Source organism: Oryctolagus cuniculus, chromosome 4 (assembly GCF_964237555.1).
Source record: "Oryctolagus cuniculus chromosome 4, mOryCun1.1, whole genome shotgun sequence".
In the NCBI taxonomy this organism is placed as follows: Eukaryota; Metazoa; Chordata; class Mammalia; order Lagomorpha; family Leporidae; genus Oryctolagus; species Oryctolagus cuniculus.
Window position 1 is genome coordinate 76,973,285 of NC_091435.1, and position 128,526 is coordinate 77,101,810.

A 128,526-nucleotide genomic window follows, 5' to 3' on the forward strand; every position below is an offset into this window, starting at 1 on the left:
ATTGTTAAATCAACAACAGGAGTCACTGTGCACTTACTCCCCATGTAGGCTCTCCGTCCTTAATGTGTTGTACTATGTGAAATAACGGTATAACTAGTACTCAAACAGTACTTTACACTTTGTGTTTCTGTGTGGGTGCAAACTGTTGAAATCTTTACTTAGTATATACTAAGTTGATCTTCTGTATATAAAGATAATTGAAAATGAATCTTGAGTTGAAGGGGATGGGAGAGGGAGTGGGAGATGAGAGGGTTGAGGGTGGGAGGGAGGTTATGGTGGGGAAAAGCCACTGTAATCCAAAAGCTGTACTTTGGAAATTTATATTTATTAAATAAAAGTTTAAAAAAGAATGAATTATGGTCCGAGTACTTGGGTTTCTGCCCCCCATAGGGGAGACCTGGACGGAGTGGTAATTAAAGCAAGCTCTACATGAAAGAGATTGGTTCAATTCATGTGATATAATTTTTAAAAGGGAAAGTCAAGGAACTGAGTACTGATTTCTCCCAAGAAATAGAAGTGGACATATAAGGGGTATGCAGTTGTGTTGAAAGTGGATTCATGGGATTCCCATGTCAGAAGAGAAGGCTCAACTTCCGTTTTCCTGTCAGGAGAATATGGAGGCTGTTATCCACAGGGGCCTTTCCTGGGGGTGAGAGAATAATCTGGTAGTCAGATTCCAAAGAAGAGCTTAGTATCAAAGAGGTATACATGTTCATTTCTCTATTTAGAGCATCCCACGTCTTGGATAGTGGCTCTCAAAGCAAGAATCATGGTCCAGCTGCAATGCATCATTTTGGAAACTGGTTAGGGGTGCAGATCCCAAGGCATTCCACCAGATCTGCTGAGTCCGAAACCCTGGGCTTGGGCTCAGCAAGCTGTGTTTTAGCAACTCCAGCTGATTCTGAGGCCAGAAGTTGATGAGTTTAAGGGGTGAAAGTGAATGCCGGGCCTATCTATGGTCACCTGCTGGAGCCGAAAAGGAACGCCAGGTGTTGGTGATCTCCAGACGCTTGCTGGCCTGACTGAAGAGCCCCTGACCAAGGAGCCCTGGCGCTCATGTTATCAGTCGTGTGAGACTTAAGCTCCGCCCCGTCCCCTCCAGAGCTTTCGCTCTGCAGGCTTACATAGCCACCTTTGATGCCCTCCGCCTCTCTACAGCCGTTACACAACTCTGACCTGCCCCCTCAGCAAATTAGCCTGAGGTTTCTTTTTTTTAAACCGATGAGTGTTTCCTTGTCAGGCAAAGAAGCCAACCCCAAACTCTCCTTTCTGCTATGATGTTAAAGCGCTGGTCCTCTCTGTTTTATAGTTTGACAGCAGGAAGTCAGCCGGTGACTTCCTGTCGGGTGTCGAGTCAGTGAGTTTCCGCTTTCATGCCTTGGGTAGCAGAACTGGAAGCCCTCTATTCTAATCCTTGTACCAGTGCAAACTGCTGGAAGGCCTTGGTAAGCGACCTCATGTTTCTCAGAGTTGGATTACTCATTTTAAAAAGCAAAACGGTAATTATCTCTACACACACTATGGACATAATGGCTGTGAAGCTCCTTAGACAAATGCAACGTGGACGCACATGTGAGCGTTGCTATCATTTTGTGAGCCTTTCCCAACACTGTGCCCCATCCCCTCAATACTCTCGCCTTGTTGTCAGAGCACCCACCAGGGAAACAAACGCGGCAGCCTGGGCACGGTCCAGGCTTCTCTGGCACCCTCACCAGCACAGCAGCCATCAATATTATGGAATTACTTTGTGCTAACGGAATAGCATAAAATACTCCAGCCTGAGGCATGATGGATTAAAACATTAGATGGTCACAGGGGTACAAAGACTTTTCATCAGAACTTGGAAACGACTTTGAAAATGGTGTGATTTCATGACCAAAATGCTCTAATCCTTGGAATGAGCAATTGGCTCAGAGAAAATCTTCTAAGTTTCCCCAAACGACGAATCCCATGACAGCCTTCGGCATGCAAAGCCCCTCATTACCTGTGGCCACCAGAGAGGGCTCAGCTGATGGCAGCGTCTAGTGGTCCTAGGAGACAGACTGCTGCTTCAGGTAAGTAGGCTGTGATGTATGCCCAATGACTTCCTGAGGGCCAAATTAGTCTCTGCAGTATGTGAAGAATTTCTGAAAAAATAAAAATTAAATATTTTCTTGTATAATAATATCCTGACTCAAGACCATTATTACTGTAAAGTGTCTGACCTAGGAATGACCTTGACACTCTTCCAGGGCCTGAAGGAATCAAAGGATTTTTCTTAGCGCGCTGACATTGAAAAAGAAAACAGACTCTTGGCTTACTTTTAAAGAGGCAAGCAGAGAACAAGTTTATGGAGGAGGGAAGGTAAGTTAACGTTAACATAGCATTTCCTGTGTGCCAAGGACTGAGCTCAACGTTCCACATACTAACCTCATCCTCAGAATAACTCGCAAAAATTCTATGAGGTTGACAGTATTCCCCTCATTTTAACCGACGAGGGCTCTGTGGCTCAGAGCAGTTAAGTGATTTCCACAAGGTTACACAGCACACAGTTCATGGCAGAATTGGGAAGCAACACAGTTGGTGCGCTTATTTCTACACAAGTACAGCAGAGTGTCAGACTGGGTGCCTTCCCTACCCCCTCCAGGTCCCGTCCCAACCCCCGCCACCCCCACTCCCTTCTTCCTATGGTCCAAATTGCTTTCCGGTTTCCAGCTGGGTTGTAGGACTCCCGGAAGAGGACGAGAAGGAGAGGCGAGAGAGAGACTTGAGAGTTCATGTGCCTCCCAAGCTCTCCTGCTCCTGTCTGCTTTTCTGTCTGCTCCACGCAGGCTGCTTCTGAGGGCCCCACTTCCTGCCCCCCAGCTTCCGTGTGCCGCACAGTAACAGTTCGTCTGAGCTTGGCCAGCTCCGGAGACAGCAAGGCTAGGAGAGGCCTGACTGCCTGCCCGAGCTGTCATTTTGTCTGTTGAACAGCGGACACGTCTCGTTTATCCTCCCCCGTGTTCTGGCGGAGTAGCTCCCAGTCCGTGTTTAGAGAGCGTCTCTACTTCCGGCTCCGGCTCACTAGGAAAATCAGACGGGTTTTTATGGGCAAAAGCACCTCGCTGGGTCATAGTGGTCTCTGAAAGATGATATTCAGGGTTCAGTGAGAAATACTTGCAGAATCTGAACTCTGTGTGAAGCTCTATACCTTTACATCCGTGATTTTCTATTTAAGGGTGCATTAAGGCCGGCGCCGCGGCTCACTAGGCTAATCCTCCGCCTTGCGGCACCCACACACCGGGTTCTAGTCCCGGTCGGGGCGCCCGATTCTGTCCTGGTTGCCCCTCTTCCAGGCCAGCTCTCTGCTGTGGCCAGGGAGTGCAGTGGAGGATGGCCCAAGTGCTTGGGCCCTGCACCCCATGGGAGACCAGGATAAGTACCTGGCTCCTGCCATCGGATCAGCGCGGTGCGCCCGCCGCGGCGGCCATTGGAGGGTGAACCAGCGGCAAAGGAAGACCTTTCTCTCTGTCTCTCTCTCACTGTCCACTCTGCCTGTCAAAAAGAAAAAAAAAAGGTGCATTAGAAACTGGGTATGTATCCAGAAAAAAAATACTAAATGTGGAATTATTTTTTTTTAAAAAAAAGCACTAATGACTGACTTTTATGAAGACGTAAGACAGCAGTGAACCATTTCATGAATGTATATGGAAACTGGTCTGTTTAGCAGTCCCAGCTAACTCCTGTTTTCTGAGTGAATTCATTATCCCTGAGTTCAGAAGAATGAAGAAAAAACAGAAACAGAATATTAAACAGGACAGATATAGTGAATATTTTTACACATGTTAATTCTATTGGCACAAATAAGAGCTTTGGTGATAAGCAAATGTAATAGTCCTAACATTTTCAAAGGCATCACTCTTAAAAGTCTAATGTCTTGCATGGATGGGCAATAATTTTTTAAAAATTGCTTTCATCATGTTGTATTTAAATGACGAGGCATTTTGGAATCATCATCTTTCTGAAAGCTGTTATTTTATTACTAGATAATTATAGTATGTAACATAATAAAGGAAGACAGAAACAGATGATATTTTAAATGTCTTTATCATTATGGGATGTTCCTTTTTTAATTTCTAGCAATCCTTCTTACGTCAGTGTCTACTTTGATTAATAGAGCAACACTGGATTTATTTTGATTAGGGTTTGTATGGAAAATCAACCTCTTAGTTTCCACCTCTCTCTAATGTGTGCCTAGTAAATTACCTAGAGTAGGATATTGCTTTTTTTTAAATTCAGTTTGACATGCTTTGTCTTTTAATTGGATGATATTCAACGACAGTTTAAGTCTAATATCTTGTTATTTGTCCTGATGTACTTTGTTCGTTTCTTATTTCTTGCTTCCTTTTGGATGATGAAAATATTGTTATTCCATATCCTGCTTTCATTCCATATCCCACTTTTATTTTTATTACAGTCACACGAACTTCTTGTAGTGGTTATCCTGGTGATGACAACATGCCTCCTTACAGTATTGCAGTCTGCTTTTTTTTTTTTTTTAAGGTTTATTTATTTATTTGAAAGACAGTTAAAGAGAAGCAGAGGCAGAGAGAGAGAGGTCTTCCATCTGCTGGTTCACTCCCCAGATGGTTGCAATGGCTGGAGCTGTGCCCATCTGAAGCCAGGAGCCAGGAGCTTCCTCCGGGTCTCCCATGAGGGTGCAGGGGCCCAAGGTTTTGGGCCATCTTCCACTGCTATCCTAGGCCATAGCAGAGAGCTGGATTGGAAGTGGAGCAGCCGGATCTCGAACCAGCGCCCATATGGGATGCCGGCGCTCCAGGCCAGGGCATTAACCCAATGTGCTACAGTGCCGGCCCCATGTTTCACTTTTTAAAAAACTGTTAAACTGGGACCAGCGCTGTGGTGCAATGGATTAAGCCACTGTCTGCAACTCTGGCATCCTGCACTGGTTCGAGTTGGCTGTTTCACTTTCCATGTTAGCTTCCTGGTAATATGCTTGGGAATACAGTGGAAGTTGGCCAAAGTACTTGAGCCCCTGCTACCTAAGTGGGAGACCCAGATGGAGTTTCAAGCTCCTGGTTTCAGCCAGCCACACCCCAGCCTATTGTGGCCATTTGATAATGAACCAGTGGATGGAAGAATATCTCTCTCTCTCTGTAACTCTGCCTTTCAAATAAAATAAATATTAAAAAAAACTCAGCAAAAAACAGAATTAAGAGATGTTTATTTAAAAAAAAAAAAACCTGCCAGATTGATTTTCACAGTGACCACCCATTTTGCATCCCTGCTTATAATATGTGAGGATTCTAGTTGCTCCACTTTAGCCAAGATTTAGTTTTGTCAGTCTTTTTAATTTCAGCTACTCTGGTCAACAAGTTGTAGTAATTTGCAGTTACCAAATGTCTAACGATTTAGGGCTTCTTTTTATGTGCTTGTAGGCTGTCAATTTATCATCTTTGATAAAACGCCCACACAAATCTTCCTTCTAATTTGTCCTTGTCGAGTCTTGTGAATTCTTTGTATTATATATTTGAATACAAGTCCTTTGTCAGATTTTATATGTGTTTTGTCTTGCAAATGTTTTCTCTGAATCTGTGGTTTCTTTGCCTTTCCATTTTCTTCATCTTATCTTTTGATATTAATTGGATATACTAGATTCAGTGAGTTTAAAATATTGAACCAATATTGCATTACTAAAACTGTTTTGATTGTGCTGTGTTATTCTTTTTATATATTACTGGATTCAGTTTGCTAACATGTCATTAGGATTTTTGTGTTTCTGTTTATGAGGTTAACTGGTCTCAGGTTTTCTTAGCTAAATCTATCAGTCTGGTTTTGGTATCAAGAAAATGCTGGCTGCATAAAGTAAATTGGAAAGCATTCCATCTTCTTATGTTTTCTGGAAGAAATTGTATAGAAATGGTGTTATTTCTTTTTTCAACATTTGGCAAATTCAGCAGTAAAACCATCTGGGCTTGGAGTCTTCCTTTTTGGAAGATTATAAACTATAAAGTTAATCTCTTTACTAGTACTATCTATGAAGGTTATCTAGATCATTTTTGGTGATTTTCATAGTTTGTGAATTTTCATAAACTATTAAGTTGTTTAGTTTTGTGTGTAGAGTTGTTTGTGGTACACCTGCATTAGTTTTTTCACGTCTGCAAGGTCTGTAGTCATATCTCCTATTTCGTTTTGTTCTGATGCTGGTTGTGTGTGTGTGTGTGCGCGCGCAAGTGTGCACGTGTGCATATGTCTGGCTAAAGATTTATCAGTTTCATTGAGCTTCTGGTTTCACTGATATGTTTTTCTGTTTTTCAAAACATTGTTTTCATCGGGGGGGGAGGGGGTGTCCTCTACCTGCTGATTTACTCCCCAAACACTCATAGCAGCCAGGAGTAGGGCAGGCTAAAGTCAGGAGCCAGAGACTCTATGCAGGTCTCTCACGTAGGGGCCAGGGGCCAAGCACTTGGGCCATGGAGCACTGCCCCCCAGGAAGCAGGAGCAGGAAACTGGGTCAGAAATAGTGTCCAGGACTCAGCCTGGCGCTCTGAGGTGGCATGTGCGCTTTCCGAGCGGCAGAGCATTCACTGCGCCACGTGAGCTACCCCAATGTGTTTTTCTGCTTGTGCTCTGTTTTCAATTTTGTTGATTTGTCCTCCTTTGTGCTAGTTTTGGGTTTACTTCAGTTGCACTTTTTTAGTTTCTCAAGGTGGGAACTTCAGATGATTGATCTGAGAACTTGCTTCCTAGCTGATGTGAGCACTTAATGCTGTAAATCTCCAGGACATGGCCTCATTGCATCCACACACTTCTGGTATGCAGTGTTTTCATTGTTCAGTTATAGATATTTTTTCATTTTTTGTCTTCAACCATCAAATATATCTTATAGAACTCATGAAAACAATAGTCTACTCAATTTACTTATATATTTGCCATTTTTTGTTGCTCTCTTTTCACTCCTGATGTCCCAGAATCATTCTCCTTCTGTCTAAATGACTTCCTTTAACAACTATTTTTGAGCAGGTTTGCTGGCCCTTTTGAACATGACTTTATTTTACCTTTCTTCCTGAAGAATGTTTTCATTGAGCATAGAACTGTGGTTTAACAAATGTTTCTCTTTCCTGCACTTCAAAAATGTTGCTGTCTGTGTCCTGTCTTTCATAGTCCCTGATGAGAATTCCATATTCACTTGAATTATTGCTTGCCTATAAATAATGTGTCATTTTCCTCTGGTCACCTTCAATTGCTTCTCTTTGTCACTGGTTTATAAGCTTGCTTATAATATGTCTGAGTTTGCTGAGTTCCTTGAGTTTGTATATTTATGTCTTCTGCCAAGTTAGGGAAATTTTTAGCCCTTTTTCTTCAAACATGCTTTCTGTGCCAGGCTTTATCTCCTACTTGTGGAACTCTGGTGACATCAATGCTAGACCTCTCTGTACCAGCCTAAGGGTCCCTGAAGCTCAATTCATTTTTTAAAGCCTTTCTTTTCTCTGTTCTTCACTGTGGGTGAATTCTATCGATCTGTCTTCAGGTTCATTTCCACTCCTCTGTCATCTCTGTTCTACTGTGAGTCTATTCAGTACATTCTTACCTAGATTTTTGCTTTTGGGTATCTTAGTTCTAACATTTCCATTCATTTCTTCTTCTTGTCTGCAATTTCTTTGCCAGACTTTCTGGCTTTTTATATTTCAAGAGGGCTTGTGATTTCCGATTTCAGAGTGTGTTCAGGGCTTCTCAAATCTGGCTTCAGTGGGTACCACTCAGTGGCTAGCCTGGCACCTTAGCAGTGGTCTACCCTGTAGTTCAGTTCTCACAGTTGATGGTTTGCTGGTTAGGGTCAGATCCATGTATATGCCACTTGGAAATGAACCCGGGAGCAACTTTTCCCCTAACCACACCCCTTGGATGTGAGACCCTCAAAACTTCCTGAAAAATGTGCATATCTTTTAATTGCATTTTTCTATTAAATTTTTGAAGTCCTAGTGTCAAGTTCCTCACTATTCTGGTTACCTGGAGCCCCCTTTTAGACTCTCCAACAAGAAGGTTGGGGTCATGTTTATTCACTCTGTGGCACACACACCTCTTGTAAGGGTCAAGTGGCAGGGGTCAGAGAGAGGGGAAAAAAGCACTGGGCGTTCATCCCACATCCTGGAGCTGCACTGATTTGAGGGGTAGGTTTCCCTCTCTCCCTCAGGCCCTGGTGTCACCACAGTTGCTGATCCTGCTGTGTCACCATGGGATGTCCTAGGGGATAGTGTGGGAGAATGGAGAAAGCAAGGCATTTCTCTGCCTTTCTCTCTGGGCATTGGGAGACCCATCCCTGCTCCTGGAACCAAAACTAGAGGTCAGCTCTGGGGCTCACTGTATCTGAGTGAAGCCCACCTTCAGGGTGGGATTGCTCAGAGTTCAGCCTGGGTTTCCTGAAGGAAAAAAATGGCCAGCTCATCACCAGTCTTACCCTACTTCAGTTGCAGGTCTTCTTCCCTAGACTGCGGCCACTGTTTACTTTTCATAGTCCACATGGAGCATGTTTCATGCATTTTCCCAGAAGTGGAAACTTCCACCTTGTTTGAGCCTCAGAGTTCCTGTTGAATTTTTAAGGCAGGGAGGTGAATCCTCACTTGTAGAGCTGATTCCGCCAACCCTTTGATCTTGCAGGGCACTATGGGCCGTCTTTTAACTTTGAATCAATCTTAAGTCCCACCTTTCTATCCCTGCCTCCCAGGGTGATGCATGGGCTGATGATCGCCCCTCCTCTCCCGTTCCCTGCAGGAGTTACTATTACTGTGTCTTTTCTCCTGAGACTCTTGCTGCCCTCGGCTCACTCTCTCAGGAATTGTCTTCACTCCCGAGTTCTCTGAAAAGATGGGTTGCAAGGTAGTTTCTTACCCCTTCTTACAGATGTGTCTGTCTATACATCTTCTCTCCTGTTTTTTTTTTTTTTCTTCCCTGCTTTACCAAACTGAGATAAGAGCCAGGAAGAGGGTCCTGGCTGTAAAGGCTGGTACAGTGCAACAAGGGAGTCTGAGACCGTCTCAGCCCTATAGCTGATATCAGTTCATGGAAGCAACACTGGGGAAACCGCTGCCTACCATGAACTTGGAGATCTGGGACAGAAAGTCACCATGGGAGCTGAACTAGTGAAATGCATGCACCATGGCTGTGATTAGCCAGCTCTGAAATGGTGGGCCTTACAAAACCGCAATCAAGGCAGGTGATTTGGATTTTAATCAGAGGAAGGCAGGTCCAGAATGTGATTGTCATTTACTGGAAGACATTTAATCAGTTGCATTGTGTATGGCCTGGAGGAAGGCTGTGAAGGGAGGTGGGGTGGGGAAGGTGGACAGAGGGGAGGTGGTCAGCTTGAACTACAGTAAATAAAAACCCAAGAAGCCATCACTTGGCAGTGCCCACCCAAGCACTGTGCAAAAGGGAGACCCTGCCCTTTGTGCCCTGTGGTTGCTTGGTTGCTGGGAAGCAGGCTTTGCTGTGGGATGGGGGGAGGAGGGGCCTGTGATCTCCCCTCAGCATCCCGGGTGCCCATTCATCTTCACATGCTGTTGCCCCCCCAACCCCCCACCCCCCGATATTCTGATCCTAAAGTGGGCTGCCCTGGACAGTCAATGCAGGCTCCTCAGTCCCGGGAAGACATGTTCCCCACTGAGAATTGCATACTTGGCCAGGAGGCTGGGCTCATGGATTTGATTGATCTGAGTGACCTAGGATCCTGAAAACTTCTGAGAGCCTAGTGAGAGTTAAATGTAGAATTTGGAAAGTGATTACTTGCTCAAAAGGATACTACCCATGGGACCTCTTGGTAGGCAGCATGGCTGTTTCCCAGGGATACGACCTAATTATCAGTCCCTTTCTGCTCTCAATAGACAGTACCAAAAGATCCACTTAGGCCAGTGACTCTCAACCCTATCAGACTCAACAGTCTATTTTTTTTTCTAAGATTTATTTATTTATTTGAAAAAGTTATGGAAAAAGAAGGAGACATAGACAGATCTTCCATTCACTGGTTCACTCCCAAGATGGTTGCAATGGCCTGGGCTGGGTCAGGCCAAAATCAGGAGCCAGGAGCCATGTGGGCTATCTTATGCTGCTTTTCCCAGGCCATGAACAAGGAGCTGGATCAGAGGTGGAGCAGCTAGAATTTGAACCAGTTCCCATATGGGATGCCAGAGTTGTAGGCAACAGCTTTACCCACTATACCACAATGCCAGCCACCAGTCTACTTTTTAAAAAAGAGTTATTTATTTGAAAGGGAGAGCAACAGAGAGAGGGAGAGAGGCAGGAAGAGAGATCTTCCATCTTCTGGTTTACTCCCCCAATAGCCATAACAGCCAGGGCTAGGCCATGCTGAAGCCAAGAGGCAGGAACTCCATCCAGATCTCCCACATGTGTGACAGGGCCCCAAGCACTTGGGCCATCTTCCTGCTGCCTTCCCAAGTATATTAGCAGGAAGCTGGATCAGAAGCAGAGCCACTGGGACTGGGACCAGTGCTCTCATACAGAATACTGGTATCACAAGCTATGGCTTAGGCTGCTGTGCCACAAGGCCAGCCCCAATGGCCTACTTTCAATGAATGCTTTGTTATGTCCTTTTATTTTTCTGAAGAGAAATTAAGAAGTAATATAGCCTCCTAGTCACATGTCTAGAAAACTCAGTAACATTTCCTAATTATAAAAATAAAGAAAAAACATTGGTAAGGAAGAAAATAATGTGTATCGGAATATGTTAACTCTTGGGGATGATGAGTTAGAAAACACAAGAAAGTAGTTGCTTTGAAATCAGAGTGAATGTGACAAACAAGATTAAATGGAGACAGGAGTGTTGGTTGCACAAGTACCACGTTACTGTCAGTGAAGGACTTCTCTGAAATTGACCACTGTTGCTGAAATGTACAGTATACGGTTGTTTAAAAAATGCCTAGAAGGCGTTTATGGAAAATCAGTGTCTATTAAAATGTAACTTATCTTTCCAAGTAAAACAAGATTGAGTTCCACACCCAAATATCTATAAATAATTTTTTCATTCAAACACTCAGTGTGACTTTAGAAGGTTACACAGGACACATGGCGTTCTTAGTTGTGTTGCCTGTGCCTTGCATGATTGGATAATTTGAATCCCTCTCAATAAATGTTGCCAGTGTCACTCCCAATAATTGTGACAACAAACAGTACCCCTTCAGATGTGCAACACATCCCTAAGGAGTAGTACCATTGGTTGAGAGACATTGAACTAAGTGAACAGGAATCAATGTGAGGTTCTAATAAGGCAAATGTGCCTTCTGCTGTGGCACAGCCATTGTCTGGCCTGGCATTACTGAAAACCCTGGCTGACAGGTAGATGGGACATGGCTGGAGGAGAGTTGGATGGAATTTGTAGTTCTAGAAGGAGAGGCAGAGTTCCTGGCAGGACAGTAAGTCAAACCTAGCAAGGGGACCCACACACTAGGAGGGCTGCCATAGAGAGAACCTGGGCCACATGAAAACCCAGGTTTGTTCTTTTTTTAAATTAAAGATTTATTCATTTATTTGAAAGAGTTACACAGAGAGAAGGAGAGGCAGAGAGAGAGGGAGGTCTTTCATCTGCTGTTCACTCCCCAGTTAGCTGCAATGGCCGGTACTGTGCCGATCTGAAGCCAGGAGCTTCTTCCGGGTCTCCCACACGGGTGCAGGGACCCAAGCACTTGGGCCATCTTCTACTGCTTTCCCAGGCCATAGCAGAGAGCTGGATCAGAAGTGGAGCCGCCGAGTCTTGAACCGGCGCCCATATGGGATGCCGACACTGCGGGCGGTGGCTTTACCTGCTACGCCACAGCACCAGCTCCCCCAGGTTTGTTCTTGTTGCATGAGATTGCAGATCTGGATGTCAAGGGGTCAACACAGGAACCTAGAAGCATCTGTTTTGTTCTTAGAACTTGAAACTGCGACTGCAACTTATTTCCCAACTCTTAGGCACAGCCCCAGGTGGAAGTGCCTTGCTGTCAGGTATGGGCTTAAGTCTCCCCAAGTAGCAGCAGCTGGGAAGAGAGGCAGGCTCCCCCATCAGCCTCAGTTTATCAGTGCCAAGCATGTGATTGAAGAGAGGCTGTCTATATAGCAACATGTGGTTTTTCTTTAGAACATAGTTTTGCCCTCATTTTAATACAAATAAGTCAATTCATTATCCAAGCAAAAACACACGTTCAAGAGAATGGTGTTTGAATGGCGTTAGCAACTCCTTCTCACCCCACCCCTTCATCAGTGAGCTGTCGCTTTCCCCTGGGCGGACACAAAACAGCTGCTGGGAACTCAGACTTGGAGTCCGTTTCTAACAGTGCAGTCATGAAGGTGTGGCCGTAAGTTGGGGCGATGCCTGTATTGAACGCCACAATTTACAAGAATCAGTACATAGTTTCACTGGGAGCTCGGGCTGAGATCAGCCACACAATCCATGCTTTGTGACTCAGGGGCCGAACAGTATTCACACAAACCCGATAGTCCCTGCAGACCATCTGGACAGGATGATGCCACATCTCCTGTGACTGTTCCCAAAACCTCATCCAAGACAGCCATCTACTCTCTGCTCAGGATTCATCAAATTACTTAATGTTTTCACTCCATTGGGTTGAGCAGGCTCCTTTGTGCTTACAGCTCCTGGGGGAAAACGCTCTTGTTTCAATTATGGCTCCTTCAGAGCCCCCTTCCTTGTTTCTTCCCACATTCATTATACTGCATGGCCACGTATCGTGGATGACCATGAGAAGAACAAGTTCAGCTCCATGGTCCTGGATGGAATACATTAGTGCAATTGAGTCTTAAAGGAAAAGAAAAGCATTGTGTACCTGAAAAGGACTTTCCATCTTGGCATGTAGAAAGAGGGAAGGAGCTCATGAAGACGTTATCTGCAGTTGAAGACAGACCGAGGAACCAGCTGGCTTGTCTTTCCTTCCAGATTTTAATTTCATGATGCTTAAGGTATCGCTGACTTGCACACCTGAGGTCCTGAATGCTTTTACTGGCCTCTCCCATGCTCCCAGCTATCTTCTGCCCCTCCACTCCTTCCTGCTCTCTGCCGAGGCCTCCTCCCTCCATGTATACAGCAGGCTTCAAGCTTGCCTCTGCCTCTGCCTTTGGAGCCCGTGCCTAGAGAGACTTGAGGGCCACTTCTCTTCCTGTTATTTCCTTGATGCCACAAACCGTATTTGATCTTCTGGTAGTGTAAGACCCAAGAGGCCACCAGAAGCAGCGCCTCTAGGAAAAGCAAGGGGATCTACAAATGTGTGCTAACATAGTCTCTGTGTTTTATTTTTTCCCGCTGTGTGAATGTGTCATTTGGATTTACTTCCTGTATGTATCTCAGTTTAATCCAGGCTTGCTTGCTTGCTTGCTTTTTTAAAGACTTATTTATTTGGCCGGCGCCGCGGCTCACTAGGCTAATCCTCCGCCTAGCGGCGCCGGCACACCGGGTTCTAGTCCCGGTTGGGGCGCCGGATTCTGTCCCGGTTGCCCCTCTTCCAGGCCAGCTCTCTGCTGTGGCCAGGGAGTGCAGTGGAGGATGGCCCAGGTGCTTGGGCCCTGCACCCCATGGGAGACCAGGAAAAGCACCTGGCTCCTGGCTCCTGCCATCGGATCAGCGCGGTGCGCCCGCCGTGGCGGCCATTGGAGGGTGAACCAATGGCAAAGGAAGACCTTTCTCTCTGTCTCTCTCTCTCACTGTCCACTCTGCCTGTCAAAAAAAAAAAAAATAAATAAATAAATAAAAAAGACTTATTTATTTATTTGAAAGGCAGAGTTACAGAGGTAGAGGCAGTGAGAGAGAGAGAGAGGTCTTCCACCTGCTGGTTCACTCCCCAAATGGCTGCAATGGCTGGAGCTGGGCCGATCTGAAGCCAGGAGCTTCCTCCAGGTCTAACCATGTGGCAGACCCTCTTTCTTGCCTCGAAATTCTTAGTGGTTCCCTCCTACCCAAAAAATCAAGAGCCAGTTTTGTAAGGTGGTGTGTGCAAGATCCCATATGATTCACCTCAATAAGTGTTTTCAACAAATCAACTTCTCTAGCCAAAATGAGAGAAGCTGTACAAAGCAGTGGCTGAGTGTATAGTCTGTGGCCTCAAATTCCCACTCAGTTGCTTGCGAGCTGTTCTTCAGCTAAATCTCTTAAACCTCTCTTTGCCTCAGTTTCTTCAGCTGTAAAAACAGGATTATAACAGTAATGATTTGAGTTGGAATCAAGAGAATTAATAAATGTTGTGTGCTGATACATGACATGTGCTATCTACCTTCCTGATGATTATTACTCAACGAACTTCTCAGTTTTTATGTCTTTTTTCACAGTTACCAATTTCTGAAAGACTCTTCCCTTCTTTCCACCTCTATAATTCTTCCCATTCTTTAAAATCCTGATCCAGTTCTTCCTCTTCTACCAACTTCCCTGGACTGCTCAGTGCGCAGTCTTCTGTTGACCAGTGGCCCTCATGATTTATTCCAGTAACTTTTCTTTTTCATTTATTTGACAGGTAGCGTTTACAGACAGTGAGAGGGAGAGACAGAGAGAAAGGTCCTCCCTCCATTGGTTCACTCTCCAAATGGCCGCAACGGCTGGAGCAGTGCCTATCCGAAGCCAGGAGCCAGGAGTTTCTTCTTGGCCTCCCATGCGGGTGCAGGGGCCCAAGGACCCAGGCCATCCTCCACTGCTATCCCAGGCCACAGCAGAGAGCTGAACTGGAAAAGGAGCAGCCTGGACTAGAACCAGTGCCCATATGGGATGCTGGCGCCACAGGTGGAGGATTAACCTAGTGTGCCACGGTGCCAGCCCCTATTCCAATAACTTTTAAGAAGATTTATTTATTTATTTGAAAGGTAGAGTTATAGAGAGTCAGAGGAGAGAGACAGAGAGAGAGAAAGAGAGAGAGAGAAATATTCCTCCTGCTGGTTCACTCCCCAAATGGCTGCAATGTCCAGAGCTGAGCCAATCTGAAGCCAGGAGCCAGGAGCTTCTTCTGGGTCTCCCACATGGGAGTCTCCCACAGGAGTCTCCCCAGGAGCTTCTTCTGGGTCTCCCACAGTTGGGCATCTTCCACTGCTTTCCCAGGAGTTGGGTCAAAAGTGGAGCATCCAGGACTTGAACTGGTGCCCATATGGGATGCCAGCACTGCAGGCAGAGCTTTACCCACTACGCCACAACGCTGATCCCTAGTCCAGTAATTTTGCACATATCATTTGTGTCATGGAATTGTGATAGTGATTTTGAATGCCATTTCGCTTGATCTTCAGTTAGCCTCGTGAGTTCTTTGAAGCCAGTGACTCAGGCTTGTCTTTGTATAGAGCTCAGCACCTGGTACCTCACTTTTCCAAAATCAACTCAATAAACATCTGTTCATTTGACTTTATTTGATAGGTTGAGTGCAAGTTTGCTGGATGCTTCTGGAAGTGGTGAGTTAAGGAGGCTGGTAGAAGAGGTGAGACTTTTACTACTTGCTCATGGACCATTTATGCAATATTTGTGCAAGGTGCTCCACTTGAACCTTACTTAGCATAACTCCCTCTTCCAAGAGGAAACACGAGAAACAGCAATCCACTAGGATGGGCTCAGGCACTGGTTTTGGTGGGAGAGGGCAGACTTGGTAGGGAGAAGCCTTTCAGAATAGTTGGGGCAGATGCGGAGAGGCAGGGGCAGAGTCCACAGGGCTGGCTGCAACACAGAGGTCTCCTAGAGTACAGTTGGTTCCAGAAAGGAGTGGTGCAAATTCAGGCCTTTCGTCCTGGCTGCTCGGATTCCCCTGGAGGTAAGATAGGAGAAGAACTAGTGTGGTATTCAGTCAAAACTTTCCAGTTTCTAGTCCAGACCCTTTCACTAACTTCCTGGGACGGAGGGGCTTTGGACACTTGACACGGTCATAATCTTCAGTTCCCTTTTCTCTCCATGAAGGTGTTGGATCAATACAGAATCTCGGGGCTCCCTGAGAGTTTGGTGTTCTATCATCCTAGGACTCTTCTCATAGAGGAATCATTGCTATCCACAAGGGGGCAGAGAGAGCCCTCTATTGGCTGGAATTCAGATTCTTCCAACAGGCGGGATTCAATGAGATTCTGGCCAGTGGAGCTCAACTGAGTTAGTCTCTAGGGTGTGGGTGATCTCATTTTATTGGGAGTGGCCCTGCTTCCAACTTCTGAACTCTTTTTCCCTCTTCACCATATCTGGGAAAGTGAGGTCTTGGGATACAGGATAATGGAGAGAGGACAGGGCCATATGGGACCTAGATATCACCCAGCATTCCCTCCTATAGTTCCTGATGTGAGGATGGAGGTCATAGTTGTTGATGAGGGTAGAGGTCCAGGGAGACGCAGCAAGAGGCTTGGTGCCAAGTGTGTGCATGTGATCTGAGCACCCATCTGGGCCCTGGGCTTGGTCTTGTTGATGCATTCCCAGGCCCATCTCCTTCCCACCACCAGACGGTAGTGTAAGACCAAGCTCTGTGACTCTGTAACTCTCTGTAACTCTCCTTCTTATCTCCCAGATGTCATTGACAGCCTCTGCAGATGCTTCTGGATGCTCTGCACTCCAGCACCACTGTTCTTTTTCAACTTAAACCCAAAGCAGCCCCTCTCACTAATTCCCTCTACACCCTAGCCAAAGCAGCAGGTCTGCCTTCTCCTTAAATCAAGCTGCCTTGGGCAGGGCTCCACAAGGCCATGGCCTCCTGTCTCTGTCTATGAGCTCCTGTTGTGCCTGGAAAACCAGCTGAGGAGGCGGTTGCTGTTGCTGCTACTCCGCTGCCACCAGACACTGCACGGTGCTCGGGGGTGGGGAAGAGTGTGGAAGCAGAACATGGACAAGGAGTCCAGGCGTGGGCCAGGGGTCAGGCATGGAAACAGACTTCTGTCTCACTTCCTTGTTTCCTGCTCTGACTTTGCGTTCCCTCTTCCTGGCACTGAATCCCACTGCTATGTGCTTGACTCTGTGATACCTGCTGGAGGGGTTGGAGGGAAGAGAAGCAGTTGGCTGAACCTCCAAGGAGCCTGCAAGTTGGTCAGAGCAGTGGGGCACATGCACTTGAGGGGTTCATAAGAGTAGCTGAGGTCACAGGGTTATACCATTGGCTCCATGTTGAACTTTAGGCATCTAAAAACCTCAAGTTCATTTTTTTGGAGATGGCATCCATAATTGTCTGATGTCAAAGGCACATTTGACCACCCCAACCTTCCTCCAGGCAGGTGAAGAACTAGGCTCAAGTAGGAAGATCTGGGCTGGCACCCAGCTTTCCACTTGTAATCTGTGGGACAATATATTGCATGACTTCCCTACTGTGCAGTTTCTTAATCTCCAAAATGGGGCGAATAATTTGGGCTTGGCTCATCTCTTAGGGTGGTTGTGGGTATTGAATGAGATAAGTAAGTGAAAGCATTTATAAGACATAAACTGTCATACTGGTGAAAGGTATCATTAATATTTAAAACTCAAACACAAGACCATACAGGAAGATAAAATATAGGACTTATAAGGTTTGTGGAAAATGCAATGAAAGGGGCCAGCACTGTGGCATAGCCGGTAAAGCTGCCGCCTGCAGTGCCTGCATCCCATATGGGTGCCAGTTCGAGTCCTGGCTGTTCTACTTCCAATCCAACTCTCTGTTGTGGTCTGGGAAAGCAGTAGAAGATGGCCCAAGTCCTTGGGCCCCTGCATCTGCATGGGAGACCAGGAAGAAGCTCCTGGTTCCTGGATTTGGATCAGCCCAGCTCCAGCCGTTGGGGCCGTCTGGGGAGTGAACCAGTGGATGGAAGACCTCTCTCTCTCTCTCTCTCTCTCTCTCTCTGTCTCTGCTTCTCTGTAACTCTGCCTTTCAAATAAATAAATAAATATTAAAAAAATGCAATGAAAAGATGTTTATTTTGGTGCTAAAACATTTTGAAATCCATGGACAGATTTTTTCATGATATCCACTTTCCATGAGCTTTTTGAAGCCCTCTCATAGGACACTTAGAGGTGACTACTCCAATATTTTCCTCTTGTAGACAATGAAATTAAGATCCAGAGTGGTCCAGGGCCAAACAGCTCATCTGGGCAGAGCCAGACAACACCCTCCTCAGGGTCACGCCCTGGGGCTGCGGGGCCCAGAGCAGGACAGCTCATCCAGCTCAGCCCTCCTCTCCTCTCTCTTGGTCCTGGGGCCCTTTGTGCTGCAGGCAGGGCCCCTCGTTCCCTTAGCCTCAGGGGAGAGGTTATTGGGCTACACCTGGATTTCTCCACCTCCTCATCCTACTCTGTTCCAGCTCCCGTTTCTGTTCCTTCCCACCAGCCGGGCTGTGAAAATGGCTGCCAAAGAGGCTGTGTTTCAAGTGACATCACCACCAAATAATTAAAGACTTCTAGAAGAGACCCAGAGATAAGCTGGGGACAGCTCGTGTGGAAACATGAGAGTCCTAGTGGTCACGCCAAGTGCTGCAGACAGATTTCTTAGGAACGAGGGCTTTACAGAGGCTCGTGTGCCAAGACGACTCCCCTCTTGGCAAGGCGAACATCGAGGCATGACCTCAGGAAACAAACGATACACGCACGGCTTGATGGGAGTCCCTGCCATGTTGCTGGGAGATGGGCAGTGGAGGGCCACGGGCCCCTCATCTGGCCGTTCCTCCCCAGCTGCTGCTAGGGGCTGTGATGCTGGATAAATTCTTACCCGTTTCAGTCTAGAGGGGCACCTGGGAAACCAGCTCATCCAGGTCACGCCTCTCTCTACCGCAGCCTTTCAGAAAGTGAAGATTCTGTTCGCTCAGGAAGCGCCTCCAGAAGAAAGAGCACAGCCATGCTTTGCGACACATTCTAACATTCACCCAAGGTCAAATCCTGAAAATTGGACCTCACATTGACCTTAAGACACACTGTCGGCATGCATGCTTATTTCTCTGGCTCTTGCTAATTACAGGTGGAGTGCAGCCAGTCACCAAGGCTTCCACTTGGAAGTATACTTTAAATACTTACCATAATGGGCCCCCTGAACCTACACTTATCCAGACCTAATCATTTGAGAGCCATTTTATACGCTCCGTTACTGGCTTGCAACCCGCTCCGCCAGCACTCCCCTCTCCCTTCTAAGCACCTAGCTCCTTCCCTACCTAACAAAGAAACTTTTCCATCTTCCATTCACTAGCATGTGAGCAGCTGTACAAGCATAAAATGTCTAATTTGGGAGCTGTGTCTGTGGGAAGGAATGCTTTGTTACTTTCCAAAGTAATGCAGAGCTTAATTTGGAAGTAATAGAACCTTCTTTCTTTCTTTTTTCTTTTCTTTTTTTTTTTCTTTCTGGTTCTGGAACTCACAGAGCTTACAGACTGCACTGCAGAGGGAGCTGCCTGATGAGGTTAGCGCTTTGCAACACTGGGGTTTTCTGCAGCAGCCTCATTTTTGTGCCTCTTCCAGTACACAATAGGTCAGCCCAATAGAACCACTGACTCCCTGAGCACAGAGCCTGGGACTTGTTCAGCCCGTGTTCGGCCAGGGCCTGGCAAGGGCAAGCACATGGTAAGTGCTTTTAAATGCTGAATTGCAGTACGTTACCTGTCTGCCTGCTATTCACCACCTTAGTCCCCAGCTTGGGCCGGTCAGGTTTGGAGCTGGGAAATACAACAGCTACCAAGTTTTTTTTTTCTTTCTTTCTTTTAATATTTGACAGGTAGAGTTACAGACAGTGAGAGAGAAAGACAGAGAGAAAGGTCTTCCTTCCGATGGTTCACTTCCCAAATGGCCCATACGGCTGGCGCTGCGCCGATCCAAAGCCAGGAGCCAGGTGCTTCTTTCTGGTCTCCCATGAGGGTACAGGGGCCCAAGCACTTGAGCCATCCTCCACTGCACTCCTGGGCCACAGCAGAGAGCTGAACAGGAAGAGGAGCAACCGGGACAGAATCCGGCACCCATATGGGATGCCGGCGCCACGGTGCCGGCCCCAGCTACCAAGTTTTGAGCCACATGCGGTCACAACACACTGCTGTCTTTCTTTCACTTGGCTCCAGGAGGAAGCTGAAGCGTCGACATGTAAGACTATCATGTGCTACGGTATCTACTGTTAGTCTCTTCCTCACAGGGACGTACAGGACTAGGATCTGAGAAATAATGGGAACACCAACAGGACAGGATAGATTCCAAGGCAGGAGCCATGAATTGCAGACGTCAGGGGGTTACAGCACCGTCACTACAGAGCAGCAATATTTGGGCCTAGACCTGAGACAGATTCCGGTTAAGCAGTATGGCCCATGAGCCCCCTGTGGGTTCCAGGCAAAGCATGTCATTTGCTGGGGGAGCCGCTTGACCCCTATGGAATGTTCTGGCAACTTAAACACACAGTTGGCCGCACTGCTGGACTCCTCAGGAACCAAAAGCCCAAAAAAGGAATTTAAAGTCTATCTTTCCCAAGGGCTGGGTTAGAGACAGAGGGGACCAGACCAAGCCAGGGCGTCTGGCTCTTGAAGAACAGGAGGTTTCAGGCTGAGTGACAGGCTGGGTCTCCTTCTCTCACCTGGAGTCCCTCAACCCTCCCCCAACATCCTAAGTGCCCCGCTATGTTCTGGAATAAGAATTCTCTCTCAGACGACGGAAACAAGACACTGGGTCAGGCTGACGCCTGTTCTGGTGTAGACAGGTTTCCTGAAAGACCTGGGAGACCTTGTCTGGATGGTCAGGAAGGAAGTAGCCATTGGAGGTCAGTGGTTTGGGGAAGGTGGGCGGCCACAGTAACCAGTGGACGGGAGAAGGGCCGTAGGGTGGCTCCGGCAGCCCACCTGAGGACGGGGACCAGGAGAATGTGCGTGAAGCATGGAGGTGGTAGAAGTAGCCACCTTTGGCGTACATATTTAGAATTTTATTCAAAATGTTAGCTTTTGCCAGATGTTAAAACCTCGCAGAGCTCAGCCTGCACCTGGGTCCATCTCCATAGAATTTTCATTAAAATGTACTGGAGGGCGGGACTAGGATTGTATAGAGATACGGCAAGCAAGAAGCAGGCAGAAGCCCAGATGCCGAGAAAACCAGGAGGACAAGGGTCACACACACGGAGCCACCGGCCGAGTCCGCGCAAAGAAAGGCTTCACCCGAAGAGGACTCAAGGCGTCTGGTAGAGAGACAGAGACGCAGGAAAGCTAAGACGGTATCCGGCCAGGTGCCGGCCACTAGAGCAGGCCGTTCGGCTTCCCGGATTCAGAACCCAAGAGAAACTACAAAGTTTCATTGTTTTGTTTGTCCCTCGATTTGGCCCCGGGCAACCAGCGCGCAGGGGTTCTCACACTGCCTGAGCGCCCCCTGCTGGCCGCGGATCAAAATCTCAGGAGCTGCGTCCCAAGTGGAATCGGATTACGTCACTCTGCTCCAGTTTGGCCCGCTCACCAGCCCCCTACCCCCCACCCCTGCCCCCGTATTTTCCATCTGGCTGGCTGTCTAGCGCCGGGCCCTGACCGCCCTGACTGACCGCCAGGGTCCTGAGGCCCCCTGAGGGCAATCGTGAGAGACCCATCCTGAGGACAGTGCAGGCAGGCGGCAGGCTGAACAAGCAGGGGCTGCCGAAAGGCCTGCCGGAATCACACTGGGTCAGAAGTGACGCCGGAATTCAGGGGACCCGCTGGGGTCGGGGAGGCCTCGCCTCGTCCATTTCTGACCACCGTGGGCATCTCCCGCCTGCTTTCCCACCTCTCTGCCCCTTGGTCTCGGCGTCCGCTCTCCGCGAGCAGGCAGGATTGCCATGCGCAAAGCCCCGGGCTGGAGGCAAACAAACGCGAGGGTCCCTCACGCCGAGGCTAGGGGAAGCCCTTACCACTGGGAGAAAGGGCGAGAAGCGGGCACGGGCCCGCGCACGGGCCTCGGGGTGAGGCCACCGATTCCCTGTCCCCGCCTGGTGCGCAGGTTTGCCGTTCACTGCGCCGCAGACGGCGGGCGGGAATGGCGCTCAGGGAATCGGAGCCCCTTGGGGTGTTGCTGCCTCGAGCCCCGCTCCGTTCCTTCGCGGAGCCGCCTTTCCTCTCTCGGCCTCCCTCTGCGGGCCTCCGGCTGTCCCGCTGCTGGGCGCGGCCGCCTGCGCTCCCCAAATGCCCACTGCCGCGCCGGGATCGCCCCCAGCTAACAGAGGCGCCGCGGGGCGGGGGTGGGGGGTGGGTGCAGGGGTTGAGGGTCTGTCTTTCCTCTACATTCAGACTGCAGATCGCCTCTAACAATTATTAGCGGACAGCGCGTAAGTTGTTCTCCCTTCTCCCAAATGGCCTTTGTCTGTCTCCAACATAGACAAATGTTTCAGCGACTCCCGAGTGGGCAGGAGCAGAAGGGCCTTGGCAGACACTCTATCAATACAAATAATGCTTAGATATCACCGGGGAGAGCGGCTTAGAGGTAAATGAAACTGGGCCAGTTTTGTTGAAGAGAAGGGAAAAACAAACACCAAATAAATAAATAAATAAAAGAGGAACGCTCTGCGGAAGGTGTCAGGTCTCGGTGTTGTTATAGCTGGATCCATTGCAGCAATTTCTACACTTGCTCTTAGCCAAGAGGCCAAGAAGTGATTCTAGCAATTTCTAACAGGCTCCTGGAAAACGCAGGATTTTAGAAGCAGACTATTCAGCTGCGAGTGTTGCAGGCCTAGGCTGCCGGTGACCAGCAGAGGGCAGCCTTCAGTTAGAGATGCGCGGCTGCGGGGGAGGGAGTGCGGGGGGGGGGGTGACAACTGAGGATCCAACGCTATATGTTGTTCATTCCATGCCCTAAATACCCCCCTTGGCCCTATGCATGCCCTCCAGAGGTCCTAGTTAAAGATTTTTTAAAAATATATTTAAAGAAATTTTATTTGAGAGGCAGACACATACTACACATTATCTCCCATCTGCTGATTCACTCCCCCAAATGCCTGGGAGCTTCAATCCAGATCTCCTATGTGGGTGGCAGGAGCCCAACTGCTTGAGCCATCACTACTGCGTCCACAGCCTGCACCAGCAGGAAGCTGGAACCAGGAGCCGGAGCTGGGCATTGAACCCACCCAAGCACTGCCGGCATCTTAACCACAAGGCTAACTGCCTACCTCCGAGATTCTTGATAGATTTTGAGAGGATAGATTTTAAGGGACCAGCTCTTTGAAATAAAAATTTGTTTACAAAATTCAAACCAGTGCCCCTCCCCCTCCCCAAAAGGGGCTATTTCTGCTTACTTTCCCCGAGGTGCACATAGCTGCTTTTAATGTGCAGTTACCGCAGCGTCCGGTCCCTGGGTCAGGTCTGTCGCAGTCACTCAAAGCTGCAGATTTGTTTGGGGGCAGGGGCGGTGTTTGGGCTTGTATCTGACTTGGTGAAGCAGGTACTAGGTCATCAACTTGGTGCAAAAGTCCAGTCCCAACTATTGGTCACTCTCTTTTGTTTGATGATTTCAGAGAAACCCGTTCCCTGGGGAACAGAGCAGTGGCAATGAAGACTGCTGGGAATGTTTCCTTAACTTGTGGGCCAGCCTGGTGACCCAGTCCTAGGTACGTGTTGGAGAGAATTGGAAACACGACCACCCCAGTCCCTGTGCGCGAATGTTCACTGCAGCACCGTTCACCACAACCCGAAAGTAGAAGCAGCGCAAGTGCGCAGTGACAAGATTGATGCTTAAACAGCCTGCAGTAAATCCATATAATGGGCTGTCACATAGTCACAACGATGAATCAAATAGTGACAAGTGATTGCAAGGGGGAAGCTTCAAAGCTTCATGCTAATTGACAGCTAACCAGCCACAAAAATTCCATTCATATGAAATATCCAGAATGACTGAGTCCACAGAAACAAAATAGACTGGGGCTGGGGAGTGACTCATAATGAGAATGGGATTTCTTTTAGGGGTGGTGAAAACATTCTGAAATTAGAGAGTGGTCATGGTTGCACAACTGCATGTTGCTAAAATCCACTGATCAGGATGCTTCAAAAGGGTGAATTTCAAGTCTTTAAGTTACATCTCAGTAAAACTATTACTGAAAAGTCTAGGGGCTGGCGCCGTGGGTCACTTGGTTAATCCTCCGCCTGCAGTGCCTGCACCCTGGGTTCTAGTCCCAGTAGGGCGCCAGTTCTGTCCAGGTTGTTCCTCTTCCAGTCCAGCTCTCTGCTGTGGCCCAGGAAGGTAGTGGAGGATGGCCCAAGTGCTTGGGCTCCTGCACCCGCATGGGAGACCGGCAGGAAGCACCTGGCTCCTGGCTTCGGATTGGCCATAGCACTGGCCATGGTGGTCATTTGGGGAGTGAACCAATGGAATGAAGACCTCTCTCTCTGTCTCTCTCTCACTGTCTATAACTCTACCTGTCAAATTAAAAAAAAAAAGTCTAAAAAGATTTGGACCAGAATGGACATTATAGAGAGAAAACGCAGAGCAGGAGACAAAGAGAGAATGAAGGGAATATTTGACTTCTGGGAGAGCCAGCCCCACCCCTAATCAAAAAGATTCTGGACGAAAAGAGAAAAGATTTAGTGCAGGCTGGAAATGCAGGCAGCCAAACTCAGTGCAGGAAGCAGGGAGAATTACCCACAAGGCTGAGCTGATCCTACATTTTCTCCAGCTGTCCCCACTCATTAAGAGTTTACATCTCTGTGATCATCATGCTGGCATGTGGGTGACATTTGGGTGGAGGTCCTGGTGACCCCTCTGCAGGGGGAATGAAGGAAGCATCTCACTCCTCAGGCCCCAGTAACAAGAAAGACTTCCAGAGCTCTCAGCAGGTGGCAAGGAAGAAAGGTGCTACTAGTTAAGTCACCAAGGGCACCGCCCGCGTGGGGTTCCAGGTAGATCATCAATAACACCCACAGCCTGTGCTGTGTCCCTCTGTAGCTCCCAGAGTGCCTTGCTGAGGCTGAGCCCATGAAAATCTTTAATAAATACTTGGAAAGAGTGGAGAAAAGAAGACCTGGACAGGCACACATCTGACAAGGCCTAGGGAGGGGGGAGGAGGCAACCCTGAAAGAGAAAGACAAGGAGAGATTATTTGAGTTGCCTGCTGCTTATCAGAACCATCCATCCGTATGTCACCGGGCCCCTCTTAGTGCATGCAGGAGCAGAGGTCAAGGCAAGGTCCCAGGCGTATCTGAGCATGCCCTCTACAGCAGCCTACAAGCATCCATCTCACCTTCCTCCAGGTCTTGGACAGAAACTGTGCTACGTCAATATCACTGTGTGTTGTCCAGTCAAAATGTGTGTTCTTTCTAAGCGGCACTGTGAAGAAAATCTATGTAAGAGCATGCATGCCTTTTAGAATGTGTGCTTCCTGATGTGAAAAAAAAAAAAAAAAAAAAAAAGATCAGACCAAAAACCTTCCTCTTCTATAATTGTTATGGTGACCGGGGAGAGCAATGGTATTGGAGTTGGATAAGATGTTTTCCAGTCCTGTGTTTTTCTCTAAGTCTGGTCCTCTGGGTGAATGTTACGCATTTTAGGGAGCCAGGGAGTATGTCTAACTATGTCTTACAAAGCTGACTTAATTATAGATTCAGCCAAGAGATGGGAACTTAGTAACTAATTATGTTGCTAGCGCATCAAGTGGGCATTGGGGACAAAGCTCCTAGCGCTTTTTTTTTTTTCTTACTTAGTAAATAGGAGCTGAAAACAACTAGCCAAACAACAATTGCTTTTAATAAATTATATCAGTTCAATAGTGGCAAGTATTTGATTTGGGAGTTGGGCAGATCCAAGTTTAAACTTGGCCGCGTCCTTCAGCTATGTCTTCAGTAGATATTTATTGATCACCTACCACTATCAGGTACTGTGTCTCCCATGAAATAAAAGCATGAACAAGAAAGTCTCTGCCCTCAGGGTGCTTGCAGTCACCTTAAAGGTTACTAAACCTCTCTGCGTCTATGCCTGTACAATGGAAAACTGCCCGATGTGTCAGGTTGATAAATCAAATGTCACAAACAGGACGTCTGGAACACTGACTTTCTAAAAATGTGGTTCTCCTTTCCCTTTCACACACTCTCTTGGCATCATTGGATCACTTGCTACCATGTACTACTGACTTTAATAGACTCTTCCCAGCTTAAAGGAGTCACTGGGCCACAGGTTTGAAGGAAACCCCACGGCGCCCACAGGGGATGTGGTGCCTCAGGCCAGGGCGTTAACCTGCTGCGACACAGTGGCTGTGATTTTGAATCTGCGGTCATAACCTGTTGGTGAGTTTTGGAAGAAATTTAGTGTGTGTCAGCATTTCGAAAATGAGACAGGAGGGAATTAGAAATAACAAAGCGCATTTGATTGTGGTGAATCTTATTTTGTTTAGTCTGCTAAATGAGTATATGTCATGTACATGTGTGCTTATTTGTGTAACATGGTGTCACAATTAATTTAAGCGGTCTTTTCTATGATCAGCTACAACCTAAAGAGATTGAAAGCTACTGAGATATGACCTACGGTGCCTGCAATTAAATTTTTTTCTCACTTTTTAATCATCCACCCAATAAATATTTGTTGAGCACCTACTCAATGCCAGACATAGTTCTGACCACTGAGAATAGAACAGTGAACAAAAGAGACAGAAATTCCTGCACCCACGGGGCTTACCTTCTGATAGAGGAAAAACAAGTAACTCACAGGGAGGATACCAAATTTAGGAAATGAGATAAGGAGAGAGGAAAGAAGGAAGGAAAGAAGGAATTCAGGGCATCCATAATCATGCAACTCAGAGGAAAACAACAACTCTGTTAGCATTTTGGTTTTGTCCTTACAGACTTTCCTCATCTGCATATGCCATTTATCTTGCCATTTAGAGAACGGCAGAGTAGCAGGTGTCACATAAATGTGCAGCATGGATGCTGCCCAAGATCCAGCCCTCTGCAGTGAGCAGGGAGCCTGTGCTTTTCTCCCTGCTGCTTTCTGTCTCCAGCTCTCTTTTCTCCCACAGCCACCTCCATGTTGCCATTTCCTGCTCTTCTGCAGTAGTCAGCCGGCAGGTCCTTGGCCCTAGAGCTGCAGCGTTGTGTTCTGTCTGGAGTAGGTACAGTGCTGGCTCACCTTGCTCCCTGGTAAGTTTGGTGTCAGGGCTCTATTGAATACTGACTTCAATGCTTTTAATGATTTAGTCATTTAACAGATAGCACACATTAAGGGGAACAGGCATTTGGCCTAGGGGTCCAGATGCTGCTTGGGATACCTATACCTCATATCATATTACCTAGATTTGAGGCCCAGCTCTGCTCCCAATTCTAGCTTCCTGCTAATTTGATCCCTAAAGGCAGCAAATGATGGCCAAGTTTTTGGGTCCCTGCCACTCATGTGGGAAACTTAGATTGATTTCTGGGCTCCTGGCTTCAGCCTAGCTCAACCCTGGCTGTTGTAGTTATTTAGGGAGTAAACCAGCAGATGGAATCAGATCTCTCTCTCTCTCTCTCTTTCTTTCTCTTTCTCGAGTAACTAAAAATTTTAAAAAATATATTGAGATCCAGGGAGGCTGTGCCATGTCCAAGTCTCACCCCTGGGAAGTAGAGGCACAGGACAGAAATGCCTGTGCTCCAGTTTGAGAGCTTCGGTTTGGCCTCTCTGCTATGCATTGTTTCTTCCTTATGGGACTAATATATTAAAAACATTTTTTTCAAGAATACTAAGCCGTTGTGGCTGTTGTTTTAATTTGTTGTTGTCTAAGAGGTTAGATTTACCTTGGCTTAAGAGACCATTAATTTAGTAAATTTCCTTAGATGTGGCAACTACCATTCTAAAAGCCTTAAAAATAAACGTAATAAGACACTGCACTCAGGTCTAGCAGACAAGAAGATGGACTTGGATCCTTTCCAAAGCCAGTGATTTTACACTCAGATGCCTCTGGCCTTCTTGTTCAGTTTAACAAGCTAGTTCACGAGGCAACATTATCTTTAAAGACTTTTTTTTTTTTGAAAGAGGGGATGGTTTTTAGGAGAAAGTAGGGAGCCCAAAGAGCTTTGGATTCACTTCCCGATTCTGCTGGGTGACCTTAGACTAGCCGCTTCCCCTCTCTGAGCCCAAGTATCCCTGCCTGAACCATGTGACGGGTGGACGAGACTGGAGTCCATTCAAGCCAAGGTCAGTGGTAGCAATCTCAGGATTTCCAGGACATACGTGTGGGCCACCAGTGAAGACCAAGAATAGAGGCGTGGAAGCCAGGGCCCCAGAACCACACTGCCTCTGATTTCTCCTGCTCAGAGTAGCTCTCGTCTTATTTGTCCCAGGGAGAGAGTCTGTGTCAAATTTTATTTTAAATAAGGTGCTGCTGATTTTAGCACTTCAAACATCAACAAAACAGCTTGTGTCCAAATATCCATTCTGGATTCTTCCTTTTAGAGGTCTTCTTGCTCTGGGGGCATGTCCACTGGTCACCCCTGCATGACCAACATGCCTGTGCCAACCCCAGCTGACCACATGTTACACAGCCTTTGGAGATCCGAGGCATGAGCTGGGCTGGTCATCCTGTTCTTGTAACTGTGGCCGGCAGGGAAGGACAGGGAGGCAGTGCCGCAGTTGCTGGGTAGAGATTTGATTTTTTTTTTTTAACCTGCAGGCATTTGTTTCAGCCACTTTGGAAAAACAGTTCCAGAGTCGTCCCCAGCCCCCAGCAGCACAGCGGTGTCCTCATTCGAATGCTGCCGCTTTGTCTAGGAGAGCGCTCTGCAATGCCACCGCGCCAGTTCTAACTGCACTCCTGTCCGGGAAGCAGCGACTCAGATCGGATTCCACGTCCTCTCCCCCTGCACTTTGTTTTTTGGTTGTCTCCCTCCCAGTGTGCTTCCAAACTCGCCTCTGAAAGCCAGTGATCTTTGGCGGCCACTGCAGTTGGGGCTGAGCCAGTCCAGCCCTACCCTCGGCACCTAAGCCCTTTCTGCTGCTGATTTCTCTCTCACACAACGTGGCTGCTTTGCCCAGAATGGAGCCAGAGCAATTTTCCTTTAGGAAGAGCTGATGTGGAGGTTCATCCGAAATTCAGTGGTGCTAGAAGCAGACAAGATAAATCAGTGTGTGCTACTCACTGCAGGTCAGTGAGGCTCAAGAACTTGCTGCTGGATGTGTTAAGTCAGGATGTGGGAGGGAAAAGCACCCTGATTTTGCCTCACTGAATCCTTAGAATAATTCTCCCGGGTAGGTACTGTACTCTTAGCCCCTTTTGTTAGAGGAAGAAGCAGGCTGGGAGAGGTGGAATAGCTTGTCCAAACACACAGGAAGCGGCAGGTGCAGGAATTGAACTTGTTCTCTCTGGCACCAAACGCCCTGTTTTCTCCACTACACCATGCTGCCTTCTTGATGAGCATGCTGACTCATTTGAGAAGTTATGTAAGCTTGTAAATCACATTGAGATTCCCAGATAATGTGTCTGCCTAAAGAACAGAGTGTTGCCACGAGGCGCTTTGGTGCAGTGGCAGAAGCTCCGCAAGAGGCACTGTGCTGGTGGCAAGGACTCTGCAGAACTGCTGAGAGGGAGCAGACTGCACCAGCGAGCTCCTCACCAGCGTCGTGGTTTGCTTGTCCCTTCCCCCTCTCAATCTGCTCTTAAACAACGGGATTTTTAGGTTATGAAAAAGCCACGTGTCCATTTAATTCCTGGGTAGTTACTGAAAAGATACTCTGCACAAATCAGATAGCTTGGTCCCTCAAGACAGTCACCTCCAGCAGGAGAAATATGCAAGGCCAGTTTCAGCGTCATCTGCATGCACTTTTCACCGACTAGGAGAGTGACAGAACCAGATTTGAACTTGGAAAGTTATCCATGGCCTCTGTGTGGGGAGAGGGAGAGGAGATGCAAAGCAGTGGGTAGTGTCAGTGCCCGACCCGTGTCCGCTAAGTATTCACAACTCCATACTAAAGACTATCTGCCCCCTGTGCTTGGACACAGCAGAGGCAAGAAGATCCAGGAAGCTCATTTCTTGACAACAGCCCTCAACAACAACGGGTGGCGAGCTGATGATTAAACACCCCAAGCCCCTTGCCTGTCCCCGGAGATGACTCCATGTTATCTCCCACATTTCCCAGCGGGATGGCGCTCCAGTGTTCTGGAGAACTAAGTTTCTTAAAGTGCGTTGGCTTCACACCCTGTATTGCCCTCTTTAACTTCACTGTCTCATCCCCTGACTCAACTCCCGGGGTTTTCTGAATCACTTCTCAAACTATTTATAGTCAAGTCCTTATGTCAGGCTCTGTTTCTGGGGAAACCCAAATAGAATCCACTCAACACCTCAGTGCAGAAATAAGTAATGGAGGCCGGACAAAGGGAGCAGAAGCGGGAATGTAGAGGATGGGGTGCATATGAGGAACAGTCACCTGAGATTTAAGATGGCAAGGAACTCCTACGACTCAATAGCAAAACAAAACAAAACAAATACTCAATAAAAACATGGTCCCAGACCTTGAATGGACATAACTCTGAAGAAGACATTTACATATGGCCAATAGTTTACAAGAAAAAAATGCTCAACATCACGAATCATCAGGAAAATGCAAATTGAAACTACAATGAGATACCATCTCACTCACACCTGCCGGGATGGTTATGAGAAAATAAAAACAAAAACAAAAACAAAAAAGAGAGTAAGTACTGGGGATGACGTGGAGGAAATCGGAAGCCTCACCCACTGTTGGTGGGAGTGGGAAGTGGTGCAAACAGGAAGCAGTAGGGCAGTGCCTCAACAAATTAGAAATAGAACTACCACATGATCTAGCAATTCCACTTCTAGGTATTTTTCCAAAACCTGAAATCGGTTTCTCAAAGTGATAGTAGCACACCCATGTTCACTGTAGCACTAGTCACAATAGCAAGATATGAAAACAACTCAAATAGCCACCAACACATGAGGGGAACAGGAAATTGTGCTATATACCTATGAGGGGGCTTCAGAAAGTTTATGGAAAATGCATATTATCCTTTAATTCCTTTCTCCTTGCACTTTTTGAGGTATCCTCTATAAGGGAATACTCTCTAGTCTTAAAATAGAAGGACATTCTGCAACATAACATGGACGAACCTTGAGGACATTATGCTAAGCGAAGTGGGCCAGTCATAGACAAATGTTGCATAACTCCATATGCAGGGTATCTAAAATAGTCAAAGTCACCGAAGCACAGAAGTGTGGCTGCCTGGGGGCCAGCAGAGGGGGAAATGGGGTTCCTAACAATGAGCATTAAGTTTCAGCCAAGCAAGAGTCAACATTTAATATAGTGTACACTTAGAAATCTACTCGAGGGTAGGTCTTGTTTAAATGCTCTTGCCACAATAAACAGAAGAACTGGTTCCATGGAATGGTAAGAGAGAAGGGAGGGAAGTCAGACTCGGCAAGGATGAGAAGAGTCAGGGGTAAGAAGCCTCTGAGTGGATGCTGATGCCTTAAGCCAGACTAGGGAACACACTGGGGGCAAGAAAGTCAATCCCACTCCAGACAAGGAAGAAATGACATCTGACTCCATGACGTCATTTGCAAAAGCGAAAGTGCCTCCCTTGCTGAGAGCATTTTCCCAAACCTCTTAGCGAAGAGCTTGAAACGCTGTATTACTCATTCCCCTGGCTTGCTGTTTCCAGAATCCTATTTTTAAATGCTCCTGAGATCATTGATACTTTTGTTTTGGGTGATGACACCCTTGTGGTTATGTAGGAAAAAATGCTCTTAAACTGTTAGAAATACACAACGAAGTATTTAATACATAAAATAAAATACTGTCAGGATTGCATTCAAATAATCCAGCAAAAAATATAATGAGGTATATAAAGGAGGATAGATATTTAGGCAAAACATTTAAGGTTGTAAAAGCTGGGGAATTAATGCATGGAGTTCATCACATTATTTCCCGTTTTTGTGTGTTTGAAAATTCCTGTAATGAAAAATAGAAGTTATTTGATATTTTAAAAGAGCTCCTGGGAGGAAATCTTATCTAATTGTCTTTAATACCTGTGAAAAAACAACCACATAATTGGTTTTAAAACTTTGGTCAGGTTTTATATTTAGAATATCTAACAGAAAAAGGGGTTGATTCTTTGACGATATAGAGTGACAGGAGGTGGATTTTATTTCTGTTCTCTATTTTTAAAAAAGTATTTACTTATTTATTTTTTATTTGAGAGGCAGACACACACAGGCAAGCGGACACACACACACACACACACATTGAGAAAGAGAGAGAGCTCTCACCTGTTGGTCCACTCCCCAAATGCCTGCGAAGTCTGGAGCTGGGTTGGAGCAGAAGTTGGGAACAGGGAATGCATTCCCGGTCTCTCATGTGGGATCCAAATACTTGAGCCATCACCTGCTGCCTCCCAGGATGCACATTAGCAGGAATCTGAGCTGGGACTTGAACTCCAGCACTCTGATATGGGATGTGGCCATCCTAAGTGCTGTCATAACCGCTAGGGCTAGCACCTGCCCTGGGAGCTGGATTTTAAAATAGAGAAGAAATCAGGATTCAAACGTCAGGATGCTTGGTCCCTGTTTGATTCTTGCCACTTCTCTCTAGAGCAAGAGAAAGCATCTAACAGAATCTCTGCTATGCCCCTACCAAGAGGGTCTGACATGAGGTATTTTGCATTATGATCACATTTCACTTCCAAAACTCTGTCTAGGGACCCATTTCATAGATGGAGAAACTGAGGCTTTAGAGATCAAGTCTTTTGCCTAAAAGCCGTAGGGTGATAAATTGCAGGGGCATTGGGAAAAGGGTCTGGGTTTGAAGTTACTGTATCTCACCCCAGGGTCTGGCACAATCCACAGTCTTCACCCCAGCTCCTCGCGGTTGACCTGAGGTCAGCCTGCGGTTCTGAGAAATGGCTTTGTTAACTGACTCTAATGAATTGACTCTCTGGGAATTGGACTCGATTAGGACAAGCTTAAACCAAGAGAAATTAAGAGCATGTGCCCCTGGGCAGCGACAGTGGCACGAACTAAAAGGCCAGTTGAGGACTGTCAGGGAGGCACAGCGCCTGTTTATCCCAGAGCCTCAAGGGATTGGCAGGGGCTGCCAGGGAGGCTGGAGTGGGCCCAGTACTACTAGAGCCAACTGGGTGAGAAACAAAGATAAACTGAACTGTGAAAAAGCACGTAACTCACTAAGGAAACGTAAAATGTCAGCAAAAGCAGTGTTTCCCTCTTCAAGTTCTCATTTATACTTCAAGGTCACGTGAAGGAGACAGTTTAGTAAATTATGATTATGTCTTCTTGTTGGACTATTATTCGTCCATAATACCATGGATATCAACATCCACAATAATGACTCCAGAAAAATGCTGCTGCTTTTTTTTTTTTAAGATTTATTTATTTATTTGAAAGTCAGAGTTACACAGAGAGAGAAGGAGAGGCAGAGAGAAAGAGGTCTTCCATCCACTGGTTCACTCCCCACATGGCCACAATGGCTGGAGCTGTGCCGATCCGAAGCCAGGAGCCAGGAGCTTCTTCCAGGTCTCCCATGTGAGTGCAGGGGCCCAAGGACTTGGGACATCTTCTGCTGCTGTCCCAGGCCATAGCAGAGAGCTGGATCCGAAGTGGAGCAGCCAAGACATGAACCAGCGCCCATATGGGATGCTGGCACTGCATGCAGTGGTTTTACCCACTACGCCATAGCACCAACCCTGAAAAGTGCTTCCTTTTAGAACCCAAGTGAAAAAACCAAATACAGTATATATACACATGTACCATGAAGGTACATAAAATAATGTACATACATTATATATATACACATGTACCTTCATGTACATGTACATGTGTATTATATATATAATACAGTGTATATACATATATGCATATTCATATACACTGTATTCTGCTTTTTCTCATACATACTTCACATATATATGGCATGATTATAATTTCCTAAAACATCTACATGGAAAAAAATTGGAAGAAAAAATGTCAAAATGTCATGTGATTGTCTTAGGTAATGTATATATGGATTTTTAAAGTATTTCATTACATTTTTAAATTTGGCTGTAATGAATTCATGACTTTAATATGGGGAAAATGTTTTAAAAATCTTCAAAGAACTTCATTTTACTTCTTATCCTTGTTTAATTCAGGGTAATGAAGATGCTTATAGGAATAAAAGTTGTGAGAAATGTAGTTTCACATCCAAAATTTAAGTGTAATTTGGTATAGAATCCGAGTAAGTGGTGGTAAATTAAATGTTAGCTGCCCTCAGTTAGCCACATACTCATGAAGCAAACCTATCACTGGGTCTCAATCCCTTTTGCTTGGTCAAGATGACCAGGAGACATTGAGGTCTGGGCTCAGGACGCTCAGGCCAGTGAGAGCAGATTACAGATCTCCAGCAATGGGTCTGTCTCTGGACCTCAGCAGGTTAAATTCATATGTCAGCATTTTCAGTTACCCATCTCCTTGGCATATCTCACAAGGCTCAAGACCCAGACTCGACCTGCCAGTCTTTCAGGGGCCTGGCTTGTGCTGCATTTCCGAAAGCCAGAGTCAACCCAGGCAATCATTTCAACTACAGCTCTTAACCGGTTAGAGAACTTCTCTGCATAACCTTTGAGTCAACATGTGAGTTTTCACCTGCCCCACCCAGTCTACAGAGTTCCTTGGCTGGGGAGACAGAGTGGTGTCTTCTGGCTGACTCAAGATTGACATATTGGATATCTGCCACTTAGAGACATGAAGTTCAGTAACTTTCCTGAAGAGTCTTTAACAAAAACTGACAAAAAGAAATATGAAAAGCTTCCCATCATCCAACCAACCTTAGGGCCTGTCGTACTTCCCAAGTTCCTGGAGAGTATGTCCAGTAAGAAAGAGAGCAAAAACAAGCACGCATCACCTGTAATACCAAGCAGAACAGGAAGAAATAGGATTCACCTTTAGGTAAGAGGAGGAATCACCTCTACTTGAGGTGTTAGGGAAAGATTTCTAGTGGACCTTGATGGACATTTGATTTCAACCAGCCACAGAGCGCTGGAGGGATTTGACCTTGTTGGGTAGTCAAGGTGATACAGAATTGAGTTCTGAAGGATGACTGGGAGTATAGCCTGGAGTGTAATGTGTAAGGCAGAGTGGTGATAGGCGCATTGGCCCTGGGGAAGAAGGAACTGAGAGAGGCCAGTGGGGCTGGAGCTGGGATTAGGGCCAGCTGAAAAGGCAGGAAGCAGACCACACTGGAGTTGTGTGTCATTTAAGAGTTTAATTAGGCGTGATAGAATCATGTATATTTAAGCAGGTCACTCTGGCTGAGCAGATATATGTAAGAAAACCAACCAGGAGACTACTGTTCCTCTCAAGCCAAAGATGATGATAGGGAAATAGTTTTATCACAAAGAGGAAAGCAATGACATAGCCTCAGCTAAGAGGATTAACCCTCTTTTATGTAAAATTGACAACCTGCAAGAAAATGTCACCTTACACGTTGTAGGAAACTTATGGTTCCTTTCAAGTTCAAATATGTGCTTATGTAAGTGACTTTGTAATAAGAACAGATATATGCCTACACTCGGATGAAAAGACTGTGAAGAAGAGAAATGCAGAATGTAATATTCATAAGCTTTTGGATATCTCTACCTGATGGATATGTTTCTAAGTGTACTGTATATTTCAAGCAGAAATCTTTTTCTCTCCCTTGGTTGATTTGTATACAGCATACTGAACCGATGGCATGAACAAACCATTATGCTTGTGTTACTTTTGTCTTTATGATAAAGCCGGTTCATAGAAGCATGTGTATTAAGTATTTCCCTATCACCTTCAATTCACCCTGTGTAATCTTGTTCAGGGAAAAAATAAACTGCAATGGCCCTGGGATATTATAATGCATCTTCATATTGGAAATAGATCAGGTAGACAAAATGAGTAAGGCTGGGAGAGATACAAACCACACATTAACAAGCTGGATCTCACCTTGAACTCAGTGAATAGAGAATACACATGCTTTTTAAGCAAACATGAAATTATTTTAAAAATTGACTATGTGTTACTACCAGGGTATGTTCCTCTGTAATTGAACAGAATATGAGCATACAATTTATGCATTTTTCTATCTGTATGTTGAATTTCAGTAAAATGGCTGTTAAAAAAAAAGCCAAACCAAACCAAACTTGATTACATATGAAGACCTAAACAGAGTTTCTACAAATTTCAAAGGGTTAATATCATAAAGGCAATGATCTCTAAAAACAACGCAATTAAATTAGAAATTAACAGTGAAAAGATAGAGGGCAGATGTTGTGTCAGAGTGAGTTAAGCCACCACTTGCAATGCTGGCAGCCCATATTGGAGTGTCAGTTCCTGTCCCAATTCCTTTGATTCCCATCCAGCTTCCTGCTAATGCAACCTAGGAGAGAGCAGATGATGGCAGGTGGGTCTCTGCTACCCACATGGGAGACCTGGATGGAGTTTTATGTTCCTGGTTTCAGCCTGGCCCAGGCCTGGAAGTTGCAGGTATTCGGAGATGAACCAGAGGATGGAAGCTATCTCTTGACCGCCCCCTCCCCTGTTGTTGATGTGACTTTCAAATAAATAAAAGTAAGTAAATAAACATTAAACACAATCTCTCAGACTTCTGTTTCTGACCTCTAGACCCAGATTTAAAGGGTTAGAATGAAAAGATGAGGTCCACACAAGATAAATCTCCTTGCAAAAGAAAAAAGAAAAGAACCAAACCAAACATCTTTTGGAGGTTCAAAATTGCATTTCTAAATAACATGTGATTGAAGGATTAAATATATGTGATTTAAAGAAAAAGAATATAATGTAAATCATGACATACTCAGAACTATGTGATGGTAAAACTAATAAAAACTGCTGGAGGCATGGGCAGTTGGCCTAGAGTTAAGGCACTGCTTGGGATGCCCACATCCTACATTGGGGTGTCTGCATTGAAGTTGTAGCTCTGCTCCTGATGTCAGATTTCTGCTAATGTGCACTTGGGAAGTAGCAGGTGATGGCTCAAGTCCTGAGTCCCTGACACCCGTGTGGGAGACCTGGTGTTCCTAGCTCCCAACACGAGGCTGGCCCAGCCCCAGACATCATGGACATTTGGGGAATAAACCATGAGGTGGGAGATTTTTGTATGTCTGTCTGTCTCTCTGCCTCTCAAAATAAATAATTTAAAATACATGTGGTATAGCTAAATGTACAGATTTACATGTATATATATTTTAAAATGTAAAAATAAAAGAGAATGAGACAGCATTCAGCTTAGGAAGCTAAAAAAAGATATTAGAATAAACTGAAGAAAAATGAAAGAAATAAGAAGAAACTATTGATTACAGTTGATTAACACAATAAAAAGGAATTGCAATGAAACTCTCAACAACTCATTCTGTAGATATCAACAATCTGATTCTAAAATTTATATTGTGAGAAAAAAAACTCAGAATACAAACATAATTTTGAGGAAGAGTAAAGTTGGAGGACGGATACGACCCAACTTCAAGGCTTTCTATAAAGTTACATTAATCAGTAGAACAATGTGGTGTAGTAAAAGGCTAGGTAAATAAATCAATGAAACAGAGAGCCCAGAATTAGATCTACATAAATTTGGTCAATTACTCTTTGACAAAGAAGCAAAAACAACACAATGGTGCAAAGATAGTATTTTCAACAAATGGTGATGAAACAACTGGACTTCCACACACAAAGACATAAATCTAAATATAGACCTTCCACCTTCCACAAAAATGAACTCAAAATGAATCATAGATCTAAATTTAAAACACAAAATGGGGGGGGCATTTAGCACAGTGGTTAAGATGTCCCTTGAGGTGTTTGCATCCCCTATCAGAGTGCCTGGGTTCGAGCCCAGCTCCTTTGCTTCCGATCCAACTTCCTGGATCCATCTGCAACCTGAGGGCAGCAGATAATGGCTCAAGCACTGGGTCCCTGTCAGTTATGTGGGAGACCCAGAAGGATTTCCTGGCTCCTCACTTTGCCCTGGTCCAGCCCTGGCTGTTGTGGGCATTTGGGGACTGAATCAGCAGATGGAAGATCTTTCTCTCCCGGCCTTCAAATAAAATGAGAATAAATAAAAAAATTACCCCCCCCCCATAATTATTCAAGTGCTGGAAGAGAAATAGGGGGAAACAGAAATGACCTTGGGGATGATGATGCCTTTTTATATACAACAACAAAGACATGATCCATGAAAAAATCATTGATTAGCTGTATTTCATTAAAATTAAAAACTTCTGCTCTGTAAAAGACAATATCTGGAGAATAAGACAAACCAAAATGAGGAGAAAATATTTACAAAAGGCACATCTGAGAAAGGACTCATAAAATATACAAAGAATGCATAAAACTCAACAATAAGAAAACAAGCAACCCTATTACTAAATGAGCCAAAGATGTTAACAAATAGCTCACCAAAGAAGATACACAGATGTCAAATAAGCACATGAAAGATGCTCCATGTCAGAGGTCAACAGGGAAATGCAAATTAAAATAACAATGAGCTACCCCTACTCATCTGTTGGAATTGTCAAAACCCGGCATACTGACACCACCAAACACTGGCAAGAACATGGAGCAGTAGGAATGCTCACTTATTGTTGATAGTGTAACCAGGTATAAGATGACATAAAAGTTGCAGGAGTTGGTTCTTGCCATAATTAAATGCAAACGGGCAAGTCCCCAGTGTACAGCTTCACTGTCACTACTTCTAGCCAAATGATGTTTTTCATGCTGCTTTTACAAAGCACTATGTTGTGTTTTGCTGCAAGGCTAAATCGTTAGCTTTCTTCTTTTTTTTTTTTTAAATTTTATTTTCAATCTCCCTCCTTCCTGTACCTGAAGCACATAGCCTGTAGTTTTTTTTTTCTTTGCCATGCTCTAAGATTGCTTTAATCCTATCTTGACCTCTCTTAACAGGCAGCCAGAGCAGAGCCACCCAGTTGAGACAGGATTAATCTCCTCACTCGCAGGCCTTCTCAAGGACTAAGCATCGATCTGTGGGAAGTCGAGCACCAGGCTGACTGGCATTGCAGCCAACTGAACACTTGCTGTTCCTCTTGCCTTACAAACCCCAGACTGTCCTCACCAAGTAGGCTGGTAGTTCTTGAGACGTGAATCTTCTGATTCCTCATCTACTGATGGGTGAAACTTTCTCCTTCCTTGACCCTCAAACCTTGTCCTTGTTAGTTGATTCGGCACTGGAACGGGGACAGAGCTTTTGGTAACAGTAGGAATCCACAATGGTATAGGCACTTTGGAAGACAGTTTGGCAGTTTTCTATGAAACTAAACATGCCCTTACTAAACTAAACTGCCAGCAGTTGAGATCCTTGGTATTTACCCAGAGGAACTGAAGGTTTATGTCCACACAAAAATCCGTGTGTGCATGTTTATTTATAACTGCCAAAACTTGGATGCAACCAAGATGTCTCTCTTTGGGTGACTGGATAAATAAACTGTGATATATCCAGGCAATGAAATACTATTCAACACGAAAAAGAAATGAACCATCGTGCCGTGAAAAGACAAGGAGGAAACTTCAGTACCATTACTAAGTGAAAGAAGACAATCTGAAACGACTGAATACTGTATGATTCCAACTACTGACATTCTGGGAAAGGGAACGCTAGCGAGACAGTGAAGAGATCAGTGGTTACCAGAAGCTGGGAGGGAACTGGCAGCTGGGGGTGGGGAGTGGGGAAGAAGGTGGAATAGGCAAATCACGGAGGATGTGTAGGGGAGTGAAAACATACTACACGCTATAATAATGACGAATATACATGTATCATTAAACACCTGTCCAAACACACAGAATGTTTAAGAGTGACCCCTAAAGTGAACTATGGGTGATAATGGTATGTGGATGTAGACTCACCAGTTGTAGCAAATGTACCTTTCTGGTGGAGGATTTTTGATAAGGCGAGACTATATATGTGTTGGGGCAGGTGGTGTATGGAAAATCTTTGCACCTTCTTAATTTTGCTGTGAACCTAAAACTGCTCTAGAGGTAGTTGCTACTTGTTTTTAAGAAAGGGTTACATGTCTTCATAGACAAGCTAGACAATCCTCTAGCAGGACTGATGAAGGAGAAAACAAGCAAGAAATATACAATATTAGAAGTAAAGGGGCCGGTGCTGTGGTGTAGTGTGTAAAGCTGTTGCCTGCTGTGCCAATATCCCATATGGGCACCAGTTCAAGTCCCGGCTGCTCCACTTCTGATCCAGTTCCCTGCTAATGCACCTGGGAAAGCAGCAGAAGATGGCCCAAGTGCTTGGAACCCTGCACCCACCTGGGAAAACTGGAAGAAGCTCCTGGCTCCTGGCTCAGGCCTGGCCCAGACCAGGCCACTGTGGCCATCTATGGAGTAAACCAGTAAAAGGAAAATCTCTTTCTTTGTCTCTGTCTCTCCGTCTTTTTCTCTGTAACTCTGACTTCCAAAGATTTACTTATTTATTTGAAATTCAGAGTTACAGAGAGAGAGAAAGAGAGAGAGAGGTCAAACATGCATTATTTTAAGAAACTTCCCCCTGGTCCCACCAGGAAACTGGAAAAAACATAAGACTTCTAGTTTTCCCTGTCATATCATTTTGAGTCCCCAAGAGTAGAACAGAAATGAGGAGTTTTAAACCTCCATATATTTGACAACCATCCTCAGCAATCTTATGACAACCAGGCAAGTATAAGAAGAATCACTTTAACTCACCTAAATATTTACCTTAAAAGAAATGTGTCTCTTTGGGGCCCACACTGTGGTGTAGAGGGTAAAGCTGCCGCCTGTAGTACCAGCATCCCATATGGGTGCCGGTTCAAGTCCCAGCTGCTCCACTTCCCATTCAGCTCTCTGCTATGGCCTGGGAAAGCAGTGGAAGATGGCCCCCAAGTCCTTGGGCCCCCGCTCCTGCATGGGGGACCCTGAAGAAGCTCCTGGCTCCTGGCTTCGGATCAGCACAGCTCCAGCTGTTGTGGCCAACTGGGGAGTGAACCAGCAGATGGAAGACCTCTCTCTCTCTCTGCCTCTCCTTTCTCTGTGTAATTCTGACTTTCAAGTAAAATAAATAAATCTTAAAAAAAAGTGTCTTTTTTATTCTTTCTACATGTTCTTCCTAGATTAGTATCTAACCTATAAACAAAAGGTTTTTGCAACTTTATGGAGTCTTTAGAATTTATAATCAGCTGCTGCTTTTCACACTGCTGTGTTTTCTTAATATTTCAAAACACCTCTGAGTGAATTGGAACTTCCATTCTTTATATGCTTGAAAATGGAGCTCCAGTGATTTGTCTCAAATTTCTGGTTTCTGCATTCTCCCAGCCTGCCTGCTGATGAGTCCATTTTGCTCCGGATTCATTTGGACATTAAACTACTTTACCATCAGATATCAGCACACTTCCTCTGTTCTTTCTGTTCTGTCCGCTCCTGAAAGACAAAACAGCTCATCCTCTGTTTCTTCCGGGTTTCTCCCACGGAGCCTAGAAGATTGACTGACTAGCGTGCAGTATGCTTCACGCGGTGGGTGCTTAATAAATATTTTAAAACAGCATTAAAAATGTTGAATAAATTTGACAGCAGTGCTGCTCCTCATCACGTCAAGTGCCAGCACTTCCCAGGTCCTTCCTCTGCCTAGCAACCACTTCCCAGCATACCTCCACGTCCCGACATTTCAGCAGAGCCGCGGCTCCTGTCATCTGGCTTCCCTGGCCCGGGTCATGGAAATACTGCTAATGGTGTTTCTTCCGAGGAATATCTGATTGCTACCCAAAGGCCCTGCTGTGTAACTTGAAATTGTTTTTTTTTTTTTTTTTTCCCTTGGTGGTAGTGGAAGGGAAGAAGGAAGGACCGTACATATGGGGAAGGGATCAATTCTGTTACCTCGGTTTTCTCTCCAACTCAACCTTTTACAATGCCCCTGTATTTTCATATCTGTAACAATGGTTTTCATCCTTGCAAAATTTCATTTGCAAGGCAGAGGAGAGAGAGAGAGAGAGAGAGAGAGAGAGAGAGAGAGGGAGATCTTTCATCCTCTGGCTCACTTTCCAAATGCCTGAAATAGCTGGGGGCTGGACCAGGCTGAAGCCAGGAGCCCAGAATTCACAAGCATGGCAGGTACGCAAGCACTTGAGCCAACATCTGCTGCCTTCCAGGGTGCACGGGATCAGAAGCTGAATCAGAAGTAGAGGAGGCAGGACTCAAACCCAGGCACTCTGGTTTGGGATGTCCCTGTCCCAAGCAGTGACGTAACTGCTGTTTCACACACCTGCGCCTGTTTTCCATCCTTAGCGCCTGAAGAGCAGTAAGCATGTTAGGTAAGAAGGTTACGCATTTTAACTCAGGTGTTGTTTCTTTACGAGCTTTATTCAATAGCTCATTTTTCTCCCTCACCTGCTATAGTCAGGCAACACTTTTATTATAATATCATTCTATTATTAATCATTTCACGCCTATGAAAAATGTTCATTGTTGACTTAGGTTGTACGGACCTAATATGGTAACGCAAGGAAAAGCAAATTCTCTTTTTCTTGGATAGAGAATTACGCTTTGCACAGCATTTTGGTGCCTATTCATTAGCTTGAGCCTCACAACAAATTTGCTAGCCTTACAGAATGATTTTAAGTGACTTGCCCAAGGTCAGATAGCTTGGATGAACCCACCCCGGAAAGCAGGACTTCTGACTCCATCACCAGTCCCACACAGCTCAACTTCACAAAGGCAGCACTGGTTCCATCGGTAGCGCCAAGGCTGCTAGGAAGCAGCAGCAGTGACAGTTCGGAGGGTGGGTGGAGGCGAGGAAGGCCGACTGCGCACGCGCAAATCAGGTGAGGCGAACTGAAGTGTCCAGGAAGGTCGGGGAAAGAAACCCAGCCAGATTAAATGCCATTCTCCACCGCCCGCTAACGCGCAGGCGCACTTCCTGCGACTGAAGGTCAAAGGGAAGGGGGCGGGGCCCAGAGCTGCGCAGGCGCAGTTGTGCTCCGGTCGCCAAGATGTCGTTCCCAAAGTATAAGCCGTCGCGCCTGGCCACTCTTCCGAGTACTCTCGATCCAGCCGAATACTACATTTCTCCGGAAACCCGGCAGGCGCAAGCCGAGCGGTTGGCTATAAGATCCCGGCTTAAACGGGAGTACCTGCTTCAGTACAACGACCCCAGCCGCCGAGGGCTCATTGTGAGTGGGGGGCCTGCCGGGCGGGAATCGCGGGGGCCCGGATCCCGGACTGGCTGGGGGGACCAGCCCGGGGGCGGCCACCGTCCCCCAGCAACATCCCAGACGCCGGCCCGCTTCCTGGCCCCGACGGCGGCCAGCGCACTAGCCCTTTGACCTTGGCTACAGTGCAAATGGGGCAGGTTTGATTCCTGGCTTGATCCCTTCATTCCCCTGGGTGACCTTGAAGAAGTTATTCAACCCTACTAAGACTCGATTTTCCTGTCTGGAAAACGAGCGTTGTATAGGACTTCCTAAGGCTGCAGAAATAAGGCACGTGATTGGCCCTGCACAGGGCCTGGCTGTACACGTGTTCACTCAGTGCTTCTATCTGTTTATCTTTAGCGTTGAAGAAGCCTTTTCAGTTCAGAGTTGGGAGGACTCCTGCTCTCTCCTGGTGGTGATACAGTGATGCTTCAGCCCGTGTCTTTTAATGAGCCTGCAGTTGTTTGAAGCTTTAGGCTTTGGAGTCAGACCCCAAGGCACCACATTTTGGCAGACTGTACAGCTTTGGGCACTTTACCTGACCCCTGTAAATCGTAGTGTGCTGATACCAGTATGGAAGTGATGTGCATTCTTCGTGGAATTGTGGGGTGAAATGAGATAATGTTACATTCAAAGCCCCAGACATAGACCCTGGAAACTGGTAGCTTGTATTCTTTAACAAATGCGCTTTTAGGTAGTTTTCTGTACAGAGCTGTCTGAATACGCCATTATGTTTTCTAAAAAAGACTTCCCAGCACTTGCATTGGGATTCTCTAGGAATTGTCGGAAGTGTGAGGATTGAAGGAAAGTTACAGTGTTCCAGGAACAGTGCTGCACTGTTAATAATCTGAGCATTATTTTCCCCAAATATCACCACTCTCCAGAGAATTCAGCTGCGTTATCATCCCAGTCTTACGGATGAGAAGCCGGCATAGGAAGGGGACTCGCAGCTATCCCCTTAGCGAGTGATAGAGCAGAATTTGAGCTCCTCTCTGTGGAACCTACAGCATCTGCTTTTCACTGGTTGGCTGTACTGTCTCCAGCCAGAACCTGTTTACTTGGGAAGATACACACAGACACATTTATAATATATATGTGCCCACATTGTTGGGGTTGATGTGCTCGATGGTATAATCTAGAAAATAAGAAAAAAGTAAAAAAGTAGAGTAAGGCCCTGATCACACGGACCTGAGATTTAAACCCCAGATGTATTTTCTGGTACCGTGACCCAGGGCAGTTTCAGTTGTTCTAATATATAGAAAATAGGAGTAATAATACTCGCCTCTTTGGTGGCTCTGTTAATTAAATGAATACATGATGTAATCAGTTATTAATCAATATGTTTCATTGATTAGTTAGTGCAATCATTGCTAAGAATCTTTTATGCTGAGGTCACGATGGAGAACAAATTCCCTGTCCTCATGGGGCTTCCCTTCCAGCTGAGGAGACAAGTGATAACAGTCTGTCATTTAACATGTAAGTGATAAGTGAGATGAAAAAATAAGAGGGGAAAACAGATCTGGCAGGTGACTGGCAGATCTCCGTGTGTGTGTGTGTGTGTGTGTGTGTGTGTGTAGCAGGGAGGGTGAGCAGATGTGATTGTAGATAGGCCCAGGGGAGGTGACACCTGACCAAGGAGCTGAGAGGAGGAAGGTGAGGGAGCTAGCCACTTACTCTAGGAAGGTAGAATTCTACTCAGAAGCAACAGCACGTGCAAAGGCCCTTTGGGCAGGAGGATGCTGGGTAATTAAAAAACATACTGAAGAGAGGCCGGCGCCGCGGCTCACTAGGCTAATCCTCCGCCTAGCGGCGCCGGCACACCGGGTTCTAGTCCCGGTCGGGGCGCCGGATTCTGTCCCAGTTGCCCCTCTTCCAGGCCAGCCCTCTGCTGTGGCCAGGGAGTGCAGTGGAGGATGGCCCAAGTGCTTGGGCCCTGCACCCCATGGGAGACCAGGAAAAGCACCTGGCTCCTGGCTCCTGCCATCGGATCAGCGCGGTGCGCCGGCCGCAGCGCGCCGGCCGCGGCGGCCATTGGAGGGTGAACCAATGGCAAAGGAAGACCTTTCTCTCTGTCTCTCTCTCTCACTGTCCACTCTGCCTGTCAAAAAAAAAAAAAAAAAAAAAAAAAAAAAAAAAAAACATACTGAAGAGAGCACTGTAGCTAATATGGAGAAGGTGTGGGCAGAGATGAGGTCATAGAGGCGCCTGAGACTAGATCACGGCAGGCCTTCTGGGTCATGGTTAGGACTTTCACGAAGTAGGGACTCACATAATCTGCACTTGGACTTCAACAGTCTCTCCTGCTGCTTAGTTGAGAATGGCTATGGGGAAGCAAAGGCAGGGGTGGGGAGACCCACTAGGAGGCAATCATTTCTAATTTGATGGTGGCAACCAGGTGGTGGCACTGGAGGTGGTGAGACGTGGTCAGTTTTGGGTGTGCACTAAAGTAGAGCCAACCAAGTTTGCTGGCAGATGAGATGTGGTTTGTGAGAGAAAGAGGGGTTCTGGGTGACTTCGAGGTTTTTGACCTGAGCAGTTGGAAGAATGAAGTCGCCTTTCACCAAGGTGCAGAAGAACGTGAGTGGGGCAGGTATGGAGGTGGGGTGGGGTACTGGGAAATCAGTTTGGGATTTGTGACATTTGAGGTGACTGTTAGTACGTCAGTATTAGCAGGTGGCTGGATGTTAGATCTGGAGTTCAGGAAGAGGTCGAGGACGAGAAGTGTAATTTTGGAGTTGTGAGCTGTAGGTAGATAGTTGAAGTCATATGACCAGATAGCACTGTCTAGGGACTGAATGTAGATAGGAAAGGTGAGCAAGACCTGCAGTTCACTGTTGTAGAGAAAAGAAGAAACCAAGAGTGAATGGCCGGAGAGTTAGGAGGGAAGCCAAGTCAGGTGAAGAAATGTCAAGGAAAGTCCCATCATGTCCAGTTCTGCCAGCCACTGGCTGTGGTGGTGTCGTGCGGGTCTTCTGCAGCCTCTCTCTCAATTAGAGTGCTGGGCTCGATGACCCTTGGTCAGGGGCCTCTTGGTAATTTGCAGAATGAAATGTCTGGTTTTTGAAAAACAGATCTGGCAGGTGACGGGCAGACTGAGAAGTCTGCCATTGGACAGTCATTGAAATATATCATAGCAGAAGGGACAGATAAAAGAATAAATGTAGCTATGCTTCCAGATATGGAACTCGGGCATCCCCTTGAACCTGCCTCTTGTGTCTTTACCCTCTTTCCTGTTTTGTCTGCAGTACAGGCATAATAAAAACAAGGCTGCAAAACACCATGGTGCTTGCTTTCGTTTTACTGTGATAGGATAACGTTAGTAGTCTTTCAAAGCAGCAGTATCCGCACTGGTGTCCAGCAGTGAAGGCCCACACGCTTTCATCTGACTGAACGGAAGGGGAGCATTTCCACCAAAAAAGGTGTATTTACCTCTGGGTTCCAGCTGATGGTCAAGGGCGAATTGCTGTACTTCAGTTTGGCTTGAAATGTGACTATCGTAGACCCAGTTAAATTATTTTCATCTTACCAAGCGTGACTTATTGGTGTCTGTTAGCACCTTGACTGTTCACGTCATTTATTAAAGTCTTAACACTGATTTTACTTTCATATTTTTATCTCTCAGTTAATTGGAGAGAATAATTTTGTGAAACCATTTGAGGATTTAGCTAATTAACTTTAATTATGTGTTTGGGGGTGGATTTGCTATTCTTAGGTAGTTACTCTAGTATAAATATATTAAAATATACAATTGCGTTTTCTTAACTAAGATCTGATTTTCTTTAACAACAACTTTGACCTTTCCAGAACGTTTTAACGGTGTAAAATGTACCAATTTTTAAAAACATTTACTTGAAGGACAGAGTGACATAGAGAGAGGAAGAGACAGAGAAAGAATGATCTTGTATTTGCTGGTTCACTCCCCAAATGGCTACAACGGCCAGAGTAGGATCCGGCTGAAGCCAGGAACCAGGAACTCCATCTAGGTCTCTCACATGGGTGGCAGGGGCCCAAGGACCTGGACCGTCTTCTGCTGCTTTCCAGACTCATTAGCAGGGAGCTGGATCAGAAGCGGAGCAGCTGGGATTCAAACTGGTGCTCCAGATGTCGGAGGCCAGCAATGTAGGCAGTGTGTAACTCCCTGTGCCACAACACTGGCCCCCAAATGTACTGTCTTGCTTAAAAAATATCAGCCAAGTCAGCTTAAAAAACTTCCTTAGTGCAGAGTTAACCTATGCCTTCTTTTTACCTTCTTACAGCATATTTGTAGCCATTAAAGAGCAGTGTAGGGAGAACATTAGAAAAAGTCCTGGAAACAGAATACAAAGCTTCCTAGAGCATAGGAGATCTGCTTGTCTTCACCAGGAGTGCTGAGTGGATCTGATGGACAGGCTTATCAAAAGTCAGTGAAGAAAAAGCAGTCCTGAGAACGGATGACAACGATAAAGAAGAAGTAGCTTCTCTGATAGTTGAAAAAGATTAAGATTCTTAAATAAGTAGAAAGCTGAAGGGTGACATAAGGGTCTTAAATTCTGGGTAGGATTTGAACAGAAACAGCAGTTATTCAGAAAATACTAGAAATGATAGAACTTCTCTGAGGCTGTTGATGAATATTTAGGGTTTACCCTTGACTGTGGAGAGAACAAAGGGCATCTCCGGTGTTCCTTCCCAAAAGTCCTGATGAATTTGTTTCTCGACACGGCCCTCAAGTTCTGTAACTTTCTATTATAATTTCAGGAAGATCCTGCCTTAATTCGTTGGACATACGCAAGATCAGCAAATATCTACCCCAATTTCAGACCCACTCCCAAGAACTCACTCTTAGGAGCTCTGCTTGGAATCGGGCCCCTGTTTTTCTGGTACTATGTTTTCAAAACGGACAGGGTAAGTGTTGGGATGAGTGCTTCCCGTTTGTGTGACAGGCTCCCTGGGAAGGTGCTGGCTGCAGCACTTTCTCTTGACGACTGCCTGCAGTGCCCCTCCCGCCCTTCCTTTTTATTCCTTTCCAACCAGAGTTAAAATAGACAGTTCCCATTTTAAGCTTGATCTGACTGCTTTATGGTTTCAGCTGGTACAGAAATGTACTTTCGAAAAATCATGGTAGCCTCTGGTCCTACCAGTTTAATGACTGCTGTAGAATATAAAGTAATTAAATGGTCAGTTTAAATGTTTAAGACTTGAATGTAGCTCTTAAGTTTTCCTGGTGTGTTTTAAATGGCATAAGGAAATTATGCTGTGATTATTAAGCAAAGGAATTCCAAAGTAACTTTAAAAAGCTATTTTTTTCTCATTAAATGTGCAGAAACTAAGCTTTTTCTATTCTGATTCTTTGTAAACTTTTAGTTTTCTAAGTTCATTTGTTTTAAAAAGAGATGATACTGGGTTTAATGGCTCATATATTAACAGAATACATAAATGTTCCATATGTGCATAAATTCTACTTAAGCTGGTCACATTTGTAAATTAAATGTTAATACACAGTCTAACAAAGAGAAGCAAAGGTGGCCTGAGCTGGGATCACTGCTGTCAGAGATCTGGATGTTTGGTTATAAAAAGCCAAGCTTGTCTTCTGCATCAGATCACTTCTGGTCTAGACCCCTTGGCTGCAGCCCCCAGGCCACATTCTAGACTGGAGATCCCCCTTTACCTCTCTCCTATCCACTCTTGTTAGAGCTCACGTATTTTGATTACCTGATAAGTTAACTGCCGATCAGATAAAGTTACAACAATGTGGGTAAGATTGTTTTGAATAGGAGCATTTTGTTATTGTCTCTTTTGTGTTTCCTATTACTACTTTCTACTCATATCTCTGAGTGTAAGGCTACAATTAAACTTGGAGTGGTTTATTGTGTTTTTAGAATTGTACTATGGGTTGTGCCTGAATGCATTGTTTTTAATGTCTTTTTTGTTTTGTTTATTTTGTTCAATGTCTTATACAGGATAAGAAAGGAAAACTTATCCGGGAAGGAAAATTGGATCGGACATTTAACATCTCATATTAAAGTCTGGCAATGACCACTATAAATATTCTTGCTGAAATAAATCTTATATTAATCATGAAATAGTTTGTCAGTTTCAGAGTATTTATTGCACAAAAGGAATTGGAAGATAATTATAGTTTTCTCTTACTCAGTTTTGAAAATCTAAAGTACTTGCAAATTCTTAAGAATACCTGTACTACCAGATTAGACAGTAAGCATAATAACCAATTTCTTGAGTAATGTCTTATAAATGAAACCATACTTAAAATAGCTTTAAATGAATTCTTCACAAATAATTCAGCATATATTTTCATATAATATTCACTTGTATTTAAGAATTAAAGCTGGGGCCAATGCTGTGGCATAGCAGGTAAAGCTGCTGCCTGCATTGCCGGCATCCCATATGGGCACCAGTTTAAGTCCTGGCTGCTCCACTTCTGATCCAGCTCTCTGGAAAGCCTGGGAAAACAGTAGAAGATGGCCCAAATCCTTGGGCCCCTACACTGTCATGGGAGATCTGGAAGAAGCTCCAGGTTCCTGGCTTCGGATCGGCCCAGCTCCTGCTGTTGCAGCCATTTGGGGAGGGAACCAGCAGATGGAAGACCTCATTCTTTCTCTGACTCAGCCTCTCAAAAAAATAAATAAATCTTAAAAAAAAAATAAAGAATTAAAGCAAGATGTTAGTCTGATGGAAATGGGAAAATATTTTATTCATGTAATATATGGGATAATATTCAAGTTGAAGTGGAAAAATTCCCACATTTCTTTATAAATGTATTTACTTATGTGAACACCTATATGATAGATAAGGAACCTCATGAAATGTTTTATAAGTTGGAAAGATTTTCAGTTCATCAGATGCTGCATCAATACTGGGTTTCTATTTCCTCATTTACAGCATGGAGACAGTAATGCGCATTGATACATAACGTTCATGAAGGTGAAAATGAAATAACACAATATTAATAAAATATAGCTAGCCCATGTTGTGTAGCTCAGTCTTGAAACATTAGGGTGACAGGGCCAGCACAGTGGTGTAGTAGACTGAGCCTCCGCCTGCAGCACCAGCATTCCTTGTGGGCACTGCTTCACATCCTGGCTGCTCCTCTTGTGATCCAGCTCTCTGGTTGTGGCCTGGGAAAGCAGTGGAAGATGGCCCAAGTTCTTGGGCCCCTGCACCCTGTGAGAGACCTGGAAGAAGCTCCTGGCTCCTGGCTTCGGATCAGCCTAGTTCTGGCCTTTGTGGCCATTTGGGGAGTGAACCAGCAGATGGAAGACCTCTCTCTGTTTCTCCCTCTCTGTAACTCTGCCTCTAAAATAAATAAATAAATCTTAAAAAAAAATTTAAGGGTGACAATTTCATCCATGGAGGCAGAAGAAAATCAAGTGCTGTAGATGAACAGCATTTTCCGCAGGGCTTATTTTATGACTATGTTGATTTTAACTTTCAAAACATTCCATGACAGTTCTGTCATTTGATCCCATTAGCTTGAATGACCCCTAATAGAGCAGAGCCTGAGAAAGGCTTGTAGGCATGTGGTTTATGTTAGAATCTGAAAGCACAGGAGAGGGCAGCGGGGAGGAGTGAAATACAGAGAAGAAAAAGCCCATTACGTGTGTGCTATTGACTTGGCTCTGAGAGTAATGGGTTCACACTAAGGACTTCTGAAGAGCCCGTGACATGTACACAGGATTTTCCCGATAGATGGGGAAGAAACATCTTGTTTCCATTATTTAAGAGTTAGCCCATGCATATGTACTTCCAGGTCTAAGCCTGCCTCAGTGTCTGGCTTCTTACAGGCATCACACATGGAAGAGGAGGGAAGCTTAGGAGAGTAAGCAAGTGATAGGCTATGCAGCGGAGGTGAAATATTGTCGGGTCATTCTTGCAGGCCATGGACAGTGGCAGCGATAATTAAAGTAGAAAGGAGGACCAAAAGGTGGTGAGGCAGGGACAAGAGATGTATGATTTTTATACCCACTTTGTGTGCTGCTTGGATCTGTTGCACACATTAAGGTCAACCTTCAGCATGTCCTGCTATGTAAAATCTACAGAACACTCAGTACAGGCTGGTTAGTGGGACAAGCTACAGTCCTAAGGAGGCTCTAACACATCCATCATCTCCCTCGACCATGCTTTCTAGATTTCTTGGAGACCTGGCTGTCACTTTAGCAGCTCCAGATTGCTTGCCTAGTAGTTACCAAGACCTTCATTTCCAAGGACCAAAGCCTTAGTTATTCTCACATCAGGCATTTGTGGTGGCAGTTGTACAGTGGACGTGGAAGCACTGAGATGTTCCAGTGAATCCACTGGGTTCCAGAAACAGCTTCCTGCCCTCCTTATATAGCAGCACCCTTAGATTCCTATAATCAGGGTTACTACCACTGCCAATATGGAAACTGGTGGGTGGAGTAACTTACTGTTTCCCAGTACAAGAATCCCCCAACGACCAGGAGATAATCGTATTTTCAAGTTACTGGATTTTCCTCGTGAAAGTGAGCTCCTCAGGCCCCACTCGGGGAGTCAGGGATTCTTACACAGAAGAACCTGGCTTTGTAGGAAGGGGAAGCACAAGTACCACAAGGGAGTCGCTGGGATGGTGAAAGGCCAATCCTACTTCCTCCTCTTGCTTCTCACACTCATGAACTCTGGCTGCTGGGGCACAGCACTGTATCTGTGACCACTGGTTCATTGCATACACTGCACTGTCAACCCTGTGCCTACACCCTGCTGAACGTCCCCATGCTGGTGCCCTGGCTCAGCCCTTGATAGGCTTAACTGCTTTCACTTGTGCCCTAGAGCATGCGGCTCAGTGTTTCTGACATGCAGCTAGTGATGGGCAGCTTTGATAGAATGGACCTTGATCTCACAGTGGATGCCCGGCTCCTTTTGAGATGGTTAATTGTTGGGACTGACATTATGGTGCAGCAGGTTAAGCCACTGCCTGCAATGCTGGCATCCCATACGAGTGCCAGCTCAAGTTCTAATTGCTCTGCTTCCCATTCAGCTCCCTGAATGTGCCTGGGAAAGGAGACGAAGGTGGCCCAAGCACTTGGACCCCTGCAACCCACAAGGGAGACCTGGATGGAGTTCCAGACTCTTGGCTTCAGCCTGGCCCAGCCTTGCTATTGGGGCCATCTGGGGAGTGAACCAGTGGATGGAAAATCTCCCTTTCTTGCTAGCTTCCCCCCCCACCTCCGTAACTTTGCCTTTCCAATAAATAAGTAAATCTTTTTTTTTAAGAGATGAATTGTTCTGTGTAGCAGAAGGCAGACATAGGCCTTGATTTTGCACCTTAGGAGGCTATGCTGCAACTGTCTCATTGCCAGGGTCCTGCAAGAGGTTCCAAGCAGCAGCCTTGTCTATCAAGGGCACCCAGAGCCTTGGCTCTGTTGTGTTATGTGACCTAAGAATCTAATGTTGAGCCCTCTCTTGTCTTCATTCAAAATTGGTGGCTTTACAAATCACCCTTCTAAGTGGGTCAGAGTGGCGCTCCCAAATAGGGAATAGAGTGCTGTGCCTATTTTCTTAATAGCAGAGGGTGTAAAGCAGAACAATTTGTCCTTGATTTTGGAGGAACTGGCTGGCATGCTGAAGACCACTGGATGCTACAGACATCACTGGTATGGCAGGCTCCCAAGCCTTTGCGGAGATAATCTCCCAATTTCTCAAATATTATGGAAATAAAGTAATGAGGAGCCTAACCTATGAATGCAGAGAAGATTGGATACAGAACTACTAGAAACTGAGAGACAGAGCAATGCAAAGAGGGCAGGGCAGTAGACACATGGAATAGCTGTGTGTAAGGGCAGGATACTGAAGATCCATGACTTTCTGCATAAGGTACTGTCCCGGCTTTGTGAACCTACAGCTACCATCCTGCACCAGGGAGCCCTGGGCAAATTGTGTGTTCCCCGTTTCTGACTGCCAGATGATACCTGCTTTCAAACTGTTCTCCAGATCTCAAAGAACTGCATCATTTTATTTGAATTTTACTAGAGGGAAAAAATGGAAGGTGTCCTACTCTGACTTCTGTCTTCCATTTTAGATAACTTTAGTGTATTTTTTTTTCTGATGAGTCGAGTATACAAATCTGTTACAAGAAAAGTAGAACTTAGCTAAGTAAAAGAACAAAATATAAGTCACTCCCAATACCATCACAGAGGGATGATATTTTGGTGTCTATCTTTTTAAAGTTGTTTTTCTCTTTGTGCTTAGAAATCTCTTTTTTTTTTTCAGCAAAAATGAGATCCACTGTGCATAACGATTTGCACATTTTTGGCCCAGTGATTTTTTATCATGAACATTTTCCCATGTGATGAATTTTCTACAACATTTTTAATGGTGCTAGTACTCTGTTATGTGTACCTACCATAGTTTAATCAATTTCAAAGTTATGATCCATGGGATGGTCACCTTTGTAGGTGAAATTTTGTGGGTATCCCTAAAGTTTCTCATTGGATAAATTTCTGAGAATGAAGTTTTATAGGTCAATAAGTATGCCAGTGTTTTCTGTTTGGTATAAATATAAGAGGTTTCAGATTACCAGGCAGTAAATGAGGTACTTGGTCCCAGTACCTTCTCTCACTTTCATTGATATTGCGAGCTTTGTGGTTAAGAGCACAGTTTCATAAGCCCAATTCCTTGCCTTTGTCTGCCACTTACTGGTGAAATGACCTGGACAGTATTTAAATTCTCTGTGCTGGGGTAGCTTTGTGGCATAGTGGTTGAAGTTGCTGCCTGTCACGCTGAAATCCTACATGGGCCAGTTGGAGTCCCGGTTGCTCCACTTCTGATCCAGTTCCCTGCTAATGTGCCTGGGAAAACAGCAGAAGATGGCCCAAGTGCTTGGGTCCCTGACACCTATGTGGGAGATTCAGATGAAGCTCCTGGCTCCTGGCTCCTGGCTTTGGCCTAGCCCAGCCCTGGCCACTGCAGCCATTTGTGGAGTGAACCTGTGGATGGAAGGTCTCTCTTTCTCTCTCTCCTCTCTCTGTGTCTCTTCCTCTCTCTCTTTAATTCTGCCTCTCCAATAAATAAATCTTTAAAAGAATAAATTCTTTGTGCCTGAGTTTCCTTGCCTATATATTAGGTATACTAGTAACACTTCTAGTATTATATAATGAGTTATTACATATAAAGTATTTAAATAGTGACATATCATCTCAGTATTTACTATTATTTTTAAAATTTTATAAATGAAAAAATTTTTACAATGGATGGATGAAAATTTAAATTAGCATTTTATTGACTATTGAGATTTAACATTTTTGCCTATATTTTTGTTCATGCATATTTATTTTCTTATTTGCTTCTTCAGATCCACTGCCTATTCAATCTGATAAAACATGTCTATTTTCTGAATGATTTTAGGCCTAAACAAGATAAAGATGTTAACCCTTAGTCATACAAGTCTTCTTCCATTGAGAGTTATTGTAATATGGGCTCCTGAGTAAGAAGAAAACTGTGCACAATATTCCCTTGGTACCTAAATGTTCAAAGAAAGCAATATCCAGAGGAAATTTTGCATAGCAGGCAATTTTAAAACCTTTTGAAAATATTTGTTTTATTTATTTGCAAGGTAAAGTTTCAGAGAGAGAGAGGGAGAGATAGAGAGATAAGGGGAGAGAGAGAGAGAGAGAGAGAGATCTTACATCTATTGGTTCACTTCTCAAATGACTGGGTCAAGCCAAAGCCAGGAGCTTCATCTGGGTCTCCCATGTGGTGGCAGGGGCCCAAGATTTTGGGCCATCTTCCACTGCTTTCCCAAGCACAAGTGTTCACACTGGTACTGCTGAGCATTCAAAAAATGACAAGTGTGTAATGAAGAAGGTTACCAGGAGCCAGAGCCCAAGGCCCTTGTCACATAAAGAGATTAGATTTCAGCCTGATGGCTGTGGAGGCTGCTGAAGACATCACACAGGAATAATGTGATCCGATTTGCATCCCTGCAAAATCACTCTGGTTCCTGTGTAGAGGATGATCACAGGGCAAGAGAGGCTACAAGAGGAACAGTACTCAGGCTGTAGATTTTCAACCAGACATGATTTTTAATTTCGAGACAGCCCTCAATGCAGAACAAAGCAGCCCCTGCCAATCCAAGGATGACTCATCTGGATGTGAACTTGTTGAAAGCTTTGTGAAAGCCTAAATATAGTCTCTGTATTAGCTTCCTTTTATTCGCAGGTGAGGAGCCAGTTTTCTCAATAGTTCCTTATCCTCGTGTGGCATTCCTGCTCCTTCTTTCGAACAATCTTGCTTCCCTCACAGGCTGATTGGTTCACATGCCATGTCTTTTCACCCTTTATGATGGGTCCTGCTGAGAGAGAAAGATCATATTCATGGTCTGGCTGGAGTCCCACGGTTTATTTTCCTTACCAAGTTCCCTCATTCCTGGTAGCGCCTGGTCCGGTCTTCTCTGAGCTTTGGGGGAGATGCAGAGCACTTATTATCTATCTCTACATTCTTTAGGATAATTGATGGCATGTGTGAACACATTAAAGATCTGTAAAAGAAGCTGTCTCAATCAAATCTGCATGTTTGAAAAATACAGGCAGCACTTAAAACGACTAAAAATATAATCCTATAAATACATTAAAAGACGCTGGGTTTTCAAAGCTTCCAGTACCACTTCCTACCTTCATGTGAACAAAAATAATTTTATCATGTTCTATTTCTCCTTTGGAAGACTCACTTGTACCTATAACTGTGACTCTAATACTTTCAATCATTTCCCCTCTGGCTGCCCTGTTTATGACTACTTTTCTGGCTGAGATAGAGACTTACTCTGTTGACACTGTGGCCTGGAGAGATACTGAACAGCATCATCCCCTTGGAGACCCTTAATTCTGAGTTATCAAGAAAGTGCAGTGTGCATCAGTCTCACAGCCAAGCTTCAGGACTCAAAGGAACAAAGGAAGCCCAACATGTGACCTGTGACAGCTGACCTCTGAGTTTCCCTGGAGATGGCTGGCTGGTGGATCCTCTGAGATTTTGGAGCAAATCTGGCACTGGAGTTTGAGTTTGGTTTCCCCCTGATTGCAAGGAGGATCACTTCATCAGTTTTGAATCAATTCTTTCCTTCTGTCATCAACTGCATCTAAATCATTTGACTCTGCAGGAATCTTGGGTCTGGGCAAAGGAGGAAACTGGCCAAGGCGCCCCAGAACTCAACAGCTGCAGTCTGGTATGGAATTGTTACGGGAAATAGAAGGGAGAAGGTGGTAAGGGACTTCTTTTAGAACTCTGAAGCTAAGTATTTTTAGAAATACTTACTTTGGGTCAGCGCCGCGGCTCACTAGGCTAATCCTCCGCCTGTAGCGCCGGCACCCCGGGTTCTAGCCTTGGTCAGGGCGCTGGATTCTGTCCCGGTTGCTCCTCTTCCAGTCCAGCTCTCTGCTGTGGCCCAGGAAGGGAGTGGAGGATGGCCCAAGTGCTTGGACTCTGCCTGTCAGAAAAAAAAAAAAAAAAAAGAAAGAAAGAAAGAAAGAAAGAAGAAATACTTACATTGTATGTGTCACATACAAACACAGTTTTCTAAAGAGGACTTTATTCATATTTGATATGAGATTGAGAAAGCACTAAAGAGTATCATATTGGGAGGCTTGATTGGAGGGTAGATGAAGATGGGATTGGTCAATTACCCTGAAGTTATCTACTACAGGCTACAAAGGCAGCTTCCCCTCCAAATTCACACCCCAGAAATGACTGGGTCCTTTCATGGCCTGCAGGAAGCGAGGCCAAACAGGTGCAGGAAGACTGAGCTGGTATTGGTCTGATGATACTGGGACTGATCGGTTTTCTGGAGGTGCTGGGGCATTGGAGCCTGCGTCCTATTGGATTCTTGGAGGACATTGGCCTGTAGGCCTCCTCCACATCGGTCAAGTGCTTACAGGGGCCCTGGTGTTTGCAAATAAGAAGAAGACACAGTTCCTCAGAGAAACTCATATTGGAGAAAAACAATTCCAGCAGCTGATATTTATTAGAGTCAGACGTTAAGGCTGTCAGTTAAATCAGGGGCTTTACACATCTCCCCAGACAGCACAAAGCAACCCTTTTATGTAGGGTCTAATATCCTCACGATACAGGTGGGATTTAGAGGGGTAAAACATTCACCTGAATTCCAGGAGGTTACAAAAGCTGATGCAGGATCTAGGTCTGGGCAGCCGAACTCCAGAGGGCATTTCCTGAACCATTCCCAGTGGGATCAAACTGACGAGATGAGGAGTTAGGTACCGAGAAAGGACACCTAACCCAGCCTCGGGGGCTAAGCGATGGCAGCTTAGAGAGCAAGGACTCCCACGAGCACTTGTAGGGTTCCTTGGACATTCACAGACTTAGAGCATGTTAGAGCTGGGAGGCTCCATCTTTCAAGATCTGGCTCACAGCCCACTTCTGGACTGGAGAGGTGACTTGTCAATTCATGGAGAAACCCTGCTGATTCAAGGCTTAGGATTCTCCATGCTGGTCACGGACTGCTCTTGTTGACCTCTTCACCTATTTGTGATTAGAAGTGACTCTAATCACTCTAATCACAGGCGACAAAGGCGATGGCCACCATGACTTCTTATTTCTGTGCAAACAGAAGACTTGAAAGGCCATTTTAATAAGGAAAGATTTGGGGAGAAATCAGGCTTTTGAATAATTTTGTGTGTAGAGCAAGTACTGGCAGGTTTGGCTCTTCTCCGAGGTATTCGACCTCAATGCCTCCTCTATCATTCTTGCTGAGATGCCACAGCAAGGCATCCCTGGCAGGCACCAGCTATTGCCCACCAATACCTATGTGTCTTTCTTTCTTTCCAATAGAAACCTGGTTTGTTCAGGAGGCTGGTGGAGATCCCCTTCTCTCAGGGAGAGGAGGCATGACCCTAGCCAGGGATCAAATCCGGATTAGCAGGGATCGTACCCAGTTCTGCCCATGGGTCCTAAGGAGACATCTGCAAGGAAAGGCTTCTTGTTTTTCTTTTAAAAGATTTATTTGAAAGGCAGGGTTACAGAGAGAGAGAGAGAGAGAGAGAGAGAGAGAGAGAGAGAGGAGAATCTTCCATCAAGGTCTCCCTCCTGGGTAGCAGGGGCCCAATCACTTGGGCCATCCTCCACTGCTTTCCCAGGTGCATTAGCAGGGAGCTGGATCAGAAGTGGGACTTGAACTGGTGCCCATATGGGAAGCTGGCATTGCAAGCGGTGGCTTAATCCCCCGTGCTGTGACACTGGACCCAGGCCTTCCTTTCCTGAATTAAAAGGACAACCTTTCCTAGAGAAAGCCTTCTGTCCCTTCACTCTTGCTTCTTGCCTGTGCTTTGACCTGGAACATTAGAAATAAAGATAAGATAATACGTCAAGAACAGGGGTAGCAGAAAATCAGAAAGAACCTGATCCAGGATCCAGGACAACTTCATGTTTCCATTTTTGCCATCCTGAACTGCCAATCGCAGACTTCTTTTATGAGTTAAAAGCCCTAGTTCTTAAGCTCATACTAGATTTTTGGAGGCTTAGAGATAAATACACTTTTTTTAAAAAAAATATTTATTTATTTATTTATTTATTTGAAAGGCAGAGACACAGAGAGGCAGAGGCAGAGAAAGAGAAGTCTTCCATTCCCTGGTTCATTCCCCAAATGGCTATAACTGCCGGAGCTGGGTTGATCCGAAGCTGGGAGCCAGGAGCCTCTTCTGGGTCTCCCACGCTGGTGCAGGGGCGCAAGGACTTGGGCCATCTTCCACTGCTTTCCCAGGCCATAGCAGTGAGCTGGAGCAGATGAGGAGCAGCCTGGACTGGAACCGGTGCCCATATGGGATGCCAGCACTGCAGGTGGCATCTTTACCCGCTACGCCACAGCGCTGGCCCGTGAATATACTGTTAATCGACACCCATCCTTTTATTAAAAAAAGTGATAACATAAAATCTATTTGTCCTTCAGATTTTAATATTATTCATGGAATTCAAAATAAACTTTTGCTCTCATTCATGAACAAAACTATCCCATTATTTCTTGGTCAGGGATTGTATAGAATGGCATACACTTGATTTTTGCAAGGTGTCCCTGTTAATAACACTAGAGTGGGTTGTGGTGAAGCTTCTGATATAATTTTAGATTTTAAAAGCCTAGATTAGGCTAATTAGAGTCTCCAGGGCCACTATGATTAGGCAAGATTCCTTCAGGAAAGCTCTGTGGATGGTTGCATGGAAACAGCTTTTATCAAAGGCACTTTGGAGTCTGTGTTAATTTTTACCTTAATTAATGTGGTAATGTACATTGTTGAGATCTCAAATGAAACTTCAATATGGTATTCTTGCTCTCAGACCTAACAACAATAAAAAAAAGAGGAAACACCTCTACATTTTCTATGCTCCAGATACCTGTTATTTATTGCATTAGGAGAGCACACACCTTCCTCTTCAGCTAGACACTAATTTATTTAGGGATGAAGACCTCATCATACTCATTCTGGTAACTCCCACAGTACGTGGTACAGTAACTTTCCTGAGGCAGGAATCAAGAATTGTTCACTGGGTAACCAAAAATAAGAATGACAATAGCTAATGTCTGCTTCTGCTCACTGTGTGCTGAAAACTACGTGGGTACCTTCGATGGCATCATATCCTTCTTTCAGAAGAAGAAGAAAGAAAGGCAAAGAAAGCTTAAGACTCTTCCATAAGCTTATTCATCTATAAAAGTACAGTTGGGAATCCACAGCCTGTATTCCTAATTACTATTCATTCCAGAATCGGAAATTCCTGTATAATGTCTGCTATACATTCTAATCATTATAATAAAAACTAATGTATCAAGATTAAAATACCCCCCAAATCCCACCCTGCATGACAGCTACCAGAATGCCAGTGCCTATAATGTGATAGGTGCCATTTTAAGCAAATAGAATAGGGACTATTTTTACCTACCTTAACTCGCTTAGCACCCTCACTCACACTATGATGTAGGTAATATCACTACCAATTCACAACTAAGGGAGCGGAAGCTCAGAGTCACACAACCAACAAGTCATAGTATTGGATTCGAACCCTGGATTTGAACCCAGGCGGTATGGCTCTAGCATCTGTGCTCGTAACTATGCACTCATCAGGGCCTCTGAAAGGTGTAGAGAGAAAGAGAGCTGGAAAGAGAGAGATCTTCCATGTTCTGGTTCACTCCTCAGATGCCCATAACAGCTGAGACTTTGGCCAGGCCGAAGCCAGGTACACGGAGCTCAATCTGGATCTCCCACGTGTGTGGCAGGGACCTAACTGCTGGTTCCCAGCCTGCACATTTGCAAGAAGTAGAGCTGGAGCCTGAACACCGTCACTTCAGTGTAGGACACAGGCGTCCCCAGTGCTCGCTCCCTCGCTCTCTCTTTTTTTAAAAGATTTATTTATTTATTTGAAAGGCAGAGCAACAGAGAGGCAGAGAGAGAGAGAGAGAGAGAGAGAGAGAGAGAGAGAGGTTTTCCATCCGCTGGCCTCCCCAGATGGCAGCAACGGCCGGAACTGTGCAGACCCGAAGCCAGGAGCCAGGAGCTTCCTCTGGGTCTCCCACGTGGGTGCAGGGGCCCAAGGACTTGGGCCATCCTCTACTGTTTTCCCAGGTCATAGCAGAGAGCTGGATCGGAAGTGGAGCCGCCTGGACCCAAACCAGCACCGACATGGGATGCCACACCGCAGGCAGCTCCCCGCCCCCCGCCGCCACAGCGCCGCCCCCCCCCCCCCCCCCCCGCCCCCAACCAAGCGCTCTTAACCAGTGTGCTTTCTGTTGGGAGTCAGTGTCCTTCTCCACCACTGCTCTGTAGCCTGATTCTCCCCTGGGTAATCCTTCTCTCTTCACCCCACCCCATCCCATCCCATGTTTTCTGGAAAGTTGGGAGCTACAGGGATTTTTTTTTAAGCCTTTTCTGAAGACCTTAGGAAAACTCTCATTTGGAGTAGGATCTGATGTTGGAAACTCAGGCTATTTCTGCCACTGGTTTTAAATTTCCAAGACAGTGGTCCTCAGCCTCACCTGTGCATTGGAATCCCCTGAGGAGTTTCAAAACAAAATTCTCAAGCCTGAGTTCAACCCCAGGTGCTTCTAATTTAGTTGCTGGGCGGCAGGCCCTGCAGCAGGCGTTGGGGAGGCAGTCAGGAGACTGGATGGACAGCTGGTGCTGGGAAGTGCTGTGGGTCTCTGAAGCAGTGGTTCTCACCTGGGTACAGCCTGCTAGTGCTTGGCTGGGGTGGGTGGGTGGGGGAGGGACTGGGAGACTGTCCCATGCACTGTGGAATGTTTATCAGTTTCCTGAGCCCTTCAGACTGGATGCCAGTAGCACCTGTTCCAGCTGTGACCATCAAAAATCTCTTTAAACTTTGCCGGATGTCTTAGGGGGAGGAGGCACACGCACCCCTGTTGAGAACCATTGGCCCGGAGCCATTGCTAGTAGCCTGGGCCATGAGCGCAATCTCCTGGAAAGAAAGAGCAAGCAGAGCGGCTGCTGTTGCACCTTTCTGTAACCGCAAAGTAAGCAAAGATGCCAAGGGGCTGGCACTGTGGTGTAGCGGGTAAACCTGCCGCCTGGGGCACCAGCATCCCATATGAACTCAGTTGCTCCACTTCTGATCCAGCTCCCTGCTAATGGGCCCTGGAAAGCAGTGGAAGATGGCCCAAGTGCTTGGGCCCCTGCACTCAATGTGGGAGACCGGGAAGAAGCTCCTGGCTTCTAGCTTCTGACTGACAGCTGTGGCCGCTGTAGTCATTTGGAGAGTGAACTAGTGGATGGATCTCTGTCTCCCTCTGTCATTCTGCCTTTTGAATAAGTAAATTCTAAAAGAAAGAAAGATGCCAGGGGACTGGGGGAAAATTCTCCTGTCCTTGGAGGGGGTCCCCTAACTGGGATGCTGTTTGTTCTTTAAGGTTCTCCGTTTGGAAGGGAAGAGATGGTATGATGATGGGGGAGTGTGGCAGAAGGCAGCATCTTAGCAGGGAAGGAAGGAAATGATACAAATCTTTCTAGCTGATCTGAGGCACAACAGAAGGAAACTAAATCTTTTTTTAATTAGCATGAACAGCATGGCCTAAGTGAAATATTGTCACTAGCTCGCTGGCTTGCTTAGGACTTGCTGCCAAGAGCGGGGAGATAAAGTACAAAGGCTTGGGTGCTCAGTGGTGGGAACCCAGAATGTTGCATCAGCCCTAGGAAGGCTTTGCCACCCAGCTGATGATAGAGAGAGCCCAAAGGGTGAGTGTTCAGTGCTAAGTGCATAAGAATAAGGTTAGAATTAGCTCAGAAAGGAAAGTTTGGGGTTGTGAATAAAATAATGTAGTGGTTGTCTTGGTTTGGGGTTAGGGAGGAGTACAGTAAGCAGCAGAGGCGAGTGGGGAATTGAGGGAGGAGGAAAAGAACGAAATAACAGGGTGTGTATGTGTGTGTGTGCACGCATGCATGTGTGCATTTTAAAGACATTGCCATCATGGACACTGGTGCATAATCCCTCTGGGAGCTGCAGGGAGACACAGCAGAACACAAGCCTCAGACTAGGGGGTAAGACAGCTTTTTTTTTTTTTTTTCTGAAGATTTATTTTTTATTTACTTGAAAGGCAGAGTGACAAAGAGAAAGGGTGGGGGGAGAGATAGAGAGACAAAGAGATCTTCCATCTGCTGATTCACTCTCAAAATGGCCACAATGGTTAGGGCTGGGCCAGGCTGAAGCCCAGGAGCACGGAGCTCCATCTGGGCGGCAAGGGCCCAAGCACTTAGGTCCTCTTCCAGTGCTTTCCCAAGCACATCAGTAGGGAGCTGGATCAGAAGTGGAGCAGCTGGGTCTCTAACTGTTGCCCACATGGGATGCTGGCATTCCGGGTGGCAGCTTAGCCTGCTATGCCACAACACTGGCTCTGTGAGCTGCTGTTTTTGTACATTAATTCTTGTGTGTCACTGGTTGAGGGCTATGTCCAGGGCCATTTGTTCCTCTGCATTTTTGCTGAGTTCTGATTTAGGCCTTAGGCAAAGAGAGGGAGAGACAGAGAGAGAACTTCCCTTTGCTTAGTTCACTCCCCAAATGGCTGCAGTGGCCAAAGCTGGTTTGATCTGAAGCCAGGAGCCAGGAGCTTCTGGGTCTCCTATGTGGGTGCAGGGGCCCAAACACTGGGGCCATCTTCTATTGCGTTCCCAGGCTGTAAGCAGGGAGCTGGATCAGAAATAGACAATCCGGGACTTGAATTAGCACCCATATGGGATGCAGGCGCTGCAGGTGGAGGCTTAACCTACTACGCTACAGTGCTGGCCCCTCAGTGCTGGCAATTGAAAGCAGTTGAAGCCGGCGCCGCGGCTTACTAGGCTAATCCTCTGCCTTGCAGCGCCGGCACACTGGGTTCTAGTCCCGGTCGGGGTGCTGGATTCTGTCCCGGTTGCCCCTCTTCCAGGCCAGCTCTCTGCTGTGGCCAGGGAGTGCAGTGGAGGATGGCCCAAGTGCTTGGGCCCTGCACCCCATGGGAGACCAGGAGAAGTACCTGGCTCCTGCCATCAGATCAGCGCAGTGCGCTGGCCGCGGCAGCCATTGGAGGGTGAACCAACGGCAAAGGAAGACCTTTCTCTCTGTCTCTCTCTCTCACTGTCCACTCTGCCTGTCAAAAAAATAAATAAATAAAAATAAATAAAAAAAGAAAGCAGTTGACCCTGGATGGTGATGGCTGATGGGGTACAAGTGGGCCACTGGCAGCTTCTGCTACAGTGGTCAATTTTAAAGCTCATTTAAAGATATTTACTGCTTTGCTATTGAACAATGTTTAATGTTTAGTAGACCTTTAAAAAAATTCATCTATCCTAGAAACAGTGGGGAGGCACGCCAACCTCTGTCACCTGCAAAGATACCCTCACCTTATTTTTTGAGAACATGAAATACCGCTGCCAGAAACCCAGCAGCCACCCCAGGCCTGTTCGCCATTCCTCTTTCTTTCATCCCTTACATCCAGTGCATCAACAAGCCCTTTCATTTCTACACCCAAACACCATGGAAGTTAGATCCTTCTGTCTCTGCTGCTACCTTGCTAATTCAGGACAAGGCCCTTTTTGGCTTGGACTATTACCATAGCTTCCTGGAACACGCCTCCTTCTCATTCAACCCTGCCCCAGCCTCACTCTTCCAACCAAGAGCCCTTTCTTAACCTTTAGGTCTGGTTAAATGCCACAGCTTCATTGAAGACCTTCCTCTCTAAACAAAGATCTCCCCCCGCCCATCCACCTGTCACTTCATCTCACCCCCTGTTTACTTCTTCTCAGCATGTCCCACGGTTTGTAATGATTTTGTTATATCATCAGCCTCCCTCTCTAGAACATAGGGCAACCTCTGCAGAGACAAGGAACAAGTCTAAATCCTTGACCACTCTGTCCCTAGGATGGTTGCCAGATTTTGCAAATACAAACACAGAATGCCGAGTCAGATTTCACGGAGCCTCTTGCAGTTTAACTGGCAGTCTTAGTCCTGGGCCCTGACACATAGCTGGCTGTCACTTACCTATTACTGAATGAGAACCTGGTAGCATCATATCAGAATTACTCCTGTGGCAACAAAGTGGAGAAAACTTACAGAACTGAAGCAATGATAAACATTGCTTTTTATCATATTTCTGTTCTCATTTGCATGACTTCTCACACCAGGGGAGTCTAATTAACTCACACACACAGCCTTGGGAGGCCCAGTATGCTGGGAAGGATGCTGACAAGAGGAAGGGAACTGTTAGGTACAGCTTTCCACACATAGTACACCTCATTTTGGCTGTGATCCAGTGTCTGGGCCTTGATCTCTGGTCCTGATCTTCCCAGACTGAGAGCTCTCAAAGGAGAGAAACTGCTTCTTTCTTTTCAACCATTCATTCCCAGTCTATCACTCTGCAGCTGAGAGTTGATTCAACCCATGGTTACTGAATGGGCTGACATAAATGAGTAGGTGCCGCTGTGATGTAGCGGGTAAAACTGCCACCTATGACGCCGCATCCCATGTGGACACTGGTTTGAGTCCTGGCTGCTCCACTTCTGATCCAGCTCCCTGCTAATACACCTGGGAAAAGTAGTGGAAGATGGCTCAAGTGCTTGGGCCCCTGCCACCCACACGGGAGACCCAGAAGAAGCTTCTGGCTCCTGGATTTTGCCTGGCTGTTGTAGTCATCTGGGGAGTGAACCAACAGATGGAAGATCTCTCTTTCTGTCTCTCCTTCTCTCTAGGTAACTCTTTCAAATAAATAAATCTTTTTTTTTTTTTTTTTTTTTTGACAGGCAGAGTGGACAGTGAGAGAGAGAGAGACAGAGAGAAAGGTCTTCCTTTGCCATTGGTTCACCCTCCAATGGCCGCCGTGGCCGGCGCGCTGCAGCTGGCGCACCGTGCTGATCTGATGGCAGGAGCCAGGTGCTTCTCCTGGTCTCCCATGGGGTGCAGGGCCCAAGCACTTGGGCCATCCTCCACTGCACTCCCTGGCCACAGCAGAGAGCTGGCCTGGAAGAGGGGCAACCGGGACAGAATCCGGCGCCCCAACCGGGACTAGAACCCGGTGTGCCGGCGCTGCAAGGCGGAGGATTAGCCTAGTGAGCCGCGGCACCAGCCTCAAATAAATAAATCTTAAAAAACAAAACAAACAAACAAAGCCAAGTGAATAGTGCAGTGATTAACTGCCCTAATTTGACCAGGACTGAAAGGTTTTCTGGGATGTGGGGCTTTCAGTGCAACGGTCAGGGCAGTCTTGGGCCAACTGGGACAGCTGGGCACCCTAAGTGACTGAATGATCCTCACTACTTGGTGGCTTTAGTCCTTGTCCAATGTCATCATTGGCTGCTATGACTACCAAGATTGGAGAAACTGTTGGCCTATCTGACAGCTGGATGTTTGGAGCTCTGTGGAGCCCCTGAATTTCCCCATGCTTGGACTGACTCCTAGGAGTTTGGCTGTGGCTTCAGCCTCAGCTCAGGTCCGGAATGCTCAGCCTAGCCTTCCTTCTAGCCTGGTATTGTGGTCTCTGCTAGATGTCTGGACTTTGCTCCTAGAATGAAGGCCCTTAGAATAAATACGTGGTAAGGGACCTTGGCCTTGGCCCAGTCTCAAGGGCTTACCTGGCCTGCCAGGCCACCTGTCTCATCAAGACTTGATTTTGATCAATTGCCATTGCCACAGAACACCAGCATGTATTTATTCAGTAAGTAAGCTAACGACCCATAGAACTTTCCAAATACATTTCCACAAATGTTCTGAGTTACTTGACCATGAAAAGTGAGTTCTCATTTTAACCAACTCCCTCCCCTAAAAACTGCCAGAGGGCATGAGATTCTCAAGGAAACTGCACAAATCCACTCCCAATTACGGTAGCAACACTCCAGCCTCAATTCAGTCCTGCCGGGTCCCTGGCATTCGGAGTAAAGCGGCTCTTGAGAGGCGCCCAGCACTTGTAGTAGTTCTCGTCCAAACAGTTGGAGGCCTTGAGTCCCCACTTGGTGACAGCCAGACTTAGAGAAGACTCGAACATAAATGCCTGCAGGAAATGAGGATGGGGATGAGAAGATAAAAGTGAGGTTGGTTTTAGAAAGCACATTTGATTAAATGTCAGGAGAAGATGCAGGTTGGCAAAGTCTTTGAAAAATGAACCATGTGCTAGCATGGTGAAGAGAGCAGGCTTGAGCCCTAGGTTCTGGCTCCGGTCCTGCCACTTACGTGCTGGTGAGGTGTTGTGTAAGACTCTTAACCTCCCAGGGCCTCACGTTTCATCCTGGGCATGAAGTTGGGCACTGAAGCCTCGAGTCGTCCTTGTAGCGTTATGGAGCTGACTTTGCTAGATGCCAGGGCAGAAGTGGGGGAACCCTGGGAATATTCCTCTTCTCAGGAGCCGTCCTTTACTGTGGCCATGTCCCTGTGAGGGAAGGCATACTGCCCATTTTGCAAATAAAGAAACTAAGGCTCAGAGCTGGCAAATGACTTGTCTAAGGTGTGATTTGAGCCAGCTTTTCAGATTCAGACTGAGATGGACAGTGAAAAGGAAAAGGAGGAACAGGGGGAGTGGGAAGGAAATGGTGGAAATGGCTGCAGCACTTTAAAAAGCCACTTCCCAGAAAGGTCTGAATGGTGGATGTTGCACTGGCTTCAGGAGGTTTTAGTCTGCGACAGAATGAATACTCAAATGTTCCAAGGATCTTAGACATTACAGCTCTATCAGGTGCTGAGTTTTCTACCTACTGTGGCTTTCAAAGAAACAAAGCGAAAGCAAAAACCAATATGCTACAATGCTTATATGCTCACATTTGGAATTTTTAAAATGTAGACAGAAAAAGAAATCAGAGAATTCTATTGTGCTACAACTCAGAACACTCACATGAGTGTTTAGGAGGTCTAACAAATATTAATTCATTTTTGTCTGAAACAATGAAGGTGAGCATCCCTGCCAGACTTCCTAAGACTGGAAGAAAGATGTAAAGACAGGGTGAGATTATATAGAAGTGATCATATTGAGCATAGAAATGCTGTATATGTTATAAATCACTGTTAAGATATAAAGGCCATTATTATGATTGTCTCCTGGCTGATTGCTACTTAGGGAACCTCACTATCTAGCTGCAATACCAAAAGCCCCTTCTTAGCTGAGCTGTGACTTGTATCAAGTTAATCATTCCAAACTAGAATAAGGATAAGGCAGGTAGATGGACCTGGGTATGAATTATATAAGACCCAAAGTTAGGTCTAGGGAAAGTGTTGGAACCTCCCTCACCAGATATTCTGGGTTTCCAGATACCCAGAGTGTCCCATTCTCCTAATCTCTGCAGAGGGAAGCCCCTTCTCGCTAGCTTTTCAGGCCCTAGACATTACCCAAAGTCTTGCTCCTCATACAAACAGTGCTGTTCTGTGCCTCCATGTTGAAGATCACTGTTGCCTGGGTCTCCAATTTGAGTCACCAAAGGTTATTGAGTGGCAACTCTAGGGTAGCCTGTGCTCCTCTGGAAGTCTTTGGAGGCAACACCTTAACTGAGCTTGTCAAACTACACCTCGTAGAGATGCAAGGGTTCTATGTAAAGTCTGCAGAAGTCCTTGCAAAGGGGACTAGAGCTGACGTTGAGCAGATGGGAAGGATTCTGTGCCCCCCTCTCATTCAGAGCAGCTTCCCAGTTCTGAACCCAAGCTGGAGCTAAAAGCAACTGTATTGGACAGATGGACAGATAATGCTCGCTGCTTAGGTATTTTCCAAGTTGGGCATGGAGTCACACAGGTCTGTCCTAAAGATTTTAAACCATATAGCACGGAAAGCATTTGTTTAAAAATGTAAACCAAATTTGCATATGATTTAGCATAAAATTACTCCTTGTGGTCCATAAACTCTACCACCAAGAATGCAAAAATAAAATAAAATCAAGTACCGCAGCCAACAGCAATTGTGTTCAGCCTCAGTGTTTACAGCATGACACAGAAGGAATACAAAACAGGTTTGAAATCCCATCAGTTTCATACCATGCCAAAGTAGAGCAAAGGAAAATGATAAAGCAGCTGAGAATTGCTGCTCACAAGCCCTGACTATAGTGAGGCCAAGATATCCTGACCCTCCTTGGCTTGGGAAACAGCTGATGGTGACATCCTGCCTCCTCTGCTATTGTGGCCCTAGCAGATTACTTCCCAAAGCAGAATACTCTGAGAAAGGCCATCTGGATAGGGCTGCCTGTGGATTTAGGAAGGCCCTTCCCACAGTGTTCATAATGGTCCCTGACATCTGAACAGTGTTGTCTACAAGGCTAACTCACGGTCATCTGCAGGGTTGGGTACCACACCCATTTCATAGACATGGAGAATGAAGCATAGAGAAGTTGGTGGTTCAAGGTCACTTAGGAACTAGGAACTAAGATGAGAATCCAGGTCTGACTCCAAGTTCAAAGCTCTTCCTTCACCACTGAACCAGGAGTCGAGTAGGTACACAAGGCTGTGTATATACACACATGTAAACACACGCATACAGACACACAATTATCCTCCCCTGGCTCCCTCTCTGTGACTTTGGAGAAGTAAAATGAACCATTCCTCTGAACAAGGTCATCAGAGACTGGTGGTTAAGTCGCTTACCATGGTGCCGTCAGCAACCCTCTCCGGTGCCAGCTTGACCTTGCTGGCCTTCTCGAAGCAGTCTGCATCAGGGCCGTGAGGGGTCATGGTACTGTGCAGGCTGCCTCCACCCGGCAGGAACCCGCCTTGCTTTGCCTCATAGTGACCTTTGATGAGCCCCATGAATTCACTCATGCAGTTCCCTGGGAAAGTGGAAGCAGTATTATTTTTCCCAGCTGAGGCAAGACCAGTACATTTATCAAAACCCCTCACACATTGCCAAGAAGACAGGAGAATCTGATACATTTTTTGAGATTAATAGAGAATATGGATCAACAGAAGAACAATCAATAAGCATTCATTAGTGTAGAATTCTTGGTAGGTAAAGCTCAGCTTGATGGCCAGGTGGATTATGAGAGGTCTTGAGTTCCACTGTCCAAAAGGAATTAGGATATATTGAAAGAAAATCAGGGCCCAGACAAGACATAATAACTGAAATGCAAATCATAATAAGGAGTGGATGTACTCCATCATCTAAATTTGTAAGTGTCATATCAAAGTTATTTTCTCTCCCACATCAAAACCCCTTTCCAAATAGCTCCAGTCTAGTATGTCGCATCACCATATTTTGACTTTCCAATCTAGAAAGCTGCAATGGTGTGTGTGTGTGTGTGATAATGGAAGATGATGTCATGGGAAGAATCCTGGACTTAAAGTCTGTTATCAAATAATAATCTTTGGAAAAGAATATTGTTGGGGCCAGCACTGTGGTGTAGTAGGCTAAGCCTCTGCCTGTAGTGCCAGCATCCAATATGGATGCTGATTCAAGTCCTAGCTGCTCTGCTTCTGATCCAACTTCTTGTTAACGTGCCTGGGAAAGCAGCAGAAGATGGCCCAAGTGCTTGGACCCCTGCACTCACTTGGAAGACCTGGAAGAAGCTCCTGACTCCTGGCTTCGGATTGGACCAGTACCAGCCATTGCAGCTATTTGTTAGTGAAGCAGTGGATGGAAGACCTCTGTCTCTCTCTCTGTCTCTCTCTTTCTCTCTGTTTCTCCCTCTCTCTGTAACTGCCTCTTGAATAAATTTTCTTTTAAAAATATTGTTATCTGAGAAACACAAACCATAAATGCTACTTATAATAAATATTGTCTAATCTGAATCTTACATAATCTCATTCTTCTCTCATCAAAATGCCTCTAAGTTTCCTTCTTTTCTTTCTATTTAGAAAATCAAACTTACAAAGAATAGTTGCACTTTCAGAGCAAGGATAAAGAAATATAACACTTGTGTATGTTTAAGTGCCTTTCCACCTCTTCAGAATGCTTCTAAGATTCATTTGTTTCTTCCTATTTCCATTGACACTCTATTCATATACTCCTGAATCTTAAGATGGGAAGGAGCCCCACTTCTAGTCAATACAGAAGAATTCTTTGTCATTCCTGACATAGTACTTCCTGGGCTCTGGCTGCATGCTTTGTACAATGAAAACTCTCTCTAAAACAACCTATCATATTACTTAAGAGCTCTGGTTGTTAGTTCTTTCTTCAATAGAAAATTTCCTTCATGTAATTTAAATTCATTGGTTCTAGTCGTGCTTTCTGGAGTCACACAAAATTTGACAAAAATCACCATTCTTTAACTCTTCCAATCTGATGTTTCTTGTGAAATAAAGCTCTTTATTATAGTAGAAGCACATTTAGAACAAGAATTGAAGAAATATAACACCTTTCCATCTTCCTCTGCTCATCCACCTATCTATCCATTCACCTGTCCTTTTCTCACACCACCATCTGCCCATCCATCCACTTCATATATTTGATTGGATACTGTACTCAGCACTGTGATACAGAGATGAATAAGAAACAGCTTGCTTACAGCTGCTCATAAACTGTCTTGTAAGAGGGCCGAGCCTGCTAACCATGGATGGAATAAACAGCTACAGCAGTAGCAACCTTGCAAAGCCAAACACTTGAGTTGATCAATGTTCTGCCCTTCTTTCTAATGTATAAAGTATAACCACATGCCCAAACACCTCTGTGATCGAATAAGCAGCCCCACCTACCCTGCCCAGAAAACACAGAGCTGCTACAAGCCCCGACAGAGTGAGCAGAATGTGATAGATCCTGCAGAAAAGGTAAAGCCCAGATCAGAGCTATACTTGTTTTTCCATGAAGCAGATATAGAGGAAAGGCAGCAAATGGAAGCCTAAACTCTATTTTGCAAGCAGTTCTGCTCATGACTTAAATTTCCTGTCATGCTCTTCACTCTAGTGTATGTCCTCGGGGTCACCTTCTGAGTTTAATTTTGAGAAGACAGCAAGACAGAATTCAGCTTTGATCTGAATATGAATTTGGGAAGCAATGAGTTTAGTGATGACATTTCTACATCACTTTCTATATTTCAAAGGATAGTGGGAGGGTAGACCTTGCCTGTATGATTAAAGCTGAATCTAGTTGACTAAGGCGCATTAAGATGAGTGCAGGCAGTATTTCTACAGAAATAATTCCCCACTTCTTCCTTAAGTTGCATCAACGTAGCAAAGATTTTGAGTGTTGCCAAAGCCATATTTTTTTATAGTCCTGGTAGAACTAATTTCTCACTAGGGGCTCTGTGGTTTTCTCCAACTGTCTGAGGGCAACCATGCCTTTATGAGATCTATACTGGGGCCAAGTTTACTTTGAGACCATTAAAAAAATTGTAGGGGGGCATTTCACAAGGCAATTTTCTTTAGGAAGTCAGAACCACAAGTTAAAATTAAGGAGTGGGCTGAGAGCCTATAGCACAGTAGCAAGATTTTCCAAATCAGACTACTGTATCACCCCTTTACCTGGGTGGGGAGATGGACCCTTCCTTGGCCAATGTTTCTCAAGATGAGAGCATCAGAATCCCTTGAGCTGTTAGCTAAAAACGTAGATTCTGAGGTTCCACCACAAAACCAACTAAACTTTCTGGGAGTCGGCTTTAGGAATACATTTCTTAAAGAAGGCATTCTAAGTGGTTTTATATCCTCTACTATTGTCAGAGGCTCTGGAGCAGTAGCATCGGCATTACTTGGGAACTGGTTAACAGTGCAAATTCTTAGGCTCTTCCCTGGATCTATAGAGGCAGAAACTTCGAGGGTGGGGTCCAATAATTGATGCTTTAACAAGCCCTTCAGGTGACTCTGACACCTGCTAAAATTTAAGGACCACTACCCTGGGAGCACAGAAAGCACAGAATCACCTCAATAGGCTGGCAAAGTGCAATAGTGAATTAGCCAGGAAGAGGCTGTGAGTCACAGGCTGTAAGCCAGAGCAATTCTCTCTCCTTGACAACAGGCCCTCGAGGGCACTAACTTCCAGGAGGAGAATAGTTAGGGACTTTAAATGGGCTTGATACTCTTCAGAAAAGACACAGGTCACTATGACTGCATTTACAAAGCAGCTGGTGTCTTTGCAGTGTAATTAATTGCTTCGTTTCTCCTCCATGATGGTGAAGAGGGAGATGCTGGCTTTTGACCATGAAGTGGCCTTCTTATATTCTGAGGGCCTTTGTTCCCCACTTCTGTGCCTAATACTGTCCAGCAGAGATACTGTTACATACTGTTGAGTCCTAGTGCCTGGGAGCTGACAATATACAAGGAGCAACCTTATATAAACAAGATCCTGGGGCTAACTCAGGAAAATAGCTTCTTTTCTAGAATATTCCAGGTGAAAAGCCCTGTAATCAATTTTTATTTTATTTTATTTTAGAGACAGGGAGAGAGACACAAAGAAATCTCCCTTTCTCTGGTTCACTCCTCAAATGTCTACAACAGCTGGGGCTAGGCCAGGCCAAAGCCAGGAACTGGAAACTCCATCAAGGTCTCCCATGTGAGTGGCAGGAACCCAATTACTTGAGCTATCACCTCCTAGGGAGTGCATTCATAGGAGGAAATGCATCTTAGTCTTTCTGGAGCTCTGTGTACAAATAATGTAATTTCCAGGAAGTAGAATTGTATATTGATGTTTTTAGGTTTGATTTTCAGCTGGCTAGTGCACAGTTAAAAATGTCAACCTCATTAAAAATAGCCATAAAGTCTACTGTGATGTATTATTATTAAATAAATATTTATTAGGCGCATATTATATATCAGGCATTATGCTAGCCATATCAGTTCATGGTCATGTTCTCCGGCATCAGACAGCTTGCAATTAAATCCTGACTCTACCACTTAATTAGCTGTGAAGCCTTGAGAGTCTTATTTAATCCCTCTTGTGTCAGTTTCATCTTCTGAAAACAAAATGAGGGCTAATGATATTACCTTTCTCTTACAGCTGTTATAAGAATTAAATAAAGAACTCATAACAGGGCCATACAAACTGGCCAATAATTGTTAGCTATTAGTAACAATACTGTTAATACAACAAAAATGGTAGATTTGTTAGGTTTTGTTCTAAGAAACGAATCCTCTGCAGAAACTCCTTCCAGGACAGACAGAGTCCAGCCCCTTGTGTAGACTGCCATCTGCTTTGTTTGGCCAAAATGATTTGAGAAGGCACATTTCACAGGCTCTTGAACCAGGTACAGGTAATGAACTTTCCAACTCCAACAAACAGACAGGATCTCCATCATTCCCCAGGCCCCAACACAGATGACCGAAACATAAAGAAACATCTTGTTTCACCTTTTGTCAGTCTTCAGGGCTACAGAAACTAAGACCCAGGTTCAGGGTCATCGTATCACTGCCATCCCTGCCCAGGTGGTGGCATTTAAACAGTTTAAAGTCTGGGAGCACAGCACTGGGCCTGGGGAGGCAGGGTACTAAACTCAAGCCGGGGCAGGTGTACAGAAACAACCCAGGAATTATTCCCAGTGGGGAGTGCTCACTGCTTGGCTTCTGTTGGATCTCCAAATGTGGTTCGGTAAAAGAGATTCGATGATTGTTTACAGCCCTTGTCTCTTCTGTTGAGGAACAGTGCTTTTTTTCTTCATACTATTTGTTAAACTCTTTTACTTAGTGTAAGGTTAACTTTATGATAAAAAAGTAAGCTGAAAGTAGATCTTTGTAAAAATTAACAGTGGAAATGGGAGAAGGAAGACATACGTGGGTGGGAGGGATGGTGGGGCGAGGTATCACTATGTTCCTAAATCTGTATATATGATTGTATACCTTAAATAACACTTAAAAAAATAAAAAAGGAGAGACTTACTGTGGTAATAAGGAGGCCTGAAGGTCTTATCAGCAACCCCCCACCGAGGCGGGAAGATGACAAAGTCAGCAATGGCCACTCCGGGCCGGACAGACTTGGCAGTCAACACTGTGAAAATGGACGGGTCCTGAGAATGCACAAGGAGAGGCTGAACTCATGCAAGGGAAGTGACTGGACACTGACTGACACAGCCACCATACATGGAGGTGTTTTCAAGCAACAGCCTAATTTCTGATCAAACAACATAGGGCAAGCCAAATAGTCTGGGCTTGTTGTTGAAGTGCAATAGACATTCATCAGACTTTCCTGTCTTGCTGTGCTTGAAGCAAAATGAATTAATACCAGCTATGAGAATTCCGAGTTGCTCTTTCACCCTGCTGAGCCTACATCACATCCAACCTACTACTCCATGAATCTGAAAACAAGTGGTGCCTGCCTCCCAACCTCAAGTCAGGGTGAGCACTGGTGGGATGTGCAGTGCAGAGTTCCTGGAACGAGGGAGGCTCAGAGTAAGGTGGAACTAGAAATGAGCACTATTTAAGTTTTGTTGTAGATGTAGGTTTGTTGTTTTCTTGCCTTTGTTGCTCAGGTCTAAAAGACACAATTTAGATCATTAGCCTTGGTGGTAGCAACAAGAGGCGAATAAGTTGAAGGACAATATTATGTTTTCAAAGAACTTCTGGATCCTTCAGCGGAAAGACCAAGATTCAATTTATTTGAAATCAACAACAATCATCTTCATTTTTGATGCACCATGCCAGGGTCTGGTATTCAAAGATAATTGGGGAGGAGAAGGGTAGCCACTCCTACTTGAAAGGATCAGAAAATCCCTCGAAGAAAGAATGACATTGGAGCCGGCCTTGGAGAATGAATGAAAGAAAGACAGAGGGCAGGAAAGGGGGAGATAGAGAGCAGAGATGCTGGGAGGGAGGGAGAGAGAGGGAAGGCATTTTATCTCAGAAAACAGAAAATACATCAAACCACAGAGCGATTTTGTTAAGGGAAGAGAAGGCTAAAACCCAAGGATTCAGCTCAGACTGAATCCTACACCACGGGGGCCTTCAAAGGTTCTCTAATGCAGTGATGGAAAAATCAGAACTGAGTTTTGAGAAAATAACCATAGATCAGTACAGAGAATACTGAACCTGTGCAAATTCGATTTTAAAAAATCCAATCCTTATTGCTGTGAGTTCACATTTCTTCATCTGTCATGGGAAATGGTCTGCAACGATCAGAGTGAAGGTAGGAGGCTCACATCAAGCTTTATCAGTGTCTCAGGATTCTTTTTCATGCTGTTTGGTTTTATTAAGAGTTGCTGTTGTTCAGAAAGGTAGCCTGGTCCCCACCAGAGATAAGCTGAACTGGCTCAGAGTAATCCTTCTGTCTCTGGCTCTCTGGCTTCTGCTCTAATTATCTCTCTAGTGTGTGCGTTAAGTTCATCTATTACGAACTAGGCTGCAAAATGAACTTTCCCCCAGGATCTCAAAACCAGCACTTTATCAACAAAGTGGGGCCATGGGGGCCTGCACGTAGACCAGGGACCTATTTGTGGCCCCCTAATTGGCTGAAAAAATATGGCCAAGTTCATACATTAGAATGTCTTTGGTTTAAATCAAGCAAGGAGCATTGTGAGCAACTTCAGAAGGGGACTGTCTGCTCCATCACTGCCCCAAACAGCCAGGGATGGAGGCACCAGGGTGGGCAGTCGGACAAGTAGGGCAGACCCTTGAGATTTGTGAGAAGGACTGAGACTTCTCCAAATCCAGAAATGTTCTTTTCTCCTTACCCCATCACTGATGTCAGCAGTTGGTTTTTTTTTTTTTTTAATTAGTTTCCCCCCAGAATACTAAGTTTTCACTCATCTATGAGGGTTACGGTAAAAACTCTGTTGAGTACTAAGCTGTGTTCATGGGTGAGGGTTGTGTATCTGGCCTGGCTTCCTTACTAGCTATGTTATTTAATCCTTTACCAAAGGACAATCTCTCTATCTCTCTCTCTGTCTCTCTCTCTCTCTCTGTGCCTGTCTCCACACACACAGATGTACACACACACACCATCTCCAGTGTCCCTATGTGGTCCAGACTTACTGCGTGATCAAAGGCCACCGAGTTGATGACCATGAAGTTCTCCAGGTTGTACTTGTAGGGTGTATAGTTCCCATGCCAGGCCACGACGTTGAATGGGGAGACATCCTAATCACAAAAAGCAGGAAAGGATGATCTTAGCACCTAACATGTCTGTAGTTGTGATCCCACAATATGTACTGGGCATAACACTCTCCCTAATTTGATTTCGTTCTCAATTTAATTATGTGCTCCTTTGGGAGAAGTGTAACTCTCATGCATTCTCGAGTTGCTTCACATACTCTGGCAGATTTCACTTAGCCACTAACCCTATTTTTCCAGTTCATAAGCTCCAGCTGCTTTCTGATCACTTGTGCAACAGAAGCATGGCACAGTCTCCAAGTAGTGCATTTCAACAGTTTTTAACTATGGGAATCTGTGGATGCCAGCAATTCTTGAAAAATCTGGGCTACCCTCTGTTTTCTGGTGCAAAGGGCACGGTGATGGTTCTCCAGGTTTTTTCAACCTAAAGGAGCTTCCAAAAGACAGTTCTTGGGTGGGTGAAGAAGGAGAGGAGAGGGGAGCAGTCCTCGAAGAGATCCCGCCCCAAGGGTTTGAGATTTCAGAGTGACTCCAAGGTGCTACTTCTTGGTTCTGGCCTGAGGTAAGAGGAAATCAGTGTCCTGCTATTAGGAAGGTGGTCCCCACTACAGCTGTGGGTCTATTTGGGAAAAAGCATTCAACTGAGAATGTTCTGAATCCTTTAATGAGCAGGCTACGGGCGCAGAGGTGGGGTTAGGAGGAAGAGGAATGATGTTGAGGTATCTGAGCCTGATGATAGCGGGAAGACATTGTCATTCCTGGGCATGTGGGTAAGGGAGGGAAATTTTGTTATAGGACTCCAGCAAGAGCTAGGACTATGAAGAAGGGGCTTCCCAGTTGCATGAGGGTAAACATTTAAACATTCACTCTCAGGAAAAAACAAAAAGCCCTGAGTTATAACATTTACAGATTTCTGGGGTATAAATACTCTCACATGATCATTTTCAAGCTACCTCACTGAATGCAGAGTTGGGAAAAGGTGCACATATCAGTTCCTGTTATTTAAAAGGAAGTGGCTCCGGCATACCCCTGGGGCTGCCGACAGTAGCTGAGACCATGGAGGAGTAGTTACTACCATAACACAGTCCCAAATGAGGAGGAAGCAGGGAAAGAAATACTCCAACTGATCTTGCCTCCTGCCCTGTAATTTCTTGTGGATTGAACCCAGCCAGAAGCTAGGGAGCTCAGGTGCTAGATGTCAGTCTCCCAGGGTATAAATCATGGTAGACAAGGCAGACTGGATCAGAGAATAAGAAATACAGGGTCTACTTGAAAAGCAGAACCCTTTCTAGAGCAGCTACTGGTTGTTTTTAGAATGGTGGTTCTCTAGCGACTGTATGGAAAAATAATCTGGGGAACATGCTTAAAATGCACGTAGATTTTTACATCCCCCAGAAGTTATCACTTTTGCTGCTGGAGTATCTAAGGATCTGCATTTTAAACAAGCCTCCCTAGGGCTTCTAATGCAAATGATCCCTGAACCACATGTTGAGAAACCTGGTGACTCAGAGGAAACGAGGGTGACAATGTGTCTGCCTCCAGGGTTAATTTTTCAAAAAGTAATTTTAGAATAGCTATTATTATACCACCTGTAGCATGAGAAATATGGACTGTTTCATGAATTTTCATGTTGTCTTTGTGCAGGGTATGCTAATCTCTGTATTATTCCAATTTTAGGGTATGTCCTGCCAAAGTGAGCACTCAGCTTATTTCTGTCAAACTAGTTGATCTCTGCTGGTTGATATGCTCTCCATATGCTGTCCAAGGAAAATAACATGTCTTGCAACTATGAGGGGTCTTCAAAAAGTATGTAGAAAACGAAATTTTAAAAAGTTTATGTTGATGCAAAAGATTTTAAATCTAGATATAACTTTTTCATAATACACATTTTCCATAAACTTTCTGAAGATCTCTTCAGATAATAAATAGGTTGAATAGGGGTCTGCACTGTGGCGCAGTGGGTTAACGCCCTGGCATGAAGCGCCGGCATCCCATATGGGCACCAGTTCAAGACCCGGCAGCTCCACTTCCCATCAAGCTCTCTGCTATGGCCTGGGAAAGCAGTAGAAGATGGCCCAAGTCCTTGGGCCCCTGCACCCATGTAGGAGACCCAGAAGAAGCTCCTGGCTTCTGGCTTCAGATCGGTGCGGCTCCGGCCATTGCGGCCAATTGGGGAGTGAGCCATCGGATGGAAGACCTCTCTCTCTCTCCCTTTGCCTCTCCTCTCTCTGTGTGTATCTGACTTTCAAATAAAATAAATAAATCTTAAAAAAAAGATATAGTTTGTGTTGAAATACTTACTTAAGGTATACTAAGCTGATCTTCTGTATATTAAGATAATCGAAAATGAATCTTGATGTGAATGGAAGGGGAGAGGGAGTGGGAAAGGGGAGGGTTGTTGGTGGGAGGGACGGTATGGGGGGGGAAGCCATTGTAACCCATGAGTCGTACTTTGGAAATTTATATTCATTAAATAAAAGATAAAAAAAAAAAAAAAAGATATAGTTTGAATAGACAAAGCAAATGAATAATGGTTCAGAAGAAGAGAGCTGTGGGTTATTTTTATTATATGACTATTTTATTCTAATATATTCAGTGTAAAAATAATATGTAGCAATATATTTTAAATTATACTAATTTATTATTAATATGATCTGTGCCTTCGCTATGTCTTGACTTCACTAGTCTGATGGTATAAACTAAGCCAAGCTAATTAACTTAGTTCTCCTTGTTTTGTATCAATAATTGCCTATACTTGAAATATGGTGGCAATTAGAGAATATAAATCTTGGCTGATCTGCTTGTTATCTCATTTGCTTCCTTAGAACATACTGTGCTGGCTGTACGAGTATAGGATGTTTTCCATACCATTTAAAGAGACTTACATATTGCCAGGATTTTCATTTCTTGGAGAGTGAAAAGAGCACAACTTTGGAATCAGATAGATATGGGTTCAAATCTGCCACCTATTGTGACATTGGGAAATTATTTATCACCAGACTGGCCTGACTACAAGGAATGCAAATAGTACGTTGTTTGTAGTATGTTATGGTGTAGTAAGGACGAAAGGATATATGCGAAGTACCTAACACTGGGCTTAACAATCAGTTGGTGCTCAATAACTGTTCATTCCCAATTCTCTAGCTTTACCTGTTTAGCAGCAAACAGCTTGCCCTGGTATTTATTAATCACTGTGTAGCCACCCGGCACTTGGCGATCTTCATACCATGCAACAGGAATCAAGAAATCACGAGGATTGGCTAAGCCATTAGCTCCTAGAAGATGATAACACAAAACTCAATCAGACACTTCCGAAATCCCATAGGAATGATACCCACGGCTACAGAAAGAGTAGGGCTTTCTTTTACGTCAAGAGCCATGCCACAAATTTCTTTCATTGCTCAGACTCCCTGGATTCCTAGTCTGGTATATTTTCAGGAGGATCCAAGGGATTTGGTTGGAGAAAAATTCACAGAAATCATCATTATCACCAGCTTCACTTCCTACAGGTGCAGAGTGACTGTGGTTAACAAAACCATTTTACACACATTATCTTAGAGGTGAGGGAATGGGAGGAGAGGAAAAGCCTAGAAAAGAGGAAGAGGGAAGATCGGACAGAATTCTAGATCTCTTTGTTCCAGGGAACTCTGATGACTCCAGAGCTCATCTTCTGTCCTTGGTCTCAGTTAGGAAGGGCTACATACGGTTGTCCCAGGCCTGCCTCTGCTCCTTAGACAGAACTCGGAATTCAAGCATGTAAAACTGCTCCCTGGCCTGGGAACTCTGCCACTCAGAGAGAAAGGACTCAGGACTTTCCTGCTTACCTTTGCTTAGTGGGGAAGTGTTCCCTTTAGAAAAAGCAAATAAATCAAAAGGCCAAAAATGAAAAGCGTAAGTGCAAAAACATAATTTAACTCTGAAAGGAGAGACCTGGGGAGTGTTTTATCATTTCCAGCTCCTGGGGTTAAAAAAAAATAAGCCCCCAGCTGGTTAGTAAATTATATATATTTTCCAGAGGGCACATGTTCCATGGAACCTGGTGGCTATGCTGACTGTACAGCAGCAGGAAGCCAGACCAAAGTGAGAAGAGTGGGTGGTGAGCAGGATGCCAGACGGCCCACCAAGGCTCCAGCTGCCTCTCTGCTGCCTCCCACCTTCCTCTGAATATTTGCATCCCCAGGGGAGTGACCAGAAGGCACACGCTGGCCTGTCCTTGTTTTGCTCTAAAAGCTGTTGACAAGGGAGGCAGAACTGGGAAGTGTGGCCAAAGATGAAACCATGGGCCAATTTTCCCAGCTACTCCATTCAGCCCAAGACACCTTTGGAGGACAACCTGCACTTTACCTTCTGTATCACCTGCCTCCAGTGTGCCAGAGAAAGGGGTTGAAGGGACTTCTGTGCAGTTTTGAGAGAGTTAACCCATCTCATGGGAGCTTTGGTTTCCACTCCTTCATGACACTGAGTGATGGACCATTAATTTCTTTTTCTTTTAAGTTTATATGAAAGGCAAAGAGGGAGAGATAGAGAGAGAGAGACAGCTAGGTCTCCCATCCACTGGTTCATTCCTTAAATGCCTGCAATGTCTGGAAGACTAAAGTCAAGAGCCAGAACTCAATCCAGGTCTTCCATGTGGGTGGCAGGGATCCAATTACTTGATCCAATACCGCAGCCTCCTGGGGTCCACATTTGCCAAAAGATGGACTTCAGAGCCAGAGCTAGGACTTGAACCCAGGCACTTCGATGTGGGAAATTGTCCTAACTGGTGTCTTAACCACAAGGCCAAATACCTACCCCTGATTTACCTGTTTTTACTGTGAGGTGTGTAGATTTTGTGGTATGTGCTTGGTAAGAATGTGAGACTCATAGATCATGTGTCACTCAGTCTGTTCTCCCTTTCTGTAGAAATAGAGTCATGGCCATTTTTATGGCTTTCACATAGCCCACTAACTTAAGAGAACCATCTCCTTCTTATTCCCAAAGCTCATTCCCACTTGTCTGCTTTTGCTTAAGTGGTTCCCTTTCTTCTTTCCCTCTTCCCAAATTTTCATCAAGAAGTAGTCAAATTTCATTTTGTCTGTGAGGCTGGCAACACAAGCCACAGTAACTCAAATATCTGCATTCCTTGTAGTGTACACTCTATAATTAGAAGTTTATAATATGTTGTCTTTATCTTCAATGGTCTATATGCTATTCTTGGGAGAAATTTAGAATGTATGGGTCATTTTCTGTTATGCATATATTTAACGAAAAACACTTGGCCTAGAAAAGAAGTTGTCTAAAGAGGAAAGTTGAGGTTTGAGTGATGTGGTTAGGGGAGAAGAATGTCAGATTTTGTTTAATTAACTGTGTTGCATATCTCAAATGAGGCTTCGAGCCTCATAGTGGAGATTTACCAATGGGTCCCAGATCAGGCAACTCAAAGTGGACGCCGTAGACCTCCAGGACGTAGCCCCTGGTCTCCTCGAAGACATCTATGCTGAAGCGCATTCCTCTCTGGAATGGGAAGCAAACACTTGAGTGTCCTCCCAATTCACATCTGAGTAATAAGAAGCTATGCCAGAGCCACAGCCAGTCCCACAGGCAAAAGCAGAGCTACAGCTGTTGACCTACCTTTGAGGAGGTGATCAGATCAAAGACAAATTAGAAAGAAAACCTTAACCCCTAATAACATCAGTGACCCCAGCCAATTCTAGTCTAATTTCCCCTTGGTTCCAGAGATAATAGCCCCAAGTTATCCAACTTGTAAAATATCACCCTCACTGCCTCCTACCTACATCTATGGGAGCTGGGCTTTATCCGGAGTGCATACGAATGCTTCAGAATGTGAACTGATGATGCGCTTTGCTTTGTGATTTTTGTGCTATATTAAAACAAAGCAGGCACCCACGCCTGCTTACCCTTCTGCACACGGAGCATCCTCCATAACTCAAACTCCCTCCCATAGCCCAGACATGACAGAGAAATTTTAGAATTGTAAATAGCAGATGAAACATCAGATTGCTCCCAAATTAGGGGGAGGCAGGGAGGAGAAGGAGACACATCACCAACCTGAATGACGCAGATCTCGTTGGGCTGCACAAGCATCTTGCCAAACTCAGTGTAAATGAGAAGCTTCCCTTTCTGAGGAACTGACAAAGAGAGACAGGGCAGTGATGAGTAACTCTTTTCAATTGAGAACATTTTATGAAGAATAAAAGGCATAAGGGTTACATCTCCTTTTTCATTCCAAATGAAAACAGCTTTATTGAGTCTCTTGGGGGAAAATATATATTGTGATGATTCAGGTGACCTATTCTGCTATCTATAAGAATGTGAATAAGAAAATGACCCCATCTTTTTTGGGTTGTCAGGAAAGAAACTTTTATATGCAAAATTTTGTGAACAGACCGAAAAGGGCACAATAAATAAGAGAGAGAGAGTTCCTGTGCGATGCCAGCATTGGCATATCAGGTGTCCACACCAAAATACTGACTCCAAAATCTGGACATGAAAATAGCCAAATAAGATGCGCAGATCAGATCAGAAAAACCTCTGTTAGACTTTATGTTTTATATGGGCCCATGAGAATTTTTATTTAAACTGCAGCTATCCATGACAGATGATCTTTTCTTGGGCAAAAGGAAAATTGAGTTTTTTTTTTTTAAAGATTTATTTTATTTGAAAGACAGAGTTACAAAGAGAGGTAGAAACAGAGAGAGAGGTCTTCCATCCACTAGTGCATTCCCCAGATGGCTGCAACAGCCGGAGCTGAGCCCATCTGAAGCCAGGAGCCAGGAGCTTCTTCAGGGTCTCCCACGTGGGTGTAGGGGCCCAACAACTTAGGCCATCTTCTACTGCTATCCCAGCCATAGCAGGGAGCTGGATCAGAAGAGGAGCAATTGGGACTAGAACTGGTGCCCATATGGGATGCTGGCGCTTCAGGCCAGGGCGTTAACCCACTGTACCACAGCGCTGGCCCCGAGTTTTATATATATATATTTTTCCTTTTTTTAATATTTATTTATTTGGAGCCTGTGTTGTGGTGTAGTGGGTAAAGTCATGACCTGCAACATTGATATCCCATATGATTCAAGTCCTGGCTGCTTTACTTCTGATCCAGCTCTCTGCTAATGCACCTGGGAAAGCAGTAGAAGATGGACTAAGGGCTTGAGCCCCTGCCATCCACATGGGAGACTTGGGTGAAGCTCCTAGCTCCTAGCTTTGGCCTGGCCTAACCCTAATTGTTTTGGCCATTTAGGGAGTGAACTAGCAAACAGAAGATGGCTCTCTTTCTCTCTCCCTCTCTCTCTGTAACTCTGCCTTTCAAATAAATAAATAAACACATCTTTTAAAAAAATGTTTTCAGCCAAGCTGAAGCCAGGAGCATCTGGATCTTCCATGTGGGTGGCAGGGTCCCAGACACCTCAGCCATCTCTGCTGCTTTTCCCAGGTCGTTAGCAGGGAGCTGGATGAGAAGTGGAGCAGCTGGGATATGCACTGGCACCCACACGGGATACCAGCTTTGCAGGTGGCAGATTTACCAGCTACGTCACAATGCTAGCCCCTAGAGTTATCTTAATACATTAATTGATGTTGGCATTATTCCTCATTTCTCTTCAACTTCTTGGATATCACACATCAGAAAGGCTCAGAAGAAACAAGCAAAGAAAGACTCAGAAATAGGACATTGATGTACAGTAGGACTCTTTCCCGGGCTACCAGTTGCCTCTAGACCTCCCTTTATGGATGGTACACATGAAATAGGACAGATTGTAGGAATGAAGGGAAAGAATATGTATAAAATTAAAAATCGGCTTGGGGCTAGGGATCAAGTACCCGTGAAGCAGTCTGAAATCTTCAGAACTCACCAATCAAGAAGTCCCCATCTGAATTGTAGAAGCATCTGAAACACGGAGAGTAAGTCCTGTGATGTTCAGTTTTAGCACCGTCTAGACAAATTACCTCCTTCCACACATTATCGTTTAGTGCCTATCCTATACCAGCCTCGGTGATGGATATAAAACATTGAGCAAAATGACCCAATCTCTGCCCTCAAAGGACCGTAAAGTCTGGTAAGGAGTCAGACAGTGATCAAATAATTACTGCACCATACCACTACAAACAGCAATGGGACTCTGAAAATCAAGTGCAGGGGGAAAGAAACAACAAGGACTTGAGCCAGTCTGGGGAGGCAGCAAAGGCTTCCTTGCAGAAGGGCACATCAGACCTGAGATCTGAGGAGGGAGTCTGGGGAGGTGGGAGGACATTACAGCAGAAAGGACAGCAGAGGCCAAGACTCTGGGGCAGGAGGCACATGGCAAAGTAAAAGAAGAGAATGAAGGCTGCAGGCTTGATCAGAGAGCGAGGGGGCCTGAGATGAGGTTGAACCCAAAGGGAGGTCTCCAGTGCCCAGTCACAGGGCTGTGATCTTGGCCCTGATTCATGGGTCAGAGAAGTTAAGCAGTTTGCAGAAAACTGCTCAGCTAGCAAGAGCAGGATGGGGCTTTGGACATAATGCTTTGGTTCATGAGGTAGTGTGCAAAACCACTACAATATTCTGCTTCCCACGGGAAAGGTAGGAATGCCACTTCCAAGTTTCAAAAAATTATTACTGAAGTATGGTATATAAGCTTGTCTATTCTGGAACTCTGAACTTACGCAAAACTATTAGCTGAAGCTAAAGTCCCTCATCTTCACTTGCCACCAACAAGTGGCTCCAATGGCTGCTCATGCAGTGTGGTTTTGGCTCAGGAATAGCCCTGGAGAACCTTAGAGGGTAAGGGTATCCTGGCCTCAACCTGCTTAAAGTCAAAATGCCTCAAACTACACCTGTATTCCAGGGTCCTTTTCTCCCTTTTCTGTTTGCACTCTTATGTGACGTAGTTTATGTCCTGAGGGTCACTTTAGTATCACTAGTAATAAATATTTATCAAAATTGCTCTGAGGAACAAAAAGCTCTACAAAAACCACAATAGATGTGCATCTGTGACTTTATGAGCACAGCCTGGCCTTTAGCCTCTGCCAGTAGTGATGGGGAATGAGGATGTCCTGCCCCAGCCTGAGCCGCTCACCTGTTCTCCATGGAGGTGTTGCAAAGGAAAATGTGGATAGCAAGCCCATTGTTTGACCTGATGTCTCCAGCTCCACACAAGGTGTGCAGGCCCTGGGAGAGACACAAGGGAGAGGGGACGGTGAGTCTGAATGGTGCCCAAGAGGCCCATCTGTGGTTCTCTGAGAGCTGTGAAGCAAGGTTCTACCAGGGTCTTCTCTTTGGGACCAGTGTGACATTTGGGATCCAGTATGCTTTTGGGGAGCCTGAAGTTGACCAACTTATGTTTGGTGGGCTGTGGCTCACTTTAATTGCCAGCCATGGCCTAAATCTGGATTGTCTTCATGGCTCTATCAGATGAATTTACAGAACATCAATTCATTACTTGAATCTGAAGAGTCTGATTCTTTTTTTTTTTTCTTTCTCTTTTTTCTTGAGTCTGATTCTTCTTCTTTTTTTTTTTTTTTGACAGGCAGAGTTAGACAGTGAGAGAGAGAGACAGAAAGGTCTTCCTTCCGTTAGTTCACCCCCCAAATGGCCGCTAAAGCCAACGCACTGCCCGATCCGAAGCCAGGAGCCAGGTGCCTCCTCCTGGTCTCCCATGCAGGTGCAGGGCCCAAGCACTTGGCCCTTCCTGAGCCACAGCAGAGAGCTGGACTGGAAAAGGAGCAATCAGGACAGAATCCAGCACCCCGACCTGGACTAGAACCTGGGGTGCTGGTGCCACAGGCAGAGGATTAGCCAAGTGAGCTGTGGCGCCAGCCAGAGTCTGATTCTTACTATCAACTTTTTGGATGCAGTATCAGGCATTTGGAGGCTTAAGGAAGAAGGTTGCAACATTGGGGACCAGTTAGAGCCCTCCAGATATCTTGCACCATGTGAGAAGTCCTCTGCTTAAGAACAGAGTCAGGGGCCAGTGCTGTGGCATAGAAGGTAAAGCCACTGCCTGCAGTGCTGGCATCCCATATGGGCACCAGTTCGAGTCCTGGCTGCTCCACTTCCGATCTAGCTCTCTGCTATGGCCTGGGAAAGCAGTAGAAGATGGCCCAAGTGCTTGAGCCCCTACACCCACGTGGGAGACCCAGAGGAAGCTCTGGGCTCTTGGCTCTTGGCTTTGGATTGGCACAGCTCTGGCTGTTGTGGCCATTTGGGGAGAGAACCAACGGATGGAAGATCTCTCTCTGTCTTTTTGTCTTTCTGCCTCTGCCTCTCTGTAACTCTGCCTTTCAAATAAAGAAATCTTTGGAAAAAAAAAAAAAAAAGAACAGAGTCAGCCCAATCTCATCAGAACAGCGCAGAGGAACACACTCTGACCAACCGAAGCTCTCTCTGCCGCGTAAGCAGATCAGGCACAGTTCCAAGAGTTTTAACACACGGGCCTTTTCCAAACATCCGTCAGCCCCACTCCTGCTGATGCAGAGCCCAAAAGGAGGGGCAGGGCTCCTCCAGAGACCTGTTACTTGCAGGGTGAATTCTGTATTTTGTACTTTAACTCAATGTGCAAATTTAGGGTTTACTTGAGTGAGTCCACACAGGGTTTGGAGCACTGAATAAGGACAAAGACTTCAAGATGATCCAGACAATTAGGTCTGTGGCTGGGTACCTACACTGTCTCTAGGTCAGGTGTGAGGAGCGTTGGTCAACAGAGCCTTCCATTGGCCTCTTGAACTTCACTTCCTTAGAGCCCCCTTGTCCTCCCCAACATGCACTCTGCTCTGGGCACAGGTATTCCAGTGCACCTTGCACTTGTAAGCACCAAGCAACTTTGCTATTCACTAACTAGAGTTGCCACCCTTCTAACCCAGCATCCGTTTCAGGGGAGCCATGAACTTGCATGGGAAAAAATTATATATATCTATATATTTTCACTAATCTCTGATGGAATTTGTCATTTTCTTCCATTAATTTGAATGCAGGTAACACACCACAGCAGTATTAGAAGTGCCCATAACCTTGTCAATGATAGAAATCATGGATATTCTTATATCACGTTATAGTTGCTATAGATATCTCAAGATGCCATTTACGCTCATGTTTCTAATAGCCATGGTTTTGGATTTTCCCATGGATCTTATGATATATATAACTACAAACCAAGTTTGTTTTAAAATACTTTTATCATTGTTCATTAGTATAATTGGCTTTTTGATAATTTTATGTAATATTTTATGCATTTAAAAACAGACTTCACCAGACCTTCAAAGGGGTCCATCAAGCAAAAAAAAAAAAAAAAAGCCCCTGTTCTACAAAAAAGCAAAACAGCTTGAACTAGGAAGATGTTCAATTTCCACTGGCCTTTCTGAGATGCAAACAGTTCACAAGTGCCCTTTGCTGTCAAGGCCATCTGGTACCATAAGTGAGACATCCCTTGGCCAGACCCCAGGGCACGTGCCGGTGGCTTTGGCTCTGCTGCCTCCGATAAGGCTGCTTCCTGCATTCAGCCTGCAATTGGCTGGATCATGCACACTCCCTGCAGTCGAGCAGAGTGCGGTGGGAAGACGGGGAGGGTGCTGACTTACACTCACAAAGTCCATTTTCTTCTGAGATGCTTTTGGAATCTCAAATGGTTTCCATCTAAGCTGGAAAAAAATATGCACACAGGAAAATTATTTCACCAGGGAAAGCTTAGACCTTCTAAATAAATAGCAAGCACTGCACAGCGGAACAAGGCGGCTTCTCTCTGTGAGGCTCTGACTTCTTGAGATTTCATTGTTTTTAAATGAATGATGATCTATTATTTCCTTAAAGGGGTTCTGTTGGTAAAAGTGTGTGTGTGTGTGTGTGTGTGTGTGTGTGTGTGTGTTTAAACCTGTATGGCTATAAACTCTTTGTTCCTTAGCACTTTAAATTATAGAAAAAAAAAGGCTGGGGGTGGGGAGAGTCACTGCTTCCTGTTTTAGAAGCTATTTGTTTCTTTTAACATTTTGCTCAGGCACATCAGTGAGTTTTGACTGATGCTGCTTTTCCTGCTATTTATAATCAGCTCTGTTTCCTGGCATACCAGCCTCTTTGTGTGGGCTCCTGACACTGCAGGGGAAGGTTCTGCTTCTGCTTCCAGCTCTGGGAGTTTTGAGTTATTTCTTTAAGAGAAAGAAAAAGCACCCCACTGAGATCAGATTTGGTAAATGCTGTACTGGGTTAAGTTTCTTCACCAAGTCCCCAGGCTGCCTGACGGCTCACTTTAAATCACAAAAATCTTTAATTTAATAATGAAATGATCTAAGGAGGTGAGGAGAAAAACCAGCAGGTTCAGGCCCTGCTCGAAGTGTCAGCCCAGCCCTTATTAATCAAACTGGCAGCAGGCCTGACCCAGTCAGACTGGTGCCCGCAACTTCATCAGCCCCAGGCTTGTCTCAGGGAGTGACCCGCACTCGAGGGCTGGCTCCTTTGACTGTGGTGCTGGATCAAGTGGTCAGGTCAAGGGGCATGAGCTCATTCTGTATTTCAGAAAGGCGATCAGAAGGAAAGAGGAGCAGCCAGTGGAAAAGGTGGTGCTGTGACTATTCTGCCTCTCTTACATACACACAGGTGGCAGCCTTCGTTTCTTAAAAGCAAAGCAGGACAATGACCTTCTGAGTACTTAAACAGGGTGCAGAGTGTTGATTTGAAAAGCACTGTTGCACTCATGCTTCAGAAAGAGGACATGCTTTAGAATGAACTCCATTAGGAATGCTATCCCCTGGGAGGAAAAAAGGGAGGACCAGAGAGTGAGGATCCAGGAAAGTGTTTCTCAACTTCAGCACAATTGATATTTTGTGCAGGATAATTCTTTGTCTGCATGGCGAGATGTTTAGCACATGCCTGACTTCTGCCTACTAGATACCCAGAGCACTCCCCCAAGTCTTAACAATCAAAGGCATCTCCAGACCTTGTCCTTGGGGGAAAATTTCCCCTGGTTGTGAACCACTGGCCCCCGGGAGAGTATTTCTCAGACAACAGGAGGGGTCACAGCTGGGGTTTCATGGAGCAGGTTCTGGTTACTACCCCCACTATCTGCTGCTTGCCTCTATAGTAGCAGTGCAGTTTGTATATCCAGGAACACTGGAAGATATGACTACCTAGAATCTTACTTTTGAAGAGTCATCATTCTAGATTTTCTAGTGGAAGAGATTTAAGTATCATCAGATCCACGGTTGCCTGGGCAACTTTTTAACTCCATCCAAAGATTTTCAACCCTGGCTACCCATGAGAATCACCTGCAAAGCCTTTGAGACAAAGACCAAATTAAATCAGAAACTGTGAAGGTGGCTTCCAGGTTTCAGGATTTTGTAAAAATTCTTTCACTGTAAAGCTACGGTTCAAAAGGCAGCACTCCAAGTCTGAGATTCTGATTCCTGTATTGCTGAAGCAAGCATTATGGTCAGAAACGTCCACCCAGTCAACCAACCAACCAACCCACCAATCAGTCAGCTAAATTGTGACATCCTTGGCCAGATACGAAGTAGAAAGTACATATAAATTATACAAGTCTAAGAAGAGATAAAGAAAAAAAAGGAAAGAAAACAAAAGAGATAGAGGGGGGAAGAGAGAGAGAGATTCCAGTAGCAAGGAAATTATTGCCTGGTTCGTTATACTGGGACAACACCTTAGTCTACATACTTGAATTTAAACTACCTGGTTTTTGGCAGAAATAAAGTTCTGGCCCCCAGAGAAGAGGTTCTTCTTCTGTGAGTGGGAAAGATTGAACCAGAGAAGTTGATGAGTTGACCAGGCTGCTGGTCAAATTTGTAAGATCTTCTATAGCACATCAGTCCTCAAGGCAAAAAGAAAGAGTATTGGTGGTAGACAGAAAGGCAGCTATGATGATGCAGGGAGCATGCTTTCAATAGAGCCTGAATCCCGAGTGAAGCACTGGCCTTTAATGCAAAAGAAAAAAAATATTCCCTTAAAATGAGAGGGATGTTATAGGGAGAGCAGTAATATTCTGTTGGAGCTGATGGCATCAGATTATACAGAATGTATATTCAGATTGCATAAGGCCTATATCACAAAACCCCAAAGTTCTGATAACCCAGGACTCAGAAGAAGAAGCCAGCTTTGGGTCTTCAGGCAAGAGATTTAGATCAGGAGCCCTGAAGATGAGTAGGAAAAGTCCAGGGGATGCAGGGACTCCTACTCAAGCCAGATGCTCAGCTTACACATACGCTGTGGAGCAGTGACTCTGATCAAGGCCATATCAAGAGCGCAGTGTGGTGACTGAGCCAGACTTGATTTTTGCTACTAGCCTCTGTCCCTATTCACTCTGTGATCCCAGGCAAAGCATTTTCTCTCTTGGGACCATGCTTTCTTGTTACCTGTAACAATGAGTTGCTGTTGACAACCGTAATTCCATAATTCTTCAGGGAAGAGCTTATAAAGGAGCTAAAAGGTGCTTGTTAACTGATTTGGTACTTGCTACCAACTGAATTGTATCCTAGGTCCTAGTCATCTGTTAAAGCCCTAACCTCCAGTGTGACTGCATTTGGGGATGGGACCTTTAGGAGGTAATTAAGGTTACTGAGGTCATAAAACTGGAGCCAGTAGAATTGGTGTCTTACAAGAGGAGGATCCTGTCCCCCAAATGCACTTGTAGGCAAGGCCACATGAGGGTGCAGTGAGCAGGGGGCTCTCTGCAAACCAAAGGGAAAACCCCTTAGGAGATACCCACTCTACTGGCACCTTGAACTGGAGCTTCCAATCTCCAAAACTGTCCCCAAATATGGGTCAGTCCTTTACGTCACCCAGTCTTTCATATTTCGTTATGTCAGCCTGATCAAATTAATACAGTCCTACAATATACTATATAATGTTAAATAGGAGAACTCTCCTATTCAGAATTTAATTATTAAGCATTTCAAAAGCAGTGGCATCAATTATGACGCTCATTGCTATGTCTTGACTGTAGCAGGCACCAGTAAATATTTATTGGCTGATTCAGTGAAAGAATAAATATAAGGCTCTGAGAATATTGCTTATATGAATTTAAAAAAACAAGACTAAAGCAATTTTGTGAGATTTTTCAAAGTCAGAATGACATTCAGCAATAGCTCAAAAATTAAGCAATGTTTCTAAAAGTTCAAATATTATTTCCAGTATGTAAGTTGATTCTTCATATATGTGTAAGTTGATTCTTCATATATGTTGATTCTTCATATATGATGATTCATATATAGAATCGTCGCTTCTATATCCCCTCCAATTTTTTGGTACAGTTGTTCTATCAACTATTGAGAGAGGGGTGCTGAAGTCTCTGACTATAATTGTAGAGTTGTCTATTTATCCTCTATATTATTTTTTTACAGATTTATTTTATTTTATTTGAAAGAGTTATAGAGAGGTAGAGTCAGAGAGAGAGGTCTTCCATCTGCTAGTTCACACCCCAAATGACAACAACAGCTAGAGCTGAGCTGATCTGAAGCCAGGAGCCAGGAGCTTCTTCCGGGTCTCCCACGAACATGCAGGGGCCCAAGGACTTGGACCATCCTCTACTGCTTTCCCAGGCAATAGCAGAGAGCTTGATCGAAAGAGGAGCATCTGAGATTTAAACCAGTGCCCATATGGGATGCCAGCGCTGTAGGCTGGGGCTTTAACCCGCTGTGCCACAGCGCCAGCCCCTATCCTCTAAATTCTATCACTACTACACAGATTTTTGCAGCTGCAGTATTCAAACTACATTGTAAAATAAACTCACTTTCTAGAAATGAGGTGGTCAAAAATAATTTAAAAAGCATGTTCAAGAGCAGCCAAGATTATAATAAAAAATTCTTTAAGATTACCAAAAGAGGAACATAGATGATTGGCAACAACTTTTTTTTTTCTTTTTTCTTTTTTTCCTTTTTGACAGGCAGAGTGGACAGTGAGAGAGAAAGACAGAGAGAAAGGTCTTCCTTTGCCTTTGGTTCACCCTCCAATGGCCGCTGCGGCTGGCGCACCGGGCTGATCCAAAGGCAGGAGCCAGGTGCTTCTCCTGGTCTCCCATGGGGTGCAGGGCCCAAGCACTTGGGCCATCCTCCACTGCACTCCCTATCCACAGCAGAGAGCTGGCCTGGAAGAGGGGCAACCGGGACAGAATCCAGAGCCCCGACCGGGACTAGAACCCAGTGTGCCGGCGCCGCAAGGCGGAGGATTAGCCTAGTGAGCTGCGGCGCCGGCTGGCAACAACTTTTAATGATTAAGATTTAAAATTCATGCTCAGAGAAAAGAAAATATCAGACAATTGGCCTTGGCACTTCCACAGTCAGAAGACCGGAGGGCTGGGCTGGATGCTCTGAGAATCCCTCTCATCACCGAGATACTCTGATTTACTGAGATTCCCTGCAACACTGCCATGGATACAACGAGATCAGATGATTTGGATGCTCTTAAGAACACTGGCTGGCTAGAGGGAGTCATATCATTAAAAGTCAGCGCCATCTATCCAAGATTCTTCAAATAACTCGTAGGTGAAATAATGATCATAATGTACACTTGGGCAACTGCTGGCAGCAGCTGTGATTGGGAGCAGTGCAACTAATTGGTGCCAGTGAGTTTCAGTCCCGGTATCAAAAGTAGGGGTGACGTCAATGGTGTCTCAGAATTCTTCAGCAAATCTAACAATCTGAGGAAAAAAGACAGCATGATTTATGTGGAGAGAAATTAGGCTTTCATTGATTCATTGGTGTTCCTTGAGGTTATAGGCAAGATCCCAGGCAAGGAGAATCCAAGTCACTGTGACTTATTGAGACTTTCAGAAGTCTTTCACAAGGCCACAAAAGAGATGAGCATCATCGCTAGAAAACTAGATTCCTATTTAACCTTGCCCTTGAATGTGAGACTAAGTGCTGTGTTATATTCATGACCTAGCACCTAGCATGGAGCATGGAGCATCACAGTCACTCAGTAAATGATTCTTGGATGACATTTAGTTCTCACAACATCTCTATGAGGCTCACATGACCACCATCATCTCTATTTTAGAAGTGAGAAAACTGATGGTTATAAGCAATTAAATATTCTCTACTAAGAATTGCTGCGTGGGGCCGGCACTATGGTATAGCAGGTAAAGCCACTGCCTGCGGTGCTGGCATCCCAGATAGGTGCCAGTTCGAGTCCTGGCAGCTCCACTTCTGATCCAGTTATCTTCTATGGCCTGGGAAAGCAGTGGAAGATGGCCCAAGTCCTTGGGCCCCTGCACCCGCGTGGGAAGACCCAAAGGAAACTTCTGGCTCCTGGCTTCAGATCAGCACAGCTCTGCCCATTGAGGCTAATTGGGGAGTGAACCAGTGAATGGAAGATCTCTCTCTCTCTCTCTCTCTCTCTCTCTCTCTCCTTGACTTTCAAGTAAATAAATAAATGAATCTTTTTTTTTTTTAATTGATGCCAGTATTCTCTCAGTCCCTCTTATTAACCTACACCCCAAGCCCTTTGATCTCAGTTTAAGTTTGATCTGCTTCCCTATTCCTGGTCTCCCTGGCTCTTGAACCAAGTTTTGCATCCTTGTAATAGTCTTAATCTTTTAGTCTGACCCTCATTTACTGCCCTTCCAGTTTAGAGTTGCTCTGGCCCAGTCTGACTCCAGGGATGCAACCTTGCTAAGATGCTTCGGGGCAGGCATTCTTATCCACTCTTCTGAAATTCAAACAACATTTATTGAGCCTCTCTGAGTGCCAGATTTTATGTTAGGTGCTGGAGGTGAACATGCCCTCAGGAAACCCATTACAGAAGACCCTGAAGTGTGGATACTTCCTGATAGGATAACAAGATGGGTAAGTGGATATGACTTTGGAAGAGAAATGTAAATAGGAATCTTCCCTCAGGAATTGGTCGGGGCAAGGGGCCTTTTTAACATTCTTATACATGGAAAATAAGAGATACAGGCAACAAAATTGTCTGGTTTGCAGACAGCTCCAATATCTTTTCAAGGAACAAAATGTAAGTTGATGGAGAGGCACTGTAAAAAGAGCTAGCAAGCTGTCCAAAAGGGCTGAACAGGGCAACGCACACTGCAATGTTGGCAAATACTAGTGAATGCATTTAGAGAAACACAGTCTATTCTATTTATAGGATGACAGGACCTGAGCTATCAGGAAGTACATTCAACAAATATTTTTCAATTCCACTATCTGAAAGAAGGTGTGTGCTTAATGCTGAAGATTAAACGAAGGTGATGAAAACACAAACTCTAGTCTCAAATACCCTAATAGATATCAAAAGGGTTCAATGATGAAAGTCGTGTTTAAAATAAGTCTTAGGTTATGGACAGGATTTGGATGGGTATTTGTGCAGGAAGAAGAGGAAATTCAGAAAGATGAGAGAGCATGAAGCGTCATCGTAGGGCAGCTTCAGGTAATGGCTTGGGATGCTGATGCTTCTAGTGTGCCTGCTGGGTAGGGGACATGAAAGGAAGCAGAGGGTTCAATCTGCCATCTTTGGAGCCTGCACTTGATTGACTGGCCAGTGGAGGGGAGGGGTGATGTTGGAATTTAAAGATTTTTGAGATGACTTAGCAAGGTGAATCTGACTGTGGTGTGTGGGATAGCATAGGGAAGACATACAGATCATTTAGCAGGCCATTATAACATTCCATGTAAGGGGAAAGGTGCTGTGAATCAGATGGAATTAAGAAGAGTAAGGAAGGAATCAGAGGCATCCTGGAAGCAAAATCTAGAGCAGTATTTCTTCAAGTGGCACCCATCTAGTACCACACTGCATAAGACTCATCTGGAGTGACTCCCGGGTAACACCACAGACTCGCTGAATTAGAATCTCTGGGGGATGAGGCTGGAATTCTACATTTTCAACAAGTCCCCCTAATAACTTTTATGTATACTTAAGGAGTCAACATACTATGTACTTGGAACCTAATTTCATGTAGAAGGAGAAGTCAAGACATTCTTGAAGATGACTCTAAGGACTCAAACATGGTTGTGTGAAAGAATTATTGTGGGGGGCTGGCACCATGGTGTAGTAGGTTACACCTCTGCCTGCAGCGCCAGCATCCCATATAGGCACTGGTCCGAGTCTTGGCTGCTCCACTTCCCATCAAGTTCTCTGCTAATGGCCTGGGAAAGCAGTGAAGGATGTTTCAAGTGCTTGGACCCCAGAACCCATATGGGAAACCTGAAAGAAGCTCCTGGCTCCTGACTTCAGACTGGCCCAGCCCTGGCCATCGTGGCCATCTGGGGAGTGAACCAGTGGATGGAAGACCCTCTCTCTGTGTCTCTCTTTTTCTCTGTCTGTAACTATGACTCTCAAATAAATAAATAAATCTTTAAAAAAGAGAATTATTGTGTCAGTAAGAGGCCTAGAAAATCCAGGGAAAGAAGTTCGTTTGGATGAGACTATGGCAGCTTCAACACAGAACCTGTTAAGCTGTAACATCCACGTGGAAGTGTCCAACGTGGGTTTTGAAGATGAGGGAGGGATTTGTAAAACATTACTGAGAGGCAATAGTTAATGTCACCAGGATGAATGAAATGTTTTTTAAAAAGTAAAGGGAGGTGTGGAAGATGGCAAGAGGGCCATAAAGTGGATGACAGAGTATATATTGAAGAATATACATTGAAGGCTGATTTAGCAAGGCTTCCAAGAGCAGAGGGACTGACTCCTTGCAATGTGATCTACAAGGTTATACCAGGCATCAGGCTGCAGTGATGTCAGAGGTAAAGTTAAGTCTCCACAATCCTACCTGCTACACTGTGTGTATATGTTGTGTTGGGGGTAGTATGGGGGAGATAGAAGGAAGTGGGAATCAAAGCAGGCTGGAAAAATCCTGTTATTTAAGAAGTTTCTCCTCCTACTTAATACCACCTGAATATTTCTTAAAAACAAATAAATCTTCATCTCTAAGACAAATAGAATCCAACAAAAGTGGGAGTCACTGATACCTAATATTGAGAAGGGAAGGGGAGTAGAATGTTATGGGTTGGATTGTGTTCCCCCTCCAGAATGAATATGTTAAGGTCCTAAAATCCAGTGCCTCAGCATGTGACTGCACTTGGAGACAGACTTTTTATAGAAGTACCTAAATTAAAATGAGTCCTTAGAGTAGGCTTCATCCAATAGGATTAGGGTCCTCATAAGAAAAGGAAGTTTGGAGTCAGATACAGAAGGAAGAGGATGTGAAGGTTCAAGGAGAGGACAACCATCTGTAAGCCAAAGTTCAGAAAACTCAATCCTGCTGACACCTTAGTTTCAGAATCCAGACCTTGAGAAAATAAATGTTTGTTGTTTAAGCTATGTGGTCTATTTTTTGTTATGCAAGCCCTAGCAAACTATTGCAAAGGGAAAGGGGAACATGGGGGCAATAAGCAGAATAAAAGAGGAGGCTAAGAAAGATAATAAGGAAGAGGAGGAGAGAAGCAGGGGACAGTGATGAGCACATGGCCTTTCCTGGAGGGAGAAGGAGACAGGGTGGTAAGAGTCTAGTTCAGGACCATGGAGAACACTTATTGTGCAGGTTTAGGAGTCATGCAGGCCACAAAACCCAGAAAAGGACAGAGACTCAGGAAGTAAAGAGGGAAGTCAGCTGTTCCATAATTTGCAATGTTTCAGAGAACAAGACCATATAGCACTTAGCTGTGGATAATTTATAATGGTAAAAATGGAAAGAACCTATATATTTGACAATTTAAAAGTATTAGCATATATTGGATTATAATACAGCACTAAAAATCATCTACATTTAAGAAGTTTCAAAAGACTTGGAAAATGAACAAAATGTCTAATTAAAAATAAAATATAAAACTGTATTATAGTATGAGTTTATTAAGAGTGAATATATGTGACTTTTTAAAAAAAGCATTAATATAAAAGTATTCACAGCCCCTTCTTCTTCCCTTCTCTACTCTTGACAGAAAATTCTGATTTTCTCATTCTTCTTGGAGTCTATTGAACTCCAGTCTCACAAGGGAGATCAATACCGTGGGTGGGGGTGTGTTGTAGGGAAAGGGGATGGGGAGACATACATCACAAGTGCCATAGGCAGAAGACAGGGAGAGAACAGCCGAGAACCTGTGGTGACAAGGCAGGAAAAGATCAGGGAATGGTGGCCCAAGTCCTTGAACCCCTGCAACCGCGTGGGAGACTGGGAAGAAGCACCTGGCTCCTGGCTTTGGATCGACGCAGCTCTGGCCATTGCAGCCATTTGGGGAGTGAACCAATGGAAGGAATACCTTTCTTTCTGACTCTACCTCTCACTGTCTATAACTCTACCTCTCAAATGAATAAATAAAATCAAAAAAGAAAAGAAAAGATCAGGGAAGGTGAAGGTGAGGTAATGGAGGACTTAGAGGTGAGAGGGTTGGAATCTGGGGAAAATTGAGGATTTTAAAAAGTGTTGTGGGTTTTACATTGCACACTCTTGGTAAAAGCAGAGATTGGCATGATTTTAGTCATGTCACATTTGGTTACTGGCTGCATGGGACCCTAGGATTGTTTATATACATACATGTACAATGAAAAGACTAGAAAGAAAGAAACCAAAACATTAGAAGTATTTAATCTGCATTAGTGGAATTTGGGAGTATTGACCCTTTTATGTAAGTTTTGATTAAAAACCTGTAGTAATAGGAGTGTCAATTTGTAAAGTCAACAATAGGAGTCACTGTGCACTTACTCCTCATGTAGGATCTCTGTCCTTAATGTGCTGTACATTGAAATTTAATGCTATAACGAGTACTCAAACAGTATTTTTCACTTTGTGTTTCTATGTGGGTGCAAACTGTTGAAATCTTTACTTAATGTATACTAAACTGATCTTCTGTATATATAGAAAATTGAAAGTGAATCTTGATATGAATGGAAGGGGAGAGAGAGCGGGAAAGGGGAGGGTTGCAGGTGGGAGGGAAGTCACCGGGGGTGGGGGGGTGGGGAAGCCAATGTAATCCATAAGCTGTACTTTGGAAATCTATATTAATTAAATAAAAGTTAAAAAAAAAAAACCTGTAGTAATTGGCAGGAGCATTGTTGTTTTAAGAGGGCAAAAATAGCACGAATATTTTCAATACAGCGGCCTGGATAGACTGAGTTGTGTAAGCTTAAGAAGTGGAGGGGGCAGCATTGTGGCACAGCTGGTTAAGCTACCCCACAACACCAATCAGGCATTCCATATTACCACCAATTCAAGTCCCACTGCTCCTGCTCCTCTCTTTTTCTTCTTGTATTTATTTATTTACTTGAAAGGAAGAGTTACAGAGAGAGACAGAGACAGAGAGAGACAGAGACAGAGAGAGATCTGCCCTCCACTGGTCCACTCCCCAAATGGCTGCTATGGTGGGAACCAGAAGCCAGGAGCTTCTTCCGGTCTCCCATGTGGGTTCAGGGGTCCAAGCACTTGGGCCATCTTCTGTTTCCTTCCCAGATGCATTAGCAGGGAGCTGAATGGAAAGTGGAGTGGTTGGGACTTGAATTGGACCCATATGGGATTCCAGCATCCCAGGAGGCAGCTTTATGGGCTACTCCAAAGCACCTGCGTGCCCCCATTTCTGATCCAGCTCTCTGCTAAAGTGCCTGGGAGGAAGGAGATGAAGGTCTAGGTGCTTAGGTCCATGTGTTCCCCTCACAGGAGACCAGGATGGAGTGCCAGGCTCCTGGATTCAGACCTGGACCAGCCCTGGGCATTACAGTCATTTGAGGAGTGAACCAGCAGATGAAAGATATTCTCTCTCTCTCTTTCTGTAACTGCCTTTCAAATTAATAAAATAAATCTTCAAAAACAACCCAGGGATGAGAAAGTAGGTTTAGGTGACTTTTATGAAACCTGGCTATGAATGGAAGAGACTTGAGCAAAAGCTTACAGACATCAGTGAATCTAAGACCGGAAGGAAGGAGCTTTTAGGATGGCAAGAACTGAACAGTTCAACAAACTAGACATCAAGTGTCCTGTCAGAATGCATTGCTTTGAAACATTTTCACCAGTTTACATTTAGAAGAGACAGAAGGACTTTCATGATATTTTATGGTATCTTTAATTAGCTTTGAGGTATTTTTCACTTGGTCATATTATGCTGGGTGAGAACTGAGAGGCAACTTCCTCAGCTGAGGCTTAACTGGTCAAGGGTCTGACTTTCCAACAATCAAGAGGTTAGGGATGAAGTAATAAGGAAAATACGCTCTAAAGGTCGCTGCCCTCTAAAGAGGGGTGCTGTTCAGGGATGCTGATTGAGATCTGTGGAATCATAATTAAATTGGATGCACATTTGTTCATTACATTCTGAGATTTCAGGAATTAGAGGAAGACACATGATAAACACAGTTAGGCATGTGTCTTATGTGAGACAGTGATGGACTGGACTTAGGATAGCCACAGGCTGAATTTTAGTACATTGAAAGTTTGCTTTGATTTCTGGGTGATTGACTAAGGGCAATAAAAGCTTTTGGGGGACTAGTCCCCTGTCTTCCTGGGAGCGTACCAAGGATGACAGTGACGATAGCATACCCAGTGATGCTCACTATGGCCCAATGTCAGACTGGAGGAAACACCAGGCAAGGCTCAGGTCTTCACATTCCCAGAGGTGACTAATGTGGGTAGCTGGTGAAGCTGGTGATGTATTGGGTCTGCTCTGTGACAGGTGAAGACATGCTTCTCATACAGGCTGCAGTTGGAAACAACTGTCAGAGAGGTATCTAAATCTAACTTTCTCACACTTGCTTGGTGAGAGTCTGGAGCACATGTTTGAACGAGGTTAAGAGGAGGAAAGTGATGAATGCAGAATGTTATGGCTAATTAATGAAGCATAAAATTGGAAAGAGATATTGACTTGTCAAGAAGGTGTAAATGATGACAAAAGGATAGATTTTGCAAGAACAGTGAGGGTGTGTGCATCAGGGCAAGAGAAGCAGATGGCAGGTGACACAGGCCACAAGTTAGGAGGACGACAAGCCATTACCTTGATGGACCTGGTGTTCATGAAGATGTTTGTGAGGCATACATCTTCCAGTGTGTGTGAACACAAGGTCACAAGTAAACAGGGGAGATACTGGAGGGAAAGGAAAAACTTATTTGGTGGTCATAATATAGAAAATGTTGAAGGAATTCAAAACAGGAGAGAACTAACAAGTTCAAGGACAAATGCATAGCAAGGCTAGAATGGCAAGCAAATGAAGAGGGAGAGAGAAACCAACATGGATTGAAGGTCTTCTAAAAAGCAAGTAGGTGTCTCTCTTTTAGCTCAAGCTTTATAATGAAGCTTCCTCAGTCTTCTCTGACAAAATGATGGTAACTATTTATGAAATGATGAATTAGGGGTAGGTGCTGTTGCATAGTGAGTAACGGTGCTACCTGTAATACTGGCATCCTGTGGGTGCTGGTTTGAATTCCGGCTGCTCCACTTCCCATTCAGTTCCCTGCTAATGAGCCTGGGAAAGCAGCAGAAAATGGCGCAGGTGCTTGGGCCCCTGTACTCGTGTGGGAAACCCGGAAGAAGCTCCTGGCTCCTGGCTTCGGATCGGCGCAGCTCTGGCCATTGCAGCCAGTTGGGGAGTGAACCAGCAGATGGAAGACCTCTCTCTCTCTCTCTCTGTCTCTCCTTCTCTCTGTGTAACTGTGATTTTCAAATAAATAAATAAATCTTAAAAAAAAAAGGCTGTATGATTTAAACCTGAAGTCTGCCAATGGACTTTTCCTGTAATATATCTTTTAGTCTAGCCAATGTTTCTCAAATGTAGTATACCTAAGAATTAACATTCAAGGCAGAACACAGAAAACCATGTATCCTATATTTTATGGATGACTTAAGGGATTTTCATAGAAAATTTCATTTGTGTTTAATTTTCATCTAATCTGCTAACCATTTTCCCCTTATCTGATGTGAGCTTGGGTCTACTCAAGAGAACTGTCAGAAATGTAATCGAAGATTCCCTGTGTCATCTGAAGAAAATAATTAGAAAACATATCGGGGCCAAATAACCTCTCACCCTCCCAAACTTAGCGTGTAATAAAGGTTTAGCTGGTGTTTCATCTGACCAGGAATTCTATGAAATCCCAGGTATCCATCTTTTATATTTTCTAATGGAATATGGAGTCTGGTAATTAAGCAGCTGTGTCTTTATTAATAAGAACAATTGGTATGACCATTGAGAGACATTAGAGCATTTGAGATGTAATAGGTGGGGCTCAAAAAACCAAAAATCTCAAAATGCGGTGTTTTGACCCTGGAGCTTCAGGAAAGCAGTCCTGAGACTGCTCTCAGGAGCCCTCTCATCTCTTCCTGTGCCTCCCTTAAGCAGAGGGAGATTCTCTCCAAGAAGTTCCTTTATCTGAGTGAGAAAACTTCTTCCAAAAGCAGTGCGACCGTTTTAAACTCCCTCCCTAGGAATCTCTTCCAATAACTAGGAAAGGTTAACCAACCACAGGAGAAGAAAGGATGCAAAATGGTCTCCACCCCCCCAGACAGGCTTCTCATGTAATCTGCTACAGGCAGCTGTAAGGGATGACCTGGGAGACCTAATCTGCTGAAGTTCTGCCGTCAGGCAACTTGTCCTTGTGTTCCCTATTTCCTTACCTCTAGGAACAAGGGCATAGAGGCACTTGGACCTCACTGGGTTGTTGGGTAATCACTCTCCTGTCATTTCCCTGGGCTGATGCACAGTAATAATACATTTGCATGCCTTTTCTCTGATTAATCTGTCTATTGTCAGTTATTGCAGGGTGAATGGAATTCACCTCTAGTTAACACAATTAGGAGTCAAGCAGATGCTTAGACAAAGGGCAGGGGACTGAGGCCCTCTAAGAGATGAGTGAGGAGGTAAACAGCTAAAGGGCACGGTTTGCCAGACGTATTCCTCACCCCACGGTGGTAAGTGAAATAGTTAGGAGCCTAGGTGAAGCCCAAGGACAAGGTAAAGCCGGGGTCCCCAGGTTGGCTGTTCAAATTGTGCCCTACACAGGCGCTCTGTTTGGCCCAAAGGAAAGGGAGTAGGGACTGGAAATCTGGCCTTGTGTGTCCTTGTCTGGGGGCTGAATCTGTGGGCTTGGAGGTTGTAGCAGGGACTACCTTTTTCTACTGTGTTCAAAGGCAATATGGGAGCCAGTAGGCAGCTAGGGAGGATGCCTCCTTCACACGTTAAACTTCACACAAGTTCAAAGATCCGTTATCTAGAGAGGGTATCCCAATTCTGAAATGGCTGTGATGCAGGCAATATTTTAAGATGCTAATTCACATTTTCTTTCCACCCTGGGTGCCAACTTACCAGTCCATATTGGAGAAGGGTAGGTGGCATTCAGACTGGTACTTAGTTCTCCAAGATTTTCATAATTAAGGGAAGAGATGGAATAGGTTAGGAAACCAAATGTATTTATGAATTCTTTTGGCTTTTTTTTTACAAAAAGTCTAAGTATTTAGGGGAATATTTGCAGAGATTTGTTAGTATAGACAAAATGCCTTAGAAAAACAAAGGGGAAGCTATAGGGGGGAGATAGGTGGTGGAGCAGGGGAGAGGGGCACAGATGGAGATCTCAGAATAAAAATTGATATGGAATGAAAAAAAAATTTACCTGAAAATAAATTCTGAGACTTACAATGACCATTGTCCTTAAGCAAATACACCAAGATGGCTGAAGCAGAGTCATGGTTGTTTTGTACTACACAATGCAAAGCACCTTCCCCTGTATTGTCTCACGTGATCTTCACCATATCACTGAAGGCAGATGTTATCTTGCTATTTTACAGATGAAATGCCATGGCTCAAGGACACAGTAAATAGAAGAGCAGGAATGCAAACCTCTTTTCAGAGATGCCAGTATTGAATGTGTTCTCTAGATTCTGTGATAAGTTTAAAATACACCTCCCCCCAACAAACCCTATGTGCACAAATATATTCTGACCAGCTTATATAATTTCCATCCATCCAATTCACCTCAGTACTCACACCACTCTGGACTATCCCTGTGCTTGTCTACATACCATTAGGCAAAACAGACACAGGCTTACATACATACACACACACACAATCTAATTTCATAATTTCTACCCAGGTTTGAGCAAAACACCAGATACTTGAGCATCCATTTTAAAAAGCTCACCAATTTTTCAAAGATTCTAGCATGATTTAAAAATTTCTTTTCAAAGCTTTGGATTCATGGTGTGTTCCTTTCACCTGGTTAGGGTCAGGATCAACTTCATCCCAGTTGTGAGTGATATGGCCTTGGTCAATAGATTCAAAGGGCTTGTGAGAAACGGAAGGCAGAATCCTATACAGCCAGCTGTGGGGAGACAAGAACGCACAGCCTTAGGGTAACATTCTGAGTAATACACAGAGTGGTTCAGGAAGTACCAACAGAAAGATACTCAAGTCAGCAACAGTCTGTGGGCTTTAATGTGAGAAGCAATGACAAGCAATGACACATTTATTTATTTGAGATAGAGATAGAGAGAGATTGCTCCTGTCTGCAAGTTCATGTCCAAAATGCCTGCAATGGCTGGGGTTGAGCCAGATCAAAGCCAGGAGCTGGGTATTCAATCCAGGTCTTCCTTGTGGGTGGCAGGAATGCAGTTACTTAAGCCATCACCACTGCCTTCCAGGGTGTGCACTAGCAGGAAGCTGTAGTCGGGAGTTGCAGCTGGGAATTGAATTCAGGTACACAGGTATGAGATGTGACCATCCTCACTGGCATCTTAACCTCTAGGGCATATGCCTACCCCAAGCATCACTTCTTACTGGCTATTTGCTGCCTAGAGTCCTGGTGTCTTCTATCTTCTCTATCTACCACCTTTTAGATTGAGTTTCCAGCTCTTGGTTATTCCCATGCTGCCAAAAAATGAACTGTCTTTCCCCATGGCTATAAAAGAAGGAAAGGTACCTCGAGGAATACCAGTGCAGGAAAATCCATTTAATTGGCTTCTTTGTTAGTTTTGAAATATAAATCAGTTTTCTCCTTAAAAAATTTAAGAGTAATATGAGGAAACTTCAACAAGTTTGCAGTTAATGGAATTAAAAGCTTATCTTGGTTGTAAAAAATTTTGAAATCCAAAATTCTTATGAGCTCTATCACATGCCAAGGGTAAAAATAATTCAAGTAATTTTAAAAAGTTCTAAAAAGTGGGCTGGTGCTGTGGCATAGTAGGTTAAGTCTCCTCTGGCAGAACCAGCATCACATATGGGTGCTGGCTCAAGTCCCAGCTGCTCTACTTCTGATCCAGCTCCCTGCTAATGCACCTGGGAAAGCAGTGGAAGATGGTCCAAGTGCTTGAGCCCCTGCACCCATATGGGAGACCTGGAGGAAGCTCCTGGCTCCTGGCTTTGACCTGGTCCAGCGCTAGTTGTTGGGCTATTTGGGGAGTGAACCAGCAGATGGAAGACCTCTCTCTCTGTCTTTTCTTCTCTCGATCTGAAACTCTGCATCTCAAATAAATAAATAAATAAATAAATAAATCTTTTTAAAAAGTTCTGAAAGGTAAATGACTCCTTCTCCTCCAATTTCTTCAAGCCATTGTACCACTTTACTCTTTTACCGACAATGTGGGAGAATGTCTGATCACCCACATTTCCCCAAACATGAATGTTATTGATAATTTTAGTCTTGTGGGTGAAAAACAGTATCTTATTTTATGTTTTCTTTATTAGGAACAAGGTTGAAAATCTGTTCACTGTGTATTGGCTTTTTATAATTTTTCCATGAACTATTTATACAATTCCTATAATGTTTTCAGCTGGGTTATTGTCGTTCCCCCTCTTCGTGGAGGAACGACACTAAACCCTGCCTAGGCTTCATATCCGAGTCACAGCACCATTATGTTGCTCCTAGGCTTCCTATCCGAGTCACGGCACCATTATGTCACTCCCCGTCTTCGTGGAGGAACGACACAGGACCCTGCGCTGTTCTTTTGTCTGCTCGGCCCTCCCCGGGTTTGCTGCTGGTTCTTCCCGGGTTGGCTACCGTCCCTTCCACCTCCGTGGAAGGGCGGTTCCCCCTGGCCACTTTCCCCACTTCCGCAGGGGAGTGGCACACCGCCGGCCGGCTCTCTCAGGGGCTGCACAGGTGTTCCTTCAGATAGATGTTCTCCTTAGATGTTCCTGGTGCATGTTGTCTCTCTCCTCCTTTATAGTCCTCTTCCGCCAATCCCAACTCTGCTACCCACACGCCGAGTACGCTGCTCTCCTCCAATCAGGAGCAGGATCAGCTCCTGGAGGTCATCACTCAAGTTGGCAAGAGGCAGCTGCGTAGAAGCTGTTTTCTCCTCTCCCAGCGCCATATTGTGGAGAGCAGATGCATAGAATAAGTCTTAATTCCAGTAACTTAGTCTAGTCCGGGTTGCTCCCCACAGGTTATTTGACATTAATTTGTGAGAGGTTTAGGAAATGAACAATTCTGTGTTCCAAAATTATAAGATATATGTCCACATTTTGTTATAGTTTATTTTCAGCTTTGTTTTTTCTCTCTTTCTTATGTTTTGCTTTCTGTGTGTGTCAAGGCTTGACCAGAGGGCCCTCTGCCAGGATCAAATCTCGGGCTTCAGACAGGGAAGAATCCCATGAAGGAGACCATAGGGAGATCCCTTCAGAAGCTGGGGGATACTGAGACTCACTAAGATGGACTCCAGCCCTTCCAGAGACCATTATCCTGACAAGGTACAGAAGGTAGAAGGACCCTACTTCTGACCAAAGAAGACCAGACTAGGCTCTGGCCTTTTAAGATTAAGGAGCATGTACCTCAGGGAGTGGAGGTTGCCTGGCCCAACATTGAGCCAACTTGGGGATAACAGGATAGATTTGTTCAATTTCCACTTGATTCTTCCAGCTCTTTATAATGTGGCCTCAGACCTTGAACTTCAAGCCAAGTAATAAACTAAGCCCCTGCAACTGCCAATTGTATACAAGGTTGAGAGCATGTATCTTAGAACCTGCTGTGTGATCCTGGGCAAGTTATTAAATTCCCTGAGTCATCTTGGTCTTCATTCTTATCACTTAGGATTGTTGTGAGAACTCAAAGAGCTCATGTACCTAAAATACACAGTAATTGTTCACTTATTTGCTATTTGTTGAATTGTCTCCCTTAGTCATGGAATTTTATCATTGTCTAAATTTTCCACATTCTCTGTCCTGACTTTGACCTTCTCAGCTAGCTACTATAACAAAAATCAATCCCTGACAGATAGATAAATGATAGATGATAGACCATAGATACATAGATGGATAGATAACAGAACCTCTAATAGTTTAGTGGTGGCCCTATACTTTATGGTTTAAATGAGTAGTCACTAAGAGTTTCAGGCAATAGGAGGGGTTGGCCTTATCTTCCTATAGGGAATTTTGAGCATTTTCACAAATTTTTTCTGGATACCTTTGGAAAGTTCTAAACAGATGGGTGAGCCATGCCTAGTGTCCCTTATTTTTTTTTTAAGCTGAGTTTATAAAACTCCCCAGGCAGCACTACATCGCCCTGGACAGAGATTTAATTCTGATTCAGGGAACGGTGCCAGATTCTTAATGAAATGCCAACAGCTCCTTTTCAGCCTCCTGGAACAGAGCTCAGCTCCTGCTGGCTGCAGATATTGCTGAATAATGGGGGCAGGCGGCAGAATCCGGAGACCAGGTGGCCTGTTAGTGGATGGGCCATAAAGTCAAGAGCAGAGTCATGGGGGCCAGGCTGTCATAAATTAGAAGGGACGGGAACTGTCTGTGTGCTTTTCTTACCTTGTCTCTTTGGGTTTACAAAGAGAGAGACAATCAAATATCACCATAATTAACCCCTGATTTTGGATACATATTGGAAAGTTTCTCTCCCCCCCCCCCCCGCTACATAGACATGTCTATCAAAAGAAAAGCAATATTGACAATGACATTGTATAGCACCTGCCCTAGATCCTACTCAGCTCCCTGACAACCTCCTACAGATACCCTGGAATTGAGGAAGAAACTGCTATGGCGGCATTGATGGTGATGATGATGATGATGATGGTGATGGTGATGGTGATGGTGATGATGATGATGGTGATGATAACAACATGATGAACTGAACACTGACCATGGGCCAATGTGCTAGCCACTTTACAAACACTCTTCCCTTTCTTTCCACTACAATGATGAAATATGCACTGTCAGTATCTCTATCTTACATATGAAGATCTAGATAGGGTCACACAGCTGGAAAAGAAGAAGCCAGCATTAAACTTGATGGCCTGAATGCCCAGTGGGCATGATTAGTCACTAAGGGACACAATTTCATCATTTGTGTGGGTAGTGTGCTTTTGCACTCATGTGCTCGTCTGATCCTCAGGAGGCCCTGTGGAGACAATCCCTGCCCCCCATACTAAGCAGTACAAGACAGTCTTCCCTCCTCCCTAAGGCCTTAGGAGTAGCAACAACCCTCCTCACAGATGCCTTGGACTGAAATTCCAAAATGAGATAGATACTACTTACTTAAATCATGACATTTACCATCTCCTGGAACTGCAGCAGGTGCTACATCCAAGCTACCTCCCAGGGATTAATCAAGGGAGCATGCTCATTGACCTGGTCTATAGGATTAGAGCAAACATGGGACATGACATACCGTGCAAACAAATGTGCTGGTTTCCAGAAAAAGCAAATTCCAAAGAGTAAAAACCTTATTAATTCAAACCTCAAGGGGCCATAATACATGACCTTGGGTTATCCAACATGTTCATGCCAAGGACATAATGCTCTAGTCAGCTGAAGATATTGTTCTGAGTCTTCTGGAATTATTGTGACTAAATCATTATATAAAAAACACAACAAGTAAATTCAAATCCAAAGCTTCACTGGCCAGTCCTTAGAGAAAGGCCAGACTGCTTAAAACATTTTCTTGTGTGTGCTGGTGAGAATTTGTCCATGGAAGTGGATGTGCGAGTTTCGCAGGTTCTGTGCAACTATTCTTTTCCCCTTCTTCCTCTGGGCATTGCATGTGATTTTAGCTGGGGATAAGGTCCATCTTCCCCTACTATGACTCAGAACATAGGCTATGGGAAGGACCTGGATGCAGACTTGCCTAGTCATGTTCTAGGTACAAGAGGCAGCACAGGGTCCTAGGTCATAGTTCTAACAGTTTGCAGGTCAAAATTAACCTAATCGTGTACCTTCTCTTATTGGTGCTCCGTGGACAAGTGAAAGCTGATCCTGAGAGCTGCTCAGCATACAGATTGTAAGGGCAGACCTGGGGGTTATTCTGAAACAAAGGAAGCAATAAAAAAATCATTCCAATCCAAAAAATATCTTGCCTTCCCAACAATTTCAGTGATGGATGGCGATGATATAGGCTACTGCACATAACCATCCCCAACCAATATATATATCTTGGAAAACTTTTTATGTAACTCTTCCCCATAATGCCAAATGTAATACATGCTCATTGTAGGAAATTGTAAAATATTTGGTATCTACCATTATCTCCCCAACTGGATGTAACCCAACGCTGACATGTTAGTATATTTATTTCTATTCTTATCCTCCAAATAAGGCTCTCATGATTCATGTACTCTTATAATAATCAGGCACTTCCTTCTCTCTCTCTCCTCTTTCTCTTACCTTCCTCTCTCCCTCTTTCCCTTCCACCTTTCCTCACTCTCTTTCTAAGAAAATACTATATAATAAACACTTTCAATGCCAAGAAATAGTCTTCAAAAAGTTGTGAAAGGCAAGCATCTGATGCAGCAATTAAGAAGCCACTTAAGATGCCTGCATCCTATTATCAGAGTGTCTGGGTTTGAATCTTGGCTCTGCTCACAATTCCAGCTTCTTGCTAATTCCCACCCTGGGTGGAAGCAGGTAATGGCTGAGGTAGCTGGGTCATTGACAGCCACGTGGGAGACCTGGCTTGAGTTCCATACTCATGGCTTTGCATTGGCCCAGCTCTGGTTCTTTATGAGCATCTGGGAAACAAACTACTGAAGATCTCTGTGTTCCTCTTTTTTTTTTTTTCAAATAAAATGAAAATAAATAAACAAAAGTTTAAAAAGTCTTTAAAAAATATTTACCATGTTTTGCTATCATAACACTTATGTGAACATCTTTCTGCATACATTTTTGTTTATTTAAAAACTTTTATTTATTGGAAAGGCACACATCCATTGATTCACTCCCTAATTGTCCACAATGACCTGCCCAGGAGTCCAGAGCTCAGTTCAGGTCTCCCATGTGGGTACTTGAGTCACCCTTCACCTGCTGCCTCCTCGGGTGAACATCATTAGGAGGCTAGAATCGGAAGCAGATCCAGCACACAAATCCAGGCACCTCCAACACAGACTGTGAGCCTCCCACATGGCATCCTAACCACTATGCCAAATGCCTGCCCCTTTAAATACTTTGCTGTTTTCTATATTGTCATAGCTTATGCTGCTCAAGAAAACCATGAGGAAGTCACCTTAGCTCTGGTCTTTGAGGATGGATCCTCCTGGAAGTCCTCCAGTTTGGGTTGGGGGCTTTGACATAGATAGCCACCAACCCAATTTTTATCTTTGTATTGACATTCCTCTGTATCCTAGTTGTCCTGAAGACCTGTAAAACTTCTAGACTGTTCACAAGTGAACTTAGGAAGAGCCATGGTGGGTGGAGGCATTTTGGCCTGAGGACTAGTCATCCGGGCTCGCTAAACATTCTATGCATTCATACCTGTCCTTCTGGCAAGGAACCAGGGCAGCGAGGGTCCTCTGAAGCACACTCGTTCCCAAATCCAGAAATATACTGCAAGGGACAAAGACACAAATGCCACCATTGATGGGATTTACAGAGCATCTCACAACATTGAAAGTCTACAGAGGTAAGAATTTCTGCAGGGACTTGTGTTTGTGTGTGATGTTCTACACATCTCTGCTATGTCTTGGCATGGGAAAAGGAAAGGCTGGATGTTTTATGTGGGTTTTAAAGACTTCCAAATAATCAGAACAGTAGTGCTAGAAAGAGCATAGACATCCCCACTCTAAGTTGTACTTGGCTGATTTATGGACTTGTTAAGTATCCTATTCCAAAAATGGGTTCTTGAATTCTAGTTCCATCTGGGAGTTCCTGAGTGGGGAGATGGCTCAGGATTCACCCTAACTCCAGGTTACTAGGGTCTTACTGGATCAAGATCACAGACTACTTGAGCTTGGACATCAATTTCCTCTCCATTTCCTGAAGGAAAAAAAAAAGCACCTGGGAAGAGGAGTTTAGATCAAACCTGATGGCAGAACTGTTGAGAGAAACTAGTCTTGCTGCAAGTAAAAGTCAACATTAGCCAGCTCCTATCTGGCACACATGTACATAGATTTGTATCTGTGCGGATGCATGGAAATGAAGCTTAAAGCAATATGTGGCCTTCGACAGAAGTGTCAGCCCAGAATCTTCCCACAGTGGCACAGTGGGGACTATTCTAATGGGGACCTCTTAACTTTGCAACTAGAAGGAAGGGATTTTTCAGCAAAGTAAATTCTGAGGAACCCCTTAAATTTACTCTTATACTGTGGAACACACCTGGGAGTCCTTGTTCACTGTTTGGCTTCTTTCCTGGCATATACGCTCCATGAGGGTTGGGACTATGGCAGTTTTATTTCTGTATACCCCCATGCTTTGGCCCATACAAGGTGCTTGAGAGATTTCTGATGATTTAGTTTTTCATTCACAGTTGTTGTTGTTGTTGTTGTTGTTTTAAGATTCAGTTATCTATTTGAAAGGCAGAGCAACTCACACACACACAGAACCTTCCATCCACTGGTTCACTCCCCAAATGGCTGTAAAACCAAGGCTGAGCCAGGCCAAAGCCAGGAGCCTGAGACTCCAACCTGGTTTCCCACATGGGTGGCAACAGCCCAATTATTGGGCCATCATCCACTGCTTTCTCAGGGTCATTAATAGGAAGCTGGATCTGAAGTGGAGCAACTGGGATTCAAACTGGCACTCTGATGAGTGATGCTGGTGTGGCAAACCCCCACTTAACTTTTTGAGTTACAATTCTGGCCCCAATAGCCAATTCTTTATTATTATTATTATTATAGGATTTATTTACTTTATTTGAAAGGCAGAGTTAGGTAGAGAGAAGGGAGGGAGGGAGGGAGGGAGGGAGGGAGGGAGGGAGAGAAAGAGAGAGAGATCTTCCATCCATTGGTTCATTCCACAAATGGATGCAATTGCCAGGGCAGGGCCAGGCAGGGCAGGCTGAAGCCAGGAGCCTGGAACTCCATCCATGTCTCCCACATGGGTGGGAGGGGCCCAGGTACTCAGTCCATCTTCCAGGTGCATGAGCAGGGAGCTGGACTGGAAGTGGAACACCTGGGGCTCCAACTGGCACTCATATGAGATGCTGGTGTCACAGGTGGAGGCTTAACCCCTTGAGTTAAAACACCAGCCCCTTCAAGAGCCAATTCTAATGTGAGTGCTATTTACTACTATAAATGGAGTTAGGACCCTTTTTGCTTTAACTTGAATACCAATTGATTTTAACCCAGGAAGAGCACAGTGCAACCTGGCTCAGTGAGCATAGGGCCCCATCTGAGCTTTTCTCCATCTGAGAGAGAAGCATGGCAGGGGGCGGAGCTCAGCCCCCCAAGATTCTGGACAGCACACAGAAGAGTGAGCTCAATGCACCACGCCGGTATGCAAGCGATGATCAGGCAGACAGCGCCTACACTTAGAAGGAATATCAAATGTGAAATATTATGACCTAGAAAGCAATGGAAGTCAAATGATTCTTTTTGCCTTCAGACAGAATTTATTGTATATTTTAAAACTGATCACAACCCAATCACTGAGTTCTGTGATACACATTTGTTCACAGCAGCAGCATGCAGTTTGCAAAGATTTCTTTTGGGAATGACAGAGGCCATTCAGCCTTTCGATTCTTCACTGAATACAATTTTCTTCTCTCAAATTGAACCTCATGCTTGCCATCAACAGGATTGAGTTTGAGCTGCTGAGAATTCGTAATGACCTCAAATTATCTTCTTTCTGTGAAATGCAATTTTAGCCGAGCCTCTGACTGAAGCTGCTCCATATCACAGTGCCTGCCTTTGTTCCAGTGCTGCACTGTTTGTCTCTGCGAGAGGAAGGAAGGTTTGAGTGCTGCCCGGTGCAGCTGAGCCCTCTGGCAGGCGCGGGAGGATTTACTCATTAACCTTCCCTTTTCTTTGCAGGTGCTGGCCTCAGAACAAAGGTCAGGGTTATATTTGTGTTTGGAACAAGGGAAAAGAGAGTTCATATACATGATTCTGAAGCATTTGATTCAGACTGTGCTTTAAAAAATAGACAAGAAAGGAGAAGGAACAGCTGGCGATTTGGAAGGGAGCCACTCAAGCGCCGTGAAGGTGTGGGTTCTGGATCCGTTTCTCCATCTTAGCTGCAGAGCGCGGCTGCAGAGGACGGGCTGGAAAATGCCGAGTCACTCTCAGATCATTTTGTTTTTCTAACTCCGAGGGAAAAATTACAGATGAGCTTATCAGAGCTTTGAATCGCTATGTCCCTCACCGCCGGGGGCGAAGGCACTGGGGAAGCGGGATTCGGCTACTGCTTTCTGGAGGCTTTGAGCTCAAGGACAGGGTCTGAACTCTGCTTTCCTCAGCTATGAAAATCCAAGCACTCAACTCCAGCTGGTTTGGTGATTATGTAAAAAATATGCCTTATACAGAAATAAAATCAAAGAAAGATCTAACGTTAAGCAAGTGTGTATGTTTTCTGCAGTTCACATTTATGAATAATTTGATCCAACAAAAACATTTCATTTTTCCAAGAGAATTATATGCATTCTTTTAAATGAAAGAATACATTCCCGAGCTCCCTAGGACTTCAGTACTGTCGGTTCTTTGGCAGCTCACCAGGACACAGCTTTTTCATTCTCACATGGTCCCTGGGATATCATTCACTTGTCAGAGTAGTGTTATGAGGTGCTTTCTCCTGCCTGATTCTGGGTAACACCTGATGGGGCGGGCAGATGGCATACCTACTTTCTCTTACTGAGTGTGAAGCAAAGAGAGAGAAGTCGGGGTAGAGATGGATCCATTTCTATCTTTTTTTGCTTGTGGAAAGAATCCAGTATTTCTAGTTAACAGTGATGAAAACCTAAAATACAGAGTTAGGGGAGCTTGAAGGTTATTACAGTAGGCTGCATAATGGCTGTAAGAAAAATCTATGCTTTAATCCCTGGAATCTCTGTCACCTGAGAACAAAGGAGACTTTTGCAGGTGTGATTAAATTAAGAGTCTTGGGATGGGGAGAGATATCCAGATTACTCAGGCGCCCTCTCAGCATATATACAAGTGGCCTTTTAAGGCAGAAGTGGTGGGAGAGCTGATTACAAAACAGGAATCGCTGATGTTCCATTACAAAACAGATTTGAACGATATCCTGAAGATGAAGGAAGGGGCCTCCAGCAAAGAAAATGGGTGTCTGCTCTAGAAGCCAGGGACACAGATTTTCCCACTGAGTTTTCAGAAATAACCAGCCATGCTGAACTCTTGTCATTAGCCCAGCAAAACTGATTTCAGATTTTTAAAAAATTATTTCAGAGGCAACGAATGGGGGAGGAGGGAGAGGAGAGAGAGAGAGAGAGAGAGAGAGAGGAGAGAGAGCACTCCTATTCGCCAGTTCATGCCTGAATTGCCCACAATGGTTGGGACAGGGCTAGGCAGAAGCTCAGAGCTGGGAACTCCATCTATCTCTCCTACACAGGTGGTGGGGTGTTGCTCCCCCTCTTCATGGAGGAGCAACACAGGACCCTGCGCTGTTCTTTTGTCTGCTCGGCCCTTCCCGGGTCTGCTGCTGGTTCTTCCCGGGTTGGCTACCGACCCTTCCACCTCCGTGGAAGGGCGGTTCCCCCTGCCACTTTCCCCACTTCCGCGGGGGAGCGGCACACCGCCGGCCAGCTCTCTCGGGGGCTGCACAGGTATTCCTTCAGATAGATGTTCCTGGTGCATGTTGTCTCTCTCCTCCTTTATAGTCCTCTTCCACCAGTCCCAACTCTGCTACCCACACGCCGAGTACGCTGCTCTCCTCCAATCAAGAGCAAGATCAGCTCCTGCAGCTCAGTCAATCAAATTGGCGAGAGGCAGCTGCATAGAAGTTGTTACTCCCTGGCCAGAGAGTGCAGTAGAGGATGGCTCAAGTGCTTGGGCCCTGCACCCCGTGGGAGACCAGGATAAGTACCTGGCTCCTGCCATTGGATCAGCGCAGCGCGCCGGCTGCGGTGGCCATTGGAGGGTGAACCAAAGGCAAAGGAAGACCTCTTTCTCTCTCTCTCTCTCTCACTGTCCACTCTGCCTGTAAAAAAAGAAAAAAAAAAAAAAAAAAAACAACAACAACAAAAAAACACAACAACAAAAACAAGAAGTTGTTACTCCCTTCTCAGCGCCATATTGTGGGAGAGCAGATGCATAGAATAAGTCTTAATTCCAGTAACAGTCTAGTCCGAGTTGCTCTCCACAGTGGGGAGACAATTGCTTGAGCCATTACTACTATCTTTCAGGGCCTGCACTGGCAGGAAGCTAGAGTCAGGAACCAGAACCAGGAATTGAACTTGGGTGCTCTGATTGGTGTGATGTGGGTAGCCTAACTACTGGGCTAAATGCCTACTCCTTGATTTCAGATTTCCTTTTTTTTTTTTTTTCTTCTTCTTCTTTTTTTGACAGGCAGAGTGGACAGTGTGAGAGAGAGACAGAGAGAAAGGTCTTCATTTTCCGTTGGTTCACCCTCCAATGGCTGCCACGGCCGGTGCGCTGCAGCTGGCGCACCGCGTTGATCTGAAGCCAGGAGCCAGGTGCTTCTCCTGGTCTCCCATGGGGTGCAGGGCCCAAGCACTTGGGCCATCCTCCATTGCATCCCCGGGCCACAGCAGAGAGCTGGCTTGGAAGAGGGGCAACCGGGACAGAATCTGGCGCCCCGACTGGGACTAGAACCCGGTGTGCCGGAGCCGCAGGCAGAGGATTAGCCTATTGAGCTGCGGCGCCGGCTTGATTTCAGATTTCTGAGCTCTAGAAACAATAGAGAATAAATCTGCTTTGTTTTAAGCCACTAAATATGTGGCAATTTGTTACAGTACCAACATGAAACTAATTATGTAAAACAGTGGTCCTATTTCTGCTTAATGGAATCATTCCAGAAGCTAGTTAAATATAGACTCAAAGTCAAGTAGTTGGTGGTGGGGCCAGCTCTTAGGGCTGGTGCTGTGGCACAGTGGGTGAAAGCCCTGGCCTGCTGTGCCAGCATCCCATATGGGCACCGGTTTGAGTCCTGGCTGTTCCACCTGCGATCCAGCTCTCTGGCCTGGGAAAGCAGTGGAAGATGGCCCAAGTGCTTGGGCCCCTGCACCCACATGGAAGATCCGGAAGAGCTCCTGACTTCAGCCTGGCCCATCCCTGGCTGTTGTGGCCATCTGGGGAGTAAACCAGCAGATGAAGACCTCTCTCTCTCTCTCTCTCTCTCTCTCTCTCTCTCTCTCTCTTTCTCCCTCTCTCTGAAAGTCTTTCAAATAAATAAAATAAATCTTTTAAAAAAAAACAGCTCTTCATTTTAGAAAAGAGGAAACCAAGCGGAGGAGAATCAAAACAACTTACCCAAGAATATAGGGTGGTTTATTTAAAATTTAATTGTGTTATTTTATCTTTCAAATCTTCTTCCCATGGTTATACTTTTATGTAAATATGATTTGAGGCTTGAGGCTTTGTGTTGACATATCCAATAAAATGTAGAAATAAAAAGTGAGAAACTTTAAAAAAATTATGTAATGCTTATTGACTAGATTGAGTATGATGCACTGTGATTTTCTGCGTTTAGATTTGTGACCTCTAGAACTAACCTTTCCTTGCAGAGATTAAACAGCAGCCTGGGAAGACTGTCTTTGAAACTGAGAACAAAGACCAGCATACAATTTACACACTGGTGAGCTGATGCTCTGCATAATAATTTGCTCAAAAATTACAGCAGGATAAGGATTTTAGATATAATTTATTTATAAGCAGTTGGAATGTTTCCAATTCCTGCTGAACTTCCTCATAGGATTTTCATTAGCAAACAAGTTCCTGTGTACTCTCCCTCTGCCTCGACTTCAGCTACCGTTCTGGACATGATGACCCTGTGTCTCCTCCCCTGCCACCCTTCCCTACCTGGGGACACAGCCAGATACATCCAGCCATGTCCTGGGGATGGGATCTCTGGCTGGGATGTCCTGCTAGCAACTCAAATTTGCCTGAAACATTCTGGGTCCCAGAACACACAGGACCTTCTGCTTTGTACGTGCTGTTTCTTCTCGTGCCAGCCTTCTTCATTTAACCAATTCGCGGCTTAAGACTCAGCTGAAGAGCAGCCTCCTTGAAAGCTGCTCTGGTGTCTATGTAGCTCAGACTCCGTTCCTGTCCTACATCCATCTATGGCATCTGGGCTGAGCACAGAGTATTTTCTCAATGAAAGAATGAGAGATAATTCTCAGGCCTAAAGACACAGAAACAAACTCTTTTACTCCAGTATTGAGTGTTTACAGGATTCCTATCAATCAAGGAGATGTTTTAGTCTTCAAACTTGACACCAGTTGAAGGGCATCTGGGAAAAAGCCTGGAGGTCTGGCCCACCTGGCTTGAACCAAGGTTCGGGGCCGTTCTGTTGTTTTGCATGCATATGTGAGGTGCTGATGCAAATGAGAGTTTGGTATTAGGCATGGTGTAGAGACACATTAGGCATGGTGGAGACACACTCCTTTTGCGTGGCCTTAAGGAACCAGCCTAGTAGGAGCCACTAAAGGCTCCTTTTTGAACTTCTGATTCAGACAACCCCTTTCAGCAGTGACATTGGGCAAATCATTTAGTTTCTTTGAGCTTTCCTTTTTATTGTTTGTTAAGTAGAATTGAGAGTGTCTATAACTCAGATATATTTTTAATGTGAATTCACTGTTAAAATGCCAGCACCAAATAGCACATATATCACCCACACATACTTTTCAATTGCACATTAAATAAAAAGGAGATATTTTCTAGTGGAAGTTCTACTGGCTAAGGACTGATTCTGTACCTCAAATTAACTGAAGAGATTAACCATCTCTAATTGGTGGGCTGGGATCAGTCCAGGAGGCTGCAGCAACAGGATGATGTCGGGAGTAGGGGATGGGAAACAGACATACTGAGAAACGGGTGTGTCCACGGTGGAGAGGAGCCCTTTGGATAGCTACACATTCCCAAGATAATATTTGAATCCAAAAAAGCCAAATGATGATCTATAGGAGTGTCATCACTTTCCTTTATCACTTCTCCCTTGTCCGCCAACTTGAGTCATGCTCATAGACAACAGAAACCTCGAAACATACAGGTTTGGACCATGGTCCTTCTATGTCCTTCCCAAATCTGACACTCTGGAGTTCTCGGAAGCTTCCACAAATTCGGCTGAAAAACCCCCCAGAGAACCTGCCAGATAGTTTCTTACCTTCAGTTCCGCCATTTTCCTTCTGTCGAGGGTGTGAGAACTCAAGGAAACCCAGGCCCAGAGAGGCTGTGGAACTGAAACGCTGTTTCTCCAACAAACCACCCCACCGCTTCAGTGTGCCTCACTGGTGAGCAGGTCACATTGGTGGCCAGAATTGCCTCACTGAGGTACTAGGGAGAAAGTCCAGCAAGCTTATCTCCAAACATCTTACACAACTCCTTCTGGCTTTTCATTAAGCACAGGCTGTTTCTAGAAGTTAGCAGAAGGCTGGTCCATCTTAAGCTAAGGTAAAGACCAGTCAATTACTTGTTCCAGTTAAAAGGAGGAGGCTTCTCACAAGGGCAGAGAATTTACAGCAATCTGGAAAGGAACGGTGCTGCTTGGTGCCTGCGGGGCGGTCCAGAAGATTCTCTGCTCAGTTCTGACTCAGGCAAGGAAGGAACAGGGCAGAGTCTCACTCCCACTGGTGAGCAGTGAAGAAATGAAGTCCAGCCCAGGTATTTACCCAGAGCTGCCTGGAGTAGGGACCAGGCTCAGACAGCCTTGTGTAGGCATCCCGCACATGCCTGAACTGGGGAACCCTTCAGAGCTTGAAGCAGATCACTTAAAGTAGAAGGAGGTGTTTCCTGGGGCTCTTCTTAATGTCTTAGGATATGTTTGGCGTTCCTCAGTGCCTGAGCGCAAGGAATCGCTTTGCAGCTGCCTTCTCCAGGACTCCCTTGTCCTTCATCTTGACTGCTCTCCCCAGGCTGCAAAGTAGCGCCTTTGTGGCGAGCGGTACTCAGGAAGGAGGAAAGCATATATTGAATGCCTACTTGTGCCAGACTTTTCCACAGACATTACCTCATTGAATTCCACAAAAACAATCTTAGAAAACTAGGCTTCGCTGTTACAAACTTGGATGAAACACATCAGGAAAGAAATTTAAATGAATAAAGCACACTAAGTACATTTTCAAGATTAGATAAAACTCCAATATTTAAATGTTGGCAACCAGGATAAAGAAGAAAGGAGGGAGGGTATGAAGGAATGGAAGGAGGAACAAACTGTGGTAAAGTGCAAAAAAAAAAAAAAAAAAAAGCCTAAATTCCCTTGTCCTTATATGTCTTTTTTTTTCTGAGCCCCTGAAAAGTCCCATTCAGGGTATTTATTACTAATTAATTAATTAGGTAGAGTTACAGACAGATAGAGGGAGAAATAGAGAGAAAGATCTTCCATCTGCTGGTTCACTCCCCAGATGGCTGCAATGGCCAGAGCTGAGCCGATCTGAAGCCAGGAGCCAGGAGCTTCTTCCTGGTCTCCCACATGGGTGCAGGGGCCCAAGGCCTTGGACTATTTTTTGCTGCTTTCCCAGGCGCATTAGTAGGGAGCTGGATTGGAAGTGGAGCAGCTGGGACTTGAATCCCATATGGGATGCCAGCAGTGCAGGCAGTGGCTTTCCCCGCTACGCCATAGCGCCGGTCCCTAACGTGTCCCTTTTTCAATGTGACTTGCCTGCTCCTCTCAAGAGATGGAGTATTTTTCTTACCATTTTGAATCTTACTTTACCCAACAGCAAACATGACGCTAAGAGACATGCCACTGAGGCTTGGAAAGTACTTCTGCCACAGAACTTGTCTGCCACTTGCAGCTTGAAATCACCAGGCAAATGAACTCTTTTAGTGTCCACAGGTGCAGGCGACAGCCCCACAAGCCCCACACTAACCAATCTAGCCAATGCCTACAGACACATTTGTGGTCCCAGGTGAAACTAGCAGAAGAACCACCAGCTAAACCAAGCCCAAAGTGCTGACCCACAGAATCATGAGCAAACAGAATGTGGGTTTTGTTTGAAATTTTTTTTCCTTCAGCAAATTATTTTATTTATTTGAAAGTTAGAAAGAGAGAGATCCCAAATACCCCAATGGCCAGGACTGGACCGACTAAAACCAGGAGACAGGAATTCCATCAGGGTCTTCCACATGGGTGGTAGGGGCCCAAGTACTTGGGCCATCTTCCACTGCTTTCCCAAGTGCATTACTAGGGAGCTGGATTGGCAGCAGAGCAGCAGGGACTTGAACCAATGCTCTGTTTCAGGATGCTGCCATCACAAGCAGCAGCTTAACCCACTCTACAACACCGACCCTAAAATGGTGTTTTATACTACTAAGTTTTTGTTTTTATTTTAACGCATAGGAGAGTGAGGGCTCTATCTAAGAGAGAAAAGGAATTCTAGAAGTTTGAACCCATACTGAGCAGAGAGTAGGACTGGAGCCAGCCATGTGGAGGAGCATACAGGTCGGAAAGCACGGAGCGGGTAGCCCAAAGGCCAAGTGCACCGAAGGCGCAGGGCAACAAGAGGGCCAAGGGCAGCAAGGGAAATGAGGGCAGGAAAAAAAAAAAAAGCTATGCTACTAAGTTTTAAGGTGGCTTGTTAAGCAGTGATAACTGATACAATCATGCAATCAAAACATGTTTGCAGTTTTTAAATGCCTATCAGCTGCCAGTTTGAGACCCTCTGCTTTAGGTAAATGGGTCAACCTCCAGGGGTCCCCAAGCCCCAGCACACTGCAGGAACAGCAGGATGATTTGCCTGTGTGGATGAAGTGCTCACACAGTTAGACCAAAGGGGCCATGGGGATATAAACAAGTGGCAGGTAGAGAGCAAATCCTGTGGATTGATGCCTTCAGACTGGGCAGCTTACAGGACATCTCAGCATATGTCAGCACAGATAGATGACACTGGGGTGTTACATAAGCATCTCTGAAAGATATAGGCTAAACTGGGGGTACAGACTCCAGCTTTCTTGAGGATAAGTTTTCAGTTTCTGCAGTGTGTAGACTCAAAATAGAAAATGATCTCAAGGAAAATATCTCCTGCATATCTGAGTTTATGAGTATGCTGGGTCTTGAATCTCTATGGATCTTGGTAACTTCCAAGTGTGGTTAGGACAAAAATAAATGGGTGGGAACCAAATGGGTGGGACAAAGGAAAAACTGTAATTCCTTGATTTTTCCATAAAAAATTCTGTTTGTTCTGTGCTTTCTACTGAATTACTTTTGAAGGCAGATTTAAGAGGTGTTTTCAGCTCTTTCCTGAGGTGTGAGAGACTTCTGAAGCAGTAAGAAAGCTCAACAGACCCTTGACTGGATGGCTATTACTTTGAGGGTCTTGAAAATATTTAAAATCGCATACGCTCTCACCAAACTTTAGGGATTCCTCCTAGGTAGATTAATTCTTTTTTTCTGCCTTTTTTTTTTTTTTTCATTAACAATGATTCAACAAAACAAGAATTTTATTTGTTAACAGCTATGTGCCTGGCACTGAGCCATACACACATAGGGGGTAGGAGAATAAAAGGCACAGATTGTTCTGATTGTATGTCTCATGGTTTTCCATTTTAATTAAAACAATCTCACATTCATTCAGTTACTTAATCATTTTGGAGGACTATTAAAACAGATGAAAACGCAGAGATAGGGAAGAGACTCGGTGTTATGGGAGGGAAAGGAAGGCACCTAGCCCAGACTAGTAGGCCCAGAGGTGATGTCTGAGCCAAGTTACACAGAACAAAGGTTGCAGGGAAAGGGCACTGAACAGAGGGAACAGTGTGTGCAGAGTCAGAAAAGTGGCACGCAGTGTACTCAAAGCCCTGTGGTTAAGGGGGGCTGGTGTTTGGTGACGTGCAGCAGGTTAAGCCAGCTTCTGCAACACCTGTGTCCCTTATCCAAGAGCTGTGGTTAGGGCCTTGCGACTGAAATAGCAGAGTGGAGGGGTCCGACCAGGGAAGGCTTCTGGAAGGGGAGGATTTTGGCAGACGTTGAAGCAGGAGAACTAGGAGGGTTGACGGGGTGATTAGCATTTAAAAAGACACTGGAGCAGAGCCAAGATATTAAAGCAGTGATCAGTGACAGCAAGGTTGCTAAAACCCAGCTAGAGGAGGATGAATTCGGAGAACCCATATGGGGCATGTGTGAGGCAGAGACCATGAAAAGCAGCAGGAGTCTGTCTCTCCCAGATCCAGCACAAGAGAGGAGGTTTACTCTCTGCAGAGACTCCCCAAGACAAGTCTGCACTCACAGACACCAGGAAGCAGGGGGTACAGCCAAAAACAAGTGTAATACGTGGTGGGAAACCCTCCAGCCTCCTTCTCCCACTGCACCCCCAGAGTGATATCTGCAAGTGTTTTGCCATCCCAAGAGGCTGGAGGATTCTTCTCTGGGACAGTGATCTGCAAGCCCTATACATTTAGATAAATAATGTTTAAGAATAAAAGACTAATCTTTCTGGAAATGCTTCTTTTCATGAGATGGATGTCTCCCCTTCTCCTTTAATTCATATATCCACGAATGAATAATTCTTATTTCTAAAATAAGACAGGATGTAGTACTCCTTTTTGGTTTTATAGACGTAAGGGTGAGAAAATTTGTTCACATAAATAGATATGAGTGGAAAGAATTTTGTTATAATATCACCCCTTCTGAATTAAATATATTTAAAAAAATCATACAGTGATCTCTCATTAAACATTATTTTAAATGATCCATCAGTCACTAACTCAATTAGGTTCTTCTGTAATTGTGTTGAAAGCAAATAATTAGAATCCTCAATGGGAAAAGCTTCATTATCCAGCTATTGGAATAATCCACTTTACTGAAGCATTACACTTTCACTTAGAGGCGCTTTCCCTAACTTACTTACTCAGGATGGCTGGAGAAATAAAAAAGTTAATTTGATGTACTTTTGCCAATATATTTTTGATGAAAATTTTTTCATTTTAATATTTTGATAAGACCAAACAGAAACCTTGCCATGAATCAAAGTGCTACAGCTCAAGATTTTTTTCTAAGAGATCATTTAGTTGAAGACACAATGACAGATGGAGAAATGGAATGAGATCTTCCATCTGCTGGTTTATTTCCCAAATGGCTGCAATGGCCAGGGCTGAAGCCAAAAGCCCTGAACTCTACCCAGCTCTCCCATGCGAGTGGCAGGGGCTCAAGATTTTGAGCTATCACCTATTGCTTACCCAAGTGCATTAGCAGGGAGCTGGATTGGAAGTGGAGCAGCCAGGACTTGAAGCAGCACCCTGATATGGAATGCCAGCATCACAAGTGGTTGTTTAACAAGCTGGGCCACAGTGCCAGCCTCAGTTAGGCTATTTCTTACCAAAATTCTGTGTTTTGCCTTCAGGAACTTTGTACTTTTCCCCTTTAAATAATTGTGGAAAATGGAACAGGCAAAGTCCTTAAATAAAGCAAGTATTTAGAATTGCAGTCTTATTGATATCCTGGAGACATTTACACCCTGGGGTGATACACCATAGTACTAATTATTGTACGAGTGAGATGTTCCTTTTCCTTAATGGGAAAAGGTGATTGTGAAAGTTGAGTTGGAAAATAAGAACTAGCATTGAGCTACAGTCACAGATTTTAACAGACACACATATATGGACATTGATGATCTGGAAAGTGGATCTCTTAAAACTGTGCTTATATACCCCTTGGAGAGGATACTTTGACCCATTCCAGTCTGAAGACCATTGACCCACACTAAGAAGGTGGAAAACATGATGTCCAGGAAGCTGGGGAGTGTTACGGGCAACGTGAGGCAGAATGTGTCTATAGAACAATCTCTCTAGAATGGAGTTGGAGGGGACAGGACTCCAGGGCAGATATCTCCAAACAAAAGATGGCACTGAGCAAGATTCTGCATCTTGGTTGGAGTTTAGGGGTTACATTTTCCACCACTACTTATTGATGACATTGGTAAACCTTAGTGGTTAGCCAGCTGAGAAAACATGGTACAAGAGTAGGGTGTTGTATAAGACAGGAAGGTACTGATTACCAATAGATAAACCTGGATGAGAAAGACTTAACTGAAGAAAAGAAAATAGCAATAACAGAAATGATAGCAGTACATCAAAGATAAACACTTCTTGTTTTGTCAACAGGTAGTACGACAATCATTTCACGTTCAGCTTAGCATGTGTAGCTTTGAGAAGGAGAAACACGTCAGTTCATTGAGGTGTGATCATGTACAGGCAGTCAAAGATGAACTTGGATGAACTCTGCTATACTGGTGCTCATAAAGAGTTCACAATCTATTCTCTATTTCTGGATGAATTTATTAATAGTCTTTTTAAAAAAATTTTAAAAAGATTTTATTTATTTATTTGACAGGTAGAGTTACAGTGAGAGAGAGAGAGAGAGAGAGAGAAAGGTCTTCCTTCCATTGGTTCACTCCCCAAATGGCCGCAATGGCCACAGCTGTGCTGATCCGCAGCCAGGAGCCAGGTGCTTCTTCCTGTTCTCCCATGTGGGTGCAGGGGCCCAAGCACTTGGGCCATCTTTTATTGCTTTCCCATGCCACAACAGAGAGCTGGACTGGAAGAGGAAGAACCAGGACTAGAACAGGCACCCACATGGGATGCCGGTGCCACAGGTGGAGGATTAACCTACTATGCCACTGTGCCGGCCCCAGTATTCTTTCTAAAAGGCTAGATCTGGACTACCTGCTTTGGAATCACCTGGTTTATATGTTAAAAACAAGTATTGGACGTTAGAATTGAGGAGTGGGCTGGGGAAGGAGCAGATATGAAATCCTGGAATTTGCATTTTAAACAAGCACTTGAAGGAGTTTTTATACACTTTTGAGTCTGAAAGTCATTGATTTAAATCCTTAAATGGAGATGCAGATTAGCTATAACTGAAAGTCTGATCCTAGCACTACTCTATGGGGCAGTCCTGGTACTCTGGCTCTAGATATTTCAGAGGCAAACATAATCATGTGGAATACTGGAGGCACAGGGCTACATTTCCTGGAACACTTCCTCCCCGACCTTGGTGATTTAGCTCAGTGTTTTGACTATGGAGAAATGAATTTTTAACTTTCTTCTCCCTGTTTCCCCCAAACAGTATCCTCCTTTGAATTTTATAGATATTAAATCAATGCAGACATCCTGTTAGACCTCCAAACATCTTAAAATAGGATACTCCTTGTACTTTAAAAGATTCAATTAAACCACTATCAATTAAATACCCATGCAAGGCCCTACCCATGTTGGGTGCTAGAGCACACTACTGAAATAAACACTAAAAACACTGATTATGTCAGCAATCAGGAGCTCTTCACCTCAGCCCGATGGCCCAGCTCATTGGTTCCATGAAGTCCATTTTCAGAATGGATAGAAAAACAGTAATGTTGGGTGACCTGGATTATGAATGTCTCAAATCTATGGAATTCTGAGCACTCAAGCTAAAGCTAGTATCAGTCAATCCTTTTGTGAATAGCTCTTCTTAGACACTGTGGGAAAGAAGAGATTTCTATTCTCACCCATCAGTAGATGCATGAGTGGTGTACCTATAATGAAAGGCAGATTTTAACAAGAGAAAAGCATACAAATGTATCTAATGTAAATTTTATGTGACATGGGACCTTCAGAAATGAAGACTCAAAGAAAGAGGGAAACCTGTGCATTTTTATGTACAGTTGTGCAGATATAACATTAGAGGACAAAGGATACTCTCTTAGATAACAGGTTTAGTAAGGCCTGTTTGTTCTTGGTATTATCACATCTTTGAGGATAAGAATATTCCTTTTCTCCAATTGTAGGGAGAGTATGAAAAGACGGTTTAATGACTTCCTTCAGGGGGTAGGTCAGCTAGGTTTTATAGCTTGTTTCAGAGGACAAGGGGTGAGAGGAAGATGTGAGTGATCTTCTGCTGTTTTCACAAAGCCATGGTGCTATATTTTGGGGTGGGGTCCTGAACCTCATCAACAAGGTGGAGATCAGCCCAAATATTTTAGGCTCTGCCCACACAAGGTTGACAGATAAGTGGCTGTAAGCTTCACATCTGGTTACTTACACAAAGATTGAGAATACTGGTTAGAGCTCTTAAAGGTGGTGGGGAGGGGAAGGAGAACATTCACTACTGTTAGCAACCTGTCTCATTAAGAAAGTAAGAAAATTCAGAGTTAGATGAAATTGGGTGTGTTCAGGATGGTACAGCTGTAGAAGAATGGGAAGTACCATTATATTCTTAGAATTGTATCTAGGATAAGAGGGGGAGAGGAGTGTGGGCACAGTGAGAAGAATCACCATGTTCCTAAAGTTGTAATTGTGAAATGTCTGAAGTTTGTAACTGTAAAACTGTGTAGTTCTGCACACGTTCCTATGGACTTACTTCTAAGGGTACAGTTTAAAAACTTGCCATGGGACCCCAAATCTCTTAAGCTGGGAGGTAAAAATAGCATTTTAAGTGTTAAGGTGAGCATATGGATAGGATTAAGTGTTTGGTAATAATAGATAAGGAGAGAATGCTCCAACATGGGAAGCAGTCCACACAGCAGACTCATAGAAGGACAATTACTTTGAGTAGCACTCTGACCTCAGAATCAGCCCTTAAAAACATTCTGGTCTGGCTGAAAAGCCCATGAGAGCATGTAGAGCATGAACCAAGAGACAGTGGCAAAAAGTGTTCTACATGAAGGATCTCTGTGGGTGAGACCCCACTGGAAAGAAGTGGCCATCAAAGAAGGATGTACTTTTCTCTGAAGGGAAGAGAGAACTTCCACTTTGCTTATGGCTTGTTTAAACATGGAAGAAGTTTGTGGATTCAAAAGGCTTCCATAGCCTAGGCAGCTCATGTCAAGAGCCTCGGGTGACCACTGACATCATACATAAGAGTGTTAATTGGTAAATTAATAGCAGGAGTCACTGTGCAGTAACTTCCCATGCAGGACTTCTGCCCTCAAAGAGTTGGATTATGAGAGTTAATAGTAAAACCTGTTCTCAAAGATTTACTTCACTTTAGTGTATTAAGTGGAGGATATTCTTATGTCTCATAAGCTATAGTTATATCTAAGTGCTCACAAAAGACGTATCACTCTTGGGTTCTTCTTCAAGGTTAAGTTTCTCAAAATTTATATATATATGTATATATAAATTAAACCTCAGAAAGTTTTACTTTTATTGAATTAAAAAGTATTTTTTCCTTATTGTAAAAATTGTCCTTCTGGTGTCCTATTGCACAGTAGGGTGATAACAGTTAACAATAACATATTGCATTTTTCTAAATAGCTAGAAGAAAGACTTTTGAATGTTCATACTACAAAGAAATCTCAAATATATGAAATGATGGATGCCAATTATCCTAATTTGATCATTAAAATCTATGCCTGTATTGAAATATTATAGCATATCTCATAAATATGTACAATTATTGTTTGCCAATAAAAACAAATAATCTAATAAAAAAGAAGACTTGTATCTGGGAACTACATGGAATCTGTTTTCTTTGTATTAATATCACATTAATATGAAAATTGATGAGTATTGTGTTGTAATTATCATGTGACCCTGAGAATCTGTTAATAAATTCCTTTAAATAAAAAAATAAACTCACAAATAAAAACAATTTGGCACTGGCTGGAAAAAAAAACTCAGATTTAATTAATACCACTAAAACATCTAATCTTGGGGCCAGAGCTGTGGCACAGTAGGTTAAGTCTCTACCTGTGATGCTGGTATCCCATATGGGCGCTGGTTCGAGTCCCAGCTGCTCCACTTCTGATCCAGCTCCCTGCTAATGGCCTGGGAAAGCAGTGGAGTATGGCCCAAGTGCCTCTGTACCCAAATGCAAGACTCAGAAGAGCTCCTGGCTCCTGGCTTCAGCCTGGCTCAGCCCTGGCTGTTGTGGCCATCTGGGGAGTGAACCATTGGATGGAAGACCTCTCTGTCTCTCCCTCTCCCTCTCTCTGTCTGTAACTTTGCTTCTCAAATAAATAAATAATAAACAAAAACAAAACTAGTCTCATATTTATACTTGCTTATATCTAGCAACAATTTTTCTAAGTTCTCAGGGAATCTTAGCAAAAATTATGATTCAAAAACATTCTTTCAGCTACTGCCTGTAGCATCAACATCCCATCTGGGTGTTGGTTCAAGTCCTGGCTGTTCCACTTCCAATCCAGCTCCCTGCTGATGCACCAGAGAAGGCAGCAGAGTATGGACTCAGTGTTTGGGCCCCGGCATCCATGTGGGAGACCCAGAAGAAAATCCTGTCTCCTAACTTTGGCCTGGACCAGCCCCAGCTGTTACAGCCATTTGGGAAGCAACCCAGAGGATGGAAGACGGATCTCTCTCTTTCCCTGTATGTCTCCCTTGCAAATAAAAATTATCTTAGAAAACTATAATTGAATGGACCAAGCCTAGCAGCAAAAGGAAATGAGGCTGAGGAATACTGTTGTTCAAGGCTGACTCTAGATCCATCAGTGATAGGTTACTTTTAGTTTATAAGGGAGAAAATAAATTTGGATTGATTTTTTTTAATTAAGGGAAAGAAAGGTGAAGGAAGTTCTATTAGCCAGCCTTTTGTAACTATAATGAAATATCTAAGGTAACCAACTTTATAAAGAGAAAAGGGTTTATTTGGCTCACAGTTTTGGAGGTTCCAGGCCAGTATCAGGAGCACCATTGGTTTGGCTTCTGTGAAGGTGGGAGAGGCAATTGCAGAATACATGTGGGCCAAACTGAGTTTGGGCCAAACTCAGGCTTTTTTAAGAACTCTTTCAAGATTTATCTTCTGAGGGCCCACCCTCAATGACTTAAGCATCTCCCACTAGGCTCTGCCTTTAAATTCCATAATTGGACTACATTTCCACCTTCTAGTACCTCTTATGACTTTGGGGTTGAGAGTCCTGTATGGGTTTGCAAGCCAAATCATATTCAAACCCATAGCAGAAGGGGTTTTAGACTTTTGTCTGAAGGAAAAACAAAGTGTCATATCTGGTTTAGGTCTTTGTGTAGCATTTGGTTTCTACCCGCCAACTGCACAGCTTCTGCCACAACACACTGGAGCCAAATTCCACATATA

General features: G+C 44.7%; 2 protein-coding genes, 3 long non-coding RNA genes and 1 other non-coding gene across 8 annotated transcripts; 3 read left to right on the top strand and 3 right to left on the bottom strand.

The window, feature by feature from the left end:
* The first annotated feature begins 20,560 nt into the window (after positions 1-20,560).
* LOC138849293 (uncharacterized) lies at positions 20,561-30,489 on the top strand. The gene is made up of 4 exons (XR_011387913.1): positions 20,561-20,663; positions 23,364-23,456; positions 26,850-26,970; positions 28,476-30,489. It is a non-coding gene; the product is annotated as an uncharacterized lncRNA (long non-coding RNA).
* A 1,086-nt stretch (positions 30,490-31,575) lies between these two features.
* Positions 31,576-42,609, bottom strand: LOC127493976 (uncharacterized). The gene is made up of 2 exons (XR_011387916.1): positions 42,480-42,609; positions 31,576-32,325 (listed from the first exon to the last, which is right to left on the bottom strand). It is a non-coding gene; the product is annotated as an uncharacterized lncRNA (long non-coding RNA).
* Positions 41,623-49,072, top strand: NDUFB4 (NADH:ubiquinone oxidoreductase subunit B4). The gene is made up of 3 exons (XM_002716651.5): positions 41,623-42,992; positions 47,748-47,894; positions 48,950-49,072. The coding sequence occupies exons 1-3, from the start codon at positions 42,813-42,815 to the stop codon at positions 49,010-49,012; spliced, it is 390 nt and encodes a 129-aa protein (XP_002716697.2). The 5' UTR covers positions 41,623-42,812; the 3' UTR covers positions 49,013-49,072.
* LOC138849294 (uncharacterized) lies at positions 42,999-46,290 on the top strand. Its single transcript, XR_011387915.1, has 2 exons — positions 42,999-44,782; positions 45,167-46,290. It is a non-coding gene; the product is annotated as an uncharacterized lncRNA (long non-coding RNA).
* A 17,038-nt stretch (positions 49,073-66,110) lies between the features above and the next one.
* Positions 66,111-117,871, bottom strand: HGD (homogentisate 1,2-dioxygenase). 3 transcript variants are annotated; one of them, XR_001794703.3, is made up of 15 exons: positions 117,670-117,871; positions 109,909-109,980; positions 108,378-108,466; positions 103,438-103,543; positions 87,903-87,962; positions 85,406-85,497; positions 84,203-84,237; positions 82,404-82,483; positions 81,749-81,848; positions 79,506-79,630; positions 76,278-76,382; positions 74,191-74,317; positions 69,039-69,220; positions 66,654-66,849; positions 66,336-66,474 (listed from the first exon to the last, which is right to left on the bottom strand). XR_001794703.3 is itself a non-coding variant. In XM_002716820.5 (14 exons), exons 1-14 carry the CDS (start codon positions 117,682-117,684, stop codon positions 66,325-66,327), a joined length of 1,338 nt encoding a protein of 445 aa, XP_002716866.1. In that variant the 5' UTR covers positions 117,685-117,858; the 3' UTR covers positions 66,111-66,324. The 3 variants fall into 3 exon arrangements, 2 of the variants coding, with proteins under 2 accessions (XP_002716866.1, XP_008265086.1); XM_002716820.5 differs by lacking the exon at positions 66,654-66,849 and having other exon boundaries at positions 66,111-66,474; positions 117,670-117,858; XM_008266864.4 differs by lacking the exons at positions 66,654-66,849; positions 103,438-103,543; positions 108,378-108,466; positions 109,909-109,980; positions 117,670-117,871 and adding an exon at positions 102,532-103,349 and having other exon boundaries at positions 66,111-66,474.
* Positions 77,955-78,056, bottom strand: LOC127483053 (U6 spliceosomal RNA). Its single transcript, XR_007909024.1, has one exon. It is a non-coding gene; the product is annotated as a U6 spliceosomal RNA (small nuclear RNA).
* Positions 117,872-128,526: the final 10,655 nt, after the last annotated feature.

What these genes read in the sequence shown, in the direction of transcription:
- NDUFB4 (XM_002716651.5), top strand. Translation starts at nt 42,813, where the DNA reads ATGTCGTTCCCAAAGTATAAGCCGTCGCGCCTGGCCACTCTTCCGAGT. An exon ending in CCAGCCGCCGAGGGCTCATT is followed by an intron (nt 42,993 to 47,747) that starts GTGAGTGGGGGG and finishes TTATAATTTCAG; the next exon opens with GAAGATCCTGCCTTAATTCG. An exon ending in ATGTTTTCAAAACGGACAGG is followed by an intron (nt 47,895 to 48,949) that starts GTAAGTGTTGGG and finishes TGTCTTATACAG; the next exon opens with GATAAGAAAGGAAAACTTAT.
- HGD (XM_002716820.5), bottom strand. An exon ending in TTGATCCTGACCCTAACCAG is followed by an intron (nt 87,963 to 103,437) that starts GTGAAAGGAACA and finishes ATTTTTTTCCAG; the next exon opens with CTTAGATGGAAACCATTTGA. An exon ending in ACGAGATCTGCGTCATTCAG is followed by an intron (nt 81,849 to 82,403) that starts GTTGGTGATGTG and finishes TTCCCATTCCAG; the next exon opens with AGAGGAATGCGCTTCAGCAT.